The sequence below is a fragment of the Carcharhinus amblyrhynchos genome, chromosome 27 (assembly GCF_965287045.1).
Source record: "Carcharhinus amblyrhynchos chromosome 27, sCarAmb.v2.hapA, whole genome shotgun sequence".
Classification (NCBI taxonomy): domain Eukaryota; kingdom Metazoa; phylum Chordata; class Chondrichthyes; order Carcharhiniformes; family Carcharhinidae; genus Carcharhinus; species Carcharhinus amblyrhynchos.
In genome coordinates, this window is record NC_137350.1 from 29586652 (window position 1) to 29717209 (window position 130558).

Below are 130558 nucleotides of genomic sequence, written 5' to 3' on the forward strand. Positions count from 1 at the left end.
GTGGTGGGAGGTCAGCCAGCCCACACTGCTCTCTGGCGGTGGGAGGTCATGATGCGGAGATGCCAGCCTTGGACTGGGGTAAGCACAGTAAGAAGTCTCACAGCACCAGGTTAAAGTCCAACCAGTTTATTTGATGGTAAAGCTTTCGGAAACACTGTTCCTTCGTCAGGTGTGGAAAGTTCTGATTGGAGAAGGGCGTATAAAGGCACACACAGTTTACAGAATACTGATTAGAATGCGAGTCTTTACAGCTAACCTGCTATTCAAGTCTTAAAGGTGCAGACAATGTGAGTGGAGATAGCATTAGTATAGGCTAGAGAGATGTGTATCATCTCCAGACAGGACAGTAAGTGAGATGTTGCAAGTTCAGGCAAATCACAGGGGTTACAGATAGTGCGACATGAACCCAAGATCCCCATTGAGGCCGTCCTCGTGTGTGCGGAACTTGACTATCAGTCTCTGCTCAGCGACTCTGCGCTGTCTTGTGTTGTGAAGACCGCCTTGGCGAACGCTTACCCGAAGATCAAAGGCCAAATGCCCATGACCACTGCAGTGTTCCCCAACAGGAAGAGAACAGTCTTACCTGGTGACGTGGTTTTTTGGTGGGGTCAGTCAGCTCACACTGCCCTCAGTGGGTGGGAGGTCAGCCGGCTCACACTCCCCCGGTGGTGGGAGGTCAACACAATAAGAAATCTCGCAACACCAGGTTAAAGTCCAACAGGTTTATTTGGTAGCCACTAGCTTTCGGGGCTCCGCCCCTTCATCAGGTGAGTGGAGAGTTCTGATCACAAACAGGGCATATAAAGACACACACTCAATTTACAGAATCCTGATTAGAATGCGAGTCTTTACAGCTAGTCAAGTCTTAAAGGTGCAAACAATGTGAGTGGAGGTCAGCCAGCTCACACTGCCCCTGGCTGTGGGAGGCCATGAAGTGGAGATGCCGGCGTTGGACTGGGGTAAGAAGTCTCACAACACCAGGTTAAAGTACAACAGGTGTCTTTGGTAGCAAAAGCCACTAGCTTTCGGAGCGCTGCTCCTTCATCAGGTGAGTGGGACTTCTGTTCACAGCCAGCAGCACTCTCACTCACATTATGAAGGGGCAGCACTCATAAAGCTAGTGGCTTTTGCTGTCAAATAAACCTGTTGGACTTTAACCTGGTGTTGTGAGACTTCTTACGGTAGGAGGTCGCCAGAGCCATGTTCATTCTTCTCAGTAAGTTACATTGGGCTGGAAACTCCACAGGCTGAGTATTTCAATCATGTTCTGTTTTTATCTCAGAGTTCCAGCAACTGCAGTAGTTTGCATTTAACTTATGACGATCCCAATACAGGGATTCTGCAGAGGGGAGCAACAACATCCCATCAATTAAAACAATCTCACTCTTTCTAAACACAAATAGGGAACACTGGAAAAACTCAGCAGGCTTTCCAGCGTCTGTTTGGAGAGAAAACAGAATTAACTTTTTAAGTCCATTTGACCCTTCATCAGAATTAAAGAGAGTGAAAATGTGTTGGATATTATAGAATCATAGAATCCCTATAGTGTAGAAGGAGGCCATTCAGCCCATCGAGCTTGCACCGACAACAATCCCACCCAGGCCCTGCAATATCTTGTATTTACCCTGCTAATCTTCCTGACACAAAGGTGCAATTTAACATGACCAATCCACCTAACCGGCACATCTTTGGACTGTAGGAGGAAACCAGAGCACCCAGAGGAAATCCACGCAGACACGGAGAGAATGTGCAAACTCCACACAATTGAACTCAATGTTTCAATGTTGAACTCAATATTCTGCACTCTTTCCTTCTCCCCTATGTAAATGTAGAAACTAGAAGCAGGAGGAGGCCATTTGGCCATTCGAGCCTGCTCCGCCATTTATTGTGATTACAGCTGATCAGTAAATTCAAGACCGCAATCCCACTTTCCTCCCATATTCTTTGATCCCTCTTTCCTCCCATATCCCCTGATACTTTTAGCCCCAAGAGCTATATCTAATTTCTTCTTGAAATCACACAACATTCTGGCCTCGACTACTTTCTGTGGTAGTGAATTCCACACATTCACCACTCTCTGGGTGAAGAAATCTCTGAACTCTATGAATGGTATGTTTTGCCTGTATAGCTTGCAAGAAACAATACTTTTCACTGTATTCCAATACATGTGATAATAATAAATCAAATCAAATCAAAAAACTTTCTAAAATGTTCTGTCTCTCACTCCCCCTGACATTTTCTACATGCTGATGGCTTTGATTTTGCAGAGCTGTTAAACATCAGTCATTGCAAAAGTGAATCACTCTTATCTCAGGTTTCTCTCAAAGAGAGAAATAATGGTTTTAAAACGAGACCTGTTCTGACATCTGTTACTCTTTAAAATAAACTCCATCTGTACATGTTTCCAGATTGTTGCAAGTTACGTCACTCCAGCGCCGGAATTCTGCTGCTTCGCCCGCCACAGAATTCAAGAGGGCGAGGACGGAGAATGGAAATATCCAGTGAGGCCATAAAATCCCATCCCTGATGTTTCTTAATACATTGTTATGTGCTAAAGTCTTCAGTTAATAGATCCCAGGATGGTCCAAGCAATTTACTGCAGATGCTAAAACAAAAACAGAAAATGCTGGAAAATCTCAGCAGGTCTGACGGCATCTGTGGAGAGAGAATAGAGCCAACGTTTCGAGTCTGGACGACCCTTCGTCAGACTCCAGGATGGGATCGACATGCTACATTTTCTGATGTTCTTCCTCCTACCTGGAAATGTTTGCCACCTGATGAAATATTACACCAAAGTCAGCCTCTGGTGATGTTTTATTGTATTTCCCAGGAAGCGACGCCTCACAGCGTCGGGTCTGGGAATATTAGATGCCGCTTGCAGCAGACTGCATTCATGCATTTCGCAAGAAAAAGATATTGCTAACACAAAGAATCTTTTAGCCAACCTGTAGGATCTTGCCATCATTAAGTTGGATGTCAGTTGATGTGGCTAAGCCTGCATAGCCACAGGTAAGATTGTTCCTTGGTTCCAGACGGTAGTGGGTTCAGGAGAATGAATCGCTTCCTACAGAAGCTGGGTGCCCATTTCCATTTTTACGTCCCAATCCAACATCAGACGGTCTGAGGTTAGTTCGATGCAGAATAAAGCTCTTTGCTCGCCTGAGAGGAGAATTCTCTGTGCCACCCAGTGTGGCATTTTCTCAGATCGGTCATCTTCACTGGCTTCCTGGGGAGTGACCAAAAATATAGCGTTGATTTCCCGACAATATTATGTTGTTGTTCCTGTTAACTAGAAATTGAGTTGTCCAAGCCCATTTCACTCGGAAGCCTTTCAACAGAAGACTTTAATTCCATCAGTCTGTCTTGCATCCTTGTGATGGGTTGAATCAAAACATGGAGGCCCAGAGCTGAGTGTACCAGGAACTAATCCACACCAACTGGACTCAGACCGGTCTGGCCCAAATCTTCTTCATTCAGCTTCTCTCAGTTTACTTGGCATGCACCATAATTTTTATTCATTCATGGGACATGGGCGTCGGTGGTTGGCCAGCATTTATTGCACATCCCTACTTGCCCTCGAGAAGGTGGTGGTGAGCTGCCATCTTGAATCACTGCAGTCCATTTGCTGTGTGGGAGGGAATTCCAGGATTTTGACCCAGCAACTGCGAAGGAACGGCGATATATTTCCAAGTCAGGATGGTGAGTGGCTTGGAGGGGAACTCGCAGATGGTGGTGTTCCTATGTATCTGCTGCCACTTCTCCTTCTAGGTGGAAATGGTCATAGGTTTGGAAGGTGCTCTCTAAGGATCTTTGATGAATTGTTGCAGTGCATCTTGTAGATGGTACATACTGCTGTTATTGAGTGTCGGTGGTGGAGGAGTAGGTGTTGTGGATGTCAGTTAATCATCCTTCTCCATCTCCTTCTGTCAGTTATCAATTCCTCTTCCTGCATCAAAATCTCTCGCCACCATGTCTTTCCATCTGGTCTTAGGTCTTCAACTTCTCCTGCTTCCTGACAGTGCCATGTCCATCTCCGTCACTCGCCTCACCACACGTCCTCACTCTCGCTGTGTATTGATGCATGCTACAGACTTCACGAGGAACACAAAGGGCATGTATTAATAAGACAAAACTGTACAGAGGCTCACAGTCTCATGGCTGCCCTGCCCTACCCTAGTCCCTCCATGTCTTCAGACTTTCTGCCCAAGAGAGGACCCCAGCCCCTGGGGTGATTACCCAATCTCAGTCCCAATTGGCCCCTCATGCCAACTGACCCTCTTCTGCTGTGCTGCCCTTAAAGGGACAAGCGCCACAATCACTACACTCCGAGACAGGTCACCGTCCCAATTTCAATCTCTTCACATTTAAATACATTGCTAGGAAACTGAGAAATGGCAATGAGAATCTTATTTGCATGAGTGTTACCTCAGTGACTTTTTATTCAATTAAAACAGCAACAGAGGCAATACATACATCACTGGGAAATGTTACAAAGAACTAACTAAGGGCACAGATCTGAGCAATGTTGGAAAGAAAGCCCAATATAATTCTTCCTCACGATAGTGCAAAAATGGGAATCTTTGTCACTTGACCTTGTGTAAAAGCAGAAAATACATGACAGATTCTAACAATTATTTCGCCCTGCCATGTTGGTGTGTAACACTGTTTTCAATGCAGAGCACAATGAAGGCATTGGTGCAGCTATATGAATGTTGTTCCAGAAGTTTCCCGTTCATCAGTGATGTTGCCAGTCCTTTTGCACCAAAGCCCTTTCTCCATTCATTACAATTATTGTCTGAAACTCGAATCCCTCGGGTGCTTGATCCATGCCAGACTAATTTACGGGGCCTGGTAATGTAAATAAAATTGGTTAATCGTCATCTTACAATTTTAAAAAAACATTTGTTCATAGGAACAAGGAGCAGAAGTAGGGAAAATACAGCCCTTCGAGCCTGCTCCACCATTTAATTAGATCATGGCTGATCTCTCCCTGGTCTCAAATCTACCTCCCCACCTATTCAGCATTTGGGTGGCACAGTGGTTAGCACTGCTGCCTCACAGTGCTAGGGACCCGGGTTCGATTCCCGGCTTGGGTCACTGTGTGGAATCTGCACATTCTCCCCATGTCTATGTGGGGTTCCTCCGAGTGCTCTGGTTTCTTCCCGCAGTTCAAAAAATGTACTGATTAGGTGCATTGTACCCGAACAGGCGCCGGAATGTGGTGACTAGAGGATTCTCAAAGTAACTTCATTGCAATGTTAATGTAAGCCGACCTGTGACACTAATAAACAAACTAAACTGCCCCCAATCCCTTTTTTCATTAGAATTCATGGGATGTGGATGTCAGTTGCTGGGCCAGCCTTTACTGCCCATTCCTAATTGCCCCTTGAGGAGCTGGTGGTGAGCCGCCTTCTTGAACTGCTGCAGTCCATGTGTCGGTAGGTGCTGTTCAGGAAGGAGTTTTGGGATTTTAAGACATTTTGCTGATCTCTACGGTCAACTGCCATAATCTGTGAACTTCTGACCTCTGTCAGCTGTGGCTCATTTTAGCACTTTTTGCCTCTGAAGTTACAGTAAAAGTTCCACTCTAGGGCTTAAAGATGATATTCAAAGGCCACCACATTCCCGGTGCAGTACTGAGGGAGTCCTGCACTGTCACAGGTGCTGGTTCTCAGACGAGATGTTAATCTGAGGCCAGTCTGCCTGCTTGGGATGTAAGAGGTGGCTGTTGCACTATTTCGAAGAGGAGCTGGGGTGTTATCCCTTGTGTCCAAAAGGTGGGAGAGTCCAGAATTAGGGGGTCACAGTTTGAGGATAAGGGGTAAACATTATAGGACTGAGATGGGAATAAAATTTCTTCAGCCAGAGAGTGGTGGAATTCACTACCACAGAAAGTAGTTGAGGCCAAAATGTTGCCGGATTTCAAGAAGAAATTAGATATAGCCCTTGGGGTTAAAGGGATCAAGGGATATGGGGGGAAGGGGGTTCAGGATATTGAATTTAATGATCAGCCGTGATTATAATGAATGGCGGAGCAGGTTCATAGGGCCAAATGGCCTACTCCTGATTATGGTTTCTGTGTCCTGTTCAATATTTACCTCTCAATCAACATGTCAAAAGAAGAGATTGTCTGATCATTACCTCATTGCTGTTGGTGCAAGCTTTTTGTGCGCTAATATACTTTGACAAATTGCACCAATTTCATGGCGGCACAACCCAGCATCTATCTGCTACATTACAGCTAATCCTGTTGCTCCTGAGCAGTGTATAATTTAACAGGAAAGTTACTGCATTGTGTATTCATGCATGGCCTCATGTTGCCACAAGGCTAAAGACCGTGTTTTGGCTCTTTTTCCATACTCACCATGTGGAATCAGCCATGACATTTTCACCACTGAATGAATAAATAGGCACTTTGGGGTTAAAATGTCCACCAGCGCCACTGAAGAGAGTGTCCCAGCTGTAAAAGAGCATTTCCCCCTGTAAGAAAGGGCAAACATATAAAGTGGCTTCACTACAGTGTTAGGCTAAACATAACAGAGCAGGTTGAGCCCTGAAGACAGAAAGAGCAAGAAAGGACAAAATAAACAACAGACTTGGGAAAAAAAGGATTCAAAGACTAAAAAGAAATTAATTCTGTGGTAGGATTCAGTAGCTCAATACCATAAATATTAAATAATTGTATTCCATTGCTAGTAAAAAGTCTCACAACCCCAGGTTAAAGTCCAACAGGTTTATTTGGTATCACAAGCTTTTGGAGCGCTGCTCCTTCATCAGGTGAATGGCTGGTGTTGTGAGACTTCTTACCGTGCCCACCCCAGTCCAATGCTGACATGTCCACATCATTGCTAATAAAGTCAGTCCATGGAGTTACAATTAGCTTCTTTTTATTGTTCATGAGATGTGACATGGCTGGCCAGGCCAGCGTTTATTGCCCATCCTTAGTTGCCCCTTGAGGTGAGCTGCCTTCTTAAACTGCTGCAGTCCATTTGGTGTAGGCACACCCATAGCGCTGTTAGGGAGGCAGTTCCAGGATTTTGACCCAGCGACAGGGAAGGAACGACTGATTTATTTGCAAGTCAGGATGGTGTTTGGCTTGGGAGAGAGCTTGCAGGGATGGTGTTCCCATCTGCCATCCTTACCTGGTCTGGCCAACGTGTGACTTCAGACCCACAACTAAAATAAAGTTAAAGTTTATTTATTAGTCACAAGTAAGGTTTACATTAACACTGCAGTGAAATTACGGTGAAATTTCCCTAGTCGCCACACTCTGGCGCCTGTCCAGGTTAATGCACCTGACCGGCATGTTTTTCAGAATGTGGGAGGAAACCCACACAGACACAGTGAGAACGTGCAAACTCCACACAAACAGTGACCCAAGCTGGGAATCGTACCCGGGTCCCTGGCGCTCTGAGGCAGCAGTGCTAATCACTGTGCCACCATGCCACCCAATTCTTAGCTGCCCTCTGAAATGACCTAGCAAGCTGTTCAGTTCAAGGGCAATTAGGGATGGGCAAAAATAATGGCCTGGCCAGTGACGCCCACATCCTTAATGAACAAATAAAACTTGAACTGAGTGGCTTGCTCAAAGGGCGGGTAAGAGTTAAGAGTTGGGGCGGTACAGTGGCACAGTGGTTAGCACTGCTGCCTCACAGCGCAAGCAACCTGGGTTCAATTCCCGGCTTGGGTCGCTGTCTGTGTGGAGTTTGCATGTTCTCCCCGTGTCAGTGTGGGTTTCCTTCGGGTGCTCCGGTTTCCTCCCACAGTCTGAAAGATGTGTTGGTTAGGTGCATTGACCCGAACAGGCGCCAGAGTGTGGCGACTAGGGGAATTTTACAGTAATTTCAGTGCTGTGTTAATGTAAGCCTTACTTGTGACTAATAAATAAACTTTAGTTATGGGTCTGAAGTCACGTGTCGGCCAGACTGGGTAAGGACAACAGATTTCCTTCTCTAAAGGACATTAGTGAATCAGATGGGTTTTTTACAACAATCGACCATGGTTTCTTGGTATTGATTACTTTTAATTCCGGATTTTTATTGAATTCAAATTTTGGCAGCTGCTGTGGTGGGTTTTGATCCTGGGTCCCCACAACATCACTCTGAGTCTCTGCATTAATAGTCCAGTGATAATGCCACTCCACCACTGCCTCCCCCATGGCATTGATGCATCAGGCACAACAGTAGGGTTTTTCACAGCTTTCCCACACAACAAAGACTTGCCTTGAGGTTAACGATTGGCACCGATGTCCTGTCAGACCTCTTCACGATGGAAATCAAGTCCTGGTTACTTGAGGTGAGGAAGGCTCGGAAAGTTCCCTGCAGTCCGGCTTCCTGAGCCTGTTGGAAACACTGGAGATCAGCAGTGCGAATCCCGGCCATTATCCCCATGAGGGGAGTATTCAACGCCACCAGGTGAAGCTGCAGAAAGGAAAAATAAATGACAAGTAGATACAATGGAGGTAAAACAACTTACATTTCTACACAGTGCCTTTAACATATTGAAGCATTCCAAGGTGGTTTACACAAGCAAAATTATTAGAATACAAGAGCAGGGATGTACTTCTGAGACCCCATTTGGAGTATTGTGAGCAGTTTTGGACCCTGTATCTAAGGAAGGATGTGCTTGCCTTGGAAAGGGCCCAGACGAGGTTCACAAGAATGATTCCTGGAATAAAGAGCTTGTCTTATGAGGAACGGTTGAGGACTCTGGCTTTGTACTATTGGTTTTTAAAAGGATGAGGGGGGATCTTATTTAAACTTATAGGATATTGCGAGACCTGGATAGAATGGACATGGAGAGGATGTTTCCACTGGTAGGAAATACTAGAACCAGAGGCACAACCGCAGGGACAATTCTTTAAAACAGAGATGAGGAGGAATTTCTTCAGCCAGAGAGTGGTGAATCCGTGGAACTCTTTGCTGTGGAGGCCAGGTCATTGAGTGTTTTTAAGACCGAGATAGATAGGTTCTTGATTGATAAGAGGACCAGGGGTGATGGGGAAAAGGCAGGAGAATGGAGATGAGAAAAGTATCAGCCATGATTGAATGGCGGAGCAGACTCGATGGGCTGAGTGGCCTAATTCTGCTCTGATGGGTGTGAGATCTATCTATTTACAGAAGGCAGCATTATATGGGTCTGCTTCCTCTACACTAACCCCTATGTCCCAGCAGTCTCTCTTCATATGTGCTCTAGCACAGAATTAAACAATGCCCTTCACAAAAATATCTTAACCATAGAGTTAACATAAGAACATAAGAAATAGGAGCAGGAGTAGGCCATCTAGCCCTTCGAGCCTGCCCCGCCATTCAATAAGATCATGGCTGATCTGTCGTGGCTCAGTTCCACTTTCCCGCCCTCTCCCCATAACCCTTAATCCTCTCTCTTATCAAGAACCCATCAACCCGCTTCTTAAAAATATTTAGCGAGGCAGCCTCCACCACTTCAACGGGCAGAGAATTCCAGAGATTCACCACCCTTTGAGTGAAGAAGTTCCTCCTCAACTCCGTTCTAAACCGCCTCCCCTTTATCTTGAGGCTGTGCCCCCTAGTCCTACTGTCTTTTTTGAGCAGGAGGAGTCTCTCCACCTCTATCCTATCCATCCCATTCATCATCTTATACGTCTCAATGAGATCTCCCCTCATTCTTCTAAACTCTAACGAGTACAAGCCTAGTTTATTCAGCCTCTCCTCATAGCTCAACCCCCTCAACTCCGGTATCAGCCTAGTAAACCTCCCACCATTTACAATGTGATGATGTGTCCAAACAAAGTTAACAACCCCATTGTAATTAATTATGAAGGCAATGGCAATGGGAATCAATGTTTTTGTTGGACTTGGCCACTGCACTCTGGTTAGACAAATTTCCACTCTGAATTTTGTTAATACATATCCACTCCTTTGATTCGGTGTGTTCTGCATACCTTTTGTATCAGATAAAGGTTGAGGGGGGTCATTGAGGATAGTAAAGAGAACAGAGTCAAAAACAGAAAATGCTGGAGAATCTCAGCAGGTCTGACAGCATCCGTGGAGAGAGAATAGAGCCAATGTTTCGAGTCTGAATGACTATTCATCAGAGTGTTAGAAGCACTTGCTTCAGGACACTGGGTACCAGTCAACAGGTTGTTTTCAAGGTCAATTTAATCCTGCTAATGACTTTTATATTTTAAAGTTAAAGTTTTTATTAGTGTCACAAATAGGCTTATATTAACACTGTAATGAAGTGACTGTGAGAATCCCCTAGTTGCCACACTCTGATGTCTGTTTGGGTGCACTGAAGGAAAGTTTAGCATGGCCAATGCACCTAACCAGCACGTCTTTCAGATTGTGGGAGGAAACCAAAGCACCCGGAGGAAATCCACGCAGACACAGATTCAATCAAATCAAGTCCAATTCAGAGTCTCAACAAGTTGAGACATTCCCGATCCAAGCAGACAAGACAGGGCTCTCACCTCCTGTCTTGATCCACATGATCCAAGCTGATTGGAGTAGGCATTGCACCACCTCCAAGGCTTGATCTCATTTGCATCTTAGCCAAAAGGCCGAGATGCCACTTTTAAAAATTGCTTCAAATGAAGCTAAAATGTAACCTAATGACTTGAACCAAGCACAGCATGTCGATACTACACTTGATCTTAGCCAAAAGGCTAAGTGATACTCCATGATTTCTTTTCTATTTCAAAAATATACTTTATTCATAAAAAACTCTCAAATAAACTATTGCAAAACGACAGATCCAAAAATTACAAACAGTGCAAGAAAAGAATCATGTTTCCAGTACAATACTGTGCTTATTTACACGACATTACATTCATTACATTTCATTACTCAAGACTATTTACATATCTCAGATTTTACTGTATGCTGTTATTTTTCAGATTGGCACACAGTTATGCAGGCCGAGGGTATTTTGCAGTTACCGGGCCCTCGATCTGCCTCGGTTGCAAGGCAACCTTTCCCTATTGTGTCTCTGCGGCGGCTGTCCCAAGCTTCTGTGCGTCCCTCAGCACATAGTCCTGGACCTTGGAATGTACCAGTCTGCAACACTCGGTCGAGGACAAATCTTTTAACTGGAAGATCAGCAAGCTTCGGGCGGACCAAAGTGTGTCCTTCACCGAGTTGATGACCCTCCAGCAGCAGCTGATATTTGTCTCGGTGTGCGTCCCCGGAAATAGTCCATAGAGCACAGAGTCCTGCGTCACCGAGCTGCTTGGGACAAACCTTGACAAATATCATTGCATCTCGCTCCAGACTTTCTTTGCAAAGGCATATTCCACAAGGAGGTGTGCCACCATCTCATCACCCCCGCAGCCGCTTCGAGGGCAGCATGCGGTGATGTTGAGACTTCGAATGTGCATAAAGGATCTGATGGGGAGTGCCCTTCTCCCCACCAGCCAAGCCAGGTCTTAGTTCTTGTTTGTGAGTTCTGGTGATGAGGCATTCTGCCAGATGACACTGACAGTCTGCTCAGGGAACCATCCAACAGGATCTGCCATCTCTTTTTCTCTCAGGGCCTCAAGGATGTTACACGCTGACAACTGCTTGATCGCCATTGGTCAAAGGTGTGTTTGCGGAAAAATTTCTCCATGAAGGACAGGTGCTGCGGTACGGTCCAACTACTTGGAGCGTTCCGCGGCAGTGTGGCCAGACCCATCCTCCGCAACACTTGGGACAGGTAGAACTTCAAAAAGTAGCGGCACTCCCTGATGCTGTGATGGAGCCACCCCTTGCCACCATGTCTACCCTTTGACTGACTGATCGCACCACAGTGACACTATTCAGTCCCTCACGGTTGAAAATAACCATTCTCACTCATCTCCCTCCAAAGGAAACTTTTATGTAAAGTTTTAGCCTGCCAGGCAGACCAAAACGTTACATCTTTACATAAAAGCTTCTTGAAAGAAATCATGGCTTGTGACCGTTATTCACTTTGATGATTCCTTGTAATGGTCAATGGCGTTCTCCCTTATTTCAACATTAATTGCGATTGTGGGTTATGGTTTCAATACTCTCATGACTCACTACAGTGAGTCTTGCACATAAAGCCTGTCACAGAACAAAATCCCAAAAATAGATTTAGAACAAAGAAAGGCTGTTGCTTCACACTCGTTTCTTTTAACCTTCGGGTCAGGAATTTACAAGCACCCGCCAATCTCCACATTTCCCTTGCTCCCAGCTATTCATTTCTAGTTGGCCTCAGCATGTTGCTATTTACAGCAATTCAACTTTGTGGCCTTTAAAGAGCAGACAGGGTTCAAGCAAACTATAACTTAGCAGCAGAATTATGCACTGTCCATTATACCATCCAATCCCCCTTTGTCCTCGTCCAGACGAGTGTGAGAAAAGACATGGGACGTTCACTAATGCTTAAAAAAATTAAGAGTCACATAACACTTGGATCAGCTGGTCCAGGTAATTTATTGTAAAGAAATGCCAATCTGTAGGAAACAGTTTCAGTCCCCTGGTTTTTGCTGGGTTGGTTGCAGTGGCACCAAGCTCATTGGCCTCAACAAACTTGGACTAGGAAAGTTAAAATCAACAAGGGTTCCTGTTGTATATTTCATAAATCTCAGAACCATGCAGAGATGATGAAACATCTCCTCAGAGGCCAGTGTCCCTTCACCAGATTCCCTTTCTTTACAAACTCATCTCCACTCCTAAGAGTGCTTCAGGTGCACAGTCAGAATCCGAAGAAGATCTAACATTCCCATATTTATACGCAGGTGAGACTGCCTGATTGGGCAGGTAATCATTACCTCAATCAGGGAGCTCATACTCCAAGAAGCCTACCTCATGGACCTCACTGTAGTCATTACAGATGACACTAGCTAGTCGGCACGGTGGCACAGTGGTTAGCTCTGCTGCCTCACAGTGCCAGGACCTGAGTTCGATTCCAGCCTTGGGATGGCTGTCTGTGTGGAGTTTGCATGTTCTCCCCATGTCTGCGTGGGTTTCCTCCCACAATCCAAAGGTGTGCAAGTTAGGTGGATTGGCTATGATAAATTGCCCTTCGTGTCAGGGGGATTAGTCGGGTAAATGCATGGGGATAAGGGGATGGAGCCTGGGTGGCATTGTTGTCGGTACAGGCTCAGTGGGCCGAATAGCCTCCTCCTGCACTGTAGGGATTCAATGATTCTATGTGTGCAATGTTTTAAAAGGTCTCTCAATACTTCCAGTTCTTTCTACAGCATTATTTTCAGCTAAATCCACACCCTGGCTTAATGAATCAAGATGTGGAGATGCCAGCGTCAGACTGGGGTAAACACAGTAAGAAGTCTCACAACACCAGGTTAAAGTCCAACAGGTTTATTTGGTAGTAAACCAAATTTGCTACCAAATAAACCTGTTAGACTTTAACCTGGTGTTGTGAAACTTCGTAATGAATCAAGCCCAGTGAGTATCAATAGTAAACCAACAGCCATAATTAAACACAGATGAACTGTACACTACAGTTCCTGCTCCTGAATGCTAGCCTAAGTACCTGTTTGCAGAATTAAAGTGAGGTCAAGATCAGGCTCAATGCGATGCTCCCCCTACTTTGGTTCAATTACCCTTCAACATTCACTATACATGAAAGATAGATCAGTACGGGATCAAGTTCAACTCCGAACACACTCAGTTTACTCTGAAAAATAAATGGCACATTGCCATTCCTTCTCAGTCAGAGATGTGAAAGGAAATGTTAAGATTTTCCACTAAATTCAGAGGAACACTGAACTACTGTGCTGCCCTAATCCCCCGGGACAAATCCTCTTTGAAAATATACTCATCAATAGTCAATGCTCCGAGAGTAGCAAAGATGTTATCAGATCACTCAAATGTCATTGCAACACTGCAATGTTGTTGTTCCAAAACTTATTCTGAGATCTACATGTTCTCTTCCTTCCTTTAAAAAAAATCCACCTCTAAATACATCTGATGGTACAAATATTGTAATGTCTTCAAGGGGGTGGGACTCCTGGAGTATGAGCACCCTGATTGAGGGCATAATTACCTGCCCAATCAGGGACCCTCGGCTGTCTATAGAAATAGGAGTGTCAGGTCTGCCGGCACTCTTGACTCTGACTTTGTACCTGAAGCACTCTAGGAGTTTGTAAATAAAGGGAATCTGGTGAAGGGACGCCAGCCTCTGAGGAGTTATTTCAAATACGTTAACTTAATCGTAGAGTGAGAGCATCAGAGATGACATGCGAGATTTTACGGCCTGGCTCAAGCGAGACTGGAAAATCCTGCCTGAGTTTAACAGACATTTCCATTGTCTGCCCCCCCCCTCCCCCGGCTCCAACTCTGTAGTGGGCGAGGCTGTAAAATTCCAGCGAAAATGTCCAGTAATCCATCAGTATTATCCCTCAGGGAAGCAGAAGGAGTTACAATTCACTGGGTACGAAATACTGTCATCAGAACTCCAGCAAGCAATTGAGGAAGAGTTTTATTTGTTTCAATTACCAGGAATTTACATTTGGGGAAGATATTGATTTGGGAGCAATATAAATTATGGTGTGCAAGAAAAGTGGATGTAGTCAAGAAGCTTATGGGATATGATCTGATCAATACTCGGGAGATACGTTCCCGATATTCATTAGGACTGATTTTTAGTTGATGTTGTATACCCAAAATAATCCAGTTGAAAGGATCAATGACTCACCACAGCTCCTCGCCTTGGTGAAACATCAGTCGCTTTAACCTGGGAGTAAGGGAAGAAAACATGCATTAGACCCAGTATCAATCTTGTTGGAAATGAGGAACCAGATATTTCCTACTCTATCCATATGTTGTCTCTAACCCTCTCACTCACTGATTAAGTTAACAAGTAACTTCTCAGAGGCCGGTGTCCCTTCAACACATTCCCTTCATTCCAAACCCCACCTCCCCCGACCTCAGGAGAATTGCCCTTTAACTGAATGGCTTGCTAGGCCATTTCAGAGGACATTTAGGAGTCAACCACATTGTTTTGAATTTGAGTCCACATGTGGGACAGACCAGGTAAGGATGGCAGATTTCCTTCCAAGGTAAGGACATTAACATACCAGCTGGGCTTTTATGACTGTAATTTAATCCTTCCATTTTGATGCCAGATTTTTACTGAATTCAAATTTCACCATCTGCCATGGTGGGATTTTAATCCGGTTCGCCAGAGCATTACCCATTGCCTCTTCCCATTTTCAATTCATTTTAAGGCGCTCAAGCCTCTATAGTCTACATTGTTCCATTTCTATTGAGGCGTTGAACGAATACTTTTCTTCAGTATTCACTAAGGAGAGGGGCCATGTTTTTGAGGATGAGTGCGTGATACAGGCTGATAGGATAGAGGAGGTAGATGTTCTGAGGAAAGATTTATTAGCAATTTTGAGAAACCTGAGGGTCGATAAGTCGCCTGGGCCAGATGGAATACATCCTAGGATACTTTGGGAGGCAAGGGATGAGATTGCGGAGCCTTTAGCTTTGCTCTTTGGGTCCTCACTGTCCACGGGAACTGTGCCAGAAGACTGGAGAGTGGCGAATGTTGTTCCTCTTGTCAAGAAAGGAAACAGGAATGACCCTGGTAATTATAGGCCAGTTAGTCTTACTTTGGTGGTCGGTAAGTTAATGGAAAGGGTCCTGAGAGATAGGATTTATGACCACTTGGAAAGATGTCATTTAATCTGGGGTAGTCAGCACGGTTTCGTGAGGGGTAAGTCCTGCCTCACAAATTTGATTGAATTCTTTGAGGAGGTAACTAAGTGTGTAGACGAAAGTAGACAGTTGATGTTGTATACATGGATTTTAGTAAGGTGTTTGATAAGGTTCCCCATGGCAGGCTCATGAAGAAGATAAGGAGGTGTGGGATAGAAGAAAATTTGGCCGATTGGATAAGTAACTGGCTGTCTCATAGAAAAAGTCTGACAACACCAGGTTTTAGTCCAACCTATTTATTTGATAATATTCTCACTAGTGAGAATATTATCAAATAAATAGGTTGGACTAAAACCTGGTGTTGTCAGACTTTTTACTGTGTTTACGCCAGTCCAACGCCGGCATACCCACATCATGTCTCATAGAAGACAGAGGGTGGTGGCGGAAGGAAAATTTTCAGACTGGAGGGCAGTTACCAGCGGTGTACCACAAGGGTCAGTGCTGGGACCTCTGCTATTTGTGATTTTTATCAATGTCTTGGAAGAGGGGGCTGAAGGGTGGGTTAGTAAATTTGCTGATGACACCAAGATTGGTGGAGTAGTGGATGAGGTGGAGGGCTCTTGTAGGCTGCAAAGAGACATTTGATAAGATGTAGAGCTGGGCCGAAAAGTGGCAGATGGAGTTTAATACTGATAAGTGTGAGGTGATGCATTTTGGTAGGACAAACTTGAACGCTGATTACAGGATCAACGGCAGAGTTTTGAGGAATGTAGAGGAACAGAGAGATCTTGGGGTTCATATCCACACATCTCTGAAGGTTGCCACTCAAGTGGATAGAGCCGTGAAGAAGGCTTATAGTGTGTTAGCGTTTATTAACAAGGGGATTGAGTTTAAGAGCCGTGGGGTTATGCTGCAACTATACCGGACCTTGGTGAGACCACATTTGGAATATTGTGTTCAGTTCTGGTCATCTCACTATAAGAAGGATGTGGAAGCATTGGAGAGAGTGCAGAGGAGATTTACCAGGATGCTGCCTGGTTTGGAGGGTAGGTCTTATGAGGAAAGGCTGAGGGAGCTGGGGCTTTTCTCTTTAGAGCAGAGGAGGATGAGAGGTGACTTAGTAGAGGTTTATAAGAAGATGAGGGGGATAGATAGAGTGGATGTGCAGAGACTATTTCCTCGGGTGGAAGTAGCTGTTACTAGGGGGCATAAGGTTCATGGTGGGAGACATAGGAGGGATGTCTGAGGTAGATTCTTCACTCAGAGATTGGTTGGGGTGTGGAATGCACTGCCTGCTGTGATAATGGATTTGGACACTTGAGGAACTTTCAAGCGGTTATTGGATAAGCACATGGAGCACAGAATTATAGGGAGTGGGAAAGTTTGATCTTGGGTTTGGACATAGCTCGGCACAACACTGAGGGCCAAAGGGCCTGTACTGTACTGTTCTATGTTCTATGTTCCGTAGTCCAGATTGAACACCAAGGTTTGGAAGTATTTATCTGGTCAGAGCCTGATGCTGATGCCCAGTACACAATGTGCGTGATAGCTTTAAAGGAAAGACAGATTTGTTTTCATCTGTGATTGTGTGATGTTTTATTCAGCTCTTTAGAAAATCCTAGGAAGTTGGCTTGACCCTGATCCACGGTGTAGAAAGAGAGAGAGAGAAAGTCTTTCATACTTAGTGAAAGTTGACCCCTACAGTTATTAATTGCCACATATATAAGAGTGTACAAAGCAGTGACAATATCAGATTTTACACACGGAAAACATTCCACATGACTCGCTTATAGATTAAAAAGTCATCGCAATCCTTGGCATCAACAGATATTGTGCTCATTAATAGCACGGAGGCAATGCTGTCTGTAGCTGGAGTGCAGCATACTTACTGATACTGCAGGATCATCAGAAGCAACCCCAGGGAAGAAGTCTTCAAGCTGACAAGAAGATCAGAAATATATTAAAAAACTATGTCTAAAAATGGTAATGAGCAGGTTTGTGTTTGCATGAACAGCACTATATAAATGCAAAGTTATTGCTGCTGCTGCTGTTATTATCACTGCCTCCTAATTCAACAAAATTCCAAACTTAAACTATTCAAAATATTTCAGAATCAAGTGCGCTGTCTCGTGAAATTATTCAGTTTATAAAATAATGCTTTTTTAAAAGTAACAATCAGCTCTTTTTTGCTCTCTTTGAGGTAAGTGCTGCTGAACATAAGAACATAAGAAGTAGGAGCAGGAGTAGGCCATCTAGCCCTTCGAGCCTGCCCTGCCATTCAATAAGATCATGGCTGATCTGTCGTGGCTCAGTTTCACTTTCCCGCTTTCTCCCCATAACCCTTAATTTCCTTGCCTACCAAAAACTTATCTACCTGTGACTTAAATATATTTAGTGAGGTAGCCTCCACCACTTCAATGGGCAGAGAATTCCAGAGATTCACCACCCTTTGAGTGAAGAAGTTCCTCCTCAACTCCGTTCTAAACTCCCCCCCCTCTTATCTTGAGGCTGTGCCCTCTAGTCCTGCTGTCCTTTCTGAGCGGGAAGAATCTCTCTACCTCTACCCTATCCATCCCCTTCATTATCTTATACGTCTCTATAAGATCTCCCCTCATCCTTCTAAACTCCAACGAGTACAGACCCAGTCTATTTAGTCTCTCTTCATAGGCCAACCCCCTCATCTCCGGTATCAGCCTAGTGAACCTCCTCTGCACTCCCTCCAAGGCCAAAATATCCTTGCGCAAGTGCGGCGAACAAAACTGCACACAGTACTCCAGCTGCGGCCTCACCAGCGCCCTGTACAGTTGCAGCAAGACCTCCCTGCTTTTATATTCTATCCCCTTCGCAATAAAGGCCATCGCCTTCTTGATCTGTGCAGCTCTCCAATCCCGTTTCCAAGTCTAGTTTCTACATTTATGAGCCCAAATGGTGTCAGGAAGCTATTCGGCAGTGGGGGGCACAGCAATTAAACTTGCTACTGAGATGAGAGCGGAAATCTCGCCTTAAAGCAATTAATGCTGCTCTCAGGGTTAAACTGCTAGAGGGCAGTCATTGGGATTGTAGTGGTCCGCTTACCCCTGACATTTCAGCCAAGGGTGCATGGACTGACCCACCCTACAATTTTCAAGCCCTTTACTTCAGTTGTCCCTTGACTTTCTAAAATTTTTTCACTTAAACAGAGCTAAATATTCAAACTTCCATCTTGTAGATTACAAGCAAGAACGTGTCATGGCCACACATTCGAAAAGATAAGGTAGTGTCCAAGTGAGGTGAAAGGCACTATTTAAATGCAATCATAGGATCCCTACAGGGCAGAAGGATGCCACTCGGCCCATCGAGTCTGCACCAATCATAATCACACCCAGCCCCTATTTCCCATAATCCCACATATTTACCCTGTTAATCCCCCTGACACTAAGGGTCAATTTAGCATGGCCAATCCACCTAACCCGCACCTATTTGGATTGTGGGAGGAAACCGGAGCAAACCCACACAGACATGGGGAGAATGTGCAAACTCAACACAGACAGTGACCAGAATTGAACCTGGGTCCCTGGCGCTGTGAAGCAGCAGTGCTGACCACTGTGCCACCGTGCCACCCAACGCCCAATCTGCACATCAGTGCAGCTTAAATCCTGTGAATAAACATACTCACACAGAGTTTGCTCCAGCCATTGAGCAGTCGAATGAAGACCTTACTTCCTTCTGTCACATAGACAAAGGAGCCTTCAGATACCGTTGGAGTTGCCTTCAGCATGGCTTCAACATTCTTGAATACTTGACTCTGTTACGGATGAAGCATATTTAGCTCACTGAGTAGCCATACAAAACAGAACGGTTCACACTGGGGAAAGGTTCGGATTGAGATTCATCACCATTCCATGTGAAAGATGGGAATGGATTTTTATTTCAAATTGAACTCAAACATGGCGCAATTCTTTTATCGATTTATTTTCCCTGCCAATTTTATCCTCTGCGGACGTCATTGATGTCTTTGCTGGGCACAATTCTCCAATTGGCACTCACCCTCCCTGGCCTTGGTTACATGGTCATCACTCACGTCTGAGTCCTGATACTGAGTGACAGCATGTCAGGGAGGACGGCGGGGGGTGGGGGGGTTGGGGGGGGGGCGGTGGTGATGATCAGAGCTGAGCCCAATCTTGTGACCAGTGAAGGCTCTGTCCAATCACCACCTGCTCCCCCAAAACTACCCCCTCCCCCTGCACCACCCCTCCCCCCACCCCATCTTCTCCGCCCGTGCTATCCTCTCCCCCCTGCATCACCCTTTCCCTGCTCCCTGCCGCCTCGCACCACCCATCTCCCTCTCCGGTACCACCCCTCTCGTGCACCACCCCTCTCCCACCCCCGCACCAACCCCTCTCCCTTCCCTGCACCAATCCATTCCCATCCTTCATTTCCACGTTTCCTCCCTCACCACGTTCCACATTCCGCCAGGATTTACCGAACAGCAACCTGAACAAAAAGCCTCGGGTGGCGATCCCAGCTTGTCACTGAGGTCCAACGTCACGTGTCGCTGCCGTAACCTCGGTCAGATTGGCAAACATAGCGCAGAATTGTGATCAAATCTGAGACAAGCCTCTTCTTCATCGTGCTGAGGTAGCGAGTGGACAATCTCATGGAGCCAACAAGAGGGCTGAAATTATGTTCTTCACCCAAAATGAGTGCCCCTCAATCCAGTTGAGTGGTTTGTGACAGATCTAATATTTAAGTATTCGGTCATATCTCTGCAGGACAGCTTGCGATTATTGCAAAGAACATTTTGGAAAGCTTGCAGTCCAGTGTGGGACTGCCCAGAGAGAGCACAGGGTTCACACAGAAAAAAACTTTCGTTGATAATACAGACTATCAACCCTTGCAAAGAGACACTTGGCAATCACTTGATTTTGAAGTTAGGGACCCTCCTTTGAAGCAATGGGGGAGCTGAAAGAGGACCGTGATAGTCATGCTGGAGGTCAGCTTTCCAAATTACCGGTAGGACAACAAGTCATGATACCAAATCCTGTAACATGGAGTAATATTAAAGTCTCCAATGTTCAGCTAGAATCAAGCACATCTGAGGTTACAACTGGTGTTATGTTGCATTGGAACAGAGGTCAGGTCAAAACAGTCCATGATCTCAGATTGTTGGAAGATTCTATAGAAAATTGGATGACATCAAAGACACTGGCTGCGGTTTTACTGGTTCGCCCCCAGTAAAATCACACGAGAGCTGAGAAAACAGGATCATGCCCAATTTCTGCCCTCTCATGATCTTATCGGCACTGGATTCCTATCACAATCAGCCTTTCACTCATTTCTGGCAAAAGGCAGAATAATTTATTTAAATACTAGTTTGCGTGGCATTAGCGAGATTTGGGTGCAATCATCTGGGCTCACTTGCCTTTGTGGCCTCGCTGGGAGAGGTTCTCTCTGGTGAGGAAAGCCTGCTCCTCATGAATGGGGAATAGTCATGTTGGCCTCGCTGGTAGAACCAGAGACCATTAAGTCCCCATTAAATTGGGGCAAAGGGGGGGCTGTGCCCCTTGGGCCATGTCACCCTGGCACCTTGGCAATGCCCATAAATCAGTATTAGGGCGAGGCCTGAAGGGGCAGAGTCTATGGGGTGCAGGGCCTGAAGGAGGCAGGGCCCATGAGGGCAGGGCACAAAGGGATGGAGTCTATGGGGTGGGGCCAGGTTAGTGCAGCCTGATCAGGGAGGGGATAGCTTGCTGTTGCTCTGCATCATGATTTGTGGGTGTGGGAGAGGGCCCGCTGCTCCTCTGCTTATGATTGGTTGGGGGGGGTGTGAGATTGGTCTGTGCGGCGGGGATGTGGTAGGGGTGATTTTTTTCTGGGTGAGGTGGGGCTCACAATCAATCATAGCGGGGGGGGTGGGGGTTTGTTGCGATTGGCTGCAACAGCAGAGACCTGGCAGCCTTCTCTCTGTCAGCCCTCTGCTGTTGCAATTGCGCATGTGCAGCCACAGAGGTCTACACATGCGCAATAGCTTCCTCTTTTGCTAGAGCAAGCTGGCTGGCGAATTAAGCCGTGCCCACTGCCTCTAATAGCTGGAAACAATCTAGCCCATTTTTTCATGCACTAAGTGCATAAGACCGGGAATAAAGACTCGCCCAAAAAAACAGATCTACAACTCTCCCATTTTTACGCTAGCTAGACACTTGAAGTTTTTCTCGTAAAATTCCGCCCACTGTCTCAGCGTCCATGCATTTTCCTTCCACAGGGAAGAGTCCGTGCAAACCTGCTTTAGATTCCAAGAGCAGTTATCCTGTTTCAAGATTAGGCCATTTGATTAAGCCAACTATATTATCCTGACAGATAGGTTGATAAGTTTCCATTACTGCTTTGTACGATATATATCTATCCTCTATTACCATTGTTTACTTTTACATAGTTAGTTTTCTCATCTAATTGAGAGGGATATGTTCTTCTTTGGGAAAGAAAGGTGGCGTTGCGGTACACTTTTAAGAAGTGTGGTAATATTTCCAAAGCAGTGTAAGGGATGTATCACACTATGTGACGTCTGCATTTTAGCAATCTGGAGGTACAGGGAAGGCCTGTATATACTTGCAAAACAGTTCTTGAATAAAGAACCTGTGTTATTGTGTTACTGGTCCCACCTTGAGTGGTCGGGCCTTGTGTATGGTGGCAGCTATCACAAGAGATTAAGGAAATACAACCGCCAGCATGCTCCTATATGCAGTCTAGTCTATGACTAAAAAAGGCCACGTTGAAATCAGTGTTGGCAACTGAATCACTCACTGGGGATGAGTTGGCCTTGCCAGCAAAGCCCATACCCTGAGAACATATTATAGAACCCTACAGTGCAGAAAGAGGCCATTAGGCCCATTGAGTCTGCACCAACCACAATCCCACCCAGGCCCTATCCCCATATCCCAAATATTTACCCACTAATCCCTCTAACCTATGCATCCCGGGACACTAAGGGGCAATTTAGAATGGCCAATCAACCTAGCCCCCACATCTTTGGACTGTGGGAGGAAACCAGAGCACCCCGAGGAAACCCATGCAGACACAGAGAGACTGTGCAAACTCCACACAGACAGTGACCCGAGCCAGGATTTGAACCCAGGTCCCTGGAACTGTGAAGCAGCAGTGCTAACCACTGTGCTACTGTGCCGCCCTTCAATTCTACATTCTATATTCTTAAACGGTTCTTCACTAACATTATATTTAATTACAATTTGGATATTGGTGTGGAGAGTTCAACATTTCTGACATTGATGCAGTGCCAGCATTAGAGCTCTGGTTTGCAACTCAACCATTGCTCTAAGCTCCTGGAATTCAATGGAACTCAATGGAATTTTTTTCCATTGAGACATAGTATCGCTACAGTGCAGAAAAAGGCCACTCAGCCCACACTGCTGTATCTTCGTAAGCCCGCCTGTGGCTAATCCACCTCACCTACACATTGTGGGACACTAAGGGGCAAATTACCATGGTCAATCCATCTTATACACACATCTTTGGTGTGTGGGAGGAAACCCACACAGACATGGGGAGAATGTACAAACTCCACACAGACTGGCTGGAATTGAACCCGGGTCCCTGGCGCTGTGAGGCAGCTGTGCTAACCACTGTGCCATCCCAAGTAGGGGTCTCCATAGAAATATTGACGTATTGCTCTGGACCTGTGCAGGGAACAGAGTTAATGCTGCAATGCAACAGAAAAACAAATATAGGAAGATTCAGAGATCAGGAAACCCCTGAATACCCTGGGATCTTTCCAAGGGTCATAGTTCAACAACCCATGATCCGCCACTGCACTAAGGCAAAATGCGGCAGAGACCGGAAATCTGTAATAAAGACAGAAAATTCTGGAAATGGTCAGCAGGTCTGGCAGCATCTGTGGGGAGAGAAACAGAGTTAACGTTTCAGATTGATGACCTTTCTTCAAAACTGAAAAGAGATAGAAACGTGAGAGTTTTTAAGTCAGTGAAAGGAGCAAAATATCTGCGATTGGCTGGTGGGTGAGAGAGATTAAATAACAAAAAGATTTCTTGATGCAAAAGCCCAAGAGAGTGGTAACAGGTATGGAAAAGAGACAAAGGTTGTGTCCAAATGTAGTGTGAATGGCTACATCACAATAATGAAGATCACCAAAATAAATTATTTACCTTCAGAGTGCCATCCAAAAGATTGTCACTGGCTGTGTGACCCGGAGAGTCTAGGAAGAACAGTTGTGTTTAGTTACGAGTGGGAGGTAGTGGGTGGGAGTCACAGAATAGAATCCCAATGGGGCCGAATGGCCTCTTCTGCACTATGAGTCTGCACTGACTCTCTGACAGACTATCTTACCCTATCCCAATATCCCCATGCATTTACGACAGCCAATCCACCAGACCTAAGTTTAAGTTTATTTTGTCAGTGTTACAAGTAGGCTAACATTAACACTGAAATGAAATTACGGTGAAAATCTCCTAGTCACCACACACTGGCACCTGTTCAGGTACATTGAGGAAGAATTTAGCATGGCCATCTAATCAGAACGTCTTTCAGACTGTGGGAGGAAACTGGAACACCCGAAGGAGACCCACGCAGACACGGGGAGAACGTGCAGACTCCGCACAGACAGTGACCCAAGCCTGGAATTGAACCCAGGTCCCTGGCGCTGTGAGGCAGCAGTACTAACCACTGTGCTACCGTGCTGCCCCATAACCTGCACATTTTGGAGTGTGGGAGGAAACCGGAGCACCCAGAAGAAACCCCCACAGACAGAAGGGAAATGTGCAAACTATACACAGTCACCCAGGGCTAGAATTGAACCTGGTCCCTGGAGCTGTGAGGCAGCAGTGCTAACCACTGTGCCACCCAAGTATGTGTGGTGAATCTCTATTTTCAATAGGCGATAAGCACTAGCATAGTTTTCTCATGATTATTACACTGGTGTATCGTGTCAGTAAGATTGATATTTTTATGGAATTACTTTGGTAATGGAATACTTCTATTGGAGTTAATTTTTAATTCATTCGGTCAGCATTTATTGCCCACTCCTAATTGCCCTTGAACTGAGGCCATTTCAGGGTCAACCACATTGATGTGAATCGGATGAGGATGGCAGTTAAAGGGGCATCAGTGAACCGGATTTTTTTTAAAGCAACAATGATTGCATGGTCATCATTAATAGGCTTTTAATTCCAGATTTTTACTGAATTCAAATTTCACCATCTGTTGTGGTGCGATTCGAACCCGGGTGCCTGGGATATTACCCTAGGTCTCTGGATTACTTGTCCAGTGACACTACCACTACACCACCGCCAACCCAAAGTGCTCCCACACATCCCATTAACAAGTAAGTCACTATTAATATCATTATGCAGGGAGATTCCACAGTGGAGACACTAAGCTGAGATTTAATTAAGCACTGTATTTAACAAAATACTTATCTCGTGTAAGTTCTACTGATGAGGCCTGCCAAAGAGTATTGCTGAGTTTTATACTAGCTGACCCCATTCCTTTTAAGATAGTGCTTGGTAGAATTTCAAGATTTGGCATCCTGTTACAAGGTTATGAATTAGTTATTTATTCATCAACTTGGGGTTTGAGCTGCTGTAAACAATATTTGGCAGACGGAAGGACTTAAAGGAGTGCAGTATTTCATCAATAACCTTCTGGCAAATACGCTTAAGTTGAGGTGATAAATTTCTTCCAAAATTCTCCTCCTCCTGGATTTCATGAAGCAGGACAATGCCTGAGGAAATTAGTGTCCACTTGGACGTTTTCCAAATCGAGTCAATGAGATCGATTTTGCTTTCTGTTGTTCCTCCAATTCTGAACTCCTGTTTGTCCTTCACAAGAGGTTATTACAGAAGGTCAGGGGGCATGGAGTTGGAGGTAGGGTGTTAGCGTGGATAGGGGATTGGCTGTCAAATAGGAGGCAGAGAGTGGGGGTCAATGAGTACTATTCGGATTGGCGGTTGGTGACTAGTGGAGTGCCCCAGGGGTCGGTGCTGGGGCCTCAGCTATTTACCATTTATATAGATGATCTGGAGGAGGGAACCGAGTGTATGGTGTCGAAATTTGCTGATGACACCAAGATTGGTGGAACAGCAAATTGTGCGGAGGGTGTGGAGAGTCTGCAGAAGGATCTAGATAGGCTGGGCGAATGGACCAGGAACTGGCAAATGGAATTTAGTGTTGGCAAATGTGAAGTTGTCCACTTTGGTAGGAATAATGGTAGGAAGGGCTATTACTTACATGGCGAAAAACTGCAGCATGCGACGGTGCAGAGGGACCTCGGGGTCCTTGTGCATGAGTCACAAAAACCCAGCCTGCAGGTGCAGCAGGTGGTCAGGAAGGCGAGTGGGATGCTGGCCTTCATAGCGAGGGGGATTGAATATAAAAGTAGGGAGGTCTTGCTGCAGCTGTATAGGGCATTGGTGAGGCCGCAGCTGGAGTACTGTGTGCAGTTTTGGTCGCCGCACTTATGCAAGGATATTTTGGCCTTGGAGGGAGTGCAGAGGAGGTTTACTAGGCTGATACCGGAGGTGAAGGGGTTGAACTATGAGGAGAGGCTGAATAAACTAGGCTTGTACTTGTTAGAATTTAGAAGAATGAGGGGAGATCTCATTGAGATATATAAGATGATGAATGGGATGGATAGGATAGAGGTGGAGAGGCTCTTCCCGCTCAGAAGGGACAGTAGGACTAGAGGGCATAGCCTCAAGATAAAGGGGGAGCAGTTTAGAACGGAGTTGAGGAGGAACTTCTTCACTCAAAGGGTGGTGAATCTCTGGAATTCTCTGCCCGTTGAAGTGGTGGAGGCTGCCTCGCTAAATATATTTAAGACGCGGGTTGATAGGTTTTTGATAGGCAAGGGGATTAAGGGTTATGGGGAGAGGGCGGGAATGTGGAACTGAGACACAACAGATCAGCCATGATCTTATTGAATGGTGGGGCAGGCTCGAAGGGCTAGATGGCCTACTCCTGCTCCTATTTCTTATGTTCTTATGTCCTTATGTTAATTGCTTTATCATTGGCGACTGTGCCTTCAGCTGCCAGGGCCCTAAGCTCTGGAATTCCCGACCTGAATCCCTCCATCTCTCTACCTTTCCTTAAACCTATACTGTTGGGCCAGATTTGATCCTCATATGGCTTGGTGTCAAATTCAGATTGTGGGCTAGAGTACCCCTGTGAAGCACCTTGTACTACTCTGTAGGTGCTATATAAGTGCAGCTCAATACTGTTGTTGTTAAGGCCTTAAAAAGGATCAGTTGCCTCACCGCCCTTTCAACACCAGCAATGCACTGGCTCCATGTTGAAAGGGCCCTATGATTAGGTGGCCAAAGGGCATGCCAGGTTCAAGCAGAATGCTTCTTCAATATGAAAATTGGGATCCTGTGCCATCAATGGCCTTTTGGCTAAGATCAAGCCCAAGATGGAGCGCAATACCTCATCTAATCAGCTTGGATCTTGTTTGCCTCCCTTGTGGGGACTTTGAATTGCATTCAATTGGAATCTGAATTTGGATTTTGGAGCAAGCAAGGAATGGGTTCAGGCTTCCCCAGTCCACTCTGAGCATTGGCTTTGTGACTTTAAAGATGGAGTAAAAAATATCTTTGAAAAAATTACTCGGACTCCACAAGGTTATAACTAGCTGAAGTCAGGTTTTGATGGGTGGCGGAAGCCAAGAGATCTACCAAAGCTATGTGTTGAATATTTGATTGCCACCTCCAGAAGAATAGGAGTGTATAGCAGCCTCCACCTTCAGGCTAGCACTGCCCAAGGAGCATCCCCCTTGCCTCTGACTGCTTGAGTCACTGTCTGTGAGGAGTCTGCACATTCTCCTCTTGTCTGCGTGGGTTTCCTCCGAGTGCTCCGGTTTCCTCCCGATTCTGAAAGATGTGCTGGTTAGATGCATTGACCCAAATAGGCACCGGACTGTGGCGACTAGGAGAATTTCACAGTTACTTCATTGCAGTATTAATGTAAGCCTTACTTATGACCAATAAATAGACTTTAACTTTTAATCTTCGATAAAGATTAGAAATCCTAACAGCACCCACGTTGATTGTAGGCGGTAACAAGCCTGCATTGGCAATTGGATAGTAAACATCTGCCCTACTTGATCCCACTGCCTCCCCAGAGTGAAAATTGGGTCTAATAGGATGGAGGCAGATGTGCGGGGAACATTCGCAACTTAAGAGTCCTGCCTCGATAGTGAAAATTCACAGCTGTGATATATTTTCAATTTTGGTCCAAATAGACCCCTGCAATCTTGCAACAAATACCTTTGTTCCTGAAGTTATGACCATTGTGGTGATGCTCATGATCCACCTGCAGAAATAAACATGTCAAATTGTTAAAGGAGACAGGAACAAGGGGTGTGATGTGGTGATCAGTAACGTATGAGAAAGATACTGATGGGAGAGATTGAGCTGTGTAACTTTCACTCCGATCCTGAAGGCACTCAGATACACATTCAAATGTGATTTCTTAATTCTGAAGCAAAACGATAACGTTGCAGAGAGACGGGAGAGAAACACGAGGACCCAACTTCGACTGTCATCCAGCAACCGGTTTGAGCAGATCAAAAACCATACACCCTGTTACTCTCTTTCATAAGGAATGTAGCTTGAGAGACCGAATGCCAGCCAGGATCCTGGGAGAATTTCCGGCTTACCTTTGCAAAGTGTAACAGGATCTTTAATGACCTGGACAGGCAGAAGACGGGCACTTCCAACAATGCAGCACTCCTTTCATGTTGCATTGACGAGTCAGGCTAGGTTATACACTGGAATCCTGGTGCAACTTCCATGCAGAATTTTCTGACTCAAAGACAAGTGTGTGTGCTATTGTCAGAATCAAACTAACACACAATGCCAATGCAGAATCTGAGATGGACTGCTCTCTGACAGAAAGCTATTTGTAATCTCTATTGCTCTGTACTGTCTTTCTGTTCATCTACGAACCTTTTGGTACCATTTTCATAGAAATCATAGAATCCCTGCCGTGCACTAGCAGGCAGTTTGGCCCATTGCGCCAGCACCAACACCAATCCCACCCAGGCCTTATCCATTTAACACCCACTGCTCATCCCCCTGGCACTAGGGGGCAATTTAGCATGGCGAATCAATGTAACCCGCACATCTGTGGAGTGTGTGAGGAAACCTGGAGGTTGGAAAGTCCCAATGGACCTGTGTTGCTGACCTTTAATAAGGCTCCAAATAAGCCTAATCAGCTGCTTGCTTGTTTTCCCAAGCCCTGAAACATCCCTCCCTCAAAATGGTGACACTGGCAATAGTGCGAGGAAACTAGCGTGCCCCCTGGAGCCAGTTCCGGGCCCCTTCCACGCCCATTCTTTAATTCAGTTGGGCCTGAGCGAGAGAAAGAGAGAGAGAGAGAGAGACCACAAAGTCCCTCGCTCCCTTGTGTATCCAAAGTCCCTTTCGCTTTACATTGGAAATCAAGACGACTTGCATCGGTTCAATTAGATGTTAAAACCAAATACTTGCAGGTATTTTGCAGTGAGGTCTTGGCGGAACAGGGAAAACTCTCTGCAATGCACAAGAAAGGAGCAAACTTTAGACATATCGAAACACCATTATGAATGGAAATGAGTGAATTGCTGAATGGGGCTTACGTTGTAGTAAAACGATCCCGGAATTCCTGGTGGGCCTGGAGGTCCCGGGATACCAGGAACGCCTGGTGTACCTGGAATTCCCTAGAATGTAACATTTGAGAGATAAAATAATGTGTTAACTTGGTTAATGAAAAAAACTGTAAGGTTAAATTCATGAAGATGCTTGGGATTTGAGTCATTTTCTCCTCATGTTCTGATGGCCCTCAGTGGGTGGAATTTTGCCACCGCCCCCGCCATTGAAGACACCCCTGTCGCTGGAAAACCCAATGGCAGCAGGTGAGAAATGATGAGAAACCCTCATTTACGATTGCAGGACTGGAAGATCCCACCATCAGCCAATAGTAGGCCACCACAAAACATGCCAGGGCGGGGGCGTGGGGGTGTGACAGAAAATCCCACCCAGTAACATCCAGTACAAATCCAATACAAGTCAAATGCGCAAAGAACTCTAATAAACATGGTTCTGATCTTTTGTCTCAATCACATTGAAGTGCATCTCATTTTGCTTCGCAGCAGTACAGAGATGACACACGGTTTCAAAGCATGCAATGGGTTTCATTTACAAAGCTTTTCAATATCCCTGTGATCACAAAATTGCCCGGTGCTTCTCCCAGCTCCTAGCAGGTTATGTGGTGTGTTTACTTCAGCTCTGACTGAACACCCAGGCTTGATCAATCAAACACAGTGAGTTTGCTGAGCTACCAGCTGCATGTAATCAAACACAGAACAATTAAACCATTGAACGCTACATGCAGCAAGCTGTGCTGCAAGCACTGCCCTTCAAATCCAGAGATCTTGATGTTGTAAACTTCTTTCTCAATACTGGTAGTAATTCTAGCAGACGCACAGATGTTCCGAAATACAATGTCAAGAAGTACAATACCACTGATTGTGAAATGTTCTTTTCTAGAGATCTCCATCACAGCAGCTTGGGATAAAGTAAACATTTTGCCATTGCACAGGTATTTTTTAAATTCCAATTTTTCTGGAAGCGATGGCCTTTGCTAAAGTACCTCTCCCGGACACGAGTTGATATCTTACCCAAGACACACTGCCTCAGTGGGGTGGAAGCCGCAACTGTCAGCACTTAACTGCCTGACGAGTGCAAAAGCTGGATAGGGCTTCTGTGCAGGCTGAAGGTGAATAAGCCCCTGACTTCGTGGTCAATGGGTTGAAGCCACCTCTGCTCCATCGAATCCCAGCCATTGTGTCACAGTGGATGAAAGTATAGGATGCAATACAATGACTAACTAATGCCATAAATATATCAACTATATATTAATATGAAATATAGATTCACCAAACATAAATTGACAATAGAGAGGGAAAGAGAGAGGGAACCACTCTTTTTGGCCAACCAAATCAAATTAACGAAGGGACAAATTAAAATGGGAAGCTCCCAAAAGGAGGGGAATTGCCCGTGACAAAGGTCAAAGTGGAAAGGAAACTTATAACGATCAAAGTGTGATTAAAGGGGTCAATAATGCACCCCAGTCCCTGTGGTGCCCAGCGGGCACAGAAAGCATTAACACTGCCCTCGGAGACCGCAAGCTGCCTCTCCAGGAACACCCGCCCTCAAATGTAGCCAAGGTAGAGGGGCAGACTGTCGAATCGGGCAACCCTTTTGGTCATCCGCTGTTTGAACCAGTTTATGGCAAGCTTTGTCAGGCCCAGGAGCAGGTTCATGAGAAGGTCCTCCTCCTTCTCTGCCTCCCTTGGCATCAGGTGGAGAGAGAGAGAGAGAGAGGGAACCTTGACTGGCTTTTACTAACCTAATTCAAAGATGCTGTTGACTCATCAACTACCATTCACACTGAGATCAATTCAATCAATCTGCCATATGGATTTAATCTGAGACTTTATTGGCCTGTCAGGCTTGATGAAAGCATTTGAAGTGCAGCTGGGTATCTACATTGGGAATGTGTTAACTGCAATCTTCCACTATAGACCTAATCTGTATGTTAATTGTTTAATAGCACCCACCAGGATATATAAAGGGGTTACACGTGGCACTGGGTGTTGAGGTAATTAGGCAGCGTTGTAAAAGAGAATCAAGTGAGTTTGGGAAGAAGCTGGACTTGCGTATCTTTTATTACTGGACTGCAACTGAGAGGCTTAACACTCTAGAGGAATTCTGAAGTCCATTAAGAATCTAAATGGTCCTTTGCCACTGCTAACTTTCCTGATTTAGCATTTATATTGACTCACACAAGGAGCTGTCCCATGTCCTCCTGAAGCACCACGTTCTCCCTTCTCCCCCTTCAGTCCTGGTCGACCCTGTCAAAATGGAAGAGAATCAAAAATCGAAAAGTAAGGTGCTGCAGATGCAGGAAACCTGAAATAAAAGCAGAATTTGCTTGAAATACTCAGCAGGTCAGGCGGTATCAGTGAAGGAGAAACAGAGAGCTGAATATTTCATGGAAGGGATGGCATCTGACTGAAAAGTTCCCTGTTGCATTCACCATGGCAATGTCTCAACCAGTCAGAGCCAACTTGCCAGCCAATCAGCACTTTTTCCTCATACATTATAAATTGTTGTGGCCTTTGAAATTTGGTATTCTTGCACATGTCCTGATGAGTACAAGATCAAAAACTTTGAAAGCATACCTCTTTTTTCAAAATGTAGAAGTAAGGAAGTTATGTTAAATCTGTATTAAACCTTGGTTCAGATCATACTTAGAGTGCTATGTGCAATACTGTTTGTCTAATTACAAAAAGGATATAGAAGCACCATAAACCAATGTATTATTTACTTTAAGAAGTCTCACAACACCAGGTTAAAGTCCAACAGGTTTATTTGGAATCACGAGCTTTTGCAGTGCTGCTTCTTCATCAGGTGAGTGGAGGTAGATTCATAAACACAGCATATATGGGCAAAGACACAATTGCAAGATAATTACAGATTGGAATTTCTTTGTGAACTAACCTCCACTCACCTGAGGAAGAGCAGTGCTCCGAAAGCTCGTAATTCCAAATAAACCTGTTGGACTTTAACCTGGTGTTGTAAACACCAGCATAAAAACTGGTTAGGCTTAAGGGCCCATTATAGTACCATATGTTCAATGTAATCCTATCCTTACCGGTCTCCCAGGCAGGCCAACTTCTCCCCTCAATTTCTCCAGCATCTGTGCCAAAACCAAAAAGGAAAATCAGTATTAAAATGTTCCACACTGATTTGAGTCCTTTAAAACAACAGCCAAGCATTCCATCAACACTCCTGCGTTCACTGTCTTGTGAATATACTAATGCCTTATTTGCATTGTCACACCCAACTGTGTGGGAAGATACCCTGGAGTTGTGAGCAAATGTTATTTGCTGAGCAAATCAAATACCAGAGGGAAACTTGTCTTACTGATCATAACCCTTTTCTTTTGTATTCTGGAAACAAAGGGAAAGAAACTACTGACCCCAGGAGCATAGAATTCCAGTATCGCTTCTTGGATTTTAAAAATAAACAAAATTATTAACAAGAAGGAAGGAAAATTTAAACATACAAGTTCAAAGCTACACATTTAAAACAGTGTTACAAAACATTCCCAAAATGAAACAATTTGGTCAGAAAACACATGTAAACATCTTCTAGGCAACATTCCCTTTTAGATGTTTAACTGTAAAAATCCAATAATATTACCCAAGGCAAAACTGCTGTTACTGTAGCAAAGTAATATTACAGATCTCCCAAACTCACTTCCACTCTGCTGTGCAAATCCAAGAAAATCCAGAAACAAGAGTTTCTGAAACCATATTTTTTTCTGGTTTTTGAATACCTGCTTTAGATTTCATACCTACCAGAATTATCTTCAGGGTGCCTTCTTCACACACCCAACACAACTCAATCACTCTACTTCAATATTCTTTTTGCCTTTCAATTTCAATTCCACTGTACTTATACCTCTTGAACTCAACTTTTTCAAAATATAAAATCTTTCATGTATCCCTACTGCCTCTCCTTTTGGTGTAAATAAAATTTAGAACCTCCCCTTGTTTAGTTATGAGATCTTTGCAAGTTGTAAATGTGCCTTTCTCTCCTTTGAAAATCAACAACTGAAAAGTCAAGTCATTATCTATTATCTAATGCAAATTTCTAAACCTAACCCCTTTACCTATAAATCCATTTTACCATGGCCTCTTAATGTAAATATATGCATTTAGCACTTTCACCCCTTTTATCTTTCAACTCTCCCGGACAAGTTGTCTCTATCAACCTTTCTCCAGCTTAATTAAATTATTTATACACGCAGACAAACAACCTTCGTTACAGAATAACATAACATTGCCCAAAAATACAAATAACAAATCCTCACAGCATCCAGTGAGTTGGGTGCTGATTTAGACAATAGAGGTTGGGGCATATTAAATAATTCAGTCTCAATTTTAAAGCTATGCTTTTTGCTCTTATTTACATATTTCCATTATAAATTTCTATGTCCACAAAATGAAAAACCCCTATGTAAACTTATCATACTATAAGTGTAACTTTGTACCATTGGTGATGCTATAGCTCCTTCACTGCAGGGAGGTTTTCATATTAGGTAGCATTTTGACAAATTTACATGGGCTTTTTATATTCTAAATTATATAGGAGAAAAAAGGTGTTGCAAGCAGACATAATTTTTTTAATGTATTAATATATGTTAATACGCCTGCCAAAAATCTGTAATGAAATATACTTTGTTTTTAAAATTCTATATAATTGTGTAAAATAAGGGGGAGCAGATTTAGGACTGAGTTGAAGAGGAACTTCTTCACCCAAAGGGTTGTGAATCTGTGGAATTCCCTGCCCAGTGAAGCAGTTGAGGCTACCTCATTGAATATTTTTAAGGCAAGGATAGATAGATTTTTGAACAGTAAAGGAATTCAAGATTATAGTGGGCGGGTGGGTAAATGGAACTGAATCCATGAAAAGATCTTATTAAATGGCAGAGAAGGCTCGAGGGGCCAGATGGCCTACCACTGCTGCTAGTTCTTATGTTCTTATGTAAATGGACTGAATAAGTGTTGAGTTTATTTGTTAATGTGTATACAAAGATGGAGGATGTTAATGCTGTGAATTTGACACATCCCATTGCACTATTACCAAGAACACTCCATTTTAAGTATGACTTGAAGGAAAACTTCCCATTGACTCAACTCTGCGCCTTGCTGCAATTGCAATCATTTTCCATGCCCGAACAGTCATCTTTCTGAGGGCGCTGACCAATTAAAGACAACGGGTAAGGGTGAAGTCCGCCAACTAAGAGGGGTAAGAATTATTTGACTTCTGTAAAGAAGGTTCAGAGATTTGAATTCAATCAACCCGGCCCTACCCACAGCCTAAGTTGCCTAAGACTTATTTCATGCAAAACCTTTTTCAAAAAGAGAGAAAAAAACTTTTATTCTATCCATTTGGAGCAATTGATTGACTTGATTTGAACTAAAGGGTTGATTTGAAGTAAACCTGGGACATCAGAATAGCTGCCGTGGATCCGTAAGAGAGTGAAATGTGTGATGACATTTACCTGATCGAAAGAAGTGTCAAACACTTGGGAACTGGGTGGTCCTGGGGGTCCCGGTGGGCCTTGGGGTCCTGGCTTACAGACACATTCTTGATCACAGACACCCTGTTCCACACATCATGAAAAGAAAAAGAAATGATTTATCACATACGAGGGACTGGATTATTGTCCTCGAAAATTATACTCAAACCAGCTTTGTTAGTCAGTCTCCATTACCAATGCATGAAGAGATTAAATAATCACTTGGACAGCTTTCAAACCTTTAGAGTGCCAGAAAATAAAAAGAATATCTTAAAACAGATATGGTTTTATTCTTAATGATATCAACGTGGTTTTTATTTTTTAATGGTATAAAATTACTTTGTTGTCTGCAGAGTTGTTACACTCCCCCATCCTTCAAAGGATTTAGACTTCTCATCAATGTTTATGAATATTTACCACATGGACTTGCAGCAGTTCAAGAAGGCGGCTCACCACCACTTTCTCAAGGGCTATGTAGAGATGGGCAATAAATGCTAGCCTAGCCAGCACCACGAATTAATTCTTTTAAAATGCCATCTTGACTCAATTCTAAGGCGGTACGTTTGACTTTCCATCAGAATTTCCATTTCTCTCTTGGGAAAGTAGGCACCTATCTTCAGTCTGGCACTTCCACATTGCAGTATAGGATTAGTTGCATGGAGGGTTGAAAATATAACCAAAAAATTGTTGTATGTGTTAAACATAGGGAATCTGCTACAGTCACTTTCATCATGCACTAGGCTTGTTCATTAGGGAATATGGATGAGACAGCAGACCCGATCCAAATGGTGCTGGCATCTTCACACCTGGCACAGAAGTCAACAAGGAAGGGTGAAGTCTGCCAATTAAGAGGGGTAAGAATTGTTTAACTTCTGTAAATGAGGTTCAGAGATTTGAGTTCAATCAACCTGGCACGGGCGGCATGGTGGCACAGTGATTAGCACTGCTGCCTCACAGCACTAGGGACCCGGGTTCAACTCCGGCCTCGGGTGACTGTGTGGAATTTGCAGTTCTCCCCATGTCAGCGTGGGTTTCCTCCGGGTGCTCTGGTTTCCTCCCACAGTCCAAAGATGCGTGGGTTAGTTTGATTGGCCATGATAAATTTCCCCTGGGTATCAGGGGCGATTAGGAAGATAAATATGTGGGGTTAATGGGATAGGAGCTGGGTGGGATTGTTGTCGGTGCAGGCTCGATGGGCCAAATGGCCTCCTTCTGCACTGTGGATTCTATGACTCTATGAACACAATGTGGTTCGATCATTGACAGTGAACTCTGACTCCTGAGTGAAGAGTCAGCACAAGATCGCCATATCTCTTATCTTGGGTGGATATGTTCTTTGGGTTCTTGATCAGGTTCCTGGATGGAATTTATTCATTTGTGGGACATGGCCGTCATTGGCTGGCCAGCATTTATTGCCCATCCCTAGTTGCCCTTTAGGGCAATTGAGAGTAAGGGCAGCAGATTTCCTTCCCTAAAGGATATTAGTGAATCGGATGGTTTTTTTGATATCAACTACCAGACGGTGGCGCAGTGCTAACATCATTGGATTATTGGCTAATGCTCTGAGGACAAGGATTCATGCCCCAAAATAGGTGATGGAATTTAAATTCAACTGGAGTTGAAAAGCTGGTTTCAATACTAATGATCATGAAACCATTGTCAGTTGTTGGAAAAACCAATCCGGTTCATTTTCAGGAAGGAAATGTGCCGTCCTTACCTGGTCTGGCCTACACGTGACTCCAGACCCACAGCAATGTGGTTGACTCTTGGCTGCCCTCTGAAATGGTTTTGCAAGTCACTCAGTTCAAGGGCAATTAGAGAAGGGTGAAAATTGCTGGTCTTGCCAGAGATGCCCTCATCTCATGGGGGAATGAAGAAAAAAAGGTCAGGATTATACTGCAGGCACATTGGAGAGAACAAATCACCATCTGACATGATGAAACTTTGCAGAATGATGTAACTTATTGTTAGAGCAAATCAAAATTCCCCCAACTATTCACACAGTTAGATTTGAACTCAGCCACTTAGAAGGTGAAGCCACGAGGCCAAGGGCTAAACTTCCAAAGAAAATTTGGGAGACTTCATACTAACCATGAGCCCTGGTGGTCCAATGGGGCCTGGAATTCCAGGAAGTCCAGCCGGTCCAGGAAAACCCTAGAGTTGATAGGCAGAAAGAGGAGATTTTGTTTTATCAGTCAGAGAGCAAGATTTTTCCATGTATTGAAATATTTGCAGTCACTATTGTGTTTCTACTTGCTTGTTGTAATTTTTATACATTTGATTTGTGTCAGTGCAATGTAGTGATGACATTAGTTTTTAAGTATGCAACAGCCTTATTTACACGCTTTAAATTACCTCTGCAATCAATATAATGTCTACACTCTGGCTTACAGCCCAGTTTCTCCTCCACCCTTCTGTTCACTTTAGCTCTAAGCCAACACTCAGGCATAACCAATCAAGCACAGTCAGCATACATCAGAATGGACTCATGTAAGTGAATGTAGAATAATTAAACAATTGAAGACTACAGCAATGCATAATTAAGTGTAGCTCAGTTCAGTAATAGCACTCTTGCTTCTGTGTCAAAAGGCTGTTCAACTATCTCCTCAGAGGCCTATGTCCCTTCATCAGACTCCCTTTATTTACAAACTTATCTCCACTCCTAAGAACGCTTCAGGTACACAGACAGAATCTGGAGTGTCAGTAGTCCTCCTCATTGAGGTCATTACAGTAGTGAGTTCAAATCCCACTCCATCGCTTGAGCACATAATCAATAGTGACTTTTCTGTGAGGTACTAAGGGAGTCCTGCACTGTCAGTGGTGCCACTCATAAACATTAACCCAATCTGTTGTGCGTCAGATAAGTAAAATTGTGTCTCGCAGTCCTCTTTTTGAACTGGAACAGTATTCCAGCCACCTCAGGCATGACTAAGATCATCAAGTGTAAAGAAAAACCAGCCTCCTCTTGCTCGATGCCACTTGGGGTTGGCACACCACACTGGCACACAGTAGGACTGCATCATTCAAAAGTAACATAACACATGGTAATCTGATGGCTAAGAAGTTTCAGAGTGTAGCCCCAAAGACCCTGCTCCAATGCCAATCACCCCTATCTCAAATCGGTGGCTAAAGAAGAAAACTACACTGTCATCTTTTCTAATTATTGACGGGTTTACCATGAAGAGATAGTATCTGTAGACCAGAGATAATTATCCAAGGCTGGGAGAAGCTCTTTGTACTATCTACCTTACAATCAACACAAAATAGTCTCTTAACCACCAGGTTGCCAAGACATGTGTTACTTGTCAAGGTTACTGTCATTATTTTTGTTCACTGGTTAAGGGATAAACAACAACATGTTTAAAGGCTGTACATAGGCTTGCAGCCTCGTGGCTGCAGCCAACTCCCAAGAATGTTCTGGGACAGAGACCCCTGCTTACCAGGGTGATCCCCTATCCTGCTCCCCAATTGGTTCCCTGGGTCATGCAATTGATCCTTAAAAGGGATAATCACCATGGTTACAGCATTTGAACTGGCCTTTGAATCAAAAGGATTGACATGGGCCAGAATTCTCTGGCTGTTTGCTCCAGCAGGATACTCTGGTCCTGCCGGCAGTGGACCCTTGCCTTCGGGTTTCCCAGTGGTTTCGGTGCCTTCAGTAGGAAATCCCACTGACTGTGGCGGGACTGGAAAATCCTGCCGCCAGTGAACAGCACACCACCTCTGACCACCATGAAACACGCAGCTGGGAGGCCAGAGAATCTCACCCATCATGTGTCTGTGCAATTGAGACAAATGATACATTAAAAGTCTGAACGAAATAATTTGAGAGAATAACAAAATAAACTTACCCGTTCACCTGAAGGACCTGTGTCGCCTTTCTCCCCCTATAGCCACATAAGGAATAGCATTAAAATCTTAACAGAGCCAATGTGATTGAGAGACTCCAGCTTCATGGTCATCCTAATTTAGTTGAAAACAATGATCACCTCCAACAGAAACAAGAGATTTTCTTCCCCAGTTACTTCCTTTGCAAGTTGTATGATTTGATTCATTTTCCGCATGTCTCAATTCCAGCCACAATCCCAAAGTTAGCAGACAGGAGGAAGCTCAGGTTGTGTGTACAGGGGTCTCTGGTGTCCATTCTAAGAGACACAATGGTACACCGTTCAGGTCATCCTGCTGCCTTAAGGGAATGTCTGGAAAAACACCACCCACGTACAGTGGCTGCAGTGTGTACGATATACAGAATGCAGTGCAGCAACGCACCAAGGCTTCCCCCGTCTTCCAAACCCATGACCTCCACCACCGAGAAGGACAAGGACAGCAGATATGGGGGAAAACCACCAGCAGCAAGTTCCATTCCGTTCCATTCACCATCCTGATTTGGGACTATATGACTGTTGGTTCATTATTGCTAGGTCAAAATCCCAGGACTCCCTGGCTGATTCCCAGATTAGTAAGGGGATTAAAGTTACAGGGAAAAGACAGGAGAATGGGGTTGAGAAACATATCATCATGATCGAATGGCGCAGCTGACTCGATGGACCAAGTGGCCTAATTCTGCTCCTATATCTTATGGCCTAGTTGCACAGTGGGTGTACTTACAACACTGGGACTGCAGTGGTTTGAGGCAAGGTCTCTCTCCACCACCTTCTCAAGGGCAATTAGGGATGGGCAACAGATACTGGCCCAGCCAGCAAGGCTCAAACCCCCTGAAAGAATATATTTTTAAAAAACGGCTCCCACATGAAAATGAAAACCAGGGTCATAATGAGATTAGCACGCAGTGTTAAACGTTTCCTAAGGGGCTTTAGGGGAACATTGCAATGTGCTGCCAAGTGGGGTTAAGTTACTGGGAAAGAATGACGCAATAATGGGCCAGAAATGATGGTGCCTTATTCACTAGCTGGTTCCTGTCAATGTTCTGCCTGCTGATTTTGGAGTGGGCTGAGAGACTGGTTAACAGTCAAAGCAGGTGGAACTGGCAGGCCCCTCTCATTGAGGATATTCAATGTGATGGCTCTGCCCTCTCTCCGTGTGATGCACCCTCAAAACTGAAAAGCATCACCAGCTGGTGTAAATAAATATTTTAGTTGCAAACGCACCAAGGTTTCCCCTGTCTTCCAAACCCGCAACCTCCACCACCTAGGAGGACAAGGGCAGCAGATATGGGGGCTAAGACTTAAAGTGAAAAAGTTTTTACAAGTTTATTTATTCATGTCGCAAGTAGGTTTACGTTAACATTGCAATGAAGTTACTGTGAAAATCCCCCTGTTACCAGGTTCGGGTTACACTGAGGGAGAATTTAGCACGGCCAATGCACATAACCAGCACGTCTTTCGGACTGTGGGAGGAACCCGGAGCACCGAAGGAAATCCACGCAGACACGGGGAAAAGGTGCAGACCCTGCACAGACAGTGACACGAGGCAGGAATCGAACCCAGGTCCCTGATGCCGTGAGGCAGCAGTGCTAACCACTGTGCCACCGCAAAAGATCCATTGACTGATTGTGCTCCTCTGAGGTGGAGACTACAGATTATTAACACTTTAGAAGGGTTTTGGCAGTTTGCCATCTTGGCTAAAGAATGTTCCAATTTATGCTAAGGGGTTTGGGACGGGATGGGGAGATTTAGGGAACAAAATAATCAACAATATATCGGGAAATGTTACTGAGAGAAAGTACTGAACTAAGACTAACCTTTTTGCCACTTTCAATGTCGTCTTCACAGGGATAACCTGAACCACACGGTGATGGGGGCCCTGGGGGCCCTCGGGGCCCTGGCAGTCCAAGGTCACCTTTTTCACCCTGTCAACACCAAAACATATAATTCAGTCAGATAACTCACTGCCCTCCAAACCTGTGCTGTGCTGTGTGTGTGTGTCACACTCCTGCCTCCAAACCATGGGAGTTAGAACAAAGAACAAAGAAAATTACAGCACAGGAACAGGCCCTTTGACCCTCCAAGCCTGCACTGACCACATGAACTAAAACCCCCTACCCTTCCGGAGGTCGTATCCCTCTATTCCTATCCTATTCATGTATTTGTCCAGACGCCCCTTAAAAATCACTATCTATTCTGCTTGCATGATCTCCCCTGCTGGCAGCATGTTCCAGGCACCCACCACCCTCTGTGTGAAGTTGTGGTTTCAAGGCCCATTTCAGAAACTTGAGCACGAAATCTCAGCTGATGTTCCTGTGCAGTACCGAGGGAGTGCTGGACTGCCTGACATGCCATCCTTCAGATCAGATGTTAAACCAAGGTCCCGCCTGCCCTCTCAGGTGGGGTAAAAGATCCTGTGGCCCTATTTGTGGGGGAGTTGTGCCTGACATTGCAGTCAATGTTTACCCCTCAATCACAATCTCTACAATGGACTATCTGGACATTGTGATCTTGCTGCTTCTGGGATCTTGCTATCTGCAGCTCAGTTGCTGCATTACAAAATGGATACTCCCCAAAGTGATTCGAGAGTGCGCTGGGGGGCTTCTGGAGATAAATGGCACCACATAAATGCAAGCCTTTCTACATGACAGATGAAAATAGGAATTTTCATAGGGAAGTAATTGGATCAGGGATGAAACAGGAGAATTGCGGGCGGCAATTCTTCCCTTCCTCTCAGGGGCCCATTTCAGAGTCCAGTTTATACTAATCCCAACACATCCTCCCTCCCTCCCTCACTATTGAAATGTCCAACTGTAAATAATAATCTTCAGTCAGTCCCATTCCAATTCCTAGTGCTATTTGTGGGATCTTGCTGTGCATAATATGATTTCCATGTTTCCTACATCACAACAATGACTGAGCTTCAAGAATGCTTAATTGATGGTAAACTACTTTGGGGCACTCTGGGAAAGATTGGCAAAATGAGTGTGATGTTAGTGTACCTTTAAGAGTTTTTTTTAAATCATGCTCTCTGCAGCTCACAGCCTTAGCTGGTGTCATAGTTGTCGGGCTAGCTATGAGGAATCCTTTCATAGCTCCTTAAGTAGCTTAAATGGGAGTTGTTTATATTTACTCTGGGATTAGTTTTATGTCCCTGCATTGAGAGGAGAAAAGGTCATGGGTTCTGAACAGGTTTTTTTTTCCCTTCCAAGGAAATTGAAGGTTTTTTTTTGTTTTGGCTGCAGTTTGAGTTTTAGTTTTAGAAGGGACAGCAAGCAGGAAAAAGTGTTTCTTCCTCTCCCTATTTCATTTGCAAATTCTGCTGGTTATCTGAAAACAAGGTCTTGCCTTTCTAAAGGGGAGAATCTGCTGTTGGTGGCTTGACCAGAGTCTACCTAGGGTTCTGGGAGACTGTTCTAACTTCAAACTATTTTGGGTGTGTTAGGAGGACTACTCAATTCTTCAAACAAAGGGCTCAATTCCAGAATCACGTGAGCTGATTTGTTGTGTTGAACATGTTTAAAGGGTTTTATCGATGAAAGGTTTCAGTTTGATTGGAACATCTTAGATATACTTGTTAAGGATTATACATTATTGTGGTTGATTTGTTTTTGTTTGTAATTGATAAAAATTACTGCTAATTTTCTTTCCATACATGTTAACTATATTCTTAATTAAACTTGGTTTGGTAAAAGCTCCCTAGTGGGTCATTTGAATCATATCTGAAGTGAAACCCATCATGCTTACCCTAGCCAAATTCGAGATGCAAAAACTTGTGATCCAGGCAGGCTCCATAAAGTATTTTGGAGTTTCTAACCTGAGCCATAACAATCTCTTGCGGGATTAAAATCTATATTTCCTGATTGATTTGGGATTATTGAACTCAAAGACAGTGGCCGCAATTCTCCCATCCCTCTGTGCTAATTTTTTTAGGGCTGGGCAATTCTCATGTCGACTGATTTATGGGGTTCATGTGCACATTCTTGTCCTGCTAGCATCTGCTTCAGGCTGGAACTCGACGGGGAGGTGCAAAGATCATTTAAATGGTTATTTCAATATAATTTCAATGCGATTAGTGGGCCCAGAACTGAAACCTCCAGGCCCATTAGCGTCTCCCCACCCCCCCCTCGCCAGTATGCTTCACTCCAGTGGGAGTGACAGTAGCTCCCCACTAACAGGAACTACCAGCCTGATCCCACTGGAATGAAGAAGGGGCAATCACAGCACCCCAGAGGGTTGGGTGGCAGGGATGCCCCCTGACCACTGGCACCCAAGCAATGCCAGCCTGTGCCCCCTGACATTGCTGAAGGGGCAATGTCCAGAGGCACGTTGGTACTCCCCATCAGGCATGGGGCAGTGCCAAGGGGACAGGGCTTGGGGAGGGGAGGCGATCACTGGGGATGGGGGGTTTCCTGCTGTCACTCTGCACAGAGATTGGTAGGGGAAGGAGGGAGGACAGCAATCAAGGTGTGCTCGGTGAGGAGGGGGAGTCAGCCTGCTTGGGGGGGAGGGGGTTGGCACTGCAGGGGGGGAGCAGTAACTGTCATGGGGAGATTGGGAGAGATGGGTCTGGGCCCAGGAATGGTCGGCGAGATAGCGATCGAGTCATGGGGGACGGGTGAAGAGCCGACTTTGCAGGGGTCGTGGGGCTGGACAGCGATTGAGCTGCCCAGCACACGGGAGGCAATCAGTGCAGGGCCGCTGTGCATGTGCCAATCTCGGTGCTGACGGATCAGCGCACGCGCAATGGCCTACTCAGTGGGCTGATATCATCCTCTCCAGCGGGATTGTCCTGTCTCTTGGTTTTTAAATGATATTTACATTGGTGGCCTCTACAGAGTGTGGGAGATTCTTCTCTGAACTCCCACTGAAAAAAACCAGCGTGAATTCCTCCAGCTTTCACACAAATTCGACATTTAGAATTTTTTGGGAGAATTCCGGCCCCTGAGTGGTGAGCATATTGGTGTTTTCTCTTCAGGTGTTGTATTCAGGTTTAAATAGGGAGAGTCTCGCGGAATCATGGCACTTTCAGAGGCTAAGAAGTTCTTGAGGGTGGAAGAAGTCATGCAAGATGGATTACAGAAGTGACTGAAACGAAGCTTTAGGAATTGGCAAAAACATTGCCTGATGAACAAAGAAAATTACAGCACGGGAACAGGCCTCTCGGCCTCCAAGCCTGCACCGACCATGCTGCCCGACTGAAGTAAAACCCCCTACCCTTCCGGGGACTGTATCCTTCTATTCCCATCCTATTCATGTACTTTTTTTTCCATAAGGAAAGGAGAGATAATTGCAGCGATAGCATTTAAAATGGGCCAGAAACACAGTCAGAATCATTGGAAATGGCTAGAATTCAATAACAAATGGAACAGCTTGAACATGAAAAAGAATTAAAGCAGCTTGAATTTAAAGTAAAGGAAAGAGGAAGAATAGTGAAAGCCCAAGAAAGGGGAGGCCATTGAGCAGAAAAAGCGAGGAACAAAAGGAAAATGAAATAAAACTGCTTGAATTGCAGGTAAGGGAAAGGGAAAAGGATGGACCAAGCAGAAGAAAAAGGAAGAGAGAGGATTTGAACTTTGGAAACTGACAATATAAAATGAATGTCGGTTTAAATTAGGTAAAGGGAAAAGGATAGGGATGGTGACAGTGAGAAGCAGCAACAGCTTCATAGTCAAAGGCTTGGTGGGGATCTATTTAAATATGTCCAAGTGTTTCCAAGGTTTGATGAAAAGGATGTAGAAACTTTTCTCATTTCATTTGAGAAAGTGGTTAAATAAATGAAATTACCACAGACCAGGTGGGTATTACTGATTCAAACAGCTAATGAGGTGTTTGGATCACGATTAGAGGAGATATCTGGGAGGTATAATGAAATGAAAAGATCTGAGGTGCATATAAACTAGCGCCAGAAGCCTCCAGACAACAGTTTAGGAAACTGAGCAAATTCACTTCCTGATGTAGTGAGATCTCATGTGGAAGAGCAGAGGGTTAAAACTGTGAGGTTAGCTGCAGAAATGGCAGATGAGTGCATAAATCAAAGTTTGGTTTCCAACATCAGTTTCAGCCAAAAGGAATAGAAAATGGGGAAAAGAGAAATCTTCAGGTGGTAAAGATAAAGGAGATCTTGTGGGAGATAATAAAGACAATGTACCTCAGGTTAAAAAGGAAACACAGGATGGTGGAAGAGAAATGGAAAGCCTCTGATGTTTTCACTGTAATAAATTAGGCTATGCAAAGTTACAGCGTTGGTGGTTTAAAAAAAGCATTAGGAAGAGTGACGTGGTAAAACAGGAGTGACGGGGTTTTTTAAAAGTGGCAAAGGGAAGCCTAGTTGAAGCGGAAGGGGTGCAAAAGAATGTACAACCTGATCAGGAGTTGATTGATAAGGATCTGTTTAAAGAATTTACTCATGTGTACCAGGAGGTAAAGAAGTTAAAATTTTAAGAGATACGGGATCAACTTCATCTTTGATGGTAAGAGATGAGGAGTTGTGTAGTTTGGAAGCAGCACTGCCAGAAAAGGTAATTTGTGGAATTCAGGGTGAGGAGAATAGTGTTCTATTATACACGGTGAGGTTGGAGAGTCCAGTGAAGAGCAGTGAAGTGATACTGGGAATAATAGAAAACCAGTACTGGATTACTGAGAGGTCCTTAAATGGCCTCAGCCCCTGTCACGAGCTGTTTTGTTTGTCATATAACTATATCCCCATGTCAAGGCATTCATTAATGCAGTGGGCAATCCGCAGCCCCAGGGAACATATGCAGCCCTTCTAGGTTCTGAGATATTTTGTTGACTGTTGCCCATGTGCAGGGTTGCCACAATTTGCTGGTTTCCATCCACGTAACTTTTTTCCTACCCGTTTAACTGAAGTGACGTGCACGTAAAGCAAAGGTAAGTGAAGTGAGGTAGGTGCTGATTGCACACAACATTGACTGTGAGAGCCCATGTACTCCCTCTGTGTCCAACCAGTAAATGTCCATTTCGTTGCTAACCATTTGAAGTTCATGATAGTGCTATTTATATAAATAGTTAAGTATTTTCTATAACTTGTTGTCAAATGTTCGGTATGTATTAATTGCATTTAATCTTATTCATGCATAATTAAGGATCCCAGTCACCCTGGACATTCTCTCTTCCATCTTCTTCCATTGGGAAAAAGATATAAAAGTCTGAGGGCACGTACCACGACTCAAGAACAGCTTCTTCCCTGCTGCCGTCAGACTTTTGAATGGATTTACCTCGCACTAAGTTGATCTTTTTCTACACCCAAGCTAAGACTGTAACATTACGTTCTGCACCCTCTTCCTTCCTTCTCTATGAACGCTTTGCTTTGTCTGCATACCATGGAAGAAACAATATTTCTCATTGTATTGTGACAATACGTGTGACAATAATAAATCAAATCAAATCATGGGGTCATAGTTAGTGAACAAGCCCAATTTCAATCATGTGGCCCACTCATTAGCCACCATTCACTGCGTTAATGTATAACCATCTCCTGATTGAAGATTGAAGATGTTATTAAGATAAATTATCATTCCGTAACAAGAGGGAAACAACAGCATATTTGCAATAAAAGAAGAGTTAACTTTACAGTTCATTCTGTGTATTTCTTATTCTCTACATTGTCTCCAGCATAAACCAGACTCTATTTAATTACTCCCCAGTTTCATCAGCACAATCATTTCCTAACATTTATTAATAACCAGGAAATGTCCATTCAATGGTCAGCATTACCTTGGCTCCAGAATAGCCAATCCCGCGTTGTCCTTCTTGCCCTTTCTCACCCTAGGCAAACAGAAAGGTCAGCTAAATAACTCATTATTCTTTAATTCAGAAAAGAGTCAGCAATGTTTGAGAATGAATACAAGGTTTAAATAAAACAGGAATCATTCTGAAAGTTTATTAGCGTCACAAGCAGGCTTACCTTAACGCTGCAATGAAGTTACTGTAAAAATCTCTGAGTTGCCTGTTCGGGTACACTGAGGGAGAGTTTAGCATGGCCAATGTACCTAACCAGCACGTCTTTTGGACTGTAGGACGAAACTGGAGCACCCAGAGAAAACCCACACAGACACGGGAAGAACGTGCAGACTCCACACAGACAGTGACCCAAGGTCGGAATAGAACCCGGATCCCTGGTGTTGTGAAGCAGCAATGCTAACCATTGTGCCACTGTGAACATTTCAAGTCCAATATGACTCTCATATGGGCTTGAATTGTTAACTCTGTTCCTCTACACGGCTCTGCTGAAAGTTTCCAGCATTTTCTGTTCTTACTTCAGATTTCCAGCATGCTGCTTACGCAGGCATTTATTCCGACTTTTTCCATATGCCCTTGATCCTAATTTCCATTCAATAACTTTATGCAAAATGGATTAAATCTCTGAAAGATTGATGGTACTGACCTTGGATCCTGTATCCCCTTTCTCTCCTTTTTGTCCCTAAGAAAATAATTTGGATGTGAGTTAATCAGCATTAACAACAACAACATTTATTTTATATTGCGCCTTCCACACAGTAAATTGGCCTTCCACAACAACATTAGGTAAAACATTGACAGATTTCCAAATAAGGAGATGTTAGGTCAGATGACCAAATGCTTGGTCATCAGGGAGTGTAGTGGAGGAAATGTCCCTGTCTACATCAATGGGCACGAAGTTGAAACAGTTGAAAGCTTCAAGTTTTTAGGTGTCCAGATCACTAACAACTTGTCCTGGTCCCTCCATGCGAATGCTATAGTTAAGAAAACACACCAATGCCTCTATTTTCTCAGGAGACTAAGGAAATTTGGCATATCTGCTGCAAATCTTACCAACTTCTACAGATGCACCATAGAAAACATCCTTTCCAGGTGATTCACAGCTTGGAATGGCTCCTGCTCTGCCCAAGACCACAACTATTTACCATTTATAGCCTCAGCTATTTACCATTTATATAGATGATCTGGAGGAGGGAACCGAGTGTATGGTGTCAAAATTTGCTGATGACACCAAGATTGGCGGAACGGCAAATTGTGCGGAGGGTGTGGAGAGTCTGCAGAAGGATCTCGATAGGCTGGGCGAATGGGCCAGGAACTGGCAAATGGAATTTAATATTGGCAAATGTGAGGTTGTCCACTTTCGTAGGAATAATGGTAGGAAGGACTATTACTTACATGGCGAAAAACTGCAGCATGCAACGGTGCAGAAGGACCTCGGGGTCCTTGTGCATGAGTCGCAAAAACCCAGCCTACAGGTGCAGCAGGTGGTCAGGAAGGCGAATGGGATGCTGGCCTTCATAGCGAGGGGGATTGAATATAAAAGTAGGGAGGTCTTGCTGCAGCTGTATAGGGCACTGGTGAGGCCGCAGCTGGAGTACTGTGTGCAGTTTTGGTCGCCGCACTTACGCAAGGATATTTTGGCCTTGGAGGGAGTGCAGAGGAGGTTTACTAGGCTGATACCGGAGGTGAAGGGGTTGAGCTATGAGGAGAGGCTGAATAAACTAGGCTTGTACTCGTTAGAGTTTAAAGAATGAGGGGAGATCTCATTGAGACATATAAGATGATGAATGGGATGGATAGGATAGAGGTGGAGAGACTCTTCCCGCTCAGAAAGGACAGTAGGACTAGAGGGCACAGCCTCAAGATAAAGGGGGGGAGGTTTACAACGGAGTTGAGGAGGAACTTCTTCACTCAAAGGGTGGTGAATCTCTGGAATTCTCTGCCCGTTGAAGTGGTGGAGGCTGCCTCGCTAAATATTTTTAAGACGCGGGTTGATAGGTTTTTGATAGGTGTAAGGAAATTTGTACTCAATATGTACTGAATAATTGTACCTAAACTGGGTATGAAATATGGAATCATGGATAGTATTAGAGTGTCTTCCTTGAAGTAGAATTAGGATGGGTAATCAAGTATAGCTGATTTGTAACCTAATATAATCAAGTGTAGCAAATGTGATCAAAGCAGGAGGCCCAGAGAAGTAGTATAGCAGTTACTTATTAGCAAACGCAAACAGCAGTCACTTGGGGAGACAATGGGTACTATACAGCTGTCCAGCTTAATATATGATCGTAACAAGCAAGAAAGAATAAAGTGAGCATGTTTTTCTTCACATTCGGCCTAAGTCAGCTAAACCACTATTGTTGTACAAGCAGAGTCGTAAAGATAAGGGCAAAGGATGTAACCACCATGGTTTCGAGAGGAAAAGAGATGTAACAATGGGTGACCAATCTCAAGCAAGGTAAATAAGGGGTCAGTACAGAAACAATGGTGGCTAAACGAGGTCGCATTGTAAAAGCGAGATAAGAATCTTGAGATATGGAGCTGAAATGTGCATAAAAAGACTGTAAGCCGAGGGCTCTGTGGAGTGTTCCGGACCTCCCGGCTTTATTTCTCTTGTACTGGAAATAAAGTCTATTGCTTGGAAGATTACAACTCAGACTCTCTGTTTTAATCGGGTTAAATAAGTTGTCGTCTTGGGGAACCACGACAAAATTGGCGCTGCGAGCAGGGTGTTGTGGGAAATCGCCCAGAAAATAGCATCTGGAAGGAGTAGCGGAGACGGTGGTCCGACTGGGGCTGGACATCCCAAAGCCGGCATTCTGACAGCAAGGTGAGCAGACTTATATTGCATGTAAATCCTTGTTGTCGGGAAAAAGGGATCTCGAGGCCCAGCGCACCCGGCTCTCTGCTGGTCCTGGATCTCCCCAACCCAAAGAACATCCTGCATAGGTAAAACTAAATTGGGAAAAACATTTTGAGAGACTGAGTCTGATCTGAAGGGTAGAGTTTTGCATGCAAAGCGCGCTGCGAATACTGTGTTGTCTGTGAATGGGTAAAAAGTGCGACGCAAAAAGAACCGAACGCTAATCGATGCAACTAGGTTAAGTCAAGCGGTTTGGAGCGGGATTCCAGGTTACGACTTGCCCAAGGAGAGTAAGTGTAGGAAGGCCTGCCAGTCCGAACCTACCCAGGACCTCGGGGAAAAGACGTCAACCGAGAGGGAGAGAGGTCTGTGAGAGATTGCTCTCTTACCTAATACGGTAGTTAAAACTAAGGGGAGGTTATGTGATGAGGGAGCAGAAAGAGTAGAGAGAAGTATGTCAGTGGAACTGGGAACCCTGACATAGGCTTTTACTGAGGTGCGGGGTGAACGCTAATAGCAGTTATGTATTTGGAATTGTGCATGACTATATGACTGTTTGAGAGAGAAGGGGATTTGTCACGACATGAGACACCCATCAAATTTATTAGAGGCCAGTGAGCTCCCACCAGTAAAGGGTTAAAAAAGAGACAAGCAGGCTGACTCTGTATGGTACAGAGAGAGAGAGAGAGAGAGAGAGGGTGGAACTGTGTAATTGAGACCCTCAGGTGATGTAATAGGTATAGCCAATCAAAGTGAATTGCTTTAAGTTTACTAAATTATGCAGGGATCAGACAGAGATTTGAATTCTGCCAAGTGGGAAAGGTGGCATTACATTGCATCTTAAAGTTGTAAGGAGAGTTAACCATTTAGGCACACAGTAGATTTGATTTTGTACTTGCCTGTGTTGGTTACAAAGGCAGAGCTGTAGAAATAATTAAACATGTAAATTGCACATTAGAATGCTTTCAGTATTTCTTCGTGCATCTGTGTTCCAAGTGATGTTTTGTTTTATTGTACCAGAATTGTAAGAAGGTGCAAGGGTCTTGATTTAGTGAGGATATTTAAAGGTGATAAAAATAAATCTTATTTTGGATTTTCTGAATCAGGCTTTAGTTAATTAAACTGCTGTACTTTGACTCACAATTAGTCTCAGAGGTATCTTTACCTACAAGAATTGGTGCTGAAACCTGGGATCTGTTTATGGGTCCGGTTGAATGGCCACAACCAGAGCTCCGGAATAGATTACCGAATTTAAGGGAGTGAATCAAAGTACAGTAGGTGCTCATCTGTGATGAAAGAGTGTGAGAGTGTGTGAGAGGTCTGAGCTGAGCACGTGCAAATAAGGAGGTGTCTGTCTTTACACCCAGCCTTAGACCAGTTGTTAAGAGGGGTAGCCCCCTATGCGAAGCTCAGAAGTTTGAAGTGAGTGTAAAGGCTAGAAAAGGATGCCTGGGATGTGATGTTCAGATGAGAGTAAGAAAGAATCTGTCTGAGAGATCGCCGGAGTAAAGAAAGATAGTGCCAGGACAGGGGGCTACGGGGAAGTGGATATCGGAACCCCGGTTAGAGTTACAAATACTGGCAGGGGAGTCGCAAGGGATAAGTGAACGGGGGACCGAGCCTGGAAAAACAGTACATCGAGTGATAATAACTATAATACCAAACTCTGACGAATTAAGCAATAAAGATCACGGCAGCGAGACGAGAGTACAAATAATGGCAAGCAAAGCTAAAACACCAGTGGAGATGTTAGAGGATAAGTTCCCAGCCCTCAGAGGGGATATAGCACATATCTCTAAAAAGTGGGCTAAAAGAACAAGTAAGACAAATACACAGTGGCCGGAGGAAGGCACCTGGTGCATAGAGAGGTGTGAGGATCAGAAGGGAATGATAAAGAACTATAAAATCAAGGATAGATCGAGCAAAAGAAGGGAGAAGCGAGAAAAGGAGTTAGAGATATTAGCGTTGTTCGAAGAAGAAGGGAGAGAGAGAAGAAGGGCATGGGGGAGGGGTAGGATGCAAATGCCAGTCCAAGCTCAGGAAAAAAAGGAACTGGAGGACCCAAACGTAGCCCCACCCCCATACCTGGAAGGGTCAAATCCCGTAGGACTGTACCCAGTTATATCAGGTACAATGAATTTTGAGGGAGAGTTTGACGTAAAGCAAATGACAAAGGAACAGTGGGCACAGAAGGAGGAAGAAAGGAGACAAGGTATTGAGGAAGAGTCTAAGAGGATGGAAGAAAACCTGAATGGGTTAATTCAAAGGAGGAGGCAGTTAGAGGCAGAAGTAAACGTGGTAGATCTTTTGGAATGGGCAAAAAAGATAATAGAAGGAGAAGGAAACAAGAGGCACGAAAGAAGAGGGACTGGGGCCAGAAAAGAGTGCGAGCAGAAAATGAGAGAGGATCTCCACGAATGTGAAAGTGAGATACCACAAGAAAAGATAGAAGGAAAGAGAGTCCGAGGGAGGAAAGAGGAAAAAGAGACAGAAAGCAGCACAGAGGAAAAATGCTGGGAAGTACAAAGAGGGGGTGACAGACGAAAGTTTGGGAAAGCCTGGACATGGAAGCACCCAGAGAGAGAAAGAATAGAGGAAAGAATGGAAGGAGGGACAGAAGAAAGTAGTGAAGAGGAGGAGAGACAGTTAGTGTTAGGGGGACGAAGAAAATCAATGCGGAAAAGACACCAACCTGTAAAATATCCAGCCGAGGAACGAAGGGAGAAAGGGACGTTCCCGGTGATTCTGAAGGGTGGCAGACTGCAATATATTCCTTGGTCAGGTCAGGACTTGCCTAATTTAATTAACGAATTACCCAATATTTTGGACGGAGCCGGAAGGTGGATTGGACAGCTGGAGGTTGGAATGATGGGAAAGAGGATGGTGCTGGGTGACATCAAAGCTCTCCTGACAAAAGTGCTGGGAATGGACCAAATGGCTGAAGTAATGAGACGTGCTGGCATCCCGACCGCAGCCTATGACCCGGATGTGGATGGAACACTAATGGATCCATACCGCCACGACATTTGGCAAGCACTACGGGATATGTACCCCAATTGGATGGATATAAAAACTCTGAGAGGGGAACCGTTGGGTGAGGAAGAGAATGCGGCCGTGTACATAGAAAACCAATTAAGAAGGTGGAGAAGGGACACGGAGAGGGACATTCTAACAGACTCGCTGACCAACTCCATGTTCCGAGCCGCAATCCTAGAAGGCCTGCCGACTTCAGCTAAGGCAAGACTGGAAGAAGTGGTGGGCCTGGATTCGAAAAACTACTGAGAGTTTGTGGACTATGTTGCCCATGCAGTGGAGAGACACCGCAGGGAGGAAAAAAAATGCAGACAAACAGTTGAAGGAGATACAACGCAAACTCCTGCAAGCCCAGCTGGAAGAAATTAAAAGTAAGGAAAAGCTGAAAGTGAAAGAAGACCCCACACCCAAGAAAATAGCACCGATGGTGGTGAACCAAAAGACAGAGGAAATACCTGCACCGATGCTAGGGAGGAACGGAGATGGAGGCCAGCCCATCATAACCTACAACATTTCTGCCTTCCCGCTGTCCACGAACCCAGGAGGCTATGGCTTAAATTATCAAAACCCTTATGCTCCACAAAATCAGACTGATTGGAATAGAAATGAGAAAGGACAGGGAAGTGGCAGGCCACCCTATCAGAATCAGAGAGGACAGGGACAGGGAAATCAGCAGCTTCTAAGGCAGGGACTGCCGCCTGGCCCTCCAGGCGTATGCTGGGGGTGCGGGGAAGCAGGACATATAAAAAGAAATTGCCCACAGAACTCTTACAGGCAGGGAGAAAACCAGCAGCAGATAGGCCAGCAAATGGCGCAAATGCCGTTGAATAACACCCCCGTGCTGCAGGGACCTGTGAATTTTCAGAGCTCCCTATAGGGGGGCCCTGAGAACCCTGAAATGGCAGGACAGTACGTACAAATAACAGATACAGCAGATCAGGAACCCATAATTGGGGTTAGAGTAGGAGGGGTTGAGGTCCCCATGATGATAGACACCGGCGCCACGTGTACGTGCATACAAACAAAATATGCGAATCACCTACCATTATCAAACCAGTTTGTGAAAACTGTGGGGTTCTCGGGGAAAGTAACGTTAACTCAGCTGACAACGCCGGTACCTGTCACCATTGGAAGCAAAACTACTCATGTACCTATATTAGTGTGTGATAGAACGCCATTAAATTTATTAGGAAGAGATGCAATCCTAAGTTTAGGACTAAAATTAGAATGTACAGAACAAGGAATTGATTTGATGGGAGTGTATTTACTTGGAGTACCAGGAAAGGAAGGGGTTAATGTGTACTGGTTGGGAGACATAGAGGAGCAAGTTAAAAAACAGGTATGGGAAGTTTGGGGGGAGCTGATAGACACTTGGGTTCCACAGGCCGAATGGCCAAGGACAGAACTGCACAGCACAATAATATTTGATGAAGAACAGAAACCCGAGATACAGGAGAAATGGGAAAAGGAAGCAGGACGAGAACAAGAGATAAGGTCAGAAAGTATTTTAGTTGGCCCAGAGGGAGCGGCCCTCGCGGTTGTTAGAGATGAATGGGTTAATAAATGGTTCTCTGTACCTGGAGCAGAACCACATGTTACACTGAAAGTGAATCCGGGATATAGATCAAAGGACCTAGGACCAATGGTGCTGAGAGCACGGGAATTAGAATTTGTTCGGACAGAAAACGTAGATATTTGGATGTCCACTAATGGACAAATGATAAAAATAATTTTGGATGATAAGATACTTGGGAAACCAAAGCAGGTAAAGATAGAGTTAGAAACCGGAGAGCAAGAACAGGAGTGGAGAGAAGGTCTAGAAAGAGATTTGAATTCCATCCCACAGGAGCTATGGTCCAGACAGGACACGGATGTGGGAAGGGTTAAAAACGCTAATCCAGTGGAGGTTAGACTAAAGACCGGACAACAAGGACCTTACAGACCACAGTATCCGATTAAGGCAGAAGCAATTGAGGGAAATATCGGAAGGACAAAAAAGAATAGCTTTACAGCAGATAGAAGCGGTATTAAAGGTTTCAAAACCACAGACAGTAGGGCAAATGATGACATTTTTGGGAATGACAGGATTCAGTTCAGAATGGGTGGAAAGCTATGCAGAAAAAACACAGGCACTACGGAAAATAATGAAAGAGGCGGGATGTGAAGAGTTAAAAGCCAAACTAAAATGGGACAAAGATGCTTCAGAAGCATTTGAGAATATAAAGAAAGAAATGGCACAGGCACCAGCATTGGCTTTACCAACCTATGACAAACCTTTTGACTTATTTGTGAGTAACAGAGAAGCAGGGTTTGCTACAGCAGTGTTAATGCAGGAGAATTGCAAGGGCAGACGAAGGCAGGCTGTAGCATATTACAGCACCAAGCTAGACGACGTAGCAATGGGGTATCCTCCTTGCTATCAAGGTCTGGCAGCAGCTTGGTGGGCATACGAAAAGGCAGCCACAGTCACAATGGGATATGGAATTGGCTGGACAATATGTTAGGAAGATGGGGGGTCTGGTTTGCTAAAGCTGGAGTTGTGGCAGCCATGACAATAACCATCCTGGGATTAATATTTTGCTGTTTTTTACCTGTCCTGAGATCTCTCCTTGCTAGATTGGCAGTGCGACAAATGGTGACACAAGTGACAAGCAACCCACGTTTGGGAGGGACAACTAAGGAATGGGGAAACATTGAACTGCCCCCGCTGGATGAATTCACAATGACCCTGGTTGAAATTGAAACCTGTCAGTTTGCGAAATAGCTGCACTAGTGGAGGATTGTTCTACAACCTCACCGATGCCTACGGAGACCAAGAGACTTAGTCTGTACACAGGAATCAGTCTTTTTCCCTTCCCTAGACAAGGATGGGAAGGTTTTTGGCTGATGACTGTTAGGGGCAGGCAATCTGGGGGAGCAACCTAAAAATCAGGACTTTTGCTAGACAAGCCATGATAAGACTAGAATGGGGACATTGATCCCTGGCCAAAGTACTTGGCTCCCCCACGTTGCCTACAAGTGTGATTAAATATGTGCATGTGAACAGGGTCAAACAAGGGGGACTATCTGAGCTGGCCTTGGTAATTGGGATGAGACTAGGGGATAGTCTCAAAGGGGGGATATGTAAGGAAATTTGTACTCAATATGTACTGAATAATTGTACCTAAACTGGGTATGAAATATGGAATCATGGATAGTATTAGAGTGTCTTCCTTGAAGTAGAATTAGGATGGGTAATCAAGTATAGCTGATTTGTAACCTAATATAATCAAGTGTAGCAAATGTGATCAAAGCAGGAGGCCCAGAGAAGTAGTATAGCAGTTACTTATTAGCAAACGCAAACAGCAGTCACTTGGGGAGACAATGGGTACTATACAGCTGTCCAGCTTAATATATGATCGTAACAAGCAAGAAAGAATAAAGTGAGCATGTTTTTCTTCACATTCGGCCTAAGTCAGCTAAACCACTATTGTTGTACAAGCAGAGTCGTAAAGATAAGGGCAAAGGATGTAACCACCATGGTTTCGAGAGGAAAAGAGATGTAACAATGGGTGACCAATCTCAAGCAAGGTAAATAAGGGGTCAGTACAGAAACAATGGTGGCTAAACGAGGTCGCATTGTAAAAGCGAGATAAGAATCTTGAGATATGGAGCTGAAATGTGCATAAAAAGACTGTAAGCCGAGGGCTCTGTGGAGTGTTCCGGACCTCCCGGCTTTATTTCTCTTGTACTGGAAATAAAGTCTATTGCTTGGAAGATTACAACTCAGACTCTCTGTTTTAATCGGGTTAAATAAGTTGTCGTCTTGGGGAACCACGACATAGGCAAGGGGATTAAGGGTTATGGGGAGAGGGCGGGAATGTGGAACTGAGCCACAACAGATCAGCCATGATCTTATTGAATGGCGGGGCAGGCTCGAGGGGCTGGATTGCCTACTCCTGCTCCTATTTCTTATGTTCTTATGAAACTACAAACGGTCATGAATGATGCCCTGTCCATCAGGCAAACCAGCCTCCCATCATTGACTCTGAGCACACTTCCTGCTGCCTCAGGGAAAAGCAGCCAGCATAATCAAGGACCCCATAGACCTCGGACACTCTCTCATCCACCTTCTTCCATTGGGAAAAAGATACAAAAGTCTGAGGTCATGTACCAACCGACTCAAGAACAGCTTCTTCCCTGCTGCCATCACACGTTTGAATGGACCTACTTTATATTGAGTTTATCTTTCTCTACACCCTAGTAACACTACATTCTGCACACTCTACGTTCCTTCTCTATAAACGGTATGCTCTATCTGTATAGCACGCAAGAAACAATACTTTTCACTGTATGTTAATACATGGACAATAATAAATCAAATCAAACAGTAGGATTTCCAACTGGGCGTAAATGCATTCCTGGAAGTTTCATCACATGAATTGCCCCACGCTCTCCCCCTTGGTCAGCCCACACATCCATCCTTGTGGCGCAATGTCTTCCTAGGCCAATTACAAAGCAAAAATACTCATTACCCAATTTTATGGCACTTGACAACTGTCAGCCAAACAGCCTCTATTTTCCCATTTTTGTAATTAGTAAAAGGAAATGTTCAGAGAAAGTTACAAAAACATACTGGCTGGAATTTTCCAGCTGTCCACCTCTCCGCTGCTGCTGCAAGTGAGGAAGGGGAATTTGGAGCTCAGCCCAAATCTCCCTTCACTGCAGCGGGACTGGAGAATCTGCCAGCGTGAATGGCTGGAAAATTCCTACCCTGGTCATCCAAACTAGGGTTGCTCTCCAACTCCCTGCCTCCCTCAGTCCATCTTCTCCTATTAATTGTAACTCTCGCTGGGTCATACTTCCACAGGTGCCAACAGCTCTCCGCCATTTTGAAGTGGGCTACTCAACATCACAGGCCAGCCCAATCCTTCCCCTGCCCTGCGACATCCAGCACAAGTCGCTAAATAGTGACCAGGCCTGGAAGCCCTGGCTGACCTTCTGTGACCCCAGGCTGATAAGACCAATCAATGATGCCCTGGCCCTGTACATGATTGAAAGCAGATAGTTCAGCAGGGGCTGGGAATTGAACCTGGCACCGGCTGATATACATGGCATAGAGCAGTGACTGGGTAAACCAGAGTCCAAGCACTTATTAAAGGTGCCTTTCCCCACTAGGGCATCGAGAGAGCTTCATCCACAGTCACGTGTTATATTTCTTGTTACAAAGCGCTATCTTGAAACAGTTCCTCTATAAATGCTTTGAAGATCAGACATTTGGCATCTGCTTATTTTAGCTCCATGAATGAACAGTGATTTATCAAGAGGGAATTCTCAATGCGCTGAATGTTTTTTATTTAATTCTTTCGAGGGATGTGAGTGTCACTCGCTGGACCAGTATTTGTTACGCATCCCGAATTTCCTTTGAACCGAGTGGCTTGCAAGGTTGTTTCCGAGGGCACTTATGAGCCAGCCACATTGCTGTGCCTCACATGTAGGCCAGACCAGGCAAGGATGGCAGATTTCCTTCCCTAAAGGACATTAATGAACCAGATGGGTTTTTCCGACAATCGACAATGGTTCCATGGTCACCATTACTGAAGCTAGCTTTATATTTCCAAGAGTCGATATTGGATTTAAATTTCACTAGCTATGGGATTCGAACCCATGGCTTCAGACTATTATCCAGATCTTTGGATTACTATTCCACTGTTGTTACCATTGCGTCGCCATCTCTCCTATGCATATACCATACATGTGCATGCATCTGTGGGCATGTGTGTGTGTGTGCATGAGTGTGTAAGTGAGAGTGTGTGTATGTGTGCATGTGCCTTATGTGAGTGTGTATTTGTGTGTGCACACGTGTGTGCATGTCCGAGTGTGTATGTGTATGCATGTGCGTGTGCATGTTGTGTGTACATATGCGTGTGAGCAAGTGTGCACATGTGCGTGTGCATGTGTGTGTGCAGTATGTTGATGCTGCATCAGAATCTGTGACAGCGGATCAGGAGTAACTGAACGAACCTTATTGATTTCTACACTAAGGTTGGTGGGGTGGCAGGAAAGCTCCTTTGAACATCAGTGTCTCAATCACTTCAATCTTACATCATGTGGTACTGACCGGAGGTCCTGCTGGTCCACGTGGGCCTGGTAATCCTGGCAAACCAGTCTCACCGGGTAAGCCCTAGGACAACAGAAGAGGAAATAATTGAAACTGTCCAACGCTCTTCGAATCACAGCATCCAAATGAAAATTATACCTGGAACAGAAAATGCTGGAAAATCTCAGCAGGCCTGGCAGCATCAGTGGAGAGAAAATAGAGCCAACATTTTGAGTCTCGACGACACTTTGTCGGAGCTGAAGACCAAGAAAAAAAGGATGTGCTTGTTGCTGTTCGGGGATTGACAAAGATGTCATAGACAGAAAGGCAAAGGGAATGTAAATGGTGGTGATCGTGGCTAAGAAGTGTACTGACAGCGGCCACTGAGGAGGAAAATATGGCCGTGGGAGCGGGTTTCGGTCATCACCATGTCAAACACCAGGAGGGAAATGGAAAGCAATGAAGGTGGATAGGGTGAAGGAGACAAACAGAGAGAAGAGCAGTGCTTCTTCAGACCCGCTGAGATTTACCAGCATCTTCTGTTTCTGCTTCAGAATCCAGCATTATACCTGGGTTGTGTTTGAACTCAGGTCAGATTCTAACAGCTAAAGTTGGTGCTAAAATGGCAGAGAGAGGAATTTTAGACACATTGAGCACCTGGAGATTAATGTTCCATATCTCATTTCAAAATCATGAGTTTCAATTCAGAAGATTTCAAAGATTTGAGAGGTAGTAACTGAGATTAAAAACTGCCTTGTGGTGAATTTCAATGGTGTGGACTCCCAAAACCAGCAACCTCAGAGCCAAATCCCTGCCGCGTTTTGCCAGCTTCCGGGTCCGGTGTTTCAGGGCAGATTGTTTGGGGTCAAGGGTCACTCAGACTGCAGGAATAGACGGGCGCCTGAATCACAAAATCCCCACAGTACAGAAGGAGGCAATTCAGCCCAGTGAGTCTGCACCGACAACAATCCTGCCCAGGTCCTATCCCCGTAACCCACATATTTACCCTGCTAATCCCCCTGACACTAAGGGGCAATTTACCATGGCCAATGCGCCTAACCCGTACATCTTTGGATTGCGGGAAGAAACCTACGCAGACACGGGGAGAATGTGCAAACTCCACACAGACAGTGACCGGAGGCTGGAATCGAACCGGGGTCCCTGGCGCTGTGAGGCAGCAGTGCTAACCACTGTGTCACCGTGCACCAAAGCCAATAAACAGTTGGTGCCCCACCATGCTAATACAGCACATAGCCAAATGAGCCGGTATGTTATTTTACTCATTTCACAAAAAGTAAAATTAATATGCAGCAGCTCAAAAAATGTCCGATTTCTGGACATTGGCATTTTATGGTCAGTCGGGTTTGAGACACTGTAGCTGTAGTTACTGACCAGGGCCAGATGATGGCAGTATTTGACAAGTAAGAAGTCTCACAACACCAGGTTAAAATCCAACAGGTTTATTTAGTAGTAAACGCCACTAGCTTTTGGGGTTTGCCCCTTCGTCAGGTGACCTGACGAAGGGGCAAACCCCGAAAGCTAGTGGCATTTGCTACAATAAACCTGTTGGATTTTAACCTGGTGTTGTGAGACTTCTTACTGTGTTTACCCCAGTCCAACGTCAGCATCTCCACATCGTGACTATTTGACAATGCAGCGTTGGTTGTTATTGAGAGTGGTGTACACAAGCCAGAATTCCTGAAGTTCAGTTCATTGTGCTGCAGTTCAGACTTGTTGAGAAATTGTTTGCTAGGTTTTGTGAAAAAAAAATCAGGGCTGAAATGTCGCGTAATACAAACTGTTTGTGGTCAATACCACTTGTACTCCTACCCCTTCCAAATTTCAGAGAATGATTGCAATACCCTCTAAATCGACCCCAGCCGAAAACAGCATCAAGCCTGGCAATTAATCCAAGCCACCTTCTTACTTTAGGGACAGCACAGTGGTTGGCACTGCTGCCTCACAGTGCCAAGGACCCGGGTTCAATTCCAGCCTTGGGTCACTGTTTGTGTGGAGTTTACATGTTCTTCTTCTGTCAGCATGCGTTTCCTTTGGTTTTCTCCCACCATCCAAAGATGTGTGAGTTAGGTGGATTGGCCATACTAAATTGCCCCTTAGTGTCAGGCGGATTAGCTAGGGTAAATATGTGGGGTTATGGGATAGGGCAAGGGTGGGATTGTGGTTGGCGTAGGCTCGATGGGCCGAATGGCCTCTTTCTGTATTGCAGCGATTCAATGTTTCCATGATTTCGTTTGACTGAGCAACAGGGGGTGATATTTATCACCAGCAACATCTTGTCGTTTATGTAGAGCCTTTACCAATAGTAAACCACCACAAGACAGTTCACAGGAGCATCATCAAACAAGGTTTAATACTGAATCGTAAAAGGAGATATTGGGACAACGGGGAGGTTTTACAGAGGGAGGCAGAGAGAGCGACAGTGAGGTTTGGGGGAAACTCAAGGGTCCAAAGTTTAAGAGCAAGACAGTTGAAGACATGGCTTCTAAACGGAGGATAACATAGAAACATAGAAGATAGGAGCAGGGGGAGGCCTGCTCCACCATTCATCACGGTCATGGCTGATCATCCAATTCAATAGCGCAATCCTGCTTTTTCCCCATAACCTTTGATCCCATTCATCCCAAGTGCTAAATCCAGACGCCTCTTAAATACATCCAATGTTTTGGATTGCGCCAGAGGCTAGAACTGGAGACGCATAGGCGTCTCGGAGGGTTGAGATCTGGAGGGACAAATCCATGGAGACATTTGGAAACAAGGAATTGAATTTTAAAGTGGAAGAATTGCCGGACTAGGATTCCGGGATGATGGGAATGTAATCATTTCTCTTCCTTCACTGCACAAGGCACATTTCCATCTGCTCTCATGGTGAGGTTTCTCCAGGAACAGGTCACTGGTCTGTCACCAGAGGCTTTTAGCTTAAAGGGACGCCATTCCACATCAAGTGAGGCTGGCCAGGAGTCTCTCCCACTCTTACTGCCAGCCGTTGGCGTATTGGAAGAGTTTGGCAGGTCAACTCTCAACCTATCTGACCGTGTTTTGAGTGCACCTTTCTTGCCCATCAAGTCCCGGGGTGGGACTCAAACCCAGAGCTTCTGACTCAGAAGCAGGGATGCGATCCACTGCGCCCGCAAGACCTCTTCATCAGAACATAGTGCCAGCTCAGATATGGGCAGTATGAGGTTTGGATATGTTGGAATTTGTGGAGGATGAAAGGAGCACCCAGGGGAACTGAGGAAGAGTCACGTTTAACTGAGACATGGAAGCAGGTTTCAGCCGCAGGTCAGCCGAGGCAGTGGTGAGATCGTACGGGGTTATGGAGATCGATGGTCTCAGTGATGTCACGGTTATGTGGAACTTATCTCAAGGCCAAACTGGACATCAAGAGACATTGATAGGATGCAGAGCTGGACCAAAAAGTGGCAGATGGAGTTTAACCCTGATAAGTGCGAGGTGATTCATTTTGGTACAACAAACTTGAATGCAGATTACAGAGTCAACAGCAGGGTTCTGAGGAACGTGCAGGAACAGAGAGATCTTGGGGTTCATATCCACAGATCTTTGAAGGCTGCCACTCAAGCGGATAGGGCCGTGAAGAAGGCTTATAGTGTGTTAGCGTTTATTAACAGGGGGTTTGAGTTTAAGGGTCGTGGGGTTATGCTGCCACTGTACAGGACCTTGGTGAGACCACATTTGGAATATTGTGTGCAGTTCTCATCGCTTCATTGTAAGAAGGATGTGTAAGCATTGGAGAGAGTGCAGAGGAGATTTACCAGGATGCTGCCTGGTTTGGAGGGTAGGTCTTATGAGGAAAGGTTGAGGGAGCTGGGGCTTTTCTCTTTAGAGCGGAGGAGGATGAGAGGCAACTTAATAGAGGTTTATAAGTTGATGAGGGGGATAGATAGAGTGGACGTGCAGAGACTATTTCCTCGGGTGGATGTAGCTGTTACTAGGGGGCATAACTATAAGGTTCATGGTGGGAGATATAGGAGGGATGTCCGAGGTAGATTCTTTATTCAGAGAATGGTTGGGGTGTGGAATGCACTGCCTGCTGTGATAGTGGAGTTGGACACTTTAGGAACTTTCAAGCAGTTATTAGATAGGCACATGGAGCACACCAGAATGACAGGGAATGGGATAGCTTGATCTTGGGTTCAGACATAGCTTGGCACAACATCAAGGGCCGAAGGGCCTGTACAGTGCTGTACTATTCTATGTTCTGTATGTTTTAAGATTGCAAACAGCCTTAAACAATAGAGGGAAGGATTGTGTATCACTTTTATATATGTAAGTAGTTGCATGATTGTTTTAAGAGGTAGGGGTCACATGATTTGGTGGTGATGTCATTGGGGTGTCTCAGAGGTTCCTGCTTTTAGTTTCAGTTGGTACTCTGTACAGGCAACATCTCTTTCAATAAAACAGTTGTGTGCTACTTGGAAAATCTACATGTGCAAACCACATCGTTTCTTTCTCATTTAAACCCTACAACCCCTAACATAGTTAAGACATTACAAAAAGAAAATTGGTGATGAGCCAGGACTTTGTTTCATCAAGAAAAGTTTCTAAGTAGAAGAAAAAAGTGTTATGGGTCTTCACATTTACAATATTATATATACATATATATATATACATATATATATAGTATTGCATCCAATCCAAATGTAACAGATTTGAAGCCCATTTTAAGCCTGATTCTTACCCTTGGTCCTGGTTGTCCATCTGAACCAGGTTCACCAGGTTTGCCAGGGCTTCCAGAAACTTCTTCATTCTGAAAAAGAAAGTAGATATTATTACATATGTAAGAACATTTTAAAATATGACCCCTTATTCTTCTCCCAAAGCAACAGTAGACAAAACAAAGTTACCTCGTAGGAGTGTAACTTTATAACATCAGCCCTAAAGCACCTGATTCACTTTCTGCTGCGTTACAGCACTGTCTCAGGATGTGCTTCATTACAGCACTGTCTCAGGATGTGCTTTGTTACAGCATTGTCCCGGTGTGTGCTCTGTTACAGCACTGTCCTGGGGTGTGTTTTGTTACAACACTGTCCCAGTGTGTGTGCTACGTTACAGCACTGTCCCAGGATGTGCTTCGTTACAGCACTATCCCAAGGTGTGTTTTGTTACAGCACTGTCCCACCATGTGCTCTGTTACAGCACTGTCCCAGTGGGCGCTCTGTTACAGCACTGTCCCAGTGCGTGCTCTGTTGCAGCACTGTCCCAGTGTGTGCTGTGTTACAGCACTGTCCCAGTGTGTGCTCTGTTACAGCACTGTCCCACCACGTGCTCTGTTACAGCACTGTCCCACCATGTGCTCTGTTACAGCACTGTCCCAGTGTGTGCTCTGTTACAGCACTGTCCCAGTGCGTGCTCTGTTACAGCACTGTCCCAGTGTGTGCTGTGTTACAGCACTGTCCCAGTGTGTGCTCTGTTACAGCATTGTCCCACCATGTGCTCTGTTACAGCACTGTCCCAGTGTGTGCTCTGTTACAGCACTGTCCCAGTGTGTGTTTTGTTACAGCACAGTCCCAGTGTGTGCCCTGTTACAGCACTGACTGGGTGCCCCTATCCAGCACCTATTTCAGAAGTGGTCAGTGAAATTTTGCTGTAATGTTGGAAAGGTTCCCATTGCCGAGAGCACACACCCTATAAAGCAAGGTGACCTACCAAACAACACACTGTGAACTGAATGAAAGATGTAGGCAACGCACTGAACACAACTGCCACACAATCATGCCTCCACAGTGACGGGACTCACCACCGTGCCAAACCAGCCAGTTTGTTTTTTGGATCCTGGTGCTCCTGGTAATCCGGGTAGGCCAGGGGATCCTGGTGGCCCCCTGGGACCAGCTGGACCTGCTGGGCCTGGGCGTCCATTTTCTCCAGGTAGACCAGGTTGGCCCGGAAGGCCAGCATCTCCCTGCCAGAAAAATCAATGAAAGGAATTGACTGCGATATCTTTCCCAATTGCCGAGGAAAGCTGTAGCTCTGTGGAGTTATAATCAGAGTGATGTGAGGTGTGGATCATAACCCTTTGATATTCTTCCAGTCTGAGTTGTCTCTATGCAGATGTATTTTAACACATAGGAAACGTCTATAATCTATCCATCAATAACTATAGTAGCAGTGATGAAAGTATCAGTCTGGCCCTTACATTAAAAACTTTGGCACAAGTTTGTTAAAAGGTACTGGAGAGGGGTGGAGGGTGGATTGGGGTGGGGTGCAATGAATGACACAGGGATTTTTTTTAAATGCTGGATTCACCATGGATTGGAGTCTCAGCATCTAGTTTCATATCACACCAGTTGGCCTGGGATTGAGTTGACACATGGAACCAACTTGCCAAGGTCTCAGTATTAGTCTGGTGGCGTCAGAGGAGAGAGAGAGTTAACGCTTTGTGTCCAACGACTCCCCCTCTGTTCTAAAGAAGTCACAGTTCATTGTAAACATCAACACTGCTTCCCTTTCATAGAATCCCTGCCATGCAGAAGGAGGCCATTTGGCCCATTAAGTCCACACTGGTTCTCCAATATAGCATCTTACCCACACCGAATCCCTGTAACCCCACATACTTACCCCCTAACCTACACATCTTGGACCTTAAGAGGCAATTTAGCATGGCTAATCCACCTAACCCCCACAACTTAGGACTGTGGAAGGAAAAAGCTCCCAGAGGAAACCCACGCAAAGACGAGGAGAATGTGTAATCTGCCAGGCCTGCTGAGTGTTTTTGGTATCCATCTGGTTCACTAATGTCCTTTAGGGAAGGAAATCTACCATCCTTACCCTGTCTGGCCTACAGGTAACTCCAGATCCACAGCAATGCGCCTGACTCTGATTGGCCTCTGCAATGATGTGCCAAGGCATTCTGGGCAATTAGCCACGGGCAATGAATGCTGGCCTTGTCAGCGACCCCTACATCCCAGGAAAGAATCAATTTAATTGTTAATTACGGCTGACTGCTGGGAAGTGTGGGGCAAGAAGGCCAGGTGAGGGTGTAACTGAGTTTGGCTGAGGGAACCTCCAACTCAATGAAGATTTATTTTTAGCCACTGATGGGATGTGGGCATCAGTGCAATTTATTACCCATCCCTAATTGCCCTTGAGAAGATGGTGGTGAGCACCCTTCTTGAGTCACTACAATCCATGTGGTATAGGTACACCCACAGTTCATTTTTCTGTAACAGTTTGATGCTGATAGATAACTGGCTGTGCAGCTAAGAATTGACCACCTATGGCCTTGGAGCTGTACTTAGGCCAGATCAGTTAGGGAAGGCAGATTTCCTCCTCTGAAAGATGGGCTTTAAGGTAATCTGATGGTTTAATTACCATTAAGGTTTGAAGTTCAAAGTTAATGTTTATTAGTGTCACAAGTAGGCTTGAAGTGACTGTGAAAATCCCCTAGTCACCACACTCCGGCGCCTGTTCAGGTACACTGAGGGAGAATTTAGCCTGGCCAATGCACCCAACCAGCACGTCTTTCGGACTGTGGGAGGGAACTGGAGCATCCAGAGGAAACCCACGCAGACACTGAGAGAACACGCAGTCTCCGTACAGGCAGTGAACCAAGGCGGGGAGTTGAACTTGGGTCCCTGGCACAGTGAGGCTGCAGTGCTGACTACTGTGCCACCATGCCGACATCTCTCTGAAGTGGGTCTTCCTCATGTGTGAGCGGTCGAAGTCCCAGCCCCTAATCGATTGATGCTGCTTGGAGCATGAAATGATTGCGGGGCAGCTGGTATGGGCGGGGATGTGTTTGCCGCGGACTCCACAGATGGTGGGAAGGTCATGGGAATATTCTGGCCATAAAAATGTTGCCCTATCAGAGGTGATTCCTTACTGATAAAATCTCCGCTATAACTGTTGAATGTTCAATCATTTCCATACCTTGGGGCCTGGCGGTCCAGGAGACACGGGACAGACACAGGAACTAACTTGATCCTGGGAAATCAAAAGAAATCTCATCAGAGCTCAACGACAGTGAATATCAATCCCGTGGCGCTCTTTAGTTAACTATAACTGCAGCAGAATTTGTCACCTTCATCGCATCTTCACACTCACACTGTTTGTTACCCTACGGGAATAGTGGGGAAAGGATTTCCAGAGTCATCGAATAATAGTAACCCTACAGTGCAGAAAGAGGCTATCTGACCCATCGAGTCTGCACCGACCACAATCCCACCCAGACCCTAGCCCAATATCCCTACATTTACCCGCTCAACCCCCCCCTAACCTACGCATCTCAGGACACTAAGGGGCAATTTAGCATGGCCAATCAACATAACCCGCACATCCTTGGACTGTGGGAGGAAACTGGAGCACCCGGAGGAAACCCACGCAAACACAAGGAGAATGTGCAAACTCCACACAGACAGTGACCCAAGCCGGGAATCGAACCCAGGTCCCTGGAGCTGTGAAGCATTAGTGCTAACCACTGTGCTACCATGCCGCCCGTCCATTGGATGGTCCTTCCATGGCCAACAAGTCCTGGCATTGGACTCGAACCCAGAGCTTCTGGCCCAGGGGTGCCACAAGACCTTTACCTTTATCATGGTGATAATGGATAAAATAACATGAGTTCTCCCAACTCAGGGGAAGCAAAAGGTCTGGCAATTTCCAACTTCAACCATTGCTCCGACCATTGAATGACAGGGTCCATTCTGCAGGTGCTGGAAATCTAAAATAAAGACATGAAGTGTTGGGAACACCCAGCAGATCTGGCAACATCTGTGCAGGGAGAAACAGAGCCAACATTTGTGTTTGATCAGGACTGGGAATGTTAGGCTGGTGGGAAAATGGACAAAAGGGGAGGCCTGTGATAGAGTGAAAGACTGGAGGGACTGAAAGACAAAACAGTTTAGTCCTGCAGAGTCACAGGGTGTGGAGTGATTGTTATTGAAGTCATACTTAACACATTGAGAACAGAGGTCAGGAACCTCACCTCCCGACCAGCCTTCGGAGTGGGCTGTGCGGGCCCAGTTCTGTAATTTTTATGCTCCTTGAGCCCGACATGCCTGTGCAAGAAAAAACAAGGCACAAAAGCCCAGATAAGGTGACCTGGAGGGGAAGGCCAGGGAGGACTAGTGTCCCAGGCAGGAGACAGAGAGAGGGGGCAGGGAGAGGCACCAAAAGAAGAGGCCCAGTGAGGGGACAGGGGAAAAAAAAGGAGTTAAAAAGAGAGGAGCAGAGAAATAGTCTCCAAAGAGGGAAAGGATCACGGGCAGCAGAGTTTAAGTGAGGAAGACAGCCAAAGGCTGGTGACTTGGTGCCACAGCAGTGGGGCAACGGCACCCCTTTGGAGCAGCAGTGTTCTGCCATTAGTTGAAGTTGTGCTTGTGAGTTGGTGCTTGACTGCATATTCAAGAATTCAGGTTAACAGAATCTTGGCAGATAAGGTGGAAACCCTGTGAAGTGGCCTGTCGTCAATGCTGTCTAAGTTGGGAGTGACATCTGGAGAGAGTTAAAAAGTTAGATCTTCAAAAAGGGGAAGATCTGAGATCCTCATGAGAGAGACAGCAAGTGGGGAGGGAGAGTTGGGGGGAAGGAGAGAGTAAAACTACAAGAGGCATAACGGTTAATGGAGACCGGGTTAGTACATGAGGAGAAGGTAGAGGTTTATAGGATGAACAGGCAGGACCAGTCTAATAACATCAGAGATTAATAAAGGAGGTCAAAATGTGTGGAAAATGTAGTGTACAAGAAAATCCTGCAAGAGAAAAACAAACCAGTAGGACATATTTAAAACCCTGTACCTAAATGCATGCAGGGTTCGGAATAAGGTCAATGAATTGACGGCACGAATAGAGGCAAGTGGGTATGATTTGGTGGGGATTACTGAAACATGGTTACAGGAGGACCAGAACGGAGAATTGAATGTCCAAGGGACTCAGTATTCTGAAAGGATAGACAAGATGTGACAGGAGGTGGAGTTGCTTTATTGATTAAAGATTAAATCAAGAAATGATATTGGCACTGAGGGCCTACACAATGAACCAATCTGGGTGGAAATAAAAAACAAAGGAAAAATCATCTTGATAGCAGTAATCACTGCCGCTTCATCGGGTGAGTCAGCTGATGAAGGGGCAGCTGATGAAGGTGCAGTTCTCCGAAAGCTCGTGCTACCAAATAAACCTGTTGGACTTTAATCTGGTGTTGTGAGACTTCTTACTGTGCCCACCCCAGTCCAACGCCGGCAACTCCACATCACTGTTAATGCAGAGGAACTTGGTGCAATAACCATCACAAGGGAGGGGGTATTGAGTAAATTAGTGGGATTAAAGGCAGATAAGTCTCTGGGACCTGATGGCCTGCATCCTAGGGGAGGTGGCAGCAGAGATAACGGATGCATTGGTTGTGGATTCAGGTATATTTGGCCCCAGTTTGCCTGTTAATTCACATGTACCCTCAAAGCAGCCCTGAATATTGGAATATAAGATAAATATTGTAAATTGTTTTAGTTTTCTGACCTTTATTCTCTCAGCAGGTGTCTTGGATCTCAGACTTTGTCTGTCTTAAAAGTTATTCCTTCCCAACCTCATTTTACCAAAACTCTGGGCCTCCGGCCTAGGGTCATTAGATGGTTTATTTGTTCCCTTTAACTCTTGTTAACTTATCTCTCCACAGATGTTGCCATTTCCAGCACTTTCCACTTCTTATTGTCTGCAATGTCCGCTGCAACAGGATGAATGCCTGTTCATCCTATAAACCTCTACCTTCTCCTCATGTACTAACCCGGTCTCCATTAACCGTTATGCCTCTTGTAGTTTTACTCTCTCCTTCCCCCCAACTCTCCCTCCCCACTTGCTGTTTCTGAAGAGAAATGAGGAGATTTGGAGAGAAAACAAATAAATCTCATCCCAGTAACAGGTTAACCCGGCTCTGAGTTGGCGTTTTTAATTTTGGTGATCTGATGGGGTCATTTGCCATGATAGAACATTCCAGATAATTGTTCTACTCCAGTTCACCTTGTCTCCTTTGGGCAATAGTGATGCCTCTTCATTCTCAGAGTCGATGTCATTGCCTTCCTCCACATCTAGCAATAAATAAATCACTTTAGCATATTTTTTAATGATTATTAATTGATAATGTTGCAAAATCCTGTACCTTTCACACCATGGGTGGCATTTTTCGGCCACGCTCGCCCCGAAACGCACACCCCCCCCCAAAACAGCGAAATCCTGCTCAAGTTAATGGACTTTTGCATGGTCCACCTCCCCCGCCCCCCCCCCTCATATCCCTCTACACCCACCTTACCCGTGTTACTGAATACTTTATAAAAGGCAAAGTTGTACCCGCCTCTACCTACTACCTCTGGCAGCTTGTTCCAAACACTCACCACTCTCTGAGTGAAAAAAATTGCCCCTCTGGACCCTTTTGTATCTCTCCTCTCTCACCCTAAACCCATGCCCTCTAGTTTTAGACTCCCCTCCCTCTGGGAAAACATCTTGACCACCGAGCTGATCTGTGCCCTTCATTATTTTATAGACCTCAATAAGATCACTCCTCAGCCTCCTACACCCCAGGCAAGAAGCCCCAGTCTATCCAACCTCTCCTTATAACTCAAACCATCAAGTCCCGGTAGCATCCTAGTAAATCTTTTCTGCACTCTTTCGAGCTTAATAATATCTTTTCTATAGTTCCCATTGCCCAAGTGGCACCCCCTGCCCCAGCCTCCTGGGGGGAGGGGGGCCTCTGTCCCCACCAGCAGGGTGATCATGTTTAGCCCCCACGCCCCCCCACCTCTATGGGGACCAGCTTTAATCCCCACTGATGGTACCTGTCTAGCGGGTGGAGCAGAGAGCGAGCCTGGGAGACTACTGTCCATTTCAATATACTAGTCAGCCTCGTGCTGGGTTCCAGCCTGAGGCTGATCCTGTTGAAAGGCCTGACCTGGGAGACTCGTGATTGGCTGGATGCTGGTCGCGAATCCCGCTACAGGCCCCCCGCTGATGTCCCCCGGCCCACTGTGGTACTCGAGCAGCATAGTGAGCTGGGAGAATCCCCCCCCAACCCCTCCAGTTGTTGCAGACTGCCACATTCCAAGGCCTAGAACCATATTTTTACTTAATTAATTTTTTACTCCATCCTTAAAGTTACAAAGCCAAAGCTCAGAGTGAACTGGCCAAACCCAAATCCATCTCACTGCTTGCTCCAAAAATCAAATTCAAATTCCAATTGAATCCATGGTTCCCCTTAGAGAGAGAAACAAGATCCAAGCTCACAAAATTTGGCATTGAACCCCATCTTGGGCTTGATCTGACACTTGATCTTAGCCCCAAGACTGGGGCTACATACTGAATGAAGCAATAAAGCTTGAGGCAATCGCTGTAAAGGTTCTGGAGAAAGACCACAGTCTAAGGCCCTCCACCACGGTACACTGAGAGGCCGGAACCTGTGGAAAACCCTTTGGGTTGTATGTTTGACGTGAAATAAATGTCCCTGTAACTGAGGTGTCTCATTTGACTTTCAGAATGACACATGCACTGGACATTCTATAATGTAAATTTTGAACTATTATAGAATCCCTACAGTACAGAAGGAGGCCATTTGGCCCATTGACTCTGTACTAACCACAATCTCACTCAGGCCCTAATCTCCTAATGCCACACATTTAGCCTGCTAATCTCCCTAACACTAGGATCAATTTAGCATGACCAATCAACCTAACGCGCAACCTTCCTCTGGGAGGAACCAGAGCACCCGGAGGAAACCCACGCAGACATGGGGAGAACGTACAAACTCCACACACCCAAGGTCAGAATCGAACCTGGGACCCTGGCACTGTAAGCCAACAGTGCTACCCACTGTGCCACCATGTCGTCCTATGCAATGTACCTTTATAAATTTGATGAATAAAGTACATTTTTGGGTTTAATAAAGCAATGGCCATGATTCCACATAAATGGTCTTTAGCTTGGATGATTCTGAAACATTGTTGGGATTCAATGTTCACCTGTTTTAACATCTGAGGTGTCCTCCTCTACGGGCAGACTGGTGATTGCCTCTTCCCCAGAGCCTGGCATAGATTTCAGATCAGGCGTTGTTTCTATTGGATAGGGGGTTTTCTACAAAAGAAAGTAAATGATAAATTACATAAAGCAGCAAACAGTGACTTCACACACCAACGAAGCATTGTTAAATGCAAAAATAGCTGGCAAATCTTTCATTGCACTTAACTTCACGGAGTCATAGAACCCCTACAGTGCAGAAGGAGGCCATTCACAACAATCCCACCCAAACCCTATCCCCATGACCCCACATATTTACCCTGCTAATCTCCCTGACACTAAGGGGCAATTTAGCATGGCCAATTGATCTAACCCGCACATCTTTGACTGTGGGAGGAAGCTGGAGTACCTGGAGGAAACCCACGCAGACATGCGGAGAACATGCAAACTCCACACAGTCATTCCCAAGGCCGGAATTGAACCTGGGTCCCTGGTGCTGTGAGGCGGCAGTGCCTACCACATTCTGTGATTTCAGGGGTTTCAGGGTGATGTAATCAGGAACTATCTGAACGTGTATCTTTCCACCACTCACTCATCGTGACATATAGTCATGTGTGTGACTACATGTTGTAACTGAGGAACAATTGCTGTATAAATTGCAAAACCCATCTGAACCAGTGTCCTTACACAGATCACTTCCAGTGTGCCTTATCACTTGGATACTTCAACAGCAGCTGTAATCTCTACCAGACACATGGGAACACCACCTGCAAGTTCTCTTCCAAGTCACTCACCATCCTGACTTGGAAATACCTCACTGTTCCTTTACTGTCACTGGGGCAAAATCCTGGACCTCCCTCCCAAACAGCACTGTGGACGTAGCTACACCACACGGATTGAAGGCAGCTCACCATCACCTTTTCAAGGGCCATTAGGGATGGGCAATAAATGCTGGCTTCAACAGGAATGACGTGGAGATGCTGAGTCACTCACCTGAAGAAGGAGCAGCGCTCCGAAAGCTCGTGCTTCCAAATAAACCTGTTGGACTTTAACCTGGTGCTGTGAGACTTCTTACTGTGCTCACCAGGAATGCCCAAATTGCATAAAAGTATAAAAGAAACCCTACTTATTTAATCTCTTGAGTGAGATGATGAATAGTTTCTGACTATTTTTGAGAATGAGTATATCTCAAGAGTGTAACAGGAAACCATTCAATCTGTCATCTTTCCTGAAAGACATTTATTCCAATTGTCAGACATGGCTTGTCTTTTAGAAATCTATACAGCTGGCATTCATCAATGTATGCATTTATAAAGACACATTAACTTTTATTCCATAATACGGCCTTTGGGAATCTACCCTCGCTCATAATAGATTGACTCGTCAACGGTAACCCAGTTCATCCTATCTCCCTTTTTGCACTGAAGTATTTGCATTGTTTGGGATTATATTGATTGGAGTTTAGAAGAGAGAGCTCACAGAAACTTATAAAATTCTGACAGGGTTAGACAGAGTAGATTCAGAAAGAATGGCTGCGATTCTGCCATCGTGACTTGCAGCTTTGGGTCGTGGTGGGAGATGCGCGTTGCCAGCCTTGTATCGGGATTTGTACATGCGCCGGGAATGCATGCGCATCCCCCAGAGCCAGTGAACAGTCGCCGGTGAGACCACACTGGAAACCAGCGGGTAGACAGGTAAGTAATTTAGATCAGTTTTAAATGCATTTTAAATATGTTTTCAAGGTAATTATTAGGAACTTTCCAATCCCGATTGAAACTCCCACCCCACCAGAAGTACTTCATTCCCTAGTTCTGGCTAGCTCCCCACGTTCGGGGAACTAGCGGGAGACCCCACTGGAATGAAGAGGAGGGAAGGCTGCCTCTGGGGAGGGGGGGGTCTGCTGAGGTGAGGGGATCACCACTGCTGGGGGAGGGCGGGTGGAAGTGGTTGGGTGGGGGGGTTGGGTATGGGCTGTACATTGGTGCGCTCCGGGACGGGGGGGTCAGGGTTGGCCTGGGAATTGTCATGGGGGCTGCGTTTGGGCCGTGGAGGGGTGTTGGAGGGGCAGCTCTGCAGGGGTACCGAGCTGGCCAGCAAACGGGGAGACTGACAGATCGGGGACCACTGTGCACGTGCAGAGTTCCAGGGCTGTTAGACTCCGGTGTGAATAAGCCCCACCCCCCCCATGGGTTTGTAATGATATTCACAACTGGAACCTTTACAGTGCACAGAGCGCGGAGATTCAGGTGAAAAGCTGAACTGACAAAACGGTCAGGATTTAGAACAGTTTTCCCGCCAATTCAGCGCTTTTGGGAGAATCACGGTCAACGTTCCTAATGGTGGGGGTGTCCAGAACTATGGGTCATAGTTTGAGGAGAAGGAATAAACCTTTTAGGACTGAGGTGAGGAGAAATTTCTTCACCCAGAGGATGGTGAATGTGTGGAATTCACTGCCTCAGAAAGTAGTTGAGGCCAAAACATTGCGTGATTTCAAGAAGAAATTAGATGTAGCTCTTGAGGCTCAAGGGATCAAGGCAGAATGGCGGGGGATCATTGAATTCAATGGCAGAACAGGCTCGAAGGGCCTACTCCTGCTTCTAGTTTCTATGTTTCTATTCCTGTAACCCCTCGTTATAGTGTTCACGTGAACTCCTTTAACCCTCCGAGGGTTAACGATTCTGGTTAAGAATAATAAACCCCGAAAGAGAATCCACTGCATGATAAAACAATAAATGTTTCAGGAGGCCGATATGAATGGCGAGCTGAAGTTGCGTGGATTCCTATCTGGATGTTTTATGACATCCGCACAGGTAATTGTTATCTTCCCGGCTAAGAGGAAAAAAACCTTTGATTGGAAACTTTACAATAAGCGATTCTGTCATAAATTTACAAACTTGCGATTTATTCTTGTCAGTACAAAAGGTCTTGTGTTTGGGAATAAGGGAGGACGTTGAGGGGTGGGGAGGGGTGGTGTGAGTACAGGGCAGCCATGTTGTTTTCAGCTACAGTCATTTCGTAATCTACTTTGTGTACATTAATAACCGAGGGTAAACAGGTAGTGTGACAAAGGTTGGAATGTAATCAGATACAGATACCTTATCCATACCTGATTCAGAACAACAGAAAAATCTGAAGTGTGTTAAAAAGCCTAAGAGCAGATGCCCTCAAACTCCAAGTGAAATTGCCGCTTACTGGCTCAGTGGAGACATGCACTGCCTCTCCATGCAACCCAATCATAGTGTAAAGTAAAGTTTACTTATTAGTCACACGTAGGCTTACATGAACATTGCAGTGAAATTACTGTGAGAATCCCCTTGTCGCCACACTCCGGTGCCTGTTTGGGTACCCTGAGGGAGACTTTAGCATGACCAGTGCAGCTAACCTGCACATCTTTGGACTGTGGGAGGAAACCTGAGCACCCGGAGAAAACCCACGCAGACACAGGGAGAATGTGCAAACTCCACACAAACAGTGACCCGAGCTGGGAACCGAACCTGGGTCCCTGGCGCTGTGAGGTAGCAATGCTAACCGCTGTGCCACCGTGTCGTCCATTCAAGTTTCAAGCTTGTAGGCTCAACATTGCTGATTAGGTTGGCAGTGGGGTTGCTTCAACTAACTTTAGTGTCCCTATGTTGGATGTGTTAGAATAGGCTGCTGTTCCTCACAGTGATGTCAGTGACAGTAGGATTAGGCTTAGCGATGAACCTTCCCCCACTTGACTCAAAGCCGATTGACATTGGGGTCAGAGCTCATCGCAGCTGGTTGGTTCCTCTTCCAGCTTTTCCTGTGCTATATGGGGTCACCACAATGTCAACTGATCATTTCCATATCAGCCATCGATTTTTATTTGCATTTGATGGGTGACTAACAGTCAGGTGGCCTTTGTGTTAATGTGGCCCCTCTAAGGGACCATGTGATTGAGCCAAACCCTCCAAGAGGCTGCCTGGGAAGCTGAGCCAATCGGTGAGGGCGTACATCCTGGGTTGAGGATGAACCTCAGCTTGGTCCAGGGTGGAGAAGGGAGTAGATTTATGCAGTAGTTCTACCAGTATATTGATAACAAATCATTCATTGTTGAAGCTAAAACAAGTTGCCTTTACTGCACCCTTCCTGCCTCTAACCCTCCATGTTTATCTGGACTGGGGACCGTCACTGATACACACTGGTTTGCCTGCCCCAGTGGTTGGGTTCTGCCGGAGCCAACATGTCCCAGAGTGGGACTTGAACTTGGGGCCTTCTAGCTCAGAGATACTCCAGCCGGTTGGAGTTCACCATGTGATGTGATTGACATTGGAAAACCAAAGGACTATACTTCAACATTCCCGGACATTCTCTATTCCACCTTCTTCCGTTGGGAAAAAGATACAAAAGTCTGAGGTCACGCACCAGCTGACACAACAACAGCTTCTTCCCTGCTGCCATCAGACTTTTGAATGGACCTACCTCGCATTAAATTGATCTTTCTCTACACCCCAGCTATGACTGTAACATTACATCCTCCACTCTTTTGTTTCCTTCTCTATGAACGGTATGTTTTCTCCGTATAACATGCAAGAAACAATACTTTTCACTGTAAACTAATGCAATAATAAATCAAATCAAATCAAAATCAGCCTACAGCAGAACAATGAAGAGGTTGTAAGAGTGGGGGGGAGAAATGTTATTGAGATGTCAATCGTGGTTCAATATATCTGGAATAATCTTATTCCGGGTTCCAAACACACAATTAAAATCAACTAAGGATTCAATTATTTCTTGCAGTCGTAAATGATGTAAAATAGGAGGTGCCATGAAAATCATAAAATCTTAAATGGGTGGCAGGTGGCACAGTGGTTAGCACCGCTGCCCCACGGCGCCAGGGACCCGGATACGATTCCTGGCTGGGTCACTGTCTGTGCGGAGTCAGCATGTCCTCCCTGTGTCTGTGTGGGTTTCCTCCAGGTGCTCCTGTTTCCTCCCATCGTCCAAAGATATGCGGATTAGGTGGATTGGCCATGGTAAAATTGACTCTTAGTGTCAGGGAGATTAAATATGTGGGGATAGGGCTGGCTGGGATTGTTGTCAGTGCAGGCTCAATGGGCTGGATGGCCTCCTTTTATGATTCTAGCAGAAATCTTTATCATGCATGTGGATAACTTCCTGTGGGGAGGTTCTGATAAGTTTGAACAATGGGTGATAGATAAATCCAAAAAGGAATTCAAGGTTTTAAATACACGGGTTTAGACATTAAGCGAAACAGGTCAGGATCACTGGATCAACAACCTTATCTAGAAAACATTAGTCACATCCTGATAAATCAGGTCAGTTCCTCACAAGAAAAAGATCCAGCATCAAAATCAGAAATCAGATCAATTGAGAAGCTTGGTTGGATGGCGGAACTGGTTGGACACTCAGACTGATGCTGGTTACGATGTGTTGGAGTGGAATACTCTGATGATGTATGTTACAGTAGAGGAAGTTCAGAAAGCTAACAAAACATTACAGACATTAAATTTAGAGAAAGGCACCCAAGTTTCCAGCCTTGGGTGAACCAGATGATATGAAGTTGGCCACTTTTAGCGATACTTTGCAAGCCAATCCTCCAAATGGATATTCTAGCACGACAGGATGTATCATATTCTTGGTGGGAAAGAATGATAAATGTTAACCATTGGCTTGGGAAGTCAAGAAAATTGAACGAGTCCTGAGAAGTACCTTAGCTGCTAAAACACTGGCATTAGCAGTAGATATGGGATGGTCTACTTATGCAAGGTACTGGCAGACATACAACACAAAGGGGAACGTGAGAAAGATTTGTCCACAGGTCATAACCCATCCCTGTGGGACAATGTCGACTCAACGAAAAACATCACTAAGAAGAGGATAAGAAAAGTGTAAAACAACAAAGAAGAAAAGTACAACACAGGAACGGGCCCTTTGGTTTTTAGGTCCATGCCGATCATAAGTAAACTAAAACAAAACCTTCTACCCTTACTCGGTCCATATCCCTGTATTCCCTCCCTATTCATGTGCCCATCAGGTGTCTCTTAAATCTTACTAATGTGCCTGCTTCCACCACCCTCATTCCAGGCATCCACCACTGTCTGTGTGAAAAACTTCCCCCACACATCTCCCTTAAACTTTCCCCTTCTCATCTTGAATCTCTGCACTGTTAGAGAGAAGGGAGACATGATGAGTTGACACACATCTCCAATTATTAGACTATTAAAAAAAAATGTCTACTCCAAGAAATTGCAACACATGTTGGAAAAGGGGCATTTTGTTTTATAAGGAAAGCTAAATATTTTTGCTTTATAGTTATGTTTATATATGAATAGGGGTCTATAATGTTAAAACACCCAACTTTTGCTTCTAAAAAGTGTCCTTGAATTTTGTTTCTTTTTAAAGTTTTAATTTAAAAGAAATAGAGGGGAACCTGTCAATGTGTCAGAAATTCCATCCTTTGGTAATGGCATTGTGAAGCCAATTGCATTGTCAGAGTCAGGTGATGTCATTGGTATGACGTTTAAAAGAATAGAAATGGACACAGCTGGAACAGCTGGGTCTGGGGAAGCAGAAGACTAGGCGGAACCATTCTGAGAATAAAATTGCTTAAGGTAAAGAACAAAGAACAGTACAGCACAGGAAACAGGCCCTTCGGCCCTCTAAGCCTGTGCCGTGCATTGGTCCAATTAGACCATTCGTTTGTATCCCTCCATTCCCAGGCTGCTCATGTGTCTATCCAGGTAATTCTTAAACAATGCCAACGTGTCTGCCTCCACCACCCTACTTGGCAGCGCCTTCCAGGCCCCCACCACCCTCTGCGTAAAAAACGCCCCTCTGATATTGGAGTTAAAAGAGAAGCTTCAGACTTATTCCTTCACCACATTCTATTATGGCAATTAACATTTGCCACAACGTAAGAAGGAATGTTTACAATGCTGCTACCGCATTGGCAGCTCCTCCCAACTTCTGTATATTTTAATAAATCAACCATCAATGTTTTTGATTCAACAAGGTGGAGGAAAGAGTAGGGTGGCACTGATTATCTACCTTTGTAACAGGTTATAAAGCAGTGCTGATCCACACAACTGTGTGAAGAAGGGCTGACTGACATCCTGAACTGTAATTTATTAGTTTTCATTGTCTCTATATATTGCCACAATACTCATATGTGAATGACCTCTGGTATATATTTTCTGAGTAGTCCTTACACTCCTTAGTCTTTTATCAATACCTGATTTTGTGAACTGCAAATGATGCAAGTTTGTGGTGTAAATTCAGAACTCAGCAGATCCATTATCAACCCACACCATCAACCCTTTAAAATATTCCTGCCAACACTTTCCAACCTCGGACCAATTTCTTGCCCATTCCCAAGGTTCACCTGAATGATGCACCAATTTGACCTTACCTAGTATCCTTTTGTGCTTCTTATAAGTGGACCATGTTGCTGAAGTTTCCATAGTTTATCTGGGATGTCAAAGTGATCAAACATATTGATTATCCAGGATCTTGCCTTTGAAATCCATGCGCTGGAGGCTGTCATATTAGGTTATTCCCGAATAAAATCCATGAGTTTAGAAAAAAGATACAGTAAGAGGTCTCACATCACCAGGTTAAAGCAGTGCTCCAAAAGCTCGTGCTACCAAATAAACCTGTTGGAATTTAACCTGGTGTTGAGAGACCTCTTACTGTGCCCACCCCAATCCAACGCCAGCATCTCCACATCATCGCTACCAAAAAATATATAACCTTTGTCCTCACTGGTATCTGCTGGGAGGCTGGTACATGTCATCTCTTCGGGACGCCACCAGCCACTGACCCGAACATTGATTCCAGCTGTAACAGAGGGCACATCGACCACTTTACGCATTCTCCACCTACCGGTTGTGGTGTGGTGATCCGAAGGTCTGGGTCCTCGGCCTCCTCCATTCCTCCAGAAAACTGTGGGTGGAAAAGATACCAATTAGTCAAATCTGAAAGAGGGAAACGATTTGCAGACTTCCCTGATTTAATTATGTCAAAGGATTATTTGCCTGGAGAAAACAACTCCCTTCATGACTCTGCCCCGAGTGTTATTTGGAGCAACCAGCTTTATTTACTTTAATGACCAATGACAGTATTCAGTGAATATTAGTGTCCTCTAGTGTTACACTAAATGCAAAGATGATGTGAAAATAAGACAATCCAGTTCCTAGGTGTGACGTGATCTCTTTTAGCTCTCCAAGCTACCCTGGCTGCACCTTGCCATGTTTGTGAGCTGTTCTTGTGAGCTGACCCGGGAAAGCAATGGAAGAAAGCTCCAATAGAGATGAAAGCAAGCTGCTTTAAAATTTGAGTATCATGAGGTCAATGTAACCGGATGCTACGCAATGTCTCCCACCATTCTTCAACCAAGGGCTGGCCCACACCAATGGACATGAGCTGAGTGCTATAAGGGTGGCCTGGGGTAGCTCTTCCTCTGATTTCCCCCGTTACTTGAGAAATATGTCTCTGCACCACCTCCTTCAGTGGCATAGCCGAGATCAGTGACTGACCTCTTAGATATGTGACGATACTGCGCCTTTAAGAAATGTATCTGAGCCAAGTACTTGTGTAGGATCTGTTGTAGCAGATTGCCCTGAATGGATGAGCCACAGATTTCACCAACATCAGCAAGACTGGTGGCACAGTGGTCAGCATTGCTGCCTCACAGCGCCAGGGACCCGAGTTCAATTCCAACCTCAGGTCACTGTCTGTGTGGAGTTTGCACATTCTCCCCATGTCTGCATGAATTTCCTCCAGGTGCTCCAGTTTCCTCCCACACTGCAAAGATATGCAGGTTAGGTTCATTGACCATGCTTAATAGACCCTAGTGTCAGGGGATTAGTAGGGCAAATGTGTGAGGAGATGAGAATAGGTGGGATTGTGGTCAGCGCAGACTTGATGGACCAAATAGCCTCCTTCTGCACTGTTGGGGTTCTATGACTCTACGAGCTGTTCTACCTACCAGCATCCTGTATTGTTACTGCAGCAGTATAATTGCTTCTAATGGCTAGAATGTTAGTTTTAATCTAAACTAATGCTGTCCTGCTGCTTTCCCCTGGAATTATGCAGAGTGGGGCTTGTTTGGGATGATTGGTAGGTATGGTCATGTTATAAGGGTAGCTGGGCTTACACGGACTATTCAAGCTTAGATGCTGCTTTTGGAGTTGAGAGAGAGCAGTGTTGATCTTTACCTGCCCCCCAACTACCACCACCCCACCCCGCTCTCCCCCCCCCCCCCAACTCTGAAGTTGGAGACTGGAATCTACCAGGAGATAAGTTTCTTTTTTGGAGACTCTGCTGTATGGGATTGGATCTTTCTCTGAAAACTGCTGCCTGGATCTCGGTCCAAAAGTGTTAAAAAGCTGAAAATCCAGCATCATGTGAGCAGGCTTGTTTTTATGCTAACTAATTCTGAAGAAGGATGTATACCTTCCTTTAAATTGGAACAACAGAGATAGCTAGCTGTCATGGATTGTACTTTGCCATGTCTAAGTATTTTTATTGGTAAAAGTTATGCTAATTTTTTTTGTTATATTCTATCTGTGTTCTTAAACAAAGTTTGTAAATAAAGTTTGTTTTGATAAAAGCTTCCTAGCAGGTCAATTGAATCATATCTGGAGTAAAGTACCTTATGCTCACCCTCATGCCAAAATCAAATGCTAAAGTTGAGATCTAGGGTAACTTCATAATATACCTTGGAGTTTCATTAACAGATATGCCAGTGATCTGTAGGACTGGCCCACCAGCCATATCTAACAGTTCATTTGTATCAAATTTATACATCTATGAGGACTGTTTCAAAACTCCATTATTTTTTGAAACAACAATTTGTATTTATATACACCTTTTAGTGTAATAAAAGCCCCAAAGTACTTCGCTGGGGCATTATAAAACAAGGTACGTAACTGTGCCCCATAAGGAGGCATTAGATCTGATGACTTGGTACGTTTTAAGGAATGTCTTCATGAAAGGAAAACGAAGCAGAGAGTTGTAGGGAAGGGATCGATTGATATGAGGCAATAAAACAGAAGTCAAATCATGCCCCTAATATCATTCTATAATTGTGAAATGCTTGCTTTTGTTTGTGTAGCGAGTTCATCTTTTTTAGTGCCAGTTAGGGTGAAGGATAAAGGTCAGTCAATGCCAGGAACATACAATTCGTGGTTAGGTCTTTCTATTTTGCTGGATTAGTGTGAACCTTTACCCCAAACTACTTGCACAATCACCCCAGAATAAATTGTCCTTTCTGGCACCATTCTACTGTAAATTTCACTGCCAGTTCTGTGGCAACTTATTGACTTTCATTCTGGAATAGTTGAGATCCACAGCTGGAGGCGTGGTGTAAGTCAAAAAGATAAATTAAAGTAAAGAAATCCCTTCAGCCTTCAGGAATATGAATCCAGCCATCTTTCCATTTTAGCTTCTGCTTCTTAAGGTTTTTTTAAAATTCATTTATGGGACATGGGCGTCGCTGGCTGGCCAGCATTTATTACCCATCCCTAGTTGCCCGAGGGCAGTTGAGAGTCAGCCACATTGCTGTGGCTCTGGAGTCACATGTAGGCCAGACCAGGTAAGGACAGTAGATTTCCTTCCCTAATGGACATTAGTGAACCAGCTGGATCTTTATGACAACTGACATTGGTTTCATGGTCAAGACTCTTAATTCCAGCTTTTTTAAGATCGAATTCAAATCGCACCATCTGCTACAGTGGGATTCAAACCCGGGTTCCAGAACATTTGCTGATTTTCTGGATTAATAGTCTAGCAATAATACCACTAGGCCATTGCTTCCCCTGCCGTGGTGGGATTCGAACACAGGTTCCCAGAATATTAGCTGACTTTCTGGATTAATATCTAGTGACAATATTACTCACCTTAGTACCTGGACCAAGCCACCTTTTCTGGAAATCTATTCCAGCTGTTGATTAACAGCTGCATTAAAACAAAGTTACTGACACATCTGTGAACCAAGCCCTCTTGGCTACGGGAACATCAGAAGGCAATATTCTAACAGCCTGCGCCAGAGTCAGTTACACGAACTCTGCACTTCATACCTCTGGATCATCTTCATCATCATCATCATCCTCCAGGCTATCGTCACATTTCATGAATTCTGGCTTCTCTGCATCCTCGAGATTTGATGTGATGGACAAATGCTGAATGACTCCCTGAAAGAGAATAATGATGGCACTTTAGGGGCAGTTCAGACAAACAGGGATGAATGCATGCAGATAAAGTTTGACATTATATTTGGCATCGGGGGAGGGGGGAGGCTGAGTTCAGGTTCCTCAGATCTGAATTCAGCGCCAGAATTTCAATATTTCATTCTTGAAGAAGGAACATTAATGCATGGAATGTATTGTTCAGGGCCGGATTAAGGACTGAGTCCCTCAGTAAATCCAGGGAAAGTTGGATAAGTACCTGATGGAAGATCTAAAAGGAGGAGTACGGAGGGAGCAGCCCCGGTGGATCACTGTTTTTAACCAGTCTTTTTATTGTTGTGTTTTGATTTACCATAAAAAGTTATAAGACAAAATGGGGGCAATGTTTCAGTAATGCTGTTGTTCTTAAACAGGGTAATTTTATTTATGGGTTTTTATTAGGACTTGCTAAATGTTTTGTGGTCACTTCCTACAACCTCCAGTGAAGAAATAAACTGCCCCACAATAACCCAAACTCGCATGATAGAATCCCTACAGTGCAGAAGAAGGCCATTTGGCCCATCAATTATGCATCGAGAACAGTCCCACCCAGGCCCTATCCCCAAGTATTTACCCAGACACCAAAGGGCAGTTTAGCATGACCAATCAACCTAACCCACACATCTTTGGAGTGTGGGAGGTGACTGGAGGAAGCCCACGCAGACATAGGGGATAAAGCGCAAACTCCACACAGACAAGTGACCCGAGGCCAGAATTGAATGCGGGTCCCTGGCACTGTCAGGTATCAGTGCTAACCACCATACCACTGTGCTACCTGTATCACTGAGGCTGTATTATTTCCTAAGTTGTGTTGAGTTAGACACTATACAAGATACAGTTACTTTTGACAAAGGTGGTTTAAGAAATGTGAAATATTCATTGTATTTTTGAACCAACCTTGACTGTCCCAGCAGTGCATTATTATCACACCACACAACTACAAACAGATACAAGGTGTCCTACATATTTCTTAGAGCTTAATTTTCCATTTTCTGAACGTCTAAACATTGAGATTATAAAATCTCTTGTTTTTGTCTTTTTGTCAGTGTTGTTGTTTCGAAAAGTCTGATCTTTTATTTTGATGTCATGTTGTCTACAAGCCATAAATAGATAGAACAAAACATTCAGAAGAACTGTAACACAGCCACTGAGAGGGCTGCTATTGTTACTGCTGGCAACTGACTTGCAAACCAAATCATCTTCCCAACCTTCAAAGATTCAATGTAAAACCCATTGTTAGCCAATCGTCTATCAAATATTTCCCCCTGTGGGAAGACTAGAGGCCATCGAGGGAAGATAGTCATCCAGAAATCCGATAGGGAATTCAGAAGAAACTTCTTTACCCAAAGAGTGAGGAGCTTGCTACAACAGAACAAGTTAGAAAGAAATGATACAGATTCATTTAAAGAGGAACTACAGGAAAGCAGAAAATGAGAAAAGATTGGAGGAGATTCAAGTGGAGCATAAGTATCATTGGATTAATTAATCTGAATGCCTTGTTTCTGCGCTATCCTATGTAATCCTACCCTACATACTTCTATGTGAGCTGTAGCATTGCCTGGCACTCCAGTTCCCCCAACTGTTCATTGTCCTTTAGGGAAGGAAATCTGTCGTCCTCACCTGGTCTGGCCGACATGTGGCTCCAGTGTCACAGCAATGTGGTTGACTCTCAACTGCCCTCTGAAATGGTCTGGCAGGCAACTCAGTTCAAGGGCAACTGGGGATGGGCAATTTAGGCTGAGCCAGCCAGCGATGCCCATGTCCCACTGATGAATGCTGAGTTTCAGCTTTGTTGAGGTGACAATTCCTTAGTCTAGCAAGGGACAGACACTATTCTAACCTTGCCTGATTCCCCCGATTACACAGCATCATTTCCGAGGCATCTGGGTTTTAGCCAATTCTCCAGGCTGTTGTACAATGGGTTTTATCAGCCTATAAGCTAAATTACTTTATGGGACATCTTGCGCAAGGAGGATATTCCTGGAGAACAGGGCAATAGTCCACATAAGCATGGAGTAATTGTATACAGATATTAACAAAGAAATAGACCTCTCTGCAGCTTTTGCAAAGGACGGTTTAAAGGTTTAAACATTTAGAGTTAAGACTGACAACAAATTTCCACCCTAAAGGTTTCAAATTTTCTCAGTCAGACATGGGAATCCTCACAACAGCTAAGAAGCATTTAGATGGGTGCTTGAAATGCCATAGCATACAAAGCTACCATCCAAGTGCTGGAAAATGGGATTAGAATAGATAGGTGCTTAATGGCTAGCACACACATGATGGACCAAAAGGCCTCTTCTGTGATGCAAAAACTCAATGGCTCTCAGTGAGGCCAGTTATAATACACATTTTGCAAAGTGTCCACAAGATTTTGAAGTGATTGGTTTTACAATGAGGAAAAAGTGAACAGTCGGGAGCAGATAAAATCGTGAAACAAAGTGCACGCTGTCTCATTGCAATTTTTTTTTGTTATTCATTCGTGGGTCATGGGCATCGCTGGCTGGGCCAGCATTTACTGCCCATCCCTAGCTGCCCTTGAACTGAGCTACTTGCCAGGCCATTTCAGAGGTCAGTTGAGAGTCAACCACATTGCTGTGGCTCTGGAGTCACATGTAGGCCAGACCAGGTGAGGACGGCAGATTTCCTTCCCTAAAGGACATTAGTGAACCAGATGGGTTTTTCCAATAATCAACAATGGTTTCATGGTCATTAGTTGCCTAATGAAGACACAATGTACTCACTGGGATTGTTTTAACTTCTGCTGACAGTGTCTAGCAAAGTAACTTCCTAAAGGGCCTTTGATTTAAAACTTTTCCCAGCTAACCAAAATAAAGAAAAATCTTTATAGGAGGAACAGCAATGTTTAGTCACTTGACTATATGTCAGTTCTCTGCAAGAGTAATTTAGTCCATACCTCCCCCAACCCCCCACTCTTTCGCCAATAGCCCCACAGTTCCTTTTCCTTCCTCCAATTCCCTGTTGAAAATCATGATTGAACCTGCCTCTGGCATTCTCTCAGGCAGTGCATTCCAGATCCTAACCACTCACAGCGGAGAAATGTTCCCCTCATGTTGTCATTGGATCAATCACCTTAAATCAATGCCCTCAGCCTCACAGCCCTTCCTCCAATGGGAAGAGTTTTTCTCTCTTCATGTTACGATCTTAAGAGGTGGGAGCAGAAGTAGGCCATTCAGCCCATCGAGTCTGCTCCACCGTTCAATAAGAGGACGACTGATCTGTTCTGATAATCCTCAATTCTAATTTCCAGCCTTATCTTGATAACCTTTGATTCCCTTACCGATTAAAAGTCTGTCTATCTCAGCCTTGAACATACTTAATGGCCTTGTCTTTAGAACCCTCTACGGTTAATAATTCCACTACCTTCTGAGAGAGGAAACTCCTCCTCGTTTCTGTCTTAAATGGGTAGCCCCTCACTCTGAGATTGTGTCCTCTGGTTCTAGACTCCCCCACAAGGGGAAACAACCTCTCGGTATCTTCCCTGTGAAGCCCCCTGAGAATCCTCTGTGTCTCAATAAGGTTTTCTCTCATTCTTCTAAACTGTAATGAGTGCACGGCCAACGTACTCAATCCTCTCACAAGAAAATCCCTCCATACCCAGGGTCAGCTTAGTGAACCTTCTCTGGACTGCCTGCAATGCCTCCAAATATTTTGTTCCTTAGACAAGGGCACCAAAACTGTTGACAGTGTTCCAGGTGTGTCACTGTTTTTACTTTATTCGTGTACTTGTTGTCCTACAAGAACACATTGAACCAGGTTTTGCGGCTAATGAATAAACACTCCTATCTTCAGGACGTCTGGTGGGAGCAATGGAGATGGAGTCTTGTTAATGAACTCCCCTCCGTGTGCTGTGACCATGTAACCCAATGCTCCCAAATCATTGTTCATCTGTCCTTTTTCAGGCCGCATAATGAAGATTTTTAAATTGGAGTCACAGGATTTGAGGGCAGTGAATCTAATCTGGATTGAGGTGGAATGGTGGCACAGTGGTCAGCACTGCTGCCTCACAGTGCCAGAAACATGGGTTCAATTCCTGGCTTGGGTCACTGTCTGTGTGGTGTTTGCCCATTCTCCCCATGTCTGCGTGGGTTTCCTCTGGGTGCTCTGGTTTCCTCCCACAGTCCAAAGATGTGGGGGTTAAGTGGATTGGCCACGCTAAATTGCCCCTTAGTGTCAGGGGAACAAGCTTTGATAAATGTATAGGGTTATGGCAATAGGGCCTGGATTGGATTGTGCTCGGCGCAGTCTTGATGGGCCACATGGTCTCCTTCTGCACTGTATGATTCTATGAGACATTATGATGGTTAAACTAACTCACTCAGTAGACAATATTTTGACTTATGATATCTATCAAATAATAAGACTTTTAACCAAATTAAATCTCATTAAATGCTATACTGTTGCATAGATAACCTCCCTAATTTATTCTTTCATGGAATAGAAACATAGAAATTAGAAGTATGAGTAGGCCATTTGGCCCTTTGAGCCTGCTGCTCCATTCACTTCGATTGTGACTGTTCATCGACTTCAATATCCTGATCCCTCTTTCCCCCTCAAATCCCTTAATCGCTTTAGCCCCAAGAGCTATATCTAATTTCTCCTTGAAATCACACAACGTCTTGGCCTCAAGTACTTTCTGTGGTAGTGAACTCCACACATTCGCCACTCTCTGAGTGAAGAAATTTCTCCTCACCTCAGTCCTAAAAGGTTTACCCCTTATCCTCAAACCATAACCCCTAGTTCTGGACTCCCCCACCATCGGGAACATTCTTTCTGAATCTACCCTGTCAAATCCTGTTAGAATTTTATCAGTTTCTATGTGATCGCCTCTTGCTCTTCGAAACTCCAATGAATACAATCCTAACTGACTCAGTCTCGCCTCATATGACAGATCTGCTATCCCAGGAATCAGCCTGGTAAACCTTCGCTGTGCTCCCTCTATAACAAGGGCATCCTTCCTCAGATAAGGACACCAAAATTGCGCACAATTTGTGGATGTGGACATCACAGGCCGTCCCTTATTAACTGGGTGATTGCCGATTTTCTTCCCTAAAGGAGATTAGTCATCCCAATGGATTTTTACAACAATCAGTGATGGTTTCATGATCACCATTAATGATACTAGCTGATATTCCAGATTTTACTCATTGGATTTAGATTGTGAGATTTGAAATGAGTGGGATTTTTCTCCCTCCCCGTGGCGTGTTTTGCGATGGTGGGAGGTGGCACGCTGCTTGCTTGTGGCGGGGTCTTACGGTTGCTTTGTTTTCAATGGGGTTTCCTACTGAATGTATCCCTTGCCCCCAGGAAACCCATGGCAGGTGTGCACCATCGGTGGGCAGGACCATAGGGGCAAATTTTCCTGCTCTGCCCGCCTTGGGAATCGTAGTGGGCGAGGGGTGGACCATGGAAAGATCCACTGACCTCAGGTGGGATTTTCCAGTTTCGGGGCGAGCGTGGCTGGAAAGGCCCACCCATAAGATCCCACCGGGGTAAAGGGCAGAAAGATGTTGGCACAATAGCCTCTGCATTTCTCATCCAGTGACATTACTGCTACACCATCACCATCTCCCTTGTTACCCTATACATTAAAAACTTAATCTGGATCTTAAAGGTGCGTGTAAGGCAGTGGCACTGTGATACAATGGTTAGCAGTGCTGCCTCACAGTGCATGAGACCCGGGTTCGATTCCCAGCTGTGTGTGTAGAGTTCTCCCTGTGTCTGCGTGGGTTTCCTCAGGTGCTCTGGTTTCCTCCCACAGTCCAAAGGTGCCCCAGGTCAAGTGGATTTGTCATGCTAAATTGCCCCTTAATGTCAGGGGGACAAGCATGGGGTTACGGGGATAGAGCCTGAGTGGGATTGTGGTCAGTACAGACTCAATGGGCCGAATGGCCTCCTTTTGCACTGTCGGATTCTATGATTCTATGTATGTCGGGAGTACTCACAGTGTATTGGTCCTTGTCTGCTTTTGCAGCGTTAGCGATGAGTATTTTCGAATTTGGTTCGAACTCCAGAGGCTCCCATGACCTTTTGAATTTAAGTCGCTGGGGTCTCTGACATTGCTGATGCAGAGTCACTGTGTTGCCTTCAATCCGGAGCCCAAAGCGTGTCCATCTTTTTATCCTGGCTGGCACTTTGAAGGAAGTCACCTTTCTGGAAACTTCTGCGCGAGGTGGGGTATAGTAAAGTTCGATATTCTGGGTGCCGTCCTCCACTGGGGACAGTTTAACCCCAAGGCTGATGACCTTCTCGGTAGAATCCACCACAGCAAAGATCACCCCACCGTTCAGATTGGTTTGTTTCAGTGTGGCAAGGACAACAAAGTCTTTGTAAAATGGTTTCGGAAAGACGGATCTAGTCGAATGTGGTGTGGGAGTGAAACCAGTGTGAAAATTAAACGCTGTTCCATCTTCATCCAATCCTTTAACCACGGAGACATGTGAAGTCTTTTGAGAAACCAGACGCAGCAAACTGATGTCTTCTAGTCCAATCTCTGGAAGACAAACATGTTATTTAGAGGGAATGTGAGGGAATGAGGCAGACATGGACTTGGAAATATACTGCCATTCCTTCATAGTCTCTGGGTCAAAATCCTGGAATTCCCTTCCTTACGGCATTGTGGGTCATGGACAATGGACTGAACATGGACCGCAGTGATTCAAGAAGGCAACTGACCACCACCTTCGCAACAGCAACTAGGGATGGGCAATAAATGCTATCAACCAGCAACATCCATGTCTCACAAACGAATAAAAAAAAGTTGTTCTTCTTAATTATTCCTAGCATTGCAACTCAGTGGAGTAAAAGCACAAAAGTAAGATGGATACAAATTAATAACGCAAAGCACAACATTCTGGGTTTAAGTAACTGTGGACTTGTTATATATTTAAAAGGGTTGCGGGTTGCTTTAAGAGCAGATCACATGAGTTGATGGTGATGTCACTGGGGTGTTGACACAACTGCACACATTATTCCAAATGTGGTCTCAGCAATGTCCTGTATAGTTGCAGCATAACCCCATGGCTCTTAAACTCAAACCCTAAGTTAATAAACGCTAACACACTATAAGCCTCCTACCCGGCTCTATCCACTTGAGTGGCAACCTTTAGAGATGTGTGGATATGAACCCCAAGATCTCTCTGTTCCTCCACATTCCTCAGAACCCTGCCGTTGACCCTGTAATCTGTATTCAAGTTTGTCCCACCAAAATGATCACCGCACACTTATCAGTATTAAACTCAATCTGCCACTTTTTGGCCCAGCTCTGCATCTTATCAAATGTCTCTTTGCAGCCTACAAGAGCCCTCCACCTCATCCACTACTCCAACAATCTTGGTGTCATCAGCAAATTTACTAACCCACCCTTCAGCCCCTCTTCCAAGTCATTGATAAAAATCACAAATAGCAGAGGTCCCAGCATTGGTCCCTGTGGTACACCGCTGGTAACTGCCCTCCAGTCTGAAAATTTTCCTTCCGCCACCACCCTCTGTCTTCTATGAGACAGCCAGTTACTTATCCAATCGGCCAAATTTTCTTCTATCCTACACTTCCTTATCTTCTTCATGAGCCTGCCATGGGGAGCCTTATCAAACACCTTACTAAAATCCATGTATACAACATCAACTGCTCTATCTTCGACTACAAACTTAGTTACCTCCTCAAAGAATTCAATCAAATTTGTGAGGCAGGACTTACCCCTCACAAAACTGCACTGACTATCCCGGATTAAGCTGCATCTTTCCAAATGGTCATAAATCTTATACCCCAGGACCTTTTCTATTAACTTACCGAACACCGAAGTAAGACTGACTGGCCTATAATTACCAGGGTTGTTCCTATTTCTTTCTTGAAGAGAGGAACAACATTCGCCAGTCTCCAGTCCTCTGGCACAATCCCCGTGGACAGTGAGGATCCAAAGATCAAAGCTAAAGGCTCCGCAATCACATCCCTTGTCTCCCAAAGTATCCTAGGATGTATTCCATCTGGCCCAGGGGACTTATTGACCCTCAGGTTTTTCAAAATTGCTAATACATCTTCCCTCAGAACATCTACCTCCTCCATCCTATCAGCCTGTTTCACACTTTCATCCTCAAAAACATGGCCCCTCTCTTTAGTGAACATTGAATAAAAGTATTCATTCAACGCTTCACCCATCTCTTCTAACTCCATGCACAAGTTTCTACTACTATCCTTGACTGGCCCTAACCTCACCCTGGTCATTCTTTTATTTCTCACATAAGAGTAAAAAGCCTTGGGGTTTTCCTTGATCTGACCTGCCAAGGACTTCTCATGCCCCCTCCTAGCTCTCCTAAGCCCTTTTTCTGAACTCATTCCTAGCTATCCTCAAGCGACCCAATTGAACCTTGTTTTCTCATCCTTACATACACTTCCTTTTCCCTCTTGACAAGACATTCAACCTCCTTTGTGAACCATGGTTATTTCACTCGGCCATTTCCTCCCTGCCTGACAGGGACATACTTATCAAGGACACGCAGTATTTGTTCCTTGAGCAAGCTCCACTTTTCATTTGTGCCTTTACCTGACAGTTTCTATTCCCATCCTATGCTGCCTAATTCTTGCCTAATCACATCATAATTACCTCTGCCCCAATTATAAACTTTGCCCTGCTGCGCACAGCTTCATACCCCTTCATCACCCAAGTGGTTATTGCCCTGGCACAGGTCTTGGCAATGAGTGGCAGCAGATTGTCCGTTCACTGTGGGCATGAACACAAGGCCACATATTTCCCCTACAGCCTTATCATGGGCTTTGTTGTATTTTTCACTTCTGAAGGAGCACCGTCTGAAGATTTGATTCCACAGTCACAATATGAAAATTAGATTTTAAGTTATGCATTTTCAAACAAAATGAAAAGGGCGGCATGGTTAGCACTGCTGCCTCACAGTGGGTTTGTCTGCATGGATTTTCTCTGGGTGCTCAGATTTCCTCCCAAAGTCCGAAAGAATGCAGATTAGGTGGATGTTAAAGTTGCCCCTTTAGTGTCAGGGAGATTAGCAGGGTAAATGTGTGGAGTTGCGGGGTTAGGGCCTGGGTGAGATTATTGTTGGTGCAAGTTTGATGGGCCGAATGGCCCTTCTGTACTGTAGGGATTCTATGATTCGATGAATAAGGTTGCGCAGTACCCAACATGCTCAAGGATCAAACTTTTAAATCCGGGCATAATTGACAACAACAACTTGCATTTGTATGGTGCCTTTCCTACAGTAAACCGTCTCAAGTCATTTTGGAGGGATGATTTTCAGACAAAGATTTGACATCAGGCCACGTAAGGAGATAGTAAGAAAAGGCGAGTGAAAGATTGGGACAAAGTGTCGGGTTGTAAGGAACATCTTGAAGAGAGATAGAGAGAGGCAGAGAGGTTTAGGCGGGAAGTCTCCACCTTAGGGCTTAGGAAGCTGCGCCACAGCCATCCAATACCAAGGCTGACATTTATTCCTATCCCTAGTCACAGGGACACCTGAGGAACTCAGTAGATCACCTCAGAATGAGTGAGGTGGTGTGCGTGTGGAGATGCATGCAGGTTAGACCAAGTAAGATCAGTAATTTTTTCAACAAGCTATAAAACGCTGGGGCTTTAGGAGCTAAAATACTAATCCTCCAGCCGTTCGTGCCCTGACCCCGCTGCCAGAACGGAAAATATGGTGCTCAGCTAAATCTCCGTTCACCGCTGCGGGACTGGAGAATGCCATCTGCAGGTGAGGTCTGAAAATCTGGCCCCAGCTTTCTGTAAAATCAACAGACAGGACTACATTCTAAATCAGAGGGGAGAGATACAAAAGGGTCCAGAGGGGCAAGTTTTTCACTCGGAGGGTAGTGAGTGACTGGAATAAGCTGCTAGAGGTGGTAGTAGGGACAGCACAGTGGCACAGTGGTTAGCACTACTGCCTCACAGTGCCAGGGAGCTGGGTTTGGGTCACTGTCTGTGAGGAGTTTGCACGTTCTCCCTGTGTCGGCGTGGGTTTCCTCCGGGTGCTCCGGTTTCCTCCCACAGTCTGAAAGACGTGCTGGTTATGTGCAGTGATCCGAACAGGTGCCAGAGTGTGGCGGCTAGGGGCATTTCACAGTAATTTCATTGTGGTGTTAACGTAAGCCTTACTTGTGACTAATAAATAAACTTTAACTTTAACCTTAAAAGAGGGGGTACAACTGTGTCTTTTAAAAAGCACTTAGACAGTTACATGGGTAAGATGGGTATAGAGGGATATGGGCCAAATGCAGGCAATTGGAATTAGCTTAGTGGTTCAAAGGAAAGGGCAGCATGGACAAGTTGGGCCAATGAGCCTATTTCTATGCTTTTAACTTCTGCGTCTCTATACTGGAGGTGTTGTGGATTATTCTACCAAAGACCTTGTATAAGGAGATAAACACAATCTTCGGTGTTTAATTTTCAGTTATGTACAGAGAACAACATCTTTTATCGCAAGAAACAACCAGATGTATTAGAAAAGGTGACTGACCCCCAGAGTGAGAAGGATCCTGAAGGGAACGCTCAGAAAGTTTATTGGTGAGCCATTCTCTGAATATCTGCCAGTTCCTTATGGTTAAAGTATTTTACGCATCTAAGGCTGCATTAACATTCTAACAATATTATTGATACAAAGTGGTTTAGCTTTCAAACCCTCTGTACATGAGAACATGCATACAAACAAGGAGCAGCAGCAGGCCATTCAGCCCATCAGGCCGGCTCCGCCATTTAATAAGATCATGGCTGATCCGATAGTAACCTCAAAACCATGATGTGGACTTGCCGACGCTGGACTGGGGTGGGCACAATAAGTAGTCTCACAACACCAGGTTAAAGTCCATCAGGGTTATTTGGTGGCATGAGCATTCGGAGCACTGCCCCTTCATCAGGTGCATGAAAGAGCTGCATTCCAAAAGCTTGTGATGCCAAATAAACCTGTTGGGCTTTAACCTGGTGTTGTGAGGCTTCTTACTGTAACCTCAAATCTGCATCCTGCCTACCCCAATAACCTATCATCCCCTTTGCTTACCAAGAATCTAGCTACCTTTGCCTTAAAAATATTCAAAGATTCTGCCTCGACTACCTTTTTGGAAAGAGGGTTCCAAAGATTGAAATTTATTTATTGTTGTCACAAGTAGGCTTACAAGTTATTGTGAGAATCCTCTAGTTGCCAAACTCTGGTGCCTGTTTGGGTGCACTGAGGGAGAATTTAGCATGGTGCTCCTAACCAGCACATCTTATGGACTGTGGGAGGAAACTGGAGCAATCAGAGGAAACCCATGCAGACACGGGGCGAAAGTGCAGACTCTGCACAGACAGTGACCCAGGCTGGGAATTGAACCCAGGTCCTTGGCACTGTGAGACAGCAGTGCTAACCACTGTGCCCTCTGAGACATGACGTAGAGATGCTGGCGTTGGACTGGGGTAAACACAGTAAGAAGTCTCACAGCACCATGTTAGAGTCCAACCAGTTTATTTTATCGTAATCTTACGAGCTTTTGGAAACGGTGTTCATTTGTCAGGTGTGTGGAAAGCTTGTGGGATTACTATCAAATAAACTGGTTGGACTCCAACCTGGTGTTATGAGACTTCTTACTCTGAAACACTCAGAAAACATTTTGCCTCATTTACGTTTTGAACGGGTGACCCCCTCATTTTTAAACAGTGACCTCCAGTTTTAGATTCTTGCCCAAGGGGAAACGTCCTCTCCCCGTCTACCTTGCCAAGACCTCTCAAGATATTATGGCCGGAACTTTCCAGCTGTTCACGCCAGCAGAATTCTCTGGTCCTGATGCAGTGAACGGAGATTTGGTTGAGTGCCAAATTCTCTGTCCTCGCTTGCAGCAGCAGTGTGGCGTGAACGGCCAGAGAATTCCAGCCAATATATTTCAATCGTCATTCTCTATAATCCAGTGGACAAAAGCCTAACCTGTTCAATCTTTCAGACAGCTGGCCCAAGTATTACTCTGGTAAAGCTTTTCTGAACCACTTCCAGTACGTCTACGTCCTTCCCTAAATAAGGTGACCTATACTGTACACTGCACCCCAGATGTGGTCTGGGGTACATCTGGGATACAGTGCCCCGTACAGCTAAAGTGTAACCTCCCTACTTTTGTATACAATTCCCCTCGCAATAAAGTTGTCATGTTAATGAATGGAGAAATAGCCCAAGGCTCCCCATCGTCCTGTAATAAGTCCTCAGAGGTAGTAATATCACTTCACTAATATCCCTTTATTTACAAGTCCGACAGCAGCACACAGAGAGCTTTCAGTGAGCAGTCCACACTTGGAGTGCCAGAGGAACTGACACTCCTGGTTAAATATAAAGCAAGAGGCTCCGTGATTGGCCCATCAATGTGGCCCTTTAGCAGGGAGTTCATATTCTAACAGGCCCACCTCAAGTTGCCTGATTGAAGTCATTACAGCACCCATTCTTAATTTCAAAAACTACAGCTAAAAGGCTTGGATTTAAGGTGCAAAGGTCTGTGTTGCAGGTTCTGCCACGTGAGTAAGGGCAGCTATACAGGCTGCATCTGTTTCAGCAAATACTGCTGTTCTTGTCTGAATGGTTAAGTGAATTGTGCCGTTAAAATTCGCGAGCCAGCTTCCTATTCAAAAGCTTCTAAAGGTCCTGAGTTAAGCACAATTTTTTTTCCAACAAACCAATCGAGTGTTTGTCTGGGGATAATGCAACAGTGCCTGAAAACTGGAAACAAAAAGTGAATTCAAGGGGAAACTCTGCGATAACAAATAGTTGACGTTAAAGATTCGGAGTCACAATAAAATCCATGACTTGTAGGTGCAAGGGGAGGCAAAACTGATTGTGGTAAAGCTTCTCTGAACTGCTTCCAGTGCATTTACATCCTTCCTTAAATAGAGAGCCATAGCATCTCTACAGTGCAGAAAGAGGCCATTTGGCCCATCAAGTCTGCACTGGCAACAATTCTACCCCAGGCCCTATTCCCATAACCCCATAGATTTACCCTGCTAATCCCTCTAACCTACACATCCTGGGACACTATGGGCAATTTAGCATAACCAATCAACCTAACCCGCACATCTCTGGAGTGTGGGAGGAAACCAGAGCACCCAGAAGAAACCCACGCAGACACAGGGAGAAGGTGCAAATTTCACACAGACAGTGACCCAAACTGGGAATCAGACCCAGGTTCCTGGAGCTGTGAGGCAGCCGTGCTAACCACTGTGCCACCGAGCCACCCCCAATAAGGAGACCAAGGCTGTGTACAGTACTCCAGATGTGGTCTCACTGATGTCCTATACAGCTGAAGCATAAACTCCCAAAATGAAAGTTTATTTATTAGTCATAAATAGGCTTACATTAACACTGCAATGAAGTTACTGTGAAAATCCCCAGGAAAAATAAACCCCTAGGATATAATGACCATTTGACTGAAATCCAATCCACCACCTTTAACATTCACTCCATTCATCACCAGCGCACAGTGGCCGCAGAGCGCACCATATACAAGGTACACTGCAAGACAAACTTGTCAAGGGGCCTTCAGCAGCACCTTCAAAACACCTAACCCCATCATATAGAACAGCAAGGACAGCAAACATTTTGGAATACCACCACCTGCAAGCTCCCCACCAACCTGACGTGGAAACATAACGCTGTTTCTTCACTGTCACTAAATCAAAATCCTGGAACTCCATTCCTGACAGCAATGTGAGTGCACCTACACCACATGGACTGCAGTGGTTCAAGAACATGCCTCACCACCACCTTCTTAAGGGCAATTAGGGATGGGTAACAAATGCTGGTTTCTGCCAGCGATACTCACAAACAAAATAAGTAAAGAATGATCACTTGTGGACGGTCGGTCTGACATGGAATCACTTCACCAGGTACACCAGTGTTAACACGCTTAGATTTCTTTCATTCTCACTTTGAGCTTATTCAACATAACTCATGGAAGATAAGTATCTCCCTCTTCAACACAACTATTTGCACAATCTCTTTCCTCCCAGCTCACGCCTTTTAGAGTCATAAAGTCATTGAGGTTTACAGCATGGAGACAGGCTTTTCAGCCCAACTTGTCCATGCTGCCCCATTTTTATCACTAATCTAATCCCAATTGCCAGCATTTGGCCCACATCCCTCTATACCCATCTTACCCATGTAACTATCTAAACGCTTTTTTAAAAATTGTACCTGCCTCTACTACTACCTCAGGCAGCTTGTTCCAGACAGTCACCACCTTCTGTGTGAAAAAAATTGCCCCTCTGGACCCTTTTGTATCTCTCCCCTCTCACCTTAAACTTATGTCCTCTAGTTTTAGACTCCCCTACCATTGGGAAAAGACGTTGACTATTTAGCTGAGCTATGCCTCTCTTTATTTGGTAGACCTCTATAAGATCACCCCTAAGTCTCCTACGTTTCGGGGAGGAAAGTGCCAGTCTGTCCAGCCTCTTTTCTCTGGGACTCTGTTGTATTGTGTGCTAGCTGTAAATTCCATCCCCATTGTAAGTCAACTCAGGTCAGGGATAGCATTTTCAGATTTGTGTGATGGGTGTCTGGGTTCAAACCTCATTTGATCACAAGATCCAGGCTGACCCTTCAGTGCGGTACCAGGAGATTATTGATCTTTGAATCATTCGGCACAACAGGATGGCCTTTTGGCCCATTGGATCCATGCTAGCTCTCTGTAAAGTGATCCAATCATTCCCATATCCCCATCGCCCTGTAAATTTATTTCCCTCAAATGCCCATCTAATTTCCTTTGGAAAGCATTGCGCAGCTTTTCACATCAGCTGATGGAACTCTGTCCACTTGCTCTGTTGGTTGTAGAGACCCCAGTGGCACTTTTCCGAGCTATAACATAGTTTCCCCTGGTCTCTTAGCCAGTATTGATCCCTCAAATATTACACCCAAACAGGCTTACTAATCATTCATCTCTCTTCCCGTGTGTCATGTCCATACGGTGCACAAATCAACTGCAGTGTTTGCTTACATGACAACACTGCTCACAGCAGCAGGTACCCGGTTCAATTCCGGCCACGGTTGACTGTGTGGAGTTTGCACATACTCCCCGTGTCTGCGTGGGTTTCCTCCGGGCTCTGGTTTTCTCCCACAGTCCAAAAGATGTGCAGGTTAGGTGGATTGGCCATAGTAAATTGTCCCTTCGTGTCCCAAGATGTGCAGGCTAGGTGGATTAGCTGTGGTAAATGCATTGGGGCAGGGGAGGCAGTCACAGGGATAGAGTGGGCCTGGGTAGGATGTTCTTTTGGTGAGTCAGCACAAGAGTTAATGGGCTGAATGGTGTCGTGGTTCCCCAAGACGACAACTTATTTAACCCGATTGAAACAGAGAGTCTGAGTTGTAATCCTCCAAGCAATAGACTTTATTTCCAGTACAAGAGAAATAAAGCCGGGATGTCCGGAACACTCCAACGAGCCATCGGCTTACAGTCTTTTTAAGCACATTTCAGCTCCATACCTCAAGATCCTTATCTCGCTTTTACGACCCACTGACCCTTTATCTGTCTTGCTTGAGATTGATCACCCCCTGTTTCCTCTCTTTTCTTCTTGAAACCATGGTGGTTACATCCCTTGCTTTTATCTTTACGACTCTGCTTGTACACTAATAGTGGTTTAGCTGACTTAGGCCGAATGTGAAGAAAAACATGCTCACTTTATTACTTCCTTTTTATTACGGTCAATCTCAAGCTGGACAGCTGGGTTGTGTCCATTGTCCCCCCAAGGGACTATTGGTTGCATTTGCTAGTAAGTAACTGCTATACTGCTTCTCTGGGCCTCCTGCTTTGATCACATTTGCTACACTTGATTATATTAGGTTACAAATCAGCTATACTTGATTACCCATCCTAATTCCACTTCAAGGAAGACATTCTAATACTATCCGTGCTTCCGTATTTCATATCCAGTTTAGGCACAATTATTCAGTACAAATTCTCTAAGTACTAACATGCTTACATATTGAGTACAAATTTCCTTACAATGGTCCCCTTCTGTCATTGTAGGAATTCTATGGTTTAAAAAACTTCAGGAGAGGAGGGAAAGGGTGGGAATTGGAGATCCAAATCTGTACAGGATTTTTTTTGCAGACATTTGAGACAATTATTTGTCTCCAAAAAATTGTGCTTCATAATTTTACAGGTAAATTAATCCCCAAGAGCTTTTATCCCATTTTCCCTCACATTATTGTTACTTTGAGTTTTATTTTTTTGAGAAGCCAGCACAGGTGGAGTCGGTAAAGATCAAAGGGTGTGAAAAGCTGAGGGAAGCGTAGAATAAAGTAATGCTCTCCATTTCTCGGAGTTGGTGATGTCTGAAACTGGCTCAATAAATTGCCATGTTTCAACCAATTCACAGTTACATCACTAACTGCCCAACCCCAGTGAAGGAGTTCACTCTGTACATGCCAGTTATCAGCAAGTCAGACATCAAAACTAAGAACAATCATAGGTGCCTCTTTTTAGTGTACCAAATAAACGCAATCATATTAATTTAGGGGCAACTCAGAAAGGGCAGCATCCTGAAAGGAGAGGAACTGTCCAAAACAAAAAACAAAGCAGAAAGGAAACTTAAAACATCAAATTAAAATGTGATTAGAGGGGTCAATAATACACTCTAGTCCCTGCAGTGCACAGCGGACACAAAAGGTGTCAGCTGAGCCCTGGGACACCGCATTCACCCTTTCCAGGGACACTTGGCCTCTAATATAGTTGCGGTAGAGGGGCAGACAGTCAGGTTGGATGGCCCCCTCGGTCGCCCATTGCCTGGACCTATTGGTGGAATACCTTGCCAAGCCCAGGTTCAGGAGGAGGTCCACCTTCTTCCCCATCCCCCTCCACACCAGGCAGAGAACAACCATAGGTAGCAGCACTTCAACATTGAAAGTGCAAATAATTAGTCAATGGGATCAATTATGACATAAATAAGGGGTCAAAAAAGAAATGTTAATCTCACAGTTACTGGTGCAGAAGGAGGCCATTTGGCCCACTGAGCCTGCACTGACAACAATCCCACCCAGGCTCTATCCCTGTAACCCCATGTATTGAGCTTGCTAATCCCCCTGACACGAAGGGGCAATTTAGCATGGCCAAACCACCTGTCCTGCACATCTTTGATAGTGGGAGGAAACCAGAGCACCTGGAGGAAACCCATGCAGACATGGGGAGAACATGCAAACTCCACACCAACAGTGACCAGAGACCAAAATTGAACCCAGATCCCTGGCGCTGTGAGGCAGCAGTGCGAACCAGTGTGACACTGTGCCTCCCATGTCACATTAAGTAAGTATTAACATTATGCTAATTATGAATTTACAGTTGAGATTATATAAAAGAGTGAGACTCATTTAGGATTCAACCACTTAAATGGTTTTAGATAGTCAGTCAACTGAATTGATTAAAGTCTATTTTTTCACTTGATCATAGGATGCGAGCAAGCTGACACAGCCAACATTTTTTGCCCATCGGTTGGAGAAGAGCACTGGGAGAGAAGTTAGGGACAGAGTCAATACAGCACAGAAAGAGGCAATTCGGCCCATCAAGTCTATGCCTGCTGTCTGTAGAGCAACCCAGTCAGTCCCATTCCTCTGTTCTACCTGCAAGGGTCTCTCTTGGTTACTCCAACACACAGAACATACAAACTAAAAAAAAAGCATGAATCGAAACTTGTAAGAGAGTCTACTGCTAGCTTCTTCCCTCAGGAGTAGCACAAGATGTGGTGAGAATGAGGAAATGGAAACATCGGAAATATAAATATAAGTGAGGAAAACATTTCAAACTGTGTAATAAATAGGAACCAAAGCGTACAGGTTATTATAAAGTCTCAATACAATGCTAAACCCTAATAACTGTTAAACTATGATAGAAACAAACTGCAAACTTTGGATTTATGAACTTTTAACACAAATGGAGCTTCAATTTCTCAGCTGCAACATAAATGTCAGAGTTTGTGATCCATCGTCCAGTCTGATTTCTCCGTGGTACATCTCATCCTATTCTCTTGCCTTTTTAAATCAGTTCCCGTAATTAAGTTTGCAAGAACATTGGCAGCATTAACAACGGAAAGATTATGAATGATGCTATCATATCCAGTTTACCGGCTGCTTCTCTCGTGTGAAAAGCAATTGAAGTATGATGTTGCACAAGGACATTATAAACTCTCCAGACAACACAAGAGAGATCTGCTGGAAGGAAATTCAAGCTCCAACACTGATTCATTTCAGATACAAGTTGTTGCATAGCCAAGAGCAACTCAACAATTCTCGATACCAGTGACCTGCACTGTTTCTCCCCGTCTGCATGGGTTTCCTCCGGGTGCTCCAGTTTTCTACCACTCCAAAGATGTGTAGGTTAGGTGGATTGGTCATTCTAAATTGCCCCTAGTGTCCCGGGATGTGTAGGTTAGGTGGATTGGTCATTCTAAATTGCCCCTAGTGTCCCGAGTTGTGTAGGTTAGGTGGATTGGTCATTCTAAATTGCCCCTAGTGTCCCGAGTTGTGTAGGTTAGGTGGATTGGTCATTCTAAATTGCCCCTAGTGTCCCGAGTTGTGTAGGTTAGGCGGATTGGTCATGGTAAATTGCCCCTTAGTGCCCTGAGATGTGTAGGTTTGGTGGATTAGCCATGGAAAATTGCCCCTTGGTGTCCAAGGATGTGTGGATTGGGTGGTTAGTGTGGTGGATGTGTGGGGATGGTCTAGAGGGGAGGACCTGGGTAGGTACTGATGCGATGGGCTCTTTCTGCACTGCAGGGATTCTATGGGATGTTTCTATTAAAAAAATCTCTGCTATATTCTTCAATAGTTAAGTGGGTGGATGAATGTTGTATCCTGTGACTAAGACATAGCGACGAGAAAGGACCCAGATTCAGAGAGGAGGGACATTATGCTTGTCAAAACTAATTGCAGTGTCCCTGGGAGAGGGAAGGAAGGAAATCCTCAAGGGTTCCTGCTCTGGGTCACTAGCTCCACGGATCACAGACAATAAAATTCATAGCAAAACCAAACAAAAGATAATTAACCAGATCAAGAAAGTTCCGATGCAGTTATCCAGTACCTGTACTGAAATTCCACATAACTCATAACACTTCCAGCCTCCAGTCTAGGCTGGATTCAAACCAAAGAGAGGATATTCTTGCTCTCGAAAGTCTACCAGGCTGATTCCGGGGATTGCGGGACTGATATATGAGGAGAAATTGACTAGGTTAGGATTATTTTTGCTGGAGTTCAGATGAATGAGGGGGGATCTCATTGAGACTTACAAAATTCTAGCAGGACGAGACAGGGTAGATGCAGGGAGCATGTTCCCGATGGTGGGGGAATCCAGACCCAGGGGATCACAATCTGAGGACTCGGGGTTGACCATTTCGGACAGAGGTGAGGAGACAGTTCTTCACCCAAAAAGTGGGAGCCTGTGGAATTCATTACCACAGGAAGTAGTTGATGCCAAAACATTGAATGTATTCAAGACGTGATTGGATATAGCACTCGGAGCAAATGGGATTGAAGGTTATGAGGAGAAAGCAGGATTAGGCTATTGAATTGGACAATCAGCCACGATCGTGATGAATGCTCAAAGGACCGTATGGCCTCCTCTTGTTCCTATCTTCTATGTTTGTGTTTGAACAGTAAAATTGTCCCTGATTTACCGCTATCTGACTCTGCGGAGTTACCGCTATCTGACAGGGTGGGAGGTCTCTTGGCTACAGTGTACAACACCTGTGCACTTGATTCAGGTACGAGCTGCCCAATCACCACGTTTTTTAAGCACCCACGTCCAATCAGACTGACGAGAAGGTACTAACATTACGCCTCTAAAACATTAATGAGAATCGTGGACACTGAGCCAGGATGCTGAATCTCCACAGACTATTCAGCCCATGAAGCATCACCGCCAAGTCCTGCTTTCTCCTCAGTGGTAAGTTTCGTTAAAAAGTGGAAACATTGAATTAAGTAAATTACAAGTTGAATTGCCTTATGTCTTGCCCTATTGAAGCCATTTTACCGGGAAAATATGTAAGCAAGCTGGCAAACAAGCTTTCCCCCATGTTAGCTGAACAAGACTCGGGTGGCACAGTGGTTAGCACTGCTACCTCACAGCGCCAGAAACCCAGGTTTGATTCCAGCCTTGGGTGACAGTCTGTGTAGAGTCTGCACGTCCTCCCATGTCCATGTATGAGTTTCCTCCGGGTGCTCTGGTTTCCTCCCACAGTAGTCATGATGTGGGTATGCTGGCGTTGGACTGGCGTAAACACAGTAAAAAGTCTGACAACACCAGGTTTTAGTCCAACCTATTTATTTGATAATATTCTCACAAGCTTTCGAGGGGTTACCCTCTTCGTCAGGTGACACTGCAATTAGTTTTGACAAGCATAATGTCCCTCCTCTCTGAATCTGGGTCCTTTCTCATCGCTATGTCTTAGTCACAGGATACAGCATTCATCCACCCACTTAACTATTGAAGAATATAGCAGAGATTTTTTTAATAGAAACATCCCATAGAATCCCTGCAGTGCAGAAAGAGCCCATCGCATCAGTACCTACCCAGGTCCTCCCCTCTAGACCATTCACTCTCCATTCACCTGACGAAGAGGGTAACCCCTCGAAAGCTTGTGAGAATATTATCAAATAAATAGGTTGGACTAAAACCTGGTGTTGTCAGACTTTTTACTGTGTTCCTCCCACAGTCCAAAGGTGTGCCAAGTGAGCTGGATAAGCCACGCTAAATGCGCAGGGTTACGGGGATAGGGCAGGGGGTGGACCTGGGTGAAATGCCCTTTCAGAGAGCATAGACTTGATGGGCCAAATGGCCTCCTTCTGCACTGTAGGGGTTGTATGGTTCTAAGCAATGGCACAGTGGTTAGCACTGCTGCCAGAGATCTGAGTTCAATTCCAGCATCAGGGCACAGTCTGTGTGGAGTTTGCACATTCTCCCCGTGTCTGCGTGGGTTTCCTCTGGGTGCTCTAGTTTCCTCCCATAGTCCAAAGACGTGCAGGTTAGGTTGTTTGGCCATATTAAATTTCCCCTGAATGTTCGGGGGTTTACTAGGTTAATGCATGGTGTTATGGGGATAGGGCCTGGGTGGGATTGTGTCAGTGCAGGCTCGATGGACTGAATGGTCTCCTTCTGCACTGTAGGGATTCCAACAGCAACGGGCTGAGTATGTATGTTGCTTCCCTGATTTCACTACTGATTGGATAATACAATTGATTTCATCGTTGCACAAACTAACAAGATTTAAAAATACATATAATAGGAGCAAGAATATTTGAGATGCTTGAGGAAAACAAGACTAAGTTAATGGAATGTCTGCAGATATATTTTGTGCCACTTTGTTCTCCACCTGGTGAGGACATTTACCAGCCGCGCCTCTTCTGTACTTGTCCAAAATGACCTTTGTTCATTTACGAACTACGACAGTGAATATCAGGAGACTATTCAGCCAGCGAAGCATCACAGTCAAGTCTTGCTTTCTCGTCAATCAACTTGCACACAATGCATTTTCCCAGCAATAGTCAATAGATTGCAGGAACTCTGGCCCTCAAGGGAATTGTCCCAGTTGTCCCCTCCCCAGCTCAAGGGAATTGTCCTCCGGTGCGATGCCCCAGACTCTCCCAACTGGGTTCTCCCCAGCTTTCGCTAACAGATTTAGTCCCGATCTTAGCAAAAGAGAAAACTCCGTACCTTGCACTTTGTTTCCATCAGCTGCCCGTGTGGAGGTGTGAATTAACTGCAAATCCTCGTCCCCTATGTCCCAAGAGGCTGTTGTCACCTCAGGCTGCTCTGTTGACTGTGGAGTTGGTGAGGTGCTATCCTCGACTGAGTTCCACCACCATGATCTTACCGGATGGCAGAGATCACAGAGCACCAGCAAGCCCAAGAGACTGAAGCAGGACGGAGGCATGGCGGAGGGGGCAGAGGCTCTTTCCGGAGAAGATTCGCAATGATTTTAAACTCGGTCTGGGATCGCTCAGCCGCCTGTGTCAGACCTCACGTCATGCCCCTCACACGAGCTGGGAAATGCTCTGAAGTCAGCAACGAGCTCAAACTCACCTCTTAAACACTTTGTTATCGTCCCTGAGCCCTGATAAGGTGTCAAGGATGACTGCCTGGCGCATTCCCAACTACATCACAGAAGTTTATTCTGTTTAAGAAGCTTGTTGCCAGTGTGCTGTCAGTGAGGATGTGAGAGATTTATTCAACTTTTTACTTTGGGAATCCACTTAATAAGAGGCCACACACCAAAAGATGAATACTTACATTTCCGTAATTGATTGCTGTTTATTTTCTATAAACCTACTTAATATTTTCTTAAAGGAACATTAATTATTCTTCCTACTTTCCTGTCCTCCTATTCACTGTGACAAAGACATAAATAAAAGTCAAATTAGAATTCCGTTCTTTCCAAACCAGTTCTAGACATGTTTCCTCCTGTCATTTTTGCTTCTTTTGCCAATCACTTTAAATTTGTGTCCACTGGTTACCAGGGTGATACAGCAGTTAGCACTGTTGCCTCACAGCAAAAAGTCTGACAACACCAGGTTTTAGTCCAGCCAGGGATCCAGGTTCAATTCTCAGCTTGGGTTACTATCTACGAGGAATCCCCGTGCCTGTGTGGGTTACCTCTGGGTGCTCCAGTTTCCTCCCATAGTCCAAAAGACGAATTGGTTAGGTGCATTGGCCATGCTAACTTCTCCTTCTGTGTGCCCGAACAGGCACCGGAGTGTGGCGACTAGAGGATTTTCACAGTAACTTCATTACAGTGTTAATGTAAGCCTACTTGTGACAGGAATAAATAAACATAGGCTACCCAACAATCTGCCAGTGGAACAGCTTCTCCTTATTTCCTGCTATCAAAATGCTTCCATCAAGTCCCCTCTTATCTTTTCTGAGGAGAAGAAAAGCAACTTTTCCTATCTCCCCCAACCGAAGCCCCTGATCCCTGGTGAAGTAGACTTGCTGAGTTTCAGTATCCCACACAGAAAAGTCGACATCAGTGAAAAGCAAACTGGCAAAGGATGGAGTGCGCTAATATAATTGCGGTAAAACATCGCCCACTCCAACTCAAACAACAATGGGTGGAATTTTCCAGCCGTTCTCACCAGTGGGGTTTTCCAGTCCCGCTGCAGTGATTTGGCTGAGCGTCAAATTCTCCGTCCTCGCTGACAGAGGGAGTGGGGCGTGAAAGGCCTGAGAATTCCAGCAAATGTTTCTGAAATTATATTCTGTGAGGTTTTGTCTGAGAAAAATATTTCCTTGACTTTACTGAAGCATCTCAGAGTGTTACTCGATGCATGTAAAGAACCTGAATATTATCGTATTTTATGTGATGGCCATTGTGCAGTATTTTGCAATGTTCTTGCAGATATTTTATGAATAAAGTGTATTTTTGCAGAACAAATTTGCAATCTAGTATTTGAAAATTATAGAATCATAGAATCTACAGTACAGAGAGAGGTCATTTGGCCTTTCGAGCCTGCACTGACAACAATCCCACACAAGCCCTGTCCTATCCCCGTAACCTCACGTACCTACTCTCCTAATCCCCCAGTAGCACAGTGGTTAGCACTGCTGCTTCACAGCTCCAGGGTCCTGGGTTTGATTCCTGGCTCGGGTCACTGTCTGTGTGTTTAAGACTTATCTGGATAGTCACATGAGCAGACTGGGAATGGAGAGATACAAAAGAATGGTCGAGTTCGACCAATGAGTGGTGCAGGCTTGAAGGGCCTATTTCCTGTGCTGTATTGTTTTTTGTTATTAAGGGGCAATTTGTCATGGCCAATCAACCTAACCTGCATATATTTGGAGTGTGGGAGGAAATTGGACCACCCGGAGGAAATCCATGCAGACGTGGGGAGAATGTCTATGTGGAGTTTGCACAGTCACTTGAGGCCGGAATTGAACCCGGATCCCTGGGGCTGTGAGGCAGCAGTGCTAACCACTCTTGCCTCATTGTGCTAACCATGCTGCCCCCAATTATTTGACCTGACTTGCAAAACCTTTGTTATACACCTAATTGATTGGTTAAGATCCACATTCCCGCAAAACTTTGTCTTGTAACTTCACCATCAAAACGATGAGGAGATCAAACTTTGATTGGATAAATAATCACTTACAGATTACCAGACATCTCAACTCCCATAGAAACCTATCCAGACCCGAACATTCAATGGCATTACCATTGCTGAATCTACTAACTACCAACATCCTGGGGGTTACCATTAACCAGAAGGCACCTCAGCAGACATGTCCTTTTCATTGGACTTTTTCCTGTCATCACAATTTAAATTCGGAGGCATATTTGCGTGAACTTGGCACCTGAGTACTTAGGTTACTTTTTAACGGAAGCAAATAAAAAAATCTATCAGTGTAGTGAAAGGTAGTTTGAAAAAATCGTCAGGAGAAATAAAGTTAATTTATTAGTCACAAGTAAGGCTTACATTGCAATGAAGTTATTGTGAACTTTCCCTCTTTCCCTGTTTGGGTCAATGCACCTAACCAACACGTCTTTCAGACTGAGGAAAAGATGGGAGGAAACTGGAGCACCTGGAGGAAACCCAAGCAGACACGGGGAGAACATGCAAACTCTGCACAGACAGTGACCCAAGGCAGGGATCGAACCTAATATCACTCATGCTGCCTCTCCATTGCTCAAATGGAGGTACCCTGACTTGGAAATATACTGCTATTCTTTCACTGCCACTGGGTCAAAATTGTGGGCGGCGCAGTGGTTAGCACTGCTGTCTCACAGTTCCAGGGACCTGGGTTCAATTCCCAGCTTGGATCATGTCTCATGGCTCCAGGGGTCGATCCTGTGCTTGTGCATTGTCTGTGCAGAATTTGCATGTTCTCCCCATGTCTGCGTGGGTTTCCTCTGGATGCTCCATCCATGCTGGATGTTTTCTCTCATAGTCCAAAGATTTGTAGGTTAAGTGGATTGGCCTTGCTAAATTGCCTGTTAGTGTTCAAAGACAGCAGGTAAGTGAATAGCGTTGGGGGATAGGATTGGGGGGGGGTTGGACCTGGGTAAGATGGTTTTTTGGAGAGTCAGTGCAGACTTGATGGGCCGAATGGCCTTCAGTTGCACTGCAGAATTCCTATGGATTCTATGGAATTCCCTCCCTAAGAGCACTATGGGTGTCCTCAGGGACTGCAGCCATTCAGGAAGGCAGCTCGCCTTCTCAAGGACAGTTAAGGATGGGCAGTAAATGCTGGTCCAGCCAGTGCCACTCAGATTCCTTAAATGAATGGAAAAAAACCTCGCGTTTCCTAATGAGATCAGTTATTCATCCTGAGAGTGTGACTATTCTCTTTGCTTGCTGTTGAATTGTGGGTGATGCTGACAAAACCATATCTACTACTCATCCCCAGATAGCACGAGGAGATGCAGAGGGCCTTTCTACTTAAACAACTGTAGATCTTATGGCAGTGGAATTCGCATAATAATATTAGACAGGAAGTTCCAGGAAGCAGTTCAACCATCGCAGTTCCAGTGACAGGCTAAACATCCTCCAGCACTTTCACTTCCTAGTCATAGGCTTAAGCAGACTGTCAGGACAGGACTAGTTTGTGTGTGTTAGTAAAGAAATGGACACAGGATACAATGCTCCTGCGATGCCCAATGGAAACTGGAAGAACAACATCTCATTTTGTGATCAGGCACGTTACAGCATACTGGACTCAACTTTCAACAAATTTAAACAGTAAACTTCCTCCTTCGCCTTATCCCCCCTCCTTGTAGTTTGTTGTCCATTGTTTCTCAGCTCTTTGCCTGCCCCAACAAAACCCCACCCCTCCCCAACACAACACCACCCTCCCTCATTTGCCCCTAGCTATTCAGTTTTAAGTTTTTTTTATTAGTGTCACAAGTTGGCTTACATTAACACTGCAATGAAGTTACTGTGAAATTCCCCAAGTCGCCTCACTCCAGCGCCTGTTTGGGAGAACTTAGCACAGCCAATGCACCTAACCAGCACGTCTTTCGGACCATGGGAGGAAACCGGAGCACCCAGAGGAAACCCATGCAGGCACGGGGTGAATGTGCAGACTCCGCACAGACAATGATCCAAGCTGGGAATCGAACCCAGGTCCCTGGTGTTGTGAGGCAGCAGTGCCAAGCACTGTGATACCCTGACACCCCACAGTTCTATTAACACATGCTGCCACCTCACTTGTTGCCACTATTAGCTCTCTTCATCCCTCAATGGCACCATTGTTTCAGGTCCAAAACTAGTTTATCCACATCTCCTTTGCCTGACCCCTCCTGGGTCTCCAATCCCTCCACCATTCTGCACATTTCTACCTTGTTTCAGCAGGATCATTTAGATCTGAAATGTTCACTCTGTCTCTGTCTCTCTCCACAGATGCTGCCAGACCTGCTGAGTCCATCCAGCAACTTTTTGTTTCTTTTTCTAACAGGTTGTGTGGGTTTAGCAGACTGCAAGGATTGGTGATTTCCAGAGAGGGCAGAATGGTAATCGTATGGGAAATAACAACAACAAACTGGGTGGCACAGTGGTTAGCACTGCTGCCTCACAGCACCAGGGGACCTGTGTTCGATTTTAAAGTTTGGTTTAAAAGTTTATCTATTAGTGGCACAAGTAGGTTTACATTAACACTGCAATGAAACTACTGTGAAAATTCTCCAGTCGCCGCACTCCTGTTCAGGTACACTGAGGGAGAATTTAGCATGGTAGATGCACCTAACCAGCACGTCTTTTGGACTGTAGGAGGAAACTGGAGCACCCAGAGGAAACCCATGCAGACACGGGGAGAATGTGCAGACTCCGCGCTGACAGTGACAGAAGCGGGGAATCAAAGCCTGGTCCCTGGCACTATAAGGCAACAGTGATAAGCACTGTGCCACCCATGGGGATAGGGTGCGGGTTGGGCCTGGGTAAGACGCTCTGTCGGAGGGTCAATGCAGACTTGGTGTGCCTAATGGCCTCTTTCTGCACTGTTGGGATTCAATGATTCTGTGATCTATGATATGTGTGTAGTCAAGCACCCTAAAACGTTTCACAGGAGTGTTCTAAAAGAAAGTACAACAACAAGACACAAAAGGGACTGTTAGATCAGATGACCAGAAACTTGGTCAGGCAGGTAAATTTTAAGGAGTGCCTTAGAGAAGGAAAGCAAGGTAGAGACCGGAATTTTTCCAACACGTCTGCCTGAGTTTCATATGATCCCGCCGGAGGCCAACAGAGAATGCCAATGTCCGAGCCTCGCCCACTCCCAGAACCAGGGTGGGTGTGCCCGTAACATTCCGGCCAGAGAGAACTAAATTGATCTTTCTCTACACCCCAGCTATGACTGTAACGCTACATCTGCACTCTCTCGTTTCCTTCTCTGTGAACGGTATGTTTTGTCTGTATAGCGTGTAAGAAACAAGACTTTTCACTGTTTGTATGTTAATAAATGTGACAATAATAAATCAAATCAAATCATGACTGATATTGTTCTCACCCGCATTCTCCTGCCTTTTCCCTATAACCCCTGATCCCCTTGTTAATCAAGAACCTATCTATCTCTGTCTTGAAGACACTCAATGACCTGGCATCCACAGCCTTCTATGACTGAAGAAATTCCACTTCAAAGAATGAAGAACAAAGAAAATTACAGCACAGGAACAGGCCCTTTGGCCCTCCAAGCCTGCACCGACCATGCTACTCTACTTAACTAAAACCCCCTACCCTTCCAGGGACCATATACCTCTATTCCCATCCTATTTATGTATTTGTCAAGACGTACCTTAAAAGTCACGATCTTACCTGCTTCCACTACCTCCCCCGACAGTGAGCTCCAGGCACCCACCAGCCTCTGTGTAAAAAATCTGCCTCATACACCTCCTTTAAACCTTGTCCCCCGCACCTTAAACCTGTGCTTATTAGTAATTGACCCTTCCACTGTGGGAAATTGCTTCTGACTATCCACTCTGTCCATGCCTGTCATAACCTTGTAGACTTTTATGGGGTCACCCCTCAACCTCCTTCGTTCCAGTGAGAACAAACCAAGTTTCTCCAACCTCTCCTCATAGCTGATGCCCTCCATACCAGGCAACACCCTGGTAAATCTTTTCTGTACCCTCTCCAAAGCCTCCACATCCTTCTGGTAGTGTGGCGACCAGAATTGAAGACTATATTCCAAGTGCGGCCTAAGGTTCTATAAAGCTGCAACATGACTTGCCAATTTTTAAACTCAATGCCCTGGCCAATGAATGCAAGCATGCTGTATGCCTTCTTGACTACCTTCTCCACCTGCATTGCCACTTTCAGTGACATGTAAATCTGTACACCCAGATCCCTCTGCCTGTTAATACTTTTAAGAGTTCTGCCATTTGCTGTATATTTCCTATTTGTATTAGTCCTTCCAAAATGCATTACCTCACATTTGTCCAGATTAAACTCCATCTGCCATCTCTCTGCCCAAGTCTCCAACTGATCTATACCCTGCTGCATCCTCTGATGGTCCTCATCGCCATCTGCACATCCACCAACCTTTGTGTCGTCTGCAAATTTACTAATCAATCCAGTTACATTTTCCTTCAAATCATTTATATATATTTCAAACAGCAAAGGTCCCAGCACTGATCCCTGAGGAATGCCATTTGTCACAGCCCCCCATTCAGAAAAGCACCCTCCCAGCTGCTGCCCTCTGTCTTCTTTAACTGAGCCGGTTTTGTATCCACCTTGCCAGCTCACCTCTGATCCCATGCAACTTTACCTCCCGCACCAGTCTGCCATGAGGGATCTTGCCTTACTGAAGTCCATGTAGACAATATCCACTTTCCTACCCTCAATCAATCATCTTCGTCACTTCCTCCAAAAACTCAATCAAGTTAGTGAGACACTATTTCACCTTCACAAAACCATGTTGCCTCTCATTAATACTTCCATTTATTTCCAAGTTGGAATAAATCCCATCTCGAAGAATCCTCACCAATAATTTCCCTACCACTGATGTAAGGCTCACTGGCCTGTAATTATTCTTGCTACCTTTCTTAAACAAGGGAATAATATTGGCTATTCTCCAATCCTCTGGGACCTCCCCTGTAGTCATGATGTGGGTATGCCGGCGTTGGACTGGCGTAAACACAGTAAAAAGTCTGACAACACCAGGTTTTAGTCCAACCTATTTATTTGATAATATTCTCACTAGCTTTCGAGGGGACAGCCTCTTCGTCAGGTGAATGGAGAGTTCTGGCCAGAACTCTCCATTCACCTGACGAAGAGGCTGTCCCCTCGAAAGCTAGTGAGAATATTATCAAATAAATAGGTTGGACTAAAACCTGGTGTTGTCAGACTTTTTACTGTGTTACCTCCCCTGTAGCCAGTAAGGATACAAAAATTTCTCTCAAGGCCCCAGCAATTTTCTCCCTTGCCTCCCAGTATTCTGGGGTGTAGGCTCTGGGAACTTGTCTACCTTAATGTTTCTCAAGAATACCAATACCTCCTCCTTTTTGATCTCAATATGACTGAAACTATCTACACATCCTTTCCCAGACTCATCATCCATCAAGTCCTTCTCTTTGGTGAATACTGACGCAAAGTACTCATTTAATATCTGGAGCCATTTCCTCTGGCCCCACACATAGATTCCCTTCCTTGTCCTTGAGTGGACCAACCCTCTCCCTGGCTACCTTCTTGCTCTTTATATATGTGTAAAAAGCCTTGGGATTTTCCTTAGTCCTGCTGGCCAATGCTTTTTCATGATGCCTTTTAGCGCTCCTTACTCCTTGCTGATGTTTCTTTCTACTTTCCTTGTATTCCACACTTGTTTTGTGTGTTCCCAGCTTCCTAGCTTTGATGAATGCTTCCTTTTTCTCTTTGCCTAGGTTCACAATATCTCTCATTATCCAAGGTTCCCAAAACTTGCCATACTTATCCTTCATCCTTACAGGAATGTGTCGGCCCTGAAGCCCTATCAACTTACACTTGAAAGCCTCCCACATGCCAGATGTTGATTTGCCCTCAAACTTCTTCCCCCAATCTATATTCTTCAGTTCCTGCCTAATATTGTTGTAATTAGCCTTCCCCCAATTTAATATGTTAACTTGAGGACTACACAACTTTATCCATCATTACCGTAAAGCTTACTGAACTGTGGTCACTGTTCCCGACCTGCTCCCCTACTGAAACATTGACCACCTGGCCAGGCTTATTCCCCAGGTCCAGTATGGCCCCTTCCCTAGTTAGACTATCTACATAATGTTTCAAGAAGCTCTTCTGGATGCTCCTTGCAGATTCTGCCACATCCATGTCCCTAGCACTAAGTGAAACCCAATCAATACAGGGGAAGTTAAAATCTCCCACCACAATAACCTTGTTACTTTTACATGTTGCTAAAATCTGCCGACATATCTGTTCCTCTATCTCCCACTGGTAGTTAGGTGGCCTACAGTAAACCCCCAATATTGTGACTACACCCTTTCTATTGCTTCACAGTATGAGCTCTCCATGGTGACCTAGTATAGCTGTGATACTCTTCTTAAACAGTAGTGCAACTCCTCCGCCCTTTTATAACCCCGCTCTATCCCATCTGAAATATCTGTATCCTGGGAAGTTAAGCTGCCAATCCTGTCCTTCCTTTAACCAAGTCTCTGTAATAGCAACAAATCATAGTTCCTAGTACTAATCCAAGCTCCAAATCCATCTGCCTTACCTGTTACACTTCTCGCATTGAAACAAATGCACTTCAATCCACAAGACTGTCTTTGATTAGCAATCCCACTCTGCCTGCTGTTTCTCTGAGTCTTACTGGCCCTACTCACTACCATGTCATCACTACCAATATGAACCATGATCTCTGGCTGTTTACCCTCTCCCAACAGAATGCTTTCTGCCCGTTCAAAGACATCCTGGACCCTGACACCAGGGAGACAACATGCCATCCTGGAGTCTCTTTCATCTCTGTTCTGAAGGATAGTCCCTTAAGCCTGAGGTTGTGCCCTCTAATTCTAGTTTCTCCTACTAGTGGAAACATCCTCTCCACGTCCACTCTATCCAGCCTGCGCAGTGTCCTGTAAATTTCAATACCATCCTCCCTCACCCTTCTAAACTCCAAAGGGTCCTTGACCGTTCCTCACATGACAAGCTCTTCATTCCAGGGTTCATTCTTGCGAACCTCCTCAGGACCCTTTGCAAGGCCAGCACGTCCCTCTTTACACACGGGGCCCAAAACTGTTCACAATATTCCAATACTGCCTTGAACTTGCTAGACCATTTCAGAGGGGATTTAACAGTCAACCATATTGCTGTGGGTCTGGAGTCACATGTAGGCCATTAGTGAACCAGATGGGTTTTTACAACAATTGACAATGGTTTCATGGTCATCATTAGATTTTAGATCCAGGTTTTTATTGAATTCAATTTTCACCATCTGCAGCAATGGGATTCAAACCCGGGTCCCCAGCCAATGCAGTACTTTCAATGAGTTGTACTGTAGGAAACACAACAGCTAATTCATGCACAGCAAGTTCCCACAAATGTGAAAATGACCAGATAATCTGCTCTGATGTTGATTGAGGGATAAATATTGATCGGATATTATTGCTAGAATATTAATCCAGAAACTCAGCTCATATTCTGGGCACCTGGGTTTGACTCCCACAATAGTGGAATCTGAATTCAATAAAAGCTATCTGCAATTTAAAGTCTAATTGACCACTAAACCATTGAGTTGATTTACTATTGTCACATTTATTATCGTACAATGAAAAGTATTGTTTCTTGCTCACTATAGAGACAGCACACACCATTCATTGAGAAAGAAAGGAGACAGCGCAGAACGTAGTGTTAAAGTCATAACTAGGGTGCAGAGAAAGATAAACTTAATGCGAGGTACGTCCATTAAAAAGTCTGACAGCAGCAGGGAAGAAGCTGTTCTTGAATCCTTTGGTACATGACCCCAGATTTTTGTACCTTTTTCCCAACGGAAGGAGGTGGAAGAGAGAACGTCCGGGGTGCGAGGGGTCCTTAATTATGTTGGCTGCTTTCCCAAGGCAGAGGGAAATGTAGACAGAGTCAATGGATGAGAGGCTGGTTTGCGTGATGGACTGGGCTTCATTCACAACCTTTGTTGAAAGTCAGAAAAACTTCACTATTGCCCTTTAGGGAAGGAAATCTGCTGTCTTTACCTGGTCTGGTCTGAATGTGACTCCAGATCCACAGCAATGTATTTGACTCTCAACTGCTTCCTGAAATGGCTTAGCCAACCAGGGATAGGCAATAAATGCTGGCCAGCCACCGATATCCAATTCCTACAAATGAATAAATAAAAAGGGAATAACTCCCCTATACTTTTTCCAAATAGAGTCATAGGATCTTTCTCATCCACCAGACTTTAGCATCTCATCTGAAAGACAGCACCTCTGACAGTGCAGCACTCCTTAAGTACTACAGTAGAGCATCAGCTTTGAATTTTCACGCTGAAGTCCCCGAGACATAAACCCAGAAGCAAGATAGGAGAGCTACCAATGGAACCACATGCTGCTGAGAGCCAGTGGGCAAAGAGAGGAGTTGTCAGATAATTGACACTCGGTCTGGTCAAGATAACATTCCTTCTGTCCTATCACAGTAACATTTTTGTAATCAGGAAATTAGAGCTAAAGGTGTGGAGGATGAATTGGAGTGCGTACGGGAAGAAGAGACGAAGACTGTTAATGTCACAGTGTCAGTTCTCAATGAAACAGACACAAGGTGAATACCAAACATGAGGAGGAGTCAAAAGCAATCAAATTCACTGGGAGTTGGAGTACGGTGGCTACAGTCTAACCTCCTGGGTGAAGGACAAGGCACAAAGGGGGACAGGAAGGAGAGATCAGCATCATTGTCAGGGATAATATTAAGTACAACTCAGTGAGCTTCTCGGTAAGTGCAGGACTAGCAGCTTTATAGATCTCTGCGGGTATGGCACCTGCCCCTGGGGCTTTACCACTGGATGGCTGGCTGACAGCTTTCGTGATTTCAGCTACTACCGATGGATCATCCATGGTGCTGTTGATATCAACCTGGGGAATCCTGTCTACTGCCTCATCGTTAATAGATGACAATCGGTTGAGGACATCTTCAAAGTGTTCAGCCCATCTCCGCAGGATCTGAGCCTTCTCTGTAATGAGAGTTGTACCATCTGTACTCAGGAGGGGGGATCTCCCGAGAGATTGAGGTCCATAGAGGGTGTTGAGGGTTTCATAGAACCGTTTCAAGCTGTTTCTGTCAGCGTACCCCTGTATTTCATCTGCCTTGGTGCTCAGCCAGGCATCCTGCATTTTATGCAGTTTATTCTGGACTGTCCTGCGAGCACTGGTAAATGCATTTTTCTTGGAAGCAAGGATCCATTCCTCAGGAACTTAAAGATGCTTCCATCGTACATCTCTACAAGAGGAAGGGTAATCGACAAGTATGCGACAACCACCGAGGAATCTCGCTGCTCTCCATTATAGGGAAAACCCTTTCAAGAATCCTGCTTAATCGTCTGGTCACTTGTCTGGAGCTGGGCCTGCTTCCAGAGTCACAGTGTGGCTTCCGCAAAGGTCGTGGGGCTAACTGACATGATTTTTGCTGCGCGCCAACTTCAGGGGGTGTCAGGAGCAGAATCACGAGTTCTACACAACCTTTGTTGACCTCGCGAAAGCCTTCGACACTGGAAGCCGACAAGGCCAGTGGAGGATCATGTCAAAGTTCAGCTGCCCTCCCAAATTCATTCAGATGGTACGCCAGTTCCATGATGGCATGATGGCCAGAGTACTGGATGGCGGAGAATCCTCTGAGGCATTCCCAGTCACCAATGGTGTCAAACAGGGCTGTGTGCTCGCACCCACACTGTTCAGCATGATGTTTACTGCTATGCTGAATGATGCCTTCCAGGGCAGTGTTGCGGGAATCAGCCTTAAGTACAGAGTGGATGGGAAGCTCTTCAACCTGAGGAGACTTCAAGCTATTACTGAAGTGAAGGAGACTGTTCTGAGAGATTTCCTCTTTGCCGATGACAGTGCCCTGTATACTGGCTCAGAGCCAGAGATGCAAGTCAGTATGGACAAATTTTCCACGTCTTGTGACAACTTTGGACTCACCATCAACATTAAAAAGACCGAAGTCATGCACCAGCCTGCTCCTTATGCAACATACACAGAACCCATAATCACAATCAAAGGGCAGGAACTACAGGCAGTAGACCAGTTCACTCATCTTGGCAGGAGCCTCTCCCAAACAGTGACTATTGACACAGAAGTTAACTGCAGAATAGCAAAGGCAAGTTCTGCTTTTGATAGGCTGCGCTCCACTGTACGGGAACGTCGCGGAATCAGCCCAGAAACAAAACTGAAGGTCTACAGCGCTGCGGTACTCACTACCCTCCTGTATGTCTGTGAAACGTGGACTGTATATCGAAGGCATGCAAGACAACTCAATCATTTCCGCATGACTTGTCTTCGCAGGATATTACGCATCCGTTAGCAAGACAAAGTACCAGACACTGAAGTTCTCTCTAGAGCAAGTCTACCATCAGTCCACACACTGCTGATGAGAGCGCAGACCCGGTGGGCAGGTCATGTCATCCGTTATGTCAGACAAGCGCGTACCCAAGCAGCTCCTTTTTGGGGAACTCTCTGCTGGAAGACGCTCGCATGGAGGGCAGAAGAAAGACACACTCAAGACCTCCCTGAAGTCGCTTGACATAGACACGACCACCTGGGAAACGCTGGCACAAAACCTCCGTACCTGGCGCTGCCTCATCCTCAAGGGCTGTCAAGCTCACAAAGCAAGGTGTATTACTGAAGCACAACTTAAGTGCGAGCTGTGCAAGTCCAGAGCCACCAGCGCAACAACTACAGCGTCTACACAAGTCTGTCCAATATGTGCCAGGACATTCCGTGCCCGAATTGGCCTGATCAGTCATCTTCGGACACACCGCAACCAGCCTCGAAATAACTAATGGTGTCGAGGTCCTCATCGTTGACGATGGACGAACAACAACAATATTGAGTGCTCTGTTTATTATAATATCCCAACAGAAGTAAAAAATTCTTGTTCAGCTCAACAACAGGTAAAGGACATGATCCAAAGAGAAAGTAGAATCATAGAATTTCTGCAGTGCAGAAGGAGACCATTTAGCCCATCGAGTCTGCACCAACTCTCCGACAGAACATCTTTCCCAAGCCCATCCCATTATCCATATAACCCCATGCATTTACCCTGCTAATCCCCCTAACCTACACATCTTGGGACGCTAAGAGACAATTTAGTATGGCCAATCAACCTAACCCATACATCTTTGGAGTGTGGGAGGAAACCGGAGTAAACCCACGCAGATACAGGGAGAACGTGCAAAATCCACAAGGCCAGAATCGAACCTGGTTCCCTGGCACTGTGAGGCACTGTGCCACCATACCATCCTTAAGTATCCTTAGAAATTGGGAAAACAGAAAGATTTGTAGAATGTATCACTGACCTGGTGGAACTGAGGGTTTAGCTTCTGGTGCTGGGGTTGTGACATTTCCTGTTAGGGGTGAGATTGAGCCCAGAGATTCCAGGTCCACTTTTGTTTCATCTTTCTCTCTTCCCAAATCATGATCACTTTCTCCTTCACTGTCATCAGGGCTGACGTGCTTGGGAGTTTCAAGCATTCCAGGGATGCGCTGGGTGGTTTCTGTCGCAGAGCTAGGGAAGAATGCGGTAACATTCCTCACGGTCCCCATTGTTGCTGCAATCTCTGCAGGTTGAGTTGTGGCAATCTCTGCAGGTTGAGTTGTGGCAATCTCTGCAGGTTGAGTTGTGGCAATCTCTGCAGGTTGAGTTGTGGCAATCGCTGCAGGTTGAGTTGTGGCAATCTCTGCAGGTTGAGTTGTGGCAATCTCTGCAGGTTGAGTTGTGGCAATCTCTGCAGGTTGAGTTGTGGCAATCTCTGCAGGTTGAGTTGTGACAATCTCTGCAGGTTGAGTTGTGGCAATCTCTGCAGGTTGAGTTGTGACAATCTCTGCAGGTTGAGTTGTGGCAATCTCTGCAGGTTGAGTTGTGGCAATCTCTGCAGGTTGAGTTGTGGCAATCTCTGCAGGTTGAGTTGTGGCAATCTCTGCAGGTTGAGTTGTGGCAATCTCTGCAGGTTGAGTTGTGGCAATCTCTGCAGGTTGAGTTGTGGCAATCTCTGCAGGTTGAGTTGTGGCAATCTCTGCAGGTTGAGTTGCGGCAATCTCTGCAGGTTGAGTTGTGACAATCTCTGCAGGTTGAGTTGTGACAATCTCTGCAGGTTGAGTTGTGGCAATCTCTGCAGGTTGAGTTGTGACAATCTCTGCAGGTTGAGTTGCAGCAATCTCTGCAGGTTGAGTTGCTGCAATCTCTACAGGTTGAGTTGCAGCAATCTCTGCAGGTTGAGTTGTGACAATCTCTGCAGGTTGAGTTGTGACAATCTCTGCAGGTTGAGTTGTGACAATCTCTGCAGGTTGAGTTGTGACAATCTCTGCAGGTTGAGTTGTGACAATCTCTGCAGGTTGAGTTGTGACAATCTCTGCAGGTTGAGTTGTGGCAATCTCTGCAGGTTGAGTTGTGGCAATCTCTGCAGGTTGAGTTGTGGCAATCTCTGCAGGTTGAGTTGTGACAATCTCTGCAGGTTGAGTTGTGGCAATCTCTGCAGGTTGAGTTGTGACAATCTCTGCAGGTTGAGTTGTGGCAATCTCTGCAGGTTGAGTTGTGACAATCTGTGCAGGTTGAGTTGTGACAATCTCTGCCGGTTGAGTTGTGACAATCTCTGCAGGTTGAGTTGTGGCAATCTCTGCAGGTTGAGTTGTGACAATCTCTGCCGGTTGAGTTGTGGCAATCTCTGCAGGTTGAGTTGTGACAATCTGTGCAGGTTGAGTTGCAGCAATCTCTGCAGGTTGAGTTGTGACAACCTCTGCAGGTTGAGTTGTGGCAATCTCTGCCGGTTGAGTTGTGGCAGCCTCTGCAGGTTGAGTTGCAGCAATCTCTGCAGGTTGAGTTGTGGCAATCTCTGCAGGTTGAGTTGTGACAATCTCTGCAGGTTGAGTTGTGGCAATCTCTACAGGTTGAGTTGCTGCAATCTCTGCAGGTTGAGTTGTGGCAATCTCTGCAGGTTGAGTTGTGGCAATCTCTGCAGGTTGAGTTGTGACAATCTCTGCAGGTTGAGTTGTGGCAATCTCTGCAGGTTGAGTTGCTGCAATCTCTGCAGGTTGAGTTGCAGCAATCTCTGCAGGTTGAGTTGTGGCAATCTCTGCAGGTTGAGTTGCTGCAATCTCTGCAGGTTGAGTTGTGGCAATCTCTGCAGGTTGAGTTGTGGCAATCTCTGCAGGTTGAGTTGTGGCAATCTCTGCAGGTTGAGTTGTGGCAATCTCTGCAGGTTGAGTTGTGGCAATCTCTGCAGGTTGAGTTGCTGCAATCTCTGCAGGTTGAGTTGTGGCAATCTCTGCAGGTTGAGTTGTGGCAATCTCTGCAGGTTGAGTTGTGGCAATCTCTGCAGGTTGAGTTGCTGCAATCTCTGCAGGTTGAGTTGTGGCAATCTCTGCAGGTTGAGTTGCTGCAATCTCTGCAGGTTGAGTTGTGGCAATCTCTGCAGGTTGAGTTGTGGCAATCTCTGCAGGTTGAGTTGTGACAATCTCTGCAGGTTGAGTTGCTGCAATCTCTGCAGGTTGAGTTGTGGCAATCTCTGCAGGTTGAGTTGAAGCAATCTCTGCAGGTTGAGTTGCTGCAATCTCTGCAGGTTGAGTTGTGGCAATCTCTGCAGGTTGAGTTGCTGCAATCTCTGCAGGTTGAGTTGCTGCAATCTCTGCAGGTTGAGTTGCTGCAATCTCTGCAGGTTGAGTTGCTGCAATCTCTGCAGGTTGAGTTGCTGCAATCTCTGCAGGTTGAGTTGCGGCAATCTCTGCAGGTTGAGTTGTGGCAATCTCTGCAGGTTGAGTTGTGGCAATCTCTGCAGGTTGAGTTGTGGCAATCTCTGCAGGTTGAGTTGTGGCAATCTCTGCAGGTTGAGTTGTGGCAATCTCTGCAGGTTGAGTTGTGGCAATCTCTGCAGGTTGAGTTGCGGCAATCTCTGCAGGTTGAGTTGTGGCAATCTCTGCAGGTTGATCTTCGGCAATTTCTGCAGAGTGAGGTATTGTAGTTTCCACAGGTCGAAGTGTTGTAGTTTCTGGCTTTCTGAACCAGTTCCACCACTGAGCGCTTCCATGAGACAGTAAAGTACACAGCACGAGAAAACTCAAAATTTTTGAGAGCCCCAAAGCCATTTTTAAATTTTAAACGATGGTTCAGAAATAGACAAGGAAGGTCCACATTACTGATTCAGATTCCTCTTTGCATACATGTTCCAATATCCAGAATGGAAGGAATATTGCGGGTGGAGGGGAATCTTATTACGATACTACTGACCTGTTAGAATTTTGATTGAAATGGAGCTTCCAGTTTGTGCTGCATAGATTAACCTTTGATCCTTCAATCCTGAGTGTTTAGTCCCACCCTTTCACTATCAGATATGTATTCATGAACAGGTTATCTGGTATTTGCTCCCACCAATGACAAAAATCTTAGACAGCCTGAACTTGAGTTTCAATTGGTTGTGCCAATCGTGGACCTTCTGGTTGGACGTACTCACCAATTACTGCGAAGAGGTTCAAAGAGTTTGTTCATTAACTACATGCAAATACAGGAATTCTACAGAAACACAAATATAACATCACTGACTGATCGGACCCTGCTCTCCGAAAGTCACATTTTCTCATGTATGTACATAACTCTTATCAGTTTGTTCTTTGCAAAGCCAATCCATGTAAGTTACTCCTGAATGATACAACTAGAAGTGAACACATTGAAAGAGCCAAGACGTTTGCCGCTATCTGAAGGGAACATGTTAACATTCGATTTTAAATCTATTTGTTAGTTAAACATTAATGAACAATCATCATGTAAGATGTACAAAAGGCAAACGGGTGGATGGTAGATCTGAGAAGGGGAGGAACTACTTCATGCAGAGGCTGATGAATTTGTGGAACACTGTTGCCCTGCAGTGCGGTGAAGTCTGAATCGTTGGATGGTTTCAAGAAGGAGATCCCTGATTTTAAAGAAGGGGGTTTAGAGGATATGGGGAATAAGTAGGGACCAGGGAGAGATCAGCCATGATCTGATTGAATGGCAGAGCAGGTTCAAAGGGCTGAATTGCCCACTTCTGCCCCTAATTCTTATGTTAAGACATCAAATCACCTGTCCCACTCTCCTAGAAGCTACAAGCCTTAAAATACAAAATACCACCACTCATCCATTCCCATTGTCCTCTTGTCTACTTTATTTTTAACCCGAGTCCATGATAGTCTCAGCTCTCCATTTAGAAGTCTCAGCAAATTAAATAAGGTTAAATAAAATTAAAGTCATTTTTTAAACCAAGCGAAACTCTCAAAGACCACAGTGGTATTAATTAATGTAAAAAAGCATCTCCTTCGTGAGCTCACTGCTTTGAGGCAGATTTGACCCACAGCACCTACTACAGATGGGAGATCCCAAATCCATCCCTCCAGAAAGGGGATGATGATGGGGATAGATAGAATGGACGTTCAGAGACTATTTCCTTGGGTGGATGTAGCTGTTACTAGGGGGCATAACTATAAGGTTCGTGGTGGGAGATATAGGAGGGATGTCTGAGGTAGGTTCTTTACTCAGAGAGTGGTTGGGGTGTGGAATGCACTGCCTGCTGTGATAGTGGAGTTGGACACTTGAGGAACTTTCAAGCGGTTATTGGATAGGCACATGGAGCACACCAGAATGACAGGGAGTGGGATAGCTTGATCTTGATTTCAGACAAAGCTTGCACAACATTGAGGGCCTGTACTGTTCTATGTTCTATTAAAACCCTGTGCCACTGGCATCATTTTGATCCACACCAGGGCAGCACGCTGGCAGAGAGATTTGCATTGCTGCCTCACAGTGCCAAGGATCCCTATTCGATTCCAACCTCGAGATCCTGTCTGTGTGGTGTTAGGGACCAGATCAAGAATCTCAAGGAATGTTATGATGTTAGCCCAGACCCTAACTCTTCCTTTTGATTTTGGCATTAGAGTGATCATAAAGTGTTTCACTCCAGGTATGATTCAAGTGACCTACTAGGAAGCTTTTAGCAAAACAAACTTTATTTAAGAACATAGAATATAACAAAAAGAATGAGCATAACTTTTATCAGTTAAAATACTTAAACATGACAAAGTATAATTCTTAACAACTAGTAATCTCTGTAGTTCCACTTTAAGCAACATGCCCCATAGACTTAAAAACCTTTTTCAGAACCTGTTAGAACCAAAAACTGATATGCTAACATGGATGCTAGATTTCCAGCCTTTTAACACCTCGGGACAGAGACCCAGACAGACAATTGTCTTCTAATTCTCATACAACCTCCAGAGAAAGATCCACCCCCAAGCAGCAGAATTCTCAGAGAAAGGGATTTATTTCTTGGCAGATTCCAGTCTCTAAATCCAGAGAGAGAAAGAGAGACAGAGAAATCTCTCTCTAAAGATCTAAAGGGGTGGCACAGTGGTGCAGTGGTTAACACTGCTGCTTCACAGCGCCAGGGACCCAGGTTCAATTCCCAGCTTAGGTGACTGTCTGAGTGAAGTTTGCATGTTCTCCCTGTGTCTGTGTGGGTTTCCTCAGGATGCTCTGATTTCCTATCACATTCTGAAAATTGTGCTGGTTAGATGCATTGATCGAAACAGGCGCCAGACTATGGTGACTAGGAGAATTTCATGGTAACTTCATTGCAGTGTTAATGTAAGCCTCACTTGTGACACTAATCAATAAACTTTACAAACAGCAGACTGCCCTTGATTTCTTTGTGTAAGCCTAGCTCCACTCAAGTTTTCCTGTCACTCAACCTAATCAACTCCCACTCTGCAAAGCCCCAGGAGAAAAGACTCAAAACAGCAGAACAGCATTAGTTCAGATTAAAACAAACATTCCAGCAATTAGGAACAATTATGCTGCTGCAGTAACAACACAGGATGCCAATTCCATTAAGGAATTAGCATTGAACGGACTTTTCAGGCTGTTAAAAAAATTCTGCACAATATACATAACTCAAATATATTTCTTAAAGGCACAGTATCATTACAATGGACTTTGCATGTTCTTCCTGCATCTATCTGGGTTTCCACCGGGTGCTCTGGTTTCCTCCCACTGTTCAAAGAGATGCACATTAGGTGGATTGACCATGCTAAATTTCTCCTTAGTGTCAATCTGTCAGAGATTTTGTGCAGCCTCAATGGGCCAAATGGCCTCCTTCTGCACTGCAGTGTTTCTATGATTTTATGACCAGCCACTCAGATCAACCGCACCTACCAGGAGACTAAGTTGCTGTGGCAACATACAAGTTATATGCATGTTGTAGTCTAAGCTATGGGTAGTGATGGTAGAGGTTCTGGTTTCATTCCAGCACATGGTTAACCGGGTGTTTCTCCCACTCTTACTGCTCACCATTGGCATCTATTGGAAAGATGTACAAGTTGCTACTCCACCTTCTTGGCTGCGATATGAATGCAACTTCTTCGGATATCAAATCCAAGGGTTGGAATCAAATTCAGAGCTTCTGGCTCAGAAGCAGGGACACGATCCACTGTGGCAAAAAATCTGCAAACAAGCAATCATGTAATTTATAGTCTCCAAGAATAGAGTGGCCAGAATAGTGAATGATGTTGAGGATGGTTATATTTTCTGATCTTTGATGACCCATAGGAAACAGGAATATATACATATACCAACTTCTCAGATGCACAAAACCATCACCATTACACAAACTCCTTACAGTGTGAAGTGATAGCTACTTGGGATGAAATGGGCATTGGGTTGTGCTATGGATTATGGCACAGCAACAAGTCTTGTGCTTAAATACTGGCAAAAGTTCTCTGAAAGGAGCTCGGAAGGTATTAATTCCACCAATGCCTCCAATCTCTCAGGCGGTTAAGGAAATTTTGCACATCCCCTACGCCTCTCACCAACTTTTACATATGCAACTTAAAAAGCATCTTTTCCAGTTACCTCACAGCTTGGTATGGCTCTTGTTCTGCCCAAGACCACAAGAAACAACAAAGGGTTGTGAACATAGCCCAGTCCATCACACAAACCAGCCTCCCATCCATTGACTTTGCTGACACCTCCCAATGCCATGGAGTAGCAGCCAGCATAATCAAGACCCCATGCACCCTGGGCATATTCTCTTCCATCTTCTTCTGTTGGGAAAAAGGATACAAAAGTCTGAGTTCACACAACAACCAACTCAAGAGCAGCTTCTTCCCTGTTGCCATCAGACTTTTGAATGGCAATGTATATTAGGCTGATCTTTCTCTACACCCTAGCTATGACCGTAACACTACATTCTGCATCCTATCCTTTCCTCCTGCCCTACGTACCCTATGAGCGGTATGCTTTGTCTGCATAGCGCACAAGGAACAATACTTTTCACATATCCCAATACATGTTACACTAATAAATCAAATCAAATCAAATCAAATTCACTTCTCAAAAGGACACATGCCCAGAGTACTAGTGTTCATTAAAAATGACAAAAGAATGTTTTATTTCTGATATTTCCCAGAGAAGGAAAGTAAACTCGATCAAAAGTGACAATTATTAAATGAAAAGCTGGATTTCCGAAATACAAGGAGAAAAAGCTGAAAGTGCACAGCAGATCGAGTCCGCATCCACAAAGGGAAAATAATCAGCATTCCTGCTGTTCATTTGTCTTGTTCTTTGCTGCTTGGACCTGCTGTGTGTTTTTAGTATGTTCCATTTTTGTTCCAAATTCCCAACATTTGCAGTTTTTCCTTTGCATGTAATTTGTTCCCTATTGAGATGCCCAACCTCATATTCTTCACATGACGATTGCACTGGGAATTCTTCACAGGGAGTACTATCTGCACGAGGTTGTTGCAGAATCAACAAATTAAAAAAATATGCGCAGTGCATGACGGATGAATATGTAATTTAGCAACCACCCGCACTGAGACTTTGACAAAGGCATCATCGAGGCCACTGATTTACCCGGATGGAAAAGGATGAATGCCATTTTTGTTACTTCACATTTTGAACAATGCTCTTGGGATCAGATTCCAGATTTTACTGGGATTCGGAGGAAAATTCAGAGTGTGTAGCACTAATGCAGAACCCTGGCAAAGGTAATGGGTGGGATTTTACAGACTTGCTCGAGCGAGACTGGAAATTCCCATCTGAGGTCAATGGAAATTTCCGTGGTCGGACCCTTGCCCATGCCGATTCCATGGCGGGCGAGGTGAGAGAGCTGCAGCCCCTGTGTCCACACACAGGATTTTAATTTTCTTTAAAATGGAAGCAAAGTACTGCAGATGCTGGAAACCTGCAATAAAAACAGAAAAACACAGCAGGTCTGGCAGCATCTGTGGAAAAAGAAACAGGGTAAACGCTCTGTGTCCGTTTGATTCTTTGGATCTGTCTGTGTGGACTCTGCACCTTCTCCCCAGTGTCCCCAGGGGGTTCCTCTAGGTTCCTCCCACAGTCTGAAAGACGTGCTGATTAGATGCATGGCCATGCTAAATTCTCCCTCAGTGTACCCGAACAAGTGCTGGCTAGGGGATTTTCACAGTAACTTCATTGCGGTGTTAATGTAAGCTTACTTGTGACACTAATAAATAAACATTAAACTTAAACTTAAAAAGAAGTGAGCATGGTTGAAACATTTGCTGATCTTCCCGAATAGCCTTCCCGATCAGCAGGTTTTATTTGCCTTGTGAGTTCAGCCAGGATGTGAATCGAATGGCTACATCTCGTTAATGTTGGTGAAAGTCACGGCTCTTGGATTTTTAAAAACTGTGCCTTTGTCCAGAATCCTCGTCTAAAATGTGACCAGTCTCTCTCTCTCTGATATCGTGTCGAGATGTTTGTGAAAGTCATTATATAAGGGTAAGTCACTGTGCACTAAAAAAAATCAGTTCAGTTTGGAAATTACCACCAAGAAAGTTCATTTCCTAACCTCCTCTTTCCTGACTGTGTTCATTCTTGCTGAGGTACAGTTCCTCGATACCTTAGCCAATGTGCATTCTCTGCGTGTGAGTCTTGATGGCAAGTACATGCAGATTGTTCATTCACAGAAAGTATCAGAGCAAGAGCCAGACACTGGTATTACTTGGATACCTGCAGTTTCTCTGCAATGCAGCATCCAAACATCATTCAATTTGCTGAAGAATTATAAAGTCACAGATGCTTTAATAACGGAATATTTTCAAACATAGAATCACATCTTCGGAGTTTGTCTGGCCTAACTTACAGCCAATTTATAGAGCAGGAGGTAAGCTGTATAAATAAAGATCAATTAGGTAGAAGGGAAACAAACCATTCCTTCCACGTTACAGAATGCCTACAGTGCAGAAGGAGGCCATTCAGCCCATCGAGTCTGCATCAACCACAATCCTACCCAGGCCCTATTCCGCAACCCCATATACTTCCCCTGACACTAGGGCCAATTTAGCATGGCCAATCCACCTAACCCACACGTCTTTGAAAACCAGAGTACCTGGAGGAAACCCACGCAGATATGGGGAGAACGTGCCAACTCACACAGGCAGTGACCCCAGCCTGGGATTGAACCCGGGTCCTTGGCGCTGTGAAGCAGCAGTGCTAACCATTGTGCCACCATCATTGATATTTGAACTTTACTTCTGTGTCAATCTCAGTAGGGTAACCAGCACCAACACTAAGTTAGGTCGGCTCTGATGAAGAGTCATCCAGACTTGAAACATTTGCTCTATTCTCTCTTTCTACAGATGCTGTTGGACCTGCTGAGATTTCCTGTTCTTGTGTCAGAGATAGGTCGTCTTTGTTTTTACTTCAGGTTTTTGTATGGGACAGGTGCAGCAGAAAGCTTCATCCAGCTATCTGTTACATAGTCCCTGAGAGTTTTCAACAAGCAGCTGCAGTGGATAGCTGGGAAACAATAGGAATATTTTAAACTTGCAGATACAATTTCAGAAAATACAATCACAGAATCCATACAGTCCAGAACAGGGCCATTCGGCCGATCGAGTTTGCACCAACTGTCTGACAGAGTATCCTACCCAGGCTCCATCCCTGTAATATTACGTATTTATCCCACTAATCCCCCTAACCTACATATTGAGGGACACTAAGGGGTAACTTAGCATGGCCAATCCACCTACCCTGCACATCTTTGGATAGTAGAATTTATTGGATAACAGAATAATGCATAGAATCCCTACAGTTCAGAAGGAGGCCATTCGGCCCAACGAGTCTGTACTGATCACAATCCCACAGAGGCCCTATTCCCGTAACCCCACATATTTACCCTGCTAATCCCCCTGACACCAGTCATTTTAGCATGGCCAATCAACCTAACCTGCACATCTTTGGATTTTTGGAAGAAACCGGAGCACCCAGAGGAAACCCACACAGACACAGGGAGAATGTGCAGACTCCACACAGAAAGTGACCTGAGGCCAGAATTGAACCTGAGACCCTGGCACTGTGAGACAACAGTGCTATTCATGCCGCTCTGTGCGTTATTTTCTGTGCTAAGTGCCCCATAGTGTCCCTCAACGTGGAAGTTAGGGGGATTAGTGGGATAAATACGTTGTGCTACAGGGATGGGGCCTGAGTAAGGTGCTCTGTCGGAGAGTTGGTGCAGACTCGATGGGCTGAATGGCCCTGTTCTGTACCGTATGAATTCTATGATTCTATTTTCTGGAATTGTATCTGAAAGTTTAAAATTTAAAAGAATGTTGGGTTAGATTAAAAAAGGGACATATCCCGATTTTCTCCTTCAAATCTCAAAAGTTTTGCTGTGCATTTCTAATTTAGATTCTCGGCGATTTTCCTTCTCAATCCGTAAAATGAGTAGTGTATGTCGACGGAACCTCCTAATCGAATTGTGCTCACGTCTGCAGTTGGATTTATCAGACATAACGCACACTGAATTTTAAGCTCCATCACCCAATGAAATGTTGTGTCTTGACAACTTATGAAATGCAATGCCCATGTGAAGTAGGGAGATAAAAATCCAATCACAGGGACATCTCCAGCAGGGTCAGATAGCCTTGTGAGAGTCCTGGAACCAGCATCAGTCACCACCGTCAAAGGGAGCAATTGGGAAATGCATGGTTAACACCCCATCAAACTGTGCTCACCACTATCTGCGGGTACAGAATGCTGAGGTTTACAACATGAGTGTGGTGGTGTGAAGCAGTTTCCAGAGAATGCTTTTGCTTTAAACACTATTCTGCAAAACCTGCGTCAACAATAAGAAATGCTGTTAGAACAAGCAATGTTTATTTTGCTAATCCACAGCAAGTCCTCAAATCTTTTGGCTTCAATGCATTATTTTGTTACTAACATTGCTCGATCAGATAATACCTGGAGCTGTAAAACATTCCTGTAACTTTTTGATTACTTTGTACCTGTGTAGGGGAGGGTTGAGCTCTGATCAATATCTCCTAATTATACACAATGAATCTGCAGACCAATTAAGCCAAGGCTAGTTAAATGCCAGGTGGAAGTTCAGACAGTAAGCCAGCAATGTCTCAGGCAAATAAATGCAAAACAAATCCTACAAAATACTATGCTTAAAGTGAGGACGGGTTTTTTAAAAAAATATTTTTGAGGAATATTGTATGATTCTGTAAAGAAGATCGTGTGTGTGTATGTAATAACTCCATGGAGGCAAAAGTCCCGTCACCAAGTTACTTTATTTACATCATACAGCCAGCTCTCCAGTTGCTCCCTGCAGAATGCAGGCTGGGGAGCCTGAAACACTTGCTTTAAACAGGGACCATGAGATTCCCTGATTTAACCCCATCAATTAGGACTCATTGGGTACCTCTTTTTACATCTCATACTCCAGCAAGCCAACCTCATTAGCCTAGCTGAAGTCATCAAGTGTATAATTAACTTAATTATAAGGGAATAGAATCATAGAAGTTTACAGCATGGAAAAAGGCCCTTCGACCCAACTTGACCATGCTGCCCTTTTTTTTAACCACCACGCTAGTCCCAATTGCCCACGTTTGACCCATCTCCCTGTATACCCATCTTATCCATGTAATTGTCTAAATGCTTTTTAAAATTAAGCTGGGGGGAAAGGTTAATAGAGACAACTTGTCTGGGGGAGTTGAGAGGTAGAAGGAAGAAAGGTGCCAGATGCATGCATTTGCAATAACAGGTCTCAGTGGTTTGAAGCTGTTAAATAACACAGGGAAGTTTAAGGGATTTTTACAACTTACAAAGGTTTCATATGAAAATAACAGAAGACTAGTCTAATATATTTGACATATAAGGGGAGACGATGGGAAAACATGAAAGATCTTATATTTTGGAACAATTGATTTCAAAGAGGTGCAGAGACCAATGGAATTGAGATGGAAGAGGAAAAGGATAGTTAAAAGAAGTTGAGCAGAGGTGTGTTGGCTGTGTGGAGGAAGACATCCAGGGACCACTGCTGTGCAGAGAGAAGGTGTGAATCTGAAGCAGCCAAGCAGAAAGCAGAAAGACTTTGTTTCAGAAAGTAGTTTTATTTCTAAAGTTTCTTGGAGTTCAACAGAAATGTGACAGTGAGAAATAGGGGTGGCACAGTGGTTAGCACTGCCACCTCACAGCACCAGGGGCTTGGATTAGATTCCTGACTTGAGTGTGTGCGCGGAGTCTGCACATTCTCCCAGTGTCAACGTGAGGTTCCTCTGGGTGCTCCGGTTTCCTCCCACAGTCCGAAAGACATGCTGGTTAGATGCAATGGCTATGCTAAATTCTTCCTCAGTCACCCAAACATGCACCAGAGTGCACCGACTAGGGGATTTTCACAGTAACTTCATTGCAGTGTTAACGTAAGTCTGCTTGTGACACAACTAAATAAATAAAGTTGTGTGTTATCTCTTTATTAAAGTCATAATATAATTTTACTGGATAATATTACTGAAGTTTTAGAGTTAAACATCTATAAGGGTGTGTTGCCAAGAAGGTGTTTACTTGCGTGCTCTGAACAAGTGGATTCTTTTGGAGA

At 44.9% G+C, this 130558-nt stretch overlaps 1 protein-coding gene across 1 annotated transcript; it reads right to left on the reverse strand.

The window, feature by feature from the left end:
* Positions 1-4404: 4404 nt before the first annotated feature.
* LOC145359024 (uncharacterized) lies at positions 4405-104661 on the reverse strand. Its single transcript, XM_080213377.1, has 29 exons — positions 104597-104661; positions 104228-104382; positions 88510-89057; positions 82397-82510; positions 79200-79259; positions 71339-71450; positions 67328-67400; positions 66274-66327; positions 64148-64306; positions 63086-63154; positions 58374-58452; positions 47040-47075; positions 46370-46420; positions 40450-40557; positions 38600-38635; positions 36840-36902; positions 34731-34832; positions 32313-32357; positions 31441-31509; positions 29233-29313; positions 29105-29146; positions 27881-27926; positions 23768-23817; positions 19267-19395; positions 17501-17548; positions 14644-14682; positions 8223-8420; positions 6365-6480; positions 4405-4848 (listed from the first exon to the last, which is right to left on the reverse strand). Exons 1-29 carry the CDS (start codon positions 104659-104661, stop codon positions 4632-4634), a joined length of 2964 nt encoding a protein of 987 aa, XP_080069503.1. The 3' UTR covers positions 4405-4631.
* Positions 104662-130558: the final 25897 nt, after the last annotated feature.

Excerpts from the sequence above, each read along its gene's own strand:
- LOC145359024 (XM_080213377.1), bottom strand. The coding sequence starts at position 104,661 with ATGCGCCAGGCAGTCATCCTTGACACCTTATCAGGGCTCAGGGACGAT. Across the intron at positions 27,927-29,104 it reads GACCTCACTGCAAAATACCT|GTGGATCATGAGCATCACCA; the intron begins GCAAGTATTTGG and ends TTATTTCTGCAG. Across the intron at positions 6,481-8,222 it reads TGCCAATCGTTAACCTCAAG|GGGGAAATGCTCTTTTACAG; the intron begins GCAAGTCTTTGT and ends CCTTTCTTACAG.